At 35.8% G+C, this 144179-nt stretch overlaps 1 pseudogene; it reads right to left on the bottom strand.

The window, feature by feature from the left end:
* Nucleotides 1-128833: 128833 nt before the first annotated feature.
* LOC149265628 (polcalcin Cup a 4 pseudogene) lies at nucleotides 128834-129364 on the bottom strand (annotated as a pseudogene).
* Nucleotides 129365-144179: the final 14815 nt, after the last annotated feature.

Genomic DNA, 144179 nt, shown 5'->3' with positions numbered 1-144179 from the left:
CTTATTGATTGTTCAGTGGTAAGGCCATAAGGAACCTTACAGGATATTACAATTTCTATTTATTCGTGGGAATATCCGGTAGATTTTCTTGTTATAAACCTAAAGAGTCGATTGGATGGGCAACCTATGATTCTGGGCCGACCTTGGCTGGCAGCAGCTAATGCTTATATTGGCTGCCAAGAAGGCAGCATGACTATTGGAAAGAGGGATGTTGTAAAAAATCTTGTGTTATATCCTCCTGCCAAGCCAAGTCTGGCCATTGTAAAAATATGTAAACAACCACCAGTGTACCTGGAGGAAAGCATCCGTTCACCACTCATAGTAGCAAAGGCAATGGAATTTAAAGATCAGATTAAAGATGATGTTATCAATAATTTTATAAATCAGCCAGCTAATGTGTGCAATGTAAAGTGCCAAATGTTGAAAGCAATCATTGATAATGAAGCCATGGATGATCCTCTGAAGGATACCGACGACCAACATATTCAAATGATTGTTGTTCATAAAAAAAAACCTATTGAGATCGAACTAGGCAAAATTATAAATATTAATGATAGTCTGGATAACGATTAGCAGCAAAAGCTCATACAGGTCTTGCAAAAATACAAAGGGGCTTTTGTCTGGGATTACCCTGATATGAAAGGAATAGACCCACAACTATGTAGACACCACATTTATACGAAGAAGGATGCTTGACCCATCTGGCAACCTCAATGGAGATTGAATCCACATCTCAAGGACATTGTGAAAGAATAATTACAGAAGCTGTTGGATGTAAACTTCATTTATCCTATCTCGGACAGTAAATGGGTCTCTCCATTGGTGGTCGTCCCTAAGAAAAACGGGAAGTGGCGTATCTGTGTAGACTACCGGGATTTGAACAAGGCAACACATAAAGATCACTTCCCCCTTCCATTCATCGATCAGGTCCTTGATACTTTGGCAGGGAAGTAGTTCTTTTCCTTCTTAGGCAGTTTCAGTGGCTATAATCAGATTTAGATCGCCCCTGAAGACCAGGACAAAACAACCTTCACCTGTCCCTTGGGTACATTTGCGTACAAAGTATTTCCATTTGGCTTGTGTAATGCCCTAGCTACATTCCAAAGAGCTATACTCAACATTTTTGTTGATTTAATAAATGAAGGACTTGAGGTGTATATGGATGACTTTACTCCATATGGGGATGACTTCGACCAAGCATTGCAAACACTAGAAAAGGTCTTAGAATGATGCATTGCTACCAAGTTATGTTTAAGCAATGTCAAGTGTCACATGATGATGATCGAGGGCATAATCTTGGGACATTAGATCTCTGCAACAGGAATATAGGTAGATCCAGGAAAAATACAGGTAATTCTTTTATTGCCTACCCCCTGCACTCAGACAGAGGTACATAGTTTCCTGGGATATGTAGGCTATTATCATAGGTTTATTAAAGAATTTCACAAATTGTTGTGCCTTTATATGCTTTAACTAGAAATTTTGATTTCAATTGGTCTGACAAATGTGACACAACTTTTACAGGTTTAAAGAAACTAGTCTCAACAACACCAATATTACGTGGACCAAATTGGGAGCTTCCTTTCCACATATCCACGAACGCATCAAATGTAGTTATAGGCATTGTCCTTGGTCAGGAGGAGGACAAGAAACCTTATGCTATATATTATATTAGAAAAAATCTCACTTCTACAGAACTTAATTATACAGTGACAGAAAAAGAATTCTTAGCTGTTATTTATGCAATAAACAAATTTAGACACTATATAACTGGCTACCAAGTCTTTCTATACACTGATCACTATGCCATTTAGTATCTAGCTAATTAACCTATCACAAATGGTTGAGTAGCACAGTGGCTATTTCTTTTGTAGGATTTTGACATTACTATTAAAGATCATCTGGGAAGGAAAACCCAGTTGCTGATTTTCTATCTTGAATCCCAGAGGTGAATGAGCCACTGGTGGTAGATGACCAATTTCTAGATGAACATCTGTTTGCCGTGGCAGTTAAGACGCCATGGTACACAGATGTCACAAATTATCTGGCAGTAGGGAATCTACCTAGGCATTTGACGACAAGAGAGAGAAAACTGATCATTTAGCACACCATCCGATTCTCTTGGATAGGCGAATATCTTTTTCACATAGGGGCCGACATGTGTATACGTAGATGCATCCTCGAGGATGAGATTTATGACATCCTAAAGGCTTCCCATGACAAGCCCTGCGGGGGACATTTCACAGATCGAATGACAGGGCATAAGGTATTACAAATGGGCTATTATTGGCCCACTATTTTAAGGATGCTAAGAAATATGCCCAAGCTTGTGATAGCTCCCAAAGGATGGGCCAACTTGGCCAATCTGATGGAATGCCTCTGCAGCCCCAACTAGTCATAGAACCCTTCGAGCAGTGGGCATTGGAATTTGTGGGCCCATTCCATTCGCCATCCAATCAAAAGGCCTACATATTGGTTGCCATGAATTATGTGATGAAATGGGTGGAAACAATAGATTTACCAAGAGCCACAAAGGAAGTTGTGATTAACTTCCTTTGGACTATTTGTGCGGTATGGTTTATTGTGAGAAGTGATCATAGATGGGGGAGGGCAATTTATAGGACAAAATATTATTGCCTTTCAGAAACCATCATATTACGCACAAGATCACTTCCCCGTATCACCCACAAGCAAACAGGCAAGTCGAAAGAACCAATAAGGTCATTGAAGCGATTTTGACTAAGACAATCCCAACACACTGGTGAGACTTGGCTGCTAGACTGCCAGAGGCCTTGTGGGCCTATCACATGACTTGGAGGAATACTACTGGATACTCTCCATACCAACTCATGTTCGGCAAAGAACCTATTTTTCCAATCGAATTCGAAATAAAGACTCTAAGAATGGCTCAGGAAGTGGGGTTGGATCTAACAGAAGCCCAAACCAAGTGACTCCAGCAGATCAACGAACTAGACGAGGTTCGACTGCTTGCTTTGCAACAGATTGCAATTATTTAGCAACAAAGGGAAAAATGGCATGACAGCCTTATCAAGAAGAAAATGATTCAAAAAGGGGATTGGGCACAACTATATGACTCTAGATTCTAGGATTTCCCAGGAAAGTTGCAAACAAGATGGCTCAGCCCTTATGAGATTCAAGAAGTGCATAGCAATGGTACTCTTACCTTGACTACCATTGATGGACTCGAGTGCGCCTCTATCACAAACCGCTAACCAAGGAGTCTTTCTGTGAGCAGGTACACGAGGACCCCTCCTTGCAAATCTTAGTTGTAGGGAGTGATGACCCAACAACTTTTCTTTCAAAAAATTGAGATTTCTTTAAATTGTAAATGGTTTATATATTCTTTTTTATTGATTGCAATTAAGAATAGGAATTACCATGTAAATATGAGAATTTTTATTTCTTTGTGTGCTTGATAAGTGTCATGCAATCTATTGAACAGTTGTTGTTCAATCGATTAAAGAACACTTTCGTGTTTTTTGTTTTTTCTGTTCAAACAATTGAACGATTGTTGTTCAATCTATTGAACAACACTTTCGCATTTTTGATTTCTGTTGTTCAATGATTGAACGATTACTGTTCAATAAACTGAACAACACTTTCGCATTTTTTATTTTTGTTGTTCAACAATTGAATGATTACTGTTCAATCAATTAAACAACACTTTTACATTTTGTTTCTTTTGTTTTTCAAAGGATTGAATGATTATTGTTCAATCGATTGAACAACACTTTTACATTTTTTGATTTTTGTTGTTCAAACGATTGGATGATTGTTGTTCAATCGATTGCACATCCCATTTGCAATTTGTGACTTTTTCTGTTCAAATGATTGAATGATTGTTGTTCAATCGATTGAACAACACTTTTGTGTCTCTTGATTTTGTTGTTCAAACGATTGAATGATTGTTGTTCAATCTATTGAACAAGATTGTTGTGTCTCTTGATTTCTTTTCAAACGATTGAACGATTGATGTTCAATCGATTGAACAACACATTTTTTTTTATTGATTTTCCTGTTCAAACAATTAAACAATTGTTGTTCAATCGATTGAACAAAACTTTTTCGTTTTGGTTTTCGCTGTTCAAACGATTGAATGATTGTTGTTCAATCGATTGAACAACACTTTTTCGTTTTGGTTTCCGCTATTCAAACAATTGAATGATTGTTGTTCAATCGATTGAACAACACTTTTGCATTTTTTTATTTCTTTCAATGTTCAAACGATTGAACGATTGTTGTTCAATCGATTGAACAACACTTTTGCTTTTTTTGTTTCTTTGGTTGTTCCAATGATTGAACGATTGTTGTTCAATTGATTGATTGACACTCTTGTATTTTTTGTTTTATTGTTCAAATGATTAAACAATTGTTGTTTAATTGGCTGAACAACACTTTTAAATTTTTGCGATTTTTTGTTGTTCAAATGATTGAACGATTGTTGTTCAATTGATTAAACAACACTTTTATGTTTGCACTTTTGTTGTTCAAATGATTGAACGATTGTTGTTCAAATTATTGAACAACACCTTTACGATTGCGATTTTTGTTGTTCAAATGATTGAACGATTATTGTTCAATAGATTGAACAACACTTTTTGTTTGCGATTTTTTTTGTTCAAATGATTGAACAACACTTGTGCATGTTTTTTTTTCTTCTTTTCTTTTAATTTCTGCTATTCAATTCATTGAGCAACACCTTTTGTATTTTTAAATAGGATAAAATGTGAATTCTTTGATTTATGGTAATTATGCCATCTTCTCTTTTGTTTTGTATTATGAATAAACACCATTTGAATGGATTTGCGCCTAATATAAGGAAAAACTGTTATATACCTGGGCGGGATAATATGGGGTACAAAGGGAGGTACCTAAGGGAATAATGTAATAATGGGATGGGCCATAGTAATAAATAAGGTGGTTAACCCGTATGATGTAAGGGACCACAAGTAGTTAGTAATAATGTAATGGGCCCATGGTATTAGTTTGATGGTATGAGGGAACCATGGTAATGACCCATGGTATTGTATGTATGAGGCCTATATAGACGCTAGAGACTCCACATGGAGAGATGTCAAGGAATATTGTATGAACAGGCATATGGCTTGTGGAGTGTTCTCCTTCCTTAAGGAGTGAATGTATGGTGTTTCCCTACCTTAAGGGTTTTGATATTAATAAAGTGAATCACTTCTATCTACTTCAATCTTGTTATTTCTGGGTTTATTTGTATTATCATATATTTTCATATTATATCTATAACAAAAACAATAATGACACTACCATTATGACCTATGAAGCCTTTTGATGATTATCTTTATTCAAAAGTTGATACAGTGTATCTTTACAATGACTGGCTGAACATCTCTTCTTTGGACACATCATAAAATGATTCATTATTTTCAAACCTTGTTGGCTTACGTTTACACTTTCAAATAGATAAATCTCATTGAAATGATGATATGGGGATAAAAGTATAAAATTTCATTGGCATGTTTTTACTTCTTACACCATCCCCGACTCTTAAGGAGCAAATGAACCTCCCTCCTTTTACAAAAAAAACAAAAAAAGCAAAATTTGGAAATAATGAGATATGAAAATGCATCAAACATTATCTTAAAGAGGATATGGGGTCTCATCTCGAGCTATCCTACCATGATCATAAGGATATAATGAGTGATATTCCAATTTGGCCACCAAACCAAGGTAATCACCTTCTTGATGATTAAAACTATCAGAAGGACAGGGGGTCTCATCACGCGCCAGCCTGATCACTTTGTTATATCTTGCTGAATGGCACTATGGTCATCTGGTCACCATGTTAGCATAGTGGTCTCTTTATGACAATAAAAGGAGAACCATGTACATAGTAAAAGGAGGACTCTGACTCATTTGTGGGGTTCAAGAGCAACCCTGTCGAGGCTATGAATACCTGCCGGCAGCAACGGCTCTGCTTGTGGTATTGGAGTATCATCTTACACTGGCAAATGTTCTCTAGCTCTTTCCACCTATGGATTTGTTTCTAAATGGAATTTTCGATTTGAACAACACTCTTACAAGCTGACCTACAGGGTAACTTATGTTATATATTCATTATATTGTAATTTTCCAATCATTTTACGACAATCACTAATACATACTGCCGATTATGCCTTTGTTATTAATACCGCTTATGGTGAAAATATTTTGACATAATGAATTAAAATCTCTATTTTATTTTTTATCAGCCATTTGGCATCCGATGACATGTATAATTTTCTTTAATTGCCTTACCGATTAGCACGTTGTTTTTGGGATTGGTTGCCAACATTTATGTATTGTCAATTCTTTCGCTTGCTTTTCACATGCTTGAAGGATGTGGACGCCCTTTTCTCGTGAGAGGGGAGATGTCCTGCATATGCACGACATGTGTGACAGTTATGGATAATTGTGTGATAATCATTTGAATTAACATCTGGGTAAGGATTGCATGATGATTATGAATGCGTAATAATTAGCAAGTATTTCTGATTGGGGAAAGGATGAAAACCATTATGGTTGGCATGCAGACTCATGATCCTGCATTAAGTGTGGTTGACGAGACAAATGACTTAACTAAATATGATATTAATTCTCAAAACATTGTCATTTCTCTGTTAATTGATGTAACATTCTCTGCTGTTGTTTTGAATTGTAAAAGTGTAAAAAATTGCATACAAGTGAACCAGTCACTGGTACAGTAGCCATGGGAGGAAGAGACATCTAGAATGAACCTCTAGTGCTTATAGTAGCAGATCAAGCCCCTACAATTTTCGAGTGCGTAGGATGGCTGTAATATCTGAATAGATTACAGGGATTTCATGAGGAGCTAACATTGGAATTTCTACATAATTTGCAGAACGACAACACAATGGTAAGAGGAAAAAGTATAACGGTCTCTGAAGCGGTCATAGCCGAAGTCACTGGAATTGCAGCAGAGGGGACAAAATGGACAGAAAACACATCCTTATTCACAATGAGGTTGAAGTATTCCAGGATCTAGGCAAGCAACTGGTGCAAACAGGAAAAGGAATTCATCCTTTGATGTTAAGGTAGTCGTGGAAAGAATTGGCTGTCATCATGCAAAGGTACATTACCTGCGATGGTCGACACGATGTGGTAAAGCCCCACCAACTGAAATTTCTAGCCATTTTAAAACAGAAAATTTCAGTTAATTTTCCATTTTATTTGAATTCCCTATTACATGATGTCGACCATCGAGTTAGGAAAACTAAGGACCCACACAAAGTAATCAGTCAACATGGATTGATTAAATTTATTATCATGAATGGACTGGCCTAGAAACAGTTAACTTGGGACAATGTTGTAAATCCTACTTTGGCTCCACCTCCAGAAAACACAGTAACAGAGAAACAAAGGCCAAGAACCCCAGGTCCGAGAAAGACACTGAAAAGAGATAATTCCTCTGAGCCCCTGAACCCAGCAAAATTTAGGTGCTTTGTGTGAGTGAGAACCCAAAAATGTATCCTAATTCAAATAGATGAGGCTGGACTATCCCGCACACCACCTCCAAGTGCACAAAATTCCCATTTGCAAGGCTATGAGGAGGAAGTGGCCATGGTATTGGAAAACATGGGAATATTTGGTGAGGGTAGAGAACAATCTGGGAATGTTGAAGAACAAAATTTTACCCCCAACTAGTCTTCCCTTGCTGATAGCACTGGTCGTAAGAAGACCCTGCCATTCACTGATTTCGTGGAGGAACAAAGGGAACCAATCCCTTTTGTGGAAAAAACCCTTGAAGCGGAGGTACATGAAGAGGAAGTCAATAGAGAAGAAAATCAGACAAAAGACACCAGTGCAGTGGACCCCCCAACTGAAGAAAATCCTGCCGATGAAACCTTAGGGGATGTAAATAAACCAGGCAATATTATTTTTTCTAAGTCCCCTGAGGACGAGGCCTACCCACAAGAAAACTAGGAGAATGACAATTTTTCAAGAGACACCATTGTATTGGGATCTCTTGAAAAAGAAATCCATGACAAAGAGGAGCTAGAAGGTGAAGCTCCATTGGGAGATATAGTTCTAGTTGGAACCCTCCCTGATGCTAACACAATACCACCTATACAGGAACTAGAGGACAATGTAGTCAACCCACCTTCTATTGGAAGTCATGTAATAAAGAATTCCTACAAGGATAGGCTCAGAAAAATGCTTAAGAAGTATAGAAAACAGATGTGAATAATTGGCCAGCTAAGGTAGTGGTTAAAAGAAGCCATTAGAGCCAGGAATTTGAAAGTATAAAAAGAGACCATAGGCACACAGACAGAACATTGTTCTGGAAAGGATGCTGAAACCCAAACTGAGGATCTTTTAGCCTGTCCAAAGAAAACTCAAATAGATCCATGTCTTGTAAAAGACACTGAAATGCAGACTTAAGACCCCTGTCTTTTCTCACATGAGACCTAAATGGACCACCCTACCATGGATACTGTTGTTCAAATAGATGTTGAAGAGGACATTCAAATCGGTCATTACATGATTCAAGAGGAAGCTGAAGCTACTGTTCAGATCGATCCCATGGAGACCCAAGATGGAGAAACCAAAACAGAAGAGACACATGTTTATATTTCCCTAGTCAAGTTTAGCAGACTGTAGAATGAACTACTGAAGGTTCAGCAGGAATTAGCCCAGCACAAGGAGGAGGTAGTGCCCCTGCAGATACATAAAGAGTTAAAGAAAAAGTTTGAGGCATTTATAATAACTGAGGATGAGACCTTTGCTCAGTACAAGGCTGAATAGAAAAAGGTTGAGAAAGCACAGGATAAATAACAGAAGGCTAAATAGCAGTTGGAAACTGTCTACTCTCTTTATTTAGACACCTTGTCATGTAGAGCCCCTGCTACAAATTATGCCTTATTCCTCCTGGAGAGATACCTCCTACTGAAAGTCAAAGCTATTAAGGCTGGGAAGTCTGTGGAAATCAAAACTACCCCAGACTTTGTCAAATTCTTTAGAGAATAGGAAGATTAGGTACAATGCCTCCTCTGTGAACTTTATATGCACAATTCCTTTCTGGAAGACGATAGAGACAACAACCTTGGCCCCTTTATAGGGGATGTACAACTCCAGGAATTTCTCTCTTTTTCTACCAATTAACTCAAGTGGGCCAAGGCTCACAATACATTTTGGAAGCGTGAAAAAGGAATTGACCTATGGGTGAGAGGGGAACCAACCAAACCTCTACATCTCTCGGTCAGACACAAGCAGTTCATGAAGCAAGACCGTGTTGTGGGCCAACTGGGGTCATTTCACATGGATATTATACAAGCTGGAAAGGAGTACTTCTAAGAGATTAATGAGGAAGCCTTGTCTGCAGCCAGAAAAAGGTGGGAAGTCTCCAGCATTGCTATTAGAAATCGAGAACCGTTTGGATACCAGAACTTTAAAGTTGCCTCCTCTCGTTTCCACAAGTACAGTAACATGGTCTTAACCATGGGGCCTGCATAGATAGAATGTCTGTATAGGACTCCAATCATATGGCATCCTCCAGATAAGTATCGTTGTGACTACACCTTGAAGGATCAAGACGTTACCCAGGCTTTTTCTATACTAAATAAGATAAATGGCTTCAGAAATTATAACGAGGAGGTATATCCTACCTACTGCCTAACTCAGCAACATATCAACTATTTAACCGCATGAGGACATGCAACAAGTAAGATGGGGAGTATATTGGGTCAAGAAAAAGGTATGTTTTCTCCTTGGTAATCGCTTTATTTCACACTCATCCTTACATGATTATCTCTGTTTATAGATCAAAGTAAAGGAAATAATAACTAAAGTTGGGTAAAAGCACTAGGTAACAAATTAGATAAATCTAGCATAATAAACTGACTTTTTGCTATCTTTATATGCAGAAAGCATGGACGGGACAATAGTTGTTCAATCGACAGAGCAGCATCAGCCCGTAAAGGGAAAAAGACAGTGTCTGAGGCAGGCAAGGCAGCGAGAGACCAGGCAGACCGATGCTATTTCATGAAAGAATCAGATCATGTATTGCGAAATCCTCAAGATCCCCTAATCCTGAGGATTCACTTTTATCTAGTTTACTCTTTTAATGTTATATATAAGGCCGAATGGCAAACAAAAAGGAGTTCAAACTTTCATAATTGGTAATTATTCTTTTTGAGATATATAATATTGTTATCTCAATGATGTTGTAATATTGTTACTTATATTAATGCATAAAGACTACGTTTGATCCATACTTATATTCTGAGTATTCCTTAGTGGAGACTTCTCGTGACTCTGGGCCTGGTCAAGAGAAGTTCTACTTCTTTCTTTTGTTATAATCATTCTACTTAGTCTTTACTGATTGTAAATGTTTAGTTAATATCATTTCACTTATTGTGAAGATTGACGATTCCGATTCATACTATTGTTCATTTAGAGTCAGACTTAGCCATGCGACATATCTGAGTAATGCTTTGATTGGATTGGTTATATTAGTTTTAGTAGTAGATCACTGTTCATTCTGAGTTATGTTATCATAGATCTTAGAGATAACATTAATCGATTTCCATAATTTGCTTATATAGATTATTTTTTGTTTAGAGATCATTTATCGTTATATTCTCACTTGTTGTTCAATTGTCAATTGTCATTCAGTTGAGATTGCCTTTCACTTAGGATTGCTGTTCAATTAGGATTTTTTGTTCAATTCGGATTTGCTATAGAATATCATTTTTGTTCAGTTGTTATAGTTATCTTTCTTGATTGAGTGAGTTAGTCTTAATTGTATTTGAAGGTTGCCAAGTGTGATTCTTTGCATTCTCATTCAAATTCATTTAATTTCAGAATAAGTTAAACAAAATTGTAGAGTGTGTTAAGAGTTATTTTAGAGTTATTTATTCCATAGTTATTTCTTTCAGAATTGTGTGGATTGAGTTGAAGAGATAGTTATTAGTGATTGCAACGATTTATCATTAGATAATCTTTGAATTCACTGCATATATTGTGCTGACACTCTTGAGATAAAAATACTAACTTTGGGTTGACAATTAATATAGGAATTAAGATTTTCTGTAAAAAGACATCTTAGTGCACCAACAAATACCAAATCCTCTATTTTTATCAATGGAAGGCCCTTCCTGAATACTAATGAAGCTTGTTTTAAACACTTCATGAGTTCAAACCTACACAACCCAGGGAACATATCACAAAATCCCTTAGGATATAGTATCGTTGCTTCTTTTTCGTTGTATATGTTGGACCTAAACAGTCTCAGATAAATGATTTTACATCTCTCCTCACATCTTTCACCCATGACTTTCACCCATACCCTCCGGTGAAAACAAGTTTGCAGATTCGATATTGGACCACCGGTTTGCGCTGAGCCTCACCATTTAGTGCACATACAAATTATCAACAATCCTAGTTCAAGAGCAGGAATCCTCCTCATTTTCATTCCAATTCCATGTGTCAAATTCCTCCCACCACTACTCCTGGATGATTGTATAAGAGAAATCAATCATTCCCTCCAATATTTCCAATGAATTACTTTTTTTAAAAAAATTAAAATTATTTTAAAACTTATTTTTTATATTATCTTTTAAATTTTTTTTTTTTATATTATCTTAAGAGTTTTTCTTGGGAAAAATAGTCATTTTTAACTATTATATTCAGGTTTACAAGGTAATTTATTGCCACCAATATGTGTATGTTGAATCAGTTTGGATTCATTTTAATCTTGAATATAAAGTGAATAGGAAGGAATTAAGGTTTTTTTTTTACATTTAGAAAATGTAGCGTTAAGAGGTATCAATACGTAAAGTGAATTTTCACTTGTACATTATTATCAAGTTAAAGAAAGTATGGAAGGATTTTACACTGGAAAATAAAATGGATATAATTCTATCAAGTTTAATAAAATATTGAAAGCTTGGGACTTTTTGGTTGGATCTCATACTGAAGATCTATTTCGAAAGTTCTAATACAACAAAAAGTGAATTCACGATTGGTTATTTTAATTCTACATTTCTGTCAATTGAATCCATCTACCTAAATTTTAACATTGCAGACATATTTAGAGACACTCCAAATTTTAACACTGTAGATGGATTCAGAGACCCCTTGTAAGTAAATTCTAACACTTCATATGGATTTAGAGACCACTTTGTCTCTAAATTTTAACATTGCATATGGATTCAAAGGGTGTCTTTGAATCCATTTGCAATGTTAAAACTTAATGAAATGTAACACTTCAATATCAAAATTTCAATTTTCCATTCTTGGAGTAACACAGTTAAAATTGACTATCATAAATTACTAGTTCATATACTTGTTGTACTTGTTAGTTGGTCATATTTGTATTCTTGGGCTATAAGAGTCATTTATGTTAATCATTTCTAATTTTGTCACTTATTATCTAGTCATATATTTTAGACTTGGACTAAATTAGTCATTTAAGTTGGTCTCCTTTAGTTGGGTCAGTTATTATCAATTCGTATATTTTATCCCTAGACTAAATTAGTCATTTATGTTAGTCATTTTTAGTTGGGTCTCTTAATATTGCTATTTTTTGTAGTATTTCACTTCGAAAAGTTGTGGTGACTAACGTTTTTAGTCACCTAGTCACTAGTTTCACCATTTTCTACTAGTGGTGGTCCCAAGACCAACAGACAAATCAATGGTCGGTTTGAGATGGCTTTACAAGGTAAAGCATGCAGCAGGCAAGAGCATAGGGAAACATAAGGCCATATTTTTGGCCAAGGGTTTCTCTCAGATTGAGGGAATTAACTATAAGGATACCTTTTCTCTAGTAGCAAGATACTCATCCATCAGGTCAATTTTAGTACTATTAGCAGAGATGGGATGGAAGATCCACTAGATTGATGTAAAGACAACATTCCTCAATGGAGTTATTGAGGAGGAGGTGTATATTGAGCAGCTAAAGGGGTTTGAGACTTTTGACATAGAGTCACATGTGTGCAAACTCAAGTGATCGTTGTATGGACTCAAGCAAGCACCCCGTACTTGGTATATTAGAATCGATAGCTATCTCACGAGCTTGGGCTTCACCAAAAGTGAAGCAGATGCAAACCTTTATCACATTGTGGTAGAAGGTAAATTATTGATTATTGTTTTATATGTTGATGACTTGATCCTTACTTGTGATGAGTAGCTCATCAGATCTTGCAAGAGAGTTTGAGATGAAGGACATGGGCATTATGCACTACTTCCTTGGTTTGGAAGTATGTCAAGGATATGGGGAACTGTTTGTCTCTCAGGGAAAGTGTGCCAATAAGATACGTCAAAGGTTTTGGATGGACAGGTGAAGACCCATGAAGACTCCTCTAGCAGGAAATTGGAGGAAAGAGGATGTTACTTTAGGTGAAGTAGTGGAGGCTACCATTTACAGGCAGCTTGTGGGTTCATTTATTTATTTTGTGAACACACAACCAAATGTGTGTTATGTAGTTAACCATCTTAGTCAAGCAATGGTTAAGCCAACCAAACTGTATTGGAAGGCAACAAAGAATGTGTTGAGATACCTCACAAGCACTACTCAATTTGGTCTTTAGTAGAGATGGACAAAGGGAGCGAATATGCAAGGTTTCATAGATGTAGATTGGGCGAGGATTCCATGTGACATGAAAAGCACATTAGGAGGAATTTTCAGTGTTGGGTCAGCAACGGTTTCTTTGTACAATAGGAAGCAAAGATCTGTGGCATTCATCTCAGCAGAAGCAAGGTACATGGCTGCAAGTCAAACAACATGAGAGGCTATCTGGATGAGAAAGATTATTGTTGGATTATCTGGTCAAAAGATGGATCTTATAGTGATTTACTATGACAATCAAAGTTGTTTCAAACTCTTTGAGAATCTAGTATTTCACAATAGATCCAAGCATATCAACATTTGGTATCACCATTTATGAGATTGTGTGCAGAGGTAGATTATGTTGTTGTAGTACATTCGAACAGAGGAAAGAGATGCAAATATTTTGACAAAGGCTTTGTCAAGAGGCAAATTCAAGTTCCATAGAAGCAGGATTGGGGTATCTGATAATCCCTTTTTTCCTAAGAGGGAGTGTTGAAAATGCAACAAGAAAATCTAGTTTTGACTTTTCTTTAGTCAAACTAGATTAAAATTCCAATTTCTATTTCGGCAGAATACTTGGAGGTAAGTTAACTAAGTTGACATGGCTCTTGTCACTCAGTTAACTCATTAAATTCGAGTTGGAAACACTTGAGTTCAATCCTACATGATTGATTGCTAATTTGTAGTAATCTATTTCAGTTAATTTGAGTTATTTTCAATTTAAGTAGTTCTAAATGTTAGAAGAACTAGTGGAGATCAAGTTGTGAATGTGTTACTTCAACCGCACTCAGTGATCAACCAGTGAACTGATTAATCAACCCAAAACAATTGTTGCATGCAGAGAATTTGAGTTACCTAGTTGAGATGGAGATTCTGAGGAAGTATACTATCAGTTGTAGCATATTCCCATGTTTACATGTGGTGCATGCAATCAAAGATTGAACTAAGGCTATTGCGCAATTCCTTGATGTGAAATTCCTAAAAAATAGGGGTAATTTCCCAAGGGAATAGCGCAAGGAAATAGAAGCTTGGGAAGGCTTGAAATTGGCTGGAAAGGCTTGAAATTGGCTAAGTGTTGGGTCAGGTTCAGTCAGTCAGGAAGAGGGATAGACTATACACTTGCAGGGTGTTCTCAAGCTTGGGAAAACATTGTATTTCTTCTCTATTCTCTCATTAATGCAATACAGATAGTAAGGGGTTTTGAGCAATTTATTTCCCCTAGATAAATCTCTGTGCATGTGTGATGTTTCTTTTTGCATGTTTATGATTTGTGTTCTAGATGGTGAATTAACTTCCACCACTAGATTAGCTTCAAGTCTTGTGATTTAATAAATTTCATGAGCAATTTTGAATCTACACATTAATTTCTACATATAAACTGAGCAATCCTTCTATAAGAGATTAAAGTTAAGTTGTACATCAACATTATAGAGAAAACATGAGTAATGATCCAACCTATATTATGGCCATATGTATCATCCATCTAGAGAATTGCTTATGAGCGAGTTTTTTTTTCAGTGTATTTTGAGGCAAATTACACATCCCCACTTTATCATGGAAAGTAACAACTTGTAAATAGTTTTTGGTACAATACCATGGGCCAATACCATTGCTTATCAATGCCACATACCCAAGATGACACATGTCGATATGACAATTTTTTTAATTAATTAATTAAAGATAAACTAATTAAAAAAGCATAACTAACTTGAGATAAATCTTAACCCTTTATATATGAACACTATTATGAATATTCGAACATATTCCATAGAGGTTAAATCTCTATCATCCACTTAATAATTCTTAGTAATTAAATTAATTATTTGAAAGCCTATTACAAAATAAACATATTTATAAATCTGATTAAAAAATATTAATAATAAAAACAAAATATTTTTATATAAATTTGAAGCTAAATTTTTTTTTTATTTGCATTTCAAATAAAATATATTAATATTTTATATAAAAATAAAAAAATAAAAAATAAAAAATTCTTATTTCCTATCAGTGTTTAATAAGTATTTTGCAAATCACGTGGAGCCTATAAATTTCTTTAATATTAAAACTATAATTTATCCGCAACATTTAAAATAAAGAGTATAAATTACTTTAATATTTAATTTATCCACAACATTTAAAAGAATATTAATTAGAAAAATATTATCACAACATTTAAAAGAATATTAATTAAAAAAAAATTATGTTAAATATAAAAAATATTAATTAGAAAAAATTTATGTTCAATATTCATATAAAATAAAGTATTTGAAAATCAACATTGCATATATACAATTAAATTGAAAAAAAAATAAAAAAAAATTTCTTAGAAAATTATTTAAGTAAAATTATTTTTATAATGTGTTGTTAATGGGAAAGAAATGTTATTGCCTAGATGCTCTAAGATGGAGTGGGCAAGTGGGAAAATAATGTGTATATATGGAAGGGATTTATATTACCTCTATATCCATCATGTTTTAGCAAGGATCAAATCCACCGGTATAAAATTTTTTTTTCATATTAAGATATTTTTTTTGGTTAATAAAAATGAATTTACATTAATTTTATAAAAAGAGAAAATGTAATTTTATTATAGGAGTTGTTTTTAGTGTGATTTTTTGGACTTTCTTGTGTCGTAGGAAAAATTTGAGGTGAAAACTTGGTTTTTGTTATTTAAACTGGTTTTTTAACTACATATTTGACACTTTGATTATGCAGAGATTCTCATCAAACTTGTGATTTCAATAAATTACTGCCAGATTTTAGAGAAATTTGACCAGAAAAAACCCACAAAAAATCACCATAAAAACAACTCCTTTTTATATATAAAACATAAATTTAATTTATAAATAAATATACCAAAGCTAAAATAGCTTTTTCAAAAATAATATTATAAGCTTATTTTTATATATAATTAAAATAAATTTACACTAATGAGACAAAAAAAAATGTTATTTTTTATATATAATTTTATTTTATTTTATTTATTTATTTATTTTAATTTTAATACCAACTTAAAATATAAACAAATTTTTAATAACTTTTCCAAAAATAATATTACAAACTTAGTTTTATATATTTACAAACTTAATTTTATATATAATCTATTCTTACGATTTAAAAACTAAATTATGTATTCGACTCTCATCTGAGAGACCTATTTACCTATTTAAGTATAAGAAATTGACTCTGAAATTTATAAAGATAAATATATTTATTCTTTTTAATAAATAATTACATATTCAAAATAATTAATTATTTATAAAAATATAGTTAAAATTATATATATATATATATATATATATATATATATTTATATATTTATAATATTTATTTTTATAATTTAATTAATATTAAAATTATTTAATAATTTAAATCTATTTAAATTATCAAAGATATATAATTTTTAAAAACTTAGTTCCATGCAATATCATCAATCAATGGAGTGAACAATCTATTCAAAATCAAAATCAAAATTATATGAACCATCAATATATTTAACCAGTGTTCCACGGGCCCGACGCTCCAAAGTTTCCCTCATTTTTCTTTTTAGGGGAAATTCGAAGATGTTTTTTTGGCGATGAAAGGTGACTCTTTTACAGGGGGGACGACAGAACGTGGGGGACTCAAGGGTGATGTATATGCTCCTTTATTTTTTGTTTAATAATTTTTATAAAACACGAAAAATTTAAAAATATATATAAATTTAAATATATGAAAAAAATAAAAATTAAAAAATAAGAAATTAAAAAGTAAACTATTTTAAAACTTAAAACTTAATAATAAAGAAATAAATTAAATTATCTTAAAACTTAGAAAATAATAAAAATATAGAATTTAAAGGAATCAATATTTATTAATATTATTTAGTATTTTTTAGAAATTTATTAGTATTTCACTGCTAAGTGTTTTCTATGTTTATTTTTAGCTTAGTATTAGTTTAGTATTTTATGACTATTTTAGATTTCAACATAATGTTAATGTTATTATGATGTGAGGAATTTATTTTTTATAGTTCTTGAAAATTTGATGTCCATTGCATAATTTCAATTGTCAAATGATAAATTTATTGATTTAATTTAAATGTCCCTTGCATCATGTCAAATGATGAATTTATAAAGAACATTGCATAATGTTAAATGATGGATTCAATTTAGTAATTTACTTTTAGATTTACAATGCAGAAATGTTAGATAATAGATTTAATTTAGTAATTTACTTTTAGATTTACAATGCAAAAAAGTCAAATGATAATTCATAAATAATAATAATCTAATAAATAATAATGATCACATATATAGTCTTTTGATGTAAATTTCATAATTATTAAAATTTTCTATTTATTTATTGACAAATTTTTTATTTATTTATTTATTTTGATATATTAAATTTTTAATAATTTGTATGACTTTAATATCCAGTTTCCAAAAATACGTAAATTTAGGAGTTGACGTGTTCTTGTACCCATAAAACATTGTATTTAACATGACCATAATCAAAATTATATAAACTATAAATATATTTTAATATAAAAATAATCTAAATTATATAAACCATCCATATATTTTAACACGTAATAATCAAAATTAACACATGAATTTCAATTTTTTTTATTATTAAGTAGAATAATATTACAATCCATTTAAATAATCAAAATATTTACAACTAAAAAAGTTTAATATTTTAAAGAATGCACTTTTCAATATGGATGGATCACTTTTAAATCCCAATTGAGCATGAGAGAAAAGAATTTATGCATTTCCATTACAGCAAGCTTTTTGCAGCACTGGATCAAATCTACATGGTGGTATAAGGCCTTTTGCTTGCTCCAGATAACCTAGACCTTGGCTGGTCTCATAGAACTCATTATCTCCAATGTAACTATCTCATGCATCATGAGGACATGATCAGATTGTTCATCATGAGGGAAAGGAATGTCTGAGCATTTAGGGTTTGGGCATGGATTTACAGAGGTTATGGAGGAGTTATGCCAGATCTGGGATTATGGTTTTCATGGATTACAATTTCAGTAAGCGTAAGTAGATTGACATGATTATGACATTCTAAGCATTTGACTTCTAAAGAAGCAAAGTTAACAATTTGAGCAAACTCAAAAAGGGAAATATGTTTACAGGAAGAAGCACTGGAACATGCAGTATCTACAATAGAAGGATCCTTGTAATATTTAGAATTTTTACACGCTTGTTCGATACCTCATCGATAGTGGATCTTTTGGGAAAATATAAGACTGTAGAAGATTGGTTTTCTTTAATGTCAACCGAGGTAATTCTTTTGGGGATCAGAGGCTTGGGATTTTGTACTACCCAGTGTTTAGGGAAAGTCAAGTCTTCCCATTTGATTGTTTGATGCTCAATTATTTGATTTTTAGCATCAGTCATAACAACAACACTTGACTTGGAGTCTCGATTGGGTCATAACAACAACACTTGACTTGGAGTCTCGATTGGGTGTATGGCGGATGGCGGGCCATAAAGTATTAGTATGGCGAAAACAACCTTTGGTGTGAATGGCAATATTATTTCTCTTTTGATGCATATTGAAATTAGTGGTTTGAATATGAAGCTGGACGATCTGGTCAATGGTTTCGTCAAAAACATAGATAGAGAAATTTAGATAACAGTCAAAATAGACTGAGCCATTGGAAAGTGGAGCAACAATTCCGCCAATCAAAGAATTAGTATACTTGTTATGTGTTAGATCACGAACAACAGCTAACACAAAAGTATTTAGTCCTTGATGGACTAGAGTACTGATTCCTACTCTTGTGCATCATAAATGCAGATATTTTGTATTCAGTCTTTTGGCCTATGCCTGTAAAGCCTTAGGATTTAACAGGAAAATAGTCTAAATTACATCTGAATTTTCTTGGATTTGGCTCAAAGACTCTTTTAGGCTGATCCTAGTAACAACGTTTAAATGAAACATGGATATATCATTATATACTTCTGAGAAAGCTATAACAGGTAATTCCCAACAGGCAGATGATTTAGTTTCTTCATATTCAAACTAGGCTTGGTTTAAGACACGACTTGAACTAGATACAAACATATCTCTCAAAAGATTTTCCTCAGCCATAGATTCTCTCTTCTAATTTGCGGAATTTTCCTCAGCCATGGATTCTCTCTTCTAATTTGCGGAATGAAACAGATTTCTGGAATTTCGAGAGTGAAAAATTTATAAAACAAACTCTCAAAACAATTTTAGAACATAATACAAACTAACTATAAATAAATTAATTAATATTCGGATCCAAAATCTAGCTATATTACAGACTTTACATGTGCGTTGGATTGTGGAATTTGTTTTACCGATTTATGACAATGATGAATGCTATATAAGCTGTCAACTAGGGCGAGCAATATTTCCTATGCTATTAGGTATTCAATGCGGTTTAAGAGGACTATGATGGGACCTCAAGTCGGCCAGCGATCGCATAGCAACTTCACCATACATGCATGGGCATGTAACGGGACAGCTCTCCAGCCGGGAAAGGACTCCAGCCTCTACCGGAAAATACTGACACGACCTACAGGGCCTCCAATGTCAGACAAATTGGATGGCGAGACGAATTGGGTGAGCGCTGAACAGTGGATCGATTTGAAATTTGAATTTATCTGCATTCATTGTGAAAATTTGCAATGTATCTGCATTTCTGATCCCAAATTCATTAGCTCCAAATAGAAATGCTCGCCGCAGCCTGATGGCGGAGGATGGGTAGTTCCCGGAAGATCATCTCTTTAATTCGCCCTTCCTGTCGGCTCCCGTGGACAGAATAAGGGACATCACAACCAGAATAAGCAACAGTCTCCACATTTCAAATTTCCCTAGTGGCTGTCGTGCTTGCCTGGGCGCTCAAGAACAAAGGAATCATAACAGCTTTTGCATTTTTCGCCATTTCTTTTTTTCTTGAGCACACAACTTTTAAAGGCCTCATCACTGATTATGTGCCAACCGAAGGTCACCGATTATGAATTGCAATCGGGATTAAAGGGCCCAGGACTGTGGACGGTAGAAGAAGACAAGAAGTTATCAATTTCATTTTGAACAATTGTTACAATTTTTCGCGCACTTTTACAAAGATTGCCAGTGTGCCCGTGATTCCATTACGATTTCCTTCTTGTATCTCCATTTCAAGTGGAAATATCATATGAATGATTTTGAATGTGAGTTCGACGTGAAAGCTACAGGCTGGGATGGAAAAAATTTATCCGCCGTGATTTGAATCTGATAGGAAAGGGAATCTTGTGATTTGAATGTGACAAGGGAATCTTATTATCGAGCTCCATTCTCAGCTTGGCAAATAGGTTCAATTCATTGTATTTGGTTGTTTAAAATTTAAATTGGAGACTTGAAATGAAAATGCATCTGTTGATCGGGTTCGATTCCTGCTTTGGCGAAATAGGTAAGTGCCATTCATAACAGTTTTAATGCGCTGGGTTTCGTGGGGTGTCCGAGTATCAACCGGACATGAATCGAACTCTTCCCATTAAAATGCATTGAAAGAAATCATTTCAAATGGATCAATGCTTTGATATCTACCTTTAAAATTTAAAAAATTCCTAAAAACATATTGGAATTTGGTTTGATATGCGCGAGTCTAAGATTAAAATAATAACAATTTCAAAAGTTTTTTTTAGCAAACTAAACTCTAAAATCATTTCCAAAATTCAATGTTCAAAAAACATGTTAGGGATGGCATCTTTGTTCGAATTTAAAAGACAGCTTGCGTTAAACTATAATATTAACGACTAATACTATCACAATGAGAAGTTTAAAATCAACCTACAGAAAAAGCTAGAGCAATTGTAATTTTTTCATTTCATAAACTTCAAAATCCTCGTATATCTTAAACCATCACCTCTAAACTTCAAACTTAATAATGCTGCAAACAAAACCAACCAACCCACGTTGCTCCTTTTTCACTACCTTTCAAAAACCAGAGAAAAAAAAAAAATTATACCAAATTAACTTTTTTTTACAAAATGCTTAATATAAACTCAATATCCCTTTTCCCAAAACACTTCTAAAATAAATAAATTAAAAAACAAATTGTAATATTGTGTTTAATAGCATACCATATAAAGTTTTGAAAATTTAAAAATAATTGAGTTTCATTGTGATGCAATCAGTAGATTCATTTACCCATAAATGATTAAATAATCAAATATTTTGAGATGCAAATGATTTTTAAATGAAAAATTTGAGGAAAGGTTTGCACTTATAGAGATTTGATTTCTCTTGACTATTGGTAAATCTATAGATTTATATTGATAAACTATTTTAACTATAAATTTTTGACATTAAATTATTTATGTTTCATATTCTCTATTTTAAAATGTGAATAAATGCCACATATTTGGAAATAGAAAACATATATCCATAAGGTTATATATATAGGCTAATAAAAAATAAAAATATAAGAAATTTTTTAATTTAAATTATATTTTTTCTCTCTATATAAAATTATGTTTTTAATATGAACATGAAAATATTTTACTTATAATTATCATAAATAAAAAAAAGTAAAATAATCAATATGTGAAAATGTTTTGGTGAAGCATTTTTATAGGATAAATGAAGAAATGTAAATAACCAAAATAAAATATCTAAATAAACTTAGTATATATTAAAGAAATAAAGTGATACTACAATTATTTTAAGGTATATAAAAATAGATGAACGAAATTATAAATTTCATATTTAAATTAGGATAGAACCATTTTGAATCAAGATTTACCAAGCACATAGAGAATCAAATCTGTCAAATTGCAAATCTCATTCTAAGTGTAAAACTTGAGTAAAGGTTTACATATGGAGCTTTGATTCCTCTAAGCTCTTGGTAGATCTAGAATTATGATGAATCTATGCTAATATTGAGCAACACAATAGTAAATTTTAAACTTAAAAAAATTATTTTTATTCACTTGTCTTATATAATATATACCAGTGTTAAGATGAATCTATGCTAGTTTTGACCAACACTCTAATCAAATATTTTAACTATAAGTTTTTTTTTCCACTTGTTTTATATAATATATAAGTAGTTCACATTAAAATATTTTATTTATGACTCTCAATCTCCACATTAAAATGTCATTACATATAAAAGTCTAGTCGATATGATCTAATCTCTCTCCCCATATATATATATATATATATATATATATATATATATATATATATATATATATAAACCAAGGATTGAGAGGGATCAAATATCTCAAAATGCAAACATTTTTTAATATAAAATTCAAGGAAAATTTTGCACCTTTAGAGATTTTATTCCTTTGGACTAGTATTGGTAGATCCATAGTTAAATGGATTGAGGTTGGTTTTGGGAAACACACTAAAAAAAATGTTTAATTATAATATTTTTTATTTTCACTTGTTTTATATAATTTATAAGTAGTTGACATTGAAATATTTTATTTATGATTCATATTCTCCACATTAAAATATTAATACAAAGAGAAAACATCTATATTTATAAAATGCTATACATTTTTCTAAAACCCCAAGTTATTATAAATCCAAGGCAATAATATTAAACCCAAGGGATTAATATTATAAACCCAAAGCATATAAACTGAAATATAAATATTATAAACCCTAAAATAAATATGGTTGACCATGGTTCATTTTCATATTCAGAAAATATTTGTCACAATGTGGCATTCGACCATGGTTGACCATTCTTGAGCATGATTGATTTTCAAATCAAGCCAATCTTTGTGACAATGTGACGTTGGGCCATGGTTAATTTTCATATTGAGAAAATCTTAGTCACAATGTGACATTGTGTTGAAAAAGGTGTAACTAGGTTTAGTCTTCATAATTAAATGATCTTTGTAAATGATGAAATAAAAGAAATAAAATTAGTTTTGTATGCCTTGTTGCGTGGGTTTCATGAGCAACAGGTTTTTTTGTTAGTGGCTCACATTGAGAGCCTTAGGATTTATTATTAAGTCAAAGAGACAATGTCATGTATGAAGAAGCTCTTCTTGAGCATATGTTTAATGTATACAAGTCTATAGAAATGTCAAGAAGCCCTCCAAATGATAAGCACAATCTTCTTCGTCATGTCGGCTCAAATAAAGAGACACAACGGTTCCCTCTCTCATGTCTGCATATATACAAGGCAAACCACTATATAGGCGTGAAAAGGATCTACATTATAAGAAGGATAGGAACTCAGATCCTTTGAAATCTTGGACAAGTACAGTGGTTCAGAAATATCCGATGAGTACAGTAGTTCAATGTTGTGGATGAATAAGGATCTCTGTGTTTTTCGGTGATGTCTCGGCCTCCTCATAGTCTTAATGAAGTAATGTCTTGACATACTAAGATGTAGTCCCATTGTCCACATATGTGTAATGAAGATCTCTCAGTAATATACTCTTGGCATACCTTTGTCTCAACATACAGTCTTGACATTCTTGTGAAGAGGAGGATCTTAAACTATCACTCTCTGTCTCGGCATACATTTAAGATGCAGCTATAATTTGAGCATAGAAGTAATCATAGTTAATACATAGTCATAAGTATGAAGAAGATCTTGGTATATATATAAATATCTTAGTATAAAGATCTCGTTGTTATGGTGAAAGTCTTAATGGAGGAGTAGCAATGATCTTAGTGGAAGAGTAGCAATGATCTCAATAAAGGTGTTGCAATGGTGCAACTATAATGATATATGCGGTGCAACTATAATTAAGGAGAAAGTCTACAACAACAAGACAATTTAGCCCTACAGCAAGGCTGATTTGGATCCTTATCTAAAGTTCTAGGATCAAGTAATCTCAGTCAAAAGATGAAGCGTTCAGAACTCGAGTACATATCAACAATTTTGGTGTCTCCCACAGTTTCGGTCTATGTCATACAGTGATCTCAATAATAACATGATGGCATCATAATAGTGACAATCACTACCTCGGATTGAATCATTTGCTATAAAGAATACAGTATTGACAACTCATATTCATGATACTCGATGGCATATTGAAGCAGATCATCTACAACATAGCGCTCAGAAATAGGTCCAGGTACTATAAGGTGATCATAGAAAGTAACCTTGATATTCTATGATTCTACATGATGATGAATACTACAAGGTTCACATGTGTGACAACAAGAATTCCTGGATGTCTTTCCGAAAAAAATTATCGGGCTTCCCACAAAAAGAGAAATTGATTTCAATATAGAGCTAGTTCCAGGAGCTACCCCAGTGTCAAAATCCCCTTACTGGATGAGTATGCTTGAATTAACAAAGCTTAAGATGCAGTTACAAGAGTTGCTAGATAAAGGGTACATTCGCCCAAGTGTATCACCTTGGGGATCCCCAATGTTGTTTGTGAGAAAGAAAGATGGGACCTTGCACCTATGTATCAATTATAGGCAACTAAATAAATTAACTATTAAAAAGAAGTATCTGTTTCCAAGAATCGATGATTTATTTGATTAAGTCAAGGGAGCGACTCAGTTTTCTAAAATTGATCTATTGTCAAGGTATCATCAAATCAAAATAAAAGTGCGAATAATCTGCAAGACAACATTCTGAACCCATTATGGTCATTATGAATTTGTCATCTTACCGTTTGGGCTTACTAATTCCCTCGCAACTTTCATGAGTTAAATGAATAGTATTTTCACCTTTACCTAGATAAATTTGTTTTGATTTTTATTGACGACATTATTATATACTCAAGGAACTTAGAAGAGCATAAGGAGCACCTTCAGATAATGTTGAAAACCTTAAGAGAAAATTAGCATTATGCTAAGTACAACAAATACGACTTTTGTGAGGATCCAATTCAATATTTGGGACGGAACAAGTGAGTGAACACAAGCTATTAAGTGACAGATAAAAACAAATAAACATAATTACCTTATCATTGTAGGATAGCTACTATGATTTCGAGGAGGGAGGCTCTAAAATGAAGCGAAGGAGAAATTTTGGAAGGTGATTGTAGCTGCTACAATAGAACTTTATAATAGGCTTGCCCAAACCCAGAAAGAAAAATTATTCTATCATGGTAGTGGTGGATAAGTTGAGAGAAAAAACTCATTTTATCCCTATCACATATACTTACAAAATTGTTGAAATTGTAGATATATTTATGAGGGAGATATTTTGGTTGTATGGCATGTCGAACGTAGTTATTTCCGACCAGGATGTAAAATTTACTTCTGTATTTTGGAAAGCCCTTTTTACTGGGTTAGGCACTCATATTCAATTCAGTACAACATACCATCCACAAATAGATGGGCAGACCGAACGAGTTAATCAAGTCCTAGAAGATATGCTACGAATGTGTGTGATGTAATAACCAACCAAATGGGAGGAATACCTTCACTTTGTTGAATTTTCATACAACAACAATTATCATGAATCTTTGAAAATGAGTCGTTATGAAGTGTTGTAGGGAAAAAGGTGCAGAACACTTACAAATTGGAACAATCTTGAAGATAAGTTAATCCTAGGGCTTGATATGCTTGTGGAAATGGAACAAACAGTGAAGAAAGTTTGATAGAATCTGAAGGTTGCCCAAGATAGGCAAAAAACATATGTTGATAAAAAAAAAACACTTATAAAGAGTTTCAGGTAGGAGAGCATGTATACGTGCGAATTAAAGCCAAGAAAAGTAGCTTAAGGTCGGGTGGAAGTGCAAAGTTAGCGGATCAATATTTGTGTATATGAAGTGTGGGTGTAAATTTATGAATAATGAGTGTAATGGTGTGCATTTGTGTACCTTCATCCAGACTCAATTGTATATAAAGGGAGAACTATGATATTTCAAAAATTGTAGGTAAAACAAGTGACTTCAAGTTTTTATCCAATGAATTTCTAGGAGGGATAAAGAATCACACTTGCAATGGGCCCTATCATGGTAGTAATGGTACTAGGTATATTAAGTTACAATCATGACTTCAAGGCATGCAACACAAATTATCATTTTGAATGGGCTATATCATGGTACTAGGTGTATCAAGTTACTATTATAAGACAACACAATTATTATGTTTATTAACTCTCTTTTTTCAAGTCTTTTTGTTAATTATTAGCCATTGTCATAATTTAGATTTGTTGGAAGTAAAATTATTTAAGCTTGCTATTAGTTCATTTTCTTTACATTAATTTTTTATATAGTTTTGAAAATTAATTTTATATATATATATATATATATATATATATATATATATATAGTCTCGAGGGTTAATTGGTTGAGTCCTGTTATTAAAGTACCATAGTTATTGAGATGTCACTTGTTATCTATATATATATATATATATATATATATATATATATATATATATATATATATATATATATATATATATATATAGTCTCGAGGGTTAATTGGTTGAGTCCTGTTATTAAAGTACCATAGTTATTGAGATGTCACTTGTTCAATTCTTTTAGCATTCTCGAGGTCAGACTCCGTGGTTGAGTCGACAAGAAGTGATCCCTTTGGGTGGATTTTCCTGTTACAAATATTCCATGGACGTAGCAGTTTTGTTTGTTACAAATATTCCATGGACGTAGCATTCACCGATCTCCACGGTTCATCAATTCTTTCTTGCCATTGTTTGAAGAGTATATTGATGGGATGTAAATCCTTAAATGACCAAGATAACTTGTAAGAGTAAAAAAGCATAAGATAGAAATCATTGAACATGTTTCTTTATGCAAGAATGACATTTTGATATAACTTGAAATTGCATTAGGGTTATTTTTGTTTCCAGCACTATCAACCATGTATTGACATATTTGAAAATGGATATAAGCTCTCATTTTTCCTTGCAAATTGTTTGTTCATTCTTTAAAATGTAGTTGCAACCCTTAATGTTCTTACAAGTTACTTTGTGGCCTTGATAACTTCCACAGATTTGTGGACTATTTTTTATTGAGGGTAAAGTAAACAACCAAAGTTGAGAGCTAGGGTATCCCATTAGGCATAGAGTAAATAGTGACATGGTGCTATGTTAAGGCACTCCATGGTGTAAGGTCACTGGTTCGAAACTCTGTGGACAAAAGTCCATACATGCTAAGAGTTGGTGTGCCCCAAGCCACGTGTGATCCCTTAGTAATTTTGATGACTTAGATGCCCCTAGGTTGTGGCTACTCAAACCATAGATTAGTCATGCAAGTCACAAAAACTAGCAAACAAAAAGTTGAGAGCTAGAGCGTACCAAGATTGTCATTGGCAATGTCAAAGCCAATATGGGAATCAATTTAGGCATCATTGATATGGGCATAGCTCATAATGTTGGTGGAAAAGTAAATTTCATTTATAAGGAGTTGTTGATGATTTTCAATTATGGGTGAACACTTTCCTAGTTTGAGTTTTCCTTTTTTTCTTGCTCATGTATTTTGGTATCTACCTTTGTTATTTTACATAATCTATTTTTTTTATATTGTGGGGTTTAAACATCTTCCATATATGTTTGTAGTAAATTATGAATCAATATTGTCCTTGTTTTATGATATGAGCATTGTTGGATTGTTTATTTCAAAATAAGAGAGAATAGACATTTAAAATGTTCAATCAATTAAAAAATTCCTTACCAAAGAACTAGCTTAAAGCTATTTATTTTTTTTCATTTGAGTAACTAGAATGCATGATCGAATTAACTAGAATTCAAACCTTCTAGATCCATCTTTGGTTCCAAGCCCTTATCGCATCATAATATCCTTTGCCCTTATATATTATTATAGGGTCATATTGTTATTGCACAATCAACTTTGTTCAATAAAATTAGGGCATTGTAATTTCTAGCACTCCAAAAATTTATATAGCTTACATTGCATCAAGATCTGTATAAATCTAAACATGAAGTGTGATGTGTAACTCTCAACCTAGCCACTTACCTTTTCATTATGATGCACCCATTGAGGCAATAAGTTGAAATATCCAAAATAAAATAAAATTAGTGAAGTGCTTATTCAAAAAGCCAAAAGTCTTGCTTCTGATACAATTGGAAAATCAAAAGTCTTGTTTTGGATATAATTGGACAATGGAATTTTACTTTAGTATCTACAACATGTTGGAGGAGGATTTGTTGAGGGTTAAGGAAAGATAATGGAATTTTATTTGGGTATCTATAACATGTATTTTAGTAGCATAGATCTATCGTAAGTATGAATCTAACATGAGCTAAGAGGGGTTAAATTTCTTCAGGTGCAAACTTATTTTAGAATGCAAAAACAATGTGTAGCATTTCATTGTCTAATTGTATTTTTGAATGCTATAGAGATTACATAACTTAAACTCGTATGTCCAAAAAATCTTTGTTGGATTTGAACATATATATATATATATATACACTAAAATGTAAAATACTAACACCATACCACTTCAAACTTTTTATTTTTAAGTATAGTTCAATATTAATTCATATTAAAATATTATTTTCATAATTCAGATTGGATATTTTATTATATACAATAGTAAAGTTTTTCTTTTAACATTTTTTTTTTTTTTTTTTCGTATACAAATATATATGAAGTTTCAAATACCATTGGTTGTCAAAACTTGGGAACCCAATAACAAAGGTTAAAATTTCATATATATATATATATATATAGATATAATGTTAAAAAAATATTTTAATGTTGTGTATAATAAATATCTAATGTGAGTTACTAATAAAATATTTTAATATGAATTAATATTCAAGTATACTTAAAAATATATTAATTTCTGTATTCAAGCTTCTGTGATCCATAATAAATTAAGCAAAGTCTTTCGGTAGAAATCTCTATATACGACTTTAAATGATCATCATTTCTCTCTCTTTTTTATTATCGATTACCATCTGTTTTAATTTGCTTAAGCCTTCATAAGCTAAACCGTTTCTCTTACTACTTATCCATAATAATCTATTTTAAATATGTTCAACTGTTATCTCTGATCAAAGTACAATTTCTTTTAAATTGGTCAGAGATTCCATAAGCCAAACGCTGCAATTTTTGGTAAACTCCAAATTTACAGTGCCGTTTGAAGGATGTTCAACTATCAACTCAGAACTTTTCTTAAATCAAACTTACCTATACTTTCTACTTTACAAAGTATCATAAAAAGCAGACTGGCTCTATCAATTCAAAACGCCCAACACTTTTCTAGCATGATTGTCAACCTGTGTCTAACTACAAAAATATAAATAAAAGCGAAAGAGAGCGAAATAAGATCCCTCCAAGAATAAAACAGGCCAGTAATTCCATGTGATTATGTCTTGTTCCTTTCTTTTGATGATCAGAGATGGCAGATGGTCAGTGGAAAGAGAGCAACTGCGGTGAACGTGAAAGGAGGGCGTGAGGTAGGTTAATGAGTTAGGGCCAAAAGTGGGCGTAGAAGCCATGCCATCTGAGATCTGCAAGAAGCTTTTTTCGCATTTTGCCTGGTGACATACCAAGTAGTTCCATGTGGATGGGTGATTGTAGTGAACCTCCACAAAGAGCTCGTCCACAATGAGAGGCATCTCTGGATTGCTGAGCCATCGCCTCAGAATCGGCCACTCGCTTCCCTCGATGTCCATCTTTACAACCTCTGTATCAATCGCTTTCAATTGCAGCTCCCCTTTCATAAACCTCGTTATTTTTATGACATTGCTGGCTTTATCATCTCAGTCTGACACAAAGCTGTAGTGCAGCTGGTGCAGAGGTTGGGGAGTGGCCTTTAGAGTGAGGGAGGAGGGATTCGTCTGTGCCACGTTACTTTTTGTCAAAACCAAGCGGGCTCGGCTTTTGCAGGAGCTTGGAATCGACTTCGAATGCATGAATGTCGATGAAATCAAAGTGGTACATGTGAAGAAACCAGGCTAGGCTGGTGCTGAATGCATTAGCACCCAGATCCAGCAGAACCCGTCGCTGTCTGCGATGGAGATCGATCGCCTTGGAAGGCAGAAGCCACGACAAGATGTGTGTTTTGTCCTGCACATCGTCGGAAAATCGGAGGGCGAAACCTCTGCGGAAATTGTTGCGATCGTCGAGCTTCTCAATGAGATGACCTTTTAGAGGGCAGGCAGCTGCCTGCTATCCACTTCATCTGCCGCCATGGATTCTCAACCTGATCTTAATTTTTGTCCAAGAATCCTTCTCTCGTCCCGCACAACTCACTGCTGTTTCTGGCCATGGCTTCCTATTCATTATGCTTAAACACTTGGCTTCCCATTCATTACGCTTAAACACTTGCGCAATGAAGCCTGGTGTTTGCAAGTCGCAGAAACGCCAAACTCAGTGCCAAGAAAGCCAAATCTGTGCATGTGGTTCACATAAATATCAAGAAAAATATATGTGAACAGTATGAGGACCAAGGCATAGAGCAGCTACAGATGAATCGTTTTGCTTTTTCTGGTGCCCTCTGTGTCTGAGAATGAGAACGAGGATGAGAAAAGCAGATACATTGCAAATTTTCACAATGAATGCAGATAAATTCAAATTTCAAATTGATCCACTGTTCGGCGCCCGCCCAATTCGTCCGGCCCACCCAATTCGTCTGACATTGTAGGCCCCGCAGGTCACGTCAGTGTTTTCCGGTGACGCTGGAGTCCTTTCCCAGCGCGAGAGTTGTCCCGTTACATGCCCATGCATGCATGGTGAAGTTGCTAAGCGATTGCTGACCGACTTGAGGTCCCATCATAGTACTCTTAAACTGCATTGAATACCCAATAGCATAGGAAATATTGCTCGCCGTCAACTAGTGGTAAATATCAATAACAAATAGGAAAAAATAAATCATACTTAACTGTAATATTGCCAACTAAGTGACACGGTGCTATGTCAGTTATTAGATTAGATGGCGGTGCTGTGTCAGTGATTAGATTAGATGGATGCTGTGGTCATCCTCAATTTAATAACCAATGATTTCTACAGACATAAATGAGCTACCAAGAATTTATTGCTCGGAAGGAAGCCTAGCGCCACGTCATCGTACGACCGACCGCGTGACTTGAGTTCTACTGAAGGGAAGCCTCCCCTTCCTTGTTCAATACAATGGCCATGCCTTTCTTCATAGCATAGCTTGAAAAGAGGAAAATAGGCAGCTGGATCTGCGGCAGGGCAGAGAATCTTTTGTCCCAGATGAGTAACTAATAGAGTAATTGCTTTGCCTTTGCTTGAACTGGTTCGGCCTTTCTAGGTATTTATTAGGCAACCTTGATCTTGAATTCAAGATTTGCAGGGGTTTTATGGCATCCAGGGTGCTTTCATTCGTGAGTGGAAGAACCTGCAGAGTTTGGTCTTTAGCAAGGTGTTATGAATGTTGGAAAGGCAGGTAAGAAAGACAAAATAATATAAATAATTTATTTTACTCAAAATAAGACTCAATTAGACTTTACTCAACTTGATTAAGTTTATTTACTTTCTAATTGACTCTAAAGGGTCATTTTACAACTAGTGTGAGAGGGATGGGTAAGTTTGTCTGCCTTCTACAGCCCAGTATGAGAGAGATATGTAACTTTGTCAGTCCCGTTCCCTTTAAAATAAAAATAAAAGTTAAAAATTATGTTTTAAATAGAAAATAATGTCAACTATAATAAAAAAATGAATATGTTGTAAAATAATTAGAAGTAAAAAAAAATGTGTGAATAAGATGTATAAATCTTATAATTTGGTTATTGATAAAATATTTGAATACCAATTAATATTGTTTTAATAATAAAAACCATTTTTTTGCCTCATAAATGTGTGGATGTACATGTTATGTAAAATATTTAATGTCAACTGCCTATATATATATATATCATGAAAAAAATTAAGTTTTTATGATTAGAATGTTCATTTGACCCTATATATATTCTATTTAGCATTCAAAAATATAATTCCAACTATGAAAAATGACATATTATATTTTAGATTCTAAAGAAGTTTGCACATGAAAAATTTGATCCCTCGAAACTCATGTTAAATCTTTATTTAAAATAAATCTACGCTTGTTTTAGCCAACTTCTTTATGACGAAATAATTATATTTTTTTAACAATAGATTCCCTTACAATACTTCCCTTAACCTAAATTTGTCTTTTAAAAGCCTGCAATATTCTTTGGTGGTTGTAGCCAGGTTTCTCAAGTTCGCGGCGATTCAGTCAATGGAGCTATTAATGCTCCTTCTGCTCTTCACAAGATGAAGAAGCCCTGCTTATTGGAGTCCAAAAAATTGATATAAAAACTTTTATAAAAATAAAAAAATTTAGATACTGACATAATAATACATAAAAATAGATTATATATGTCAGAATAAAATTTATAAATTTACACTAATACATAACAAAAAAATTTACACTACATTCTATTCTTAAAATAAGATTCCTGACAAACTCATGCATACACTATGCAGGAGAAAAACATCCATTTACATTCCAGACAAACTCGTGCTTACACTATGGAGGAGAAATTATGCATTAAAGAAACGATCAAGTGTAATAAAGGAGGAAACTAATATGTACAAACAGTACAGCCCAGACGTGACAACATGGCTGACATAAACTTACAACAGGATGATAAGCGTAAATCCCTGCAACTTTGAGAGGGCCTCCATTTACATGTTCACCATTCAAATACCTATTCATGTTGAGTTAATTCAGGTACTTGTTTATTTCTTAAATAACTAATACAACCACATAGTTACTATGGTGGTTGATATATGTAGATAAATTTATATTATAGGTATTTTTTTAAAAGCCAACTATTTATGATTATTAATAATTATATAAAAAATAACAATTATATATTTATTATTATTATTTAATATCATAATAATAACTGATAACAATATTATAATAATAAATTATTATTATATTATTATAATAATAATATTAACTCTAATAATAATAGTAATATTAATTAACAATAACAATTTAATAACAATAATTATTTTAGTAAATGTGGTTGATATATTCATAAAGCTTCATTTCTATCTATGACAAAAACCATTAATAAATATATAATAAAAAATATGATAATAATAATAATTTATTACTCATTTTTCATAACTGTTAAATAAATAATTACTTATTTTATTAAAAATAAATAAATTTTACTATTGTTTTTGGAAAAAATATAAATATTTTTATTTTATTTTATTTTATAAGTTATAATAATAATAATAATAACAATAATAATAATAATTTACTAAAAAAAATGAATAAATAATGGTAGAATAGTTAATTATTGTCAAACAATAATAATATTTATTTACTTAAATATTGGTAAATAATAATAATATGAATATTAATTAATTAAATAATAATAATAATAATAATTAATTCATTTTTACATAATAATAATTAATAATGTAAATAATTAATAATAATAATTAATTATTTGTCACAATGTGATGTTGGATCATGGTTGACCATGGTTGAATTTCATATGGAGACAATCTTTGTCACAAAGCAACATTTGAGCATGCTTGACCATGGTTGACTATGATTCACCATGTTTGACCCAAAGGAATAAGAAACCATTGGGATTAATACTAAAAACCCAAGATTGACCATGGTTGTCCACAATTGACCATGGTTGACCATGTTTGATTCTATAAAACATGGTTGACCATGATCAATAAACCCAAGGGATTTATATTATAAACCCAAGGGAATAATAAACCTAAGGGATAACAATTATAAACCCAAGGGATATAAAACCCTAACATCAATATTATAAACCCTAAAATAAACATGGTTGACCATGGTTGATTTCCATATAGAGACAATCCTTGTCACAATCCAACGTTGGACCATGGTTAACCATGGTTGACCATGATTGATTTTCATATTGAGACAATCTTTGTTAGAACACAATGTTAGACCATGGTTGATTTCCATATCCAGCCTTGTTTGGGCATGGTTGAACATCGTTGGTTATGATTGACCATGGTTGAAAATGATTAATATTATAAACTCAATGCATTGATATTATAAACCGAAGGGATTAATACTAAAACCCCAAGGGACTAATATTATAAACCCAACATATATAAATGCTAAGATAAAGGTTATAAACACTAAAATAAACATGATTGACCATCACTGATTTTCATATTGAGATAATCCTTATCATAATTCAATGTTGGACCATGGTTGACCATGGTTGGCATCATAATAAACCACGGTTGAGTGCGGAATAATAAACCCAAGCGATTCATATTATACACACAAAGGAACAATAAACCCAAGGGATTAATACTAAAACCCCAAGGGTTGATTTCCATATAAAGAAAATCCTTGTTACAATGCAATGTTGGACCATCGTTAACCATGGCTGACCATGGTTGATTTTCATATCAAGACAATCTTTGTCAGAACACAACGTTGGACGATGGTTGATTTCCATATCCATGCGGTTTGACCATGGTTGAACATTGCTCGCTATGATGGACCACGTTTTACCATGATTAATATTTATAAACATAATCGATTGATATTATAAACCCAAGGGAATAACAAACCCAATGGATTATACTAAAATCCCAAGGGATTATGAACCCAAGGGAATAAGATTAAACCTAAGGGACTAATATTATAAACACAACGTATATTAACCCTAAGATAAATATTATAAACACTAGAATAAACATGATTGACCATGGCTGATTTTCATATTGAGACAATCCTTATCACTATGCCATGTTGGACCATGGTTGACCCTGGTTAATTTTCATATCCAGACAGTCTTTGTCACAATGCGACCTTGGACCATGGTTGATCTGTTTGATTTTCATATTGAGACAATCCTTATCACAATTGCATGTTGGAACATGGCTAATTTTCATATCCACACAATCTTTGTCACAATGCAACATTAGACCATGGTTGATTTTCATATTGAGACAATTTTTGTCAGAACACAACGTTCAAACATGTTTGACCACGATTGACATGGTTGACCATGTTTTATGATATAAAACATGTTTGACCATCATCAACCTTGGCTGACCATGGTTGACCATGATTTTCCATGGTTGTCCTTGACTTTTATATGGAGACAATTTTTGTTATAATGCGAGATCCGAGCATGATTGACCATGGTTGACCATGGTTGGTTATGGTTGACCATGGTTGACCATGATTGATGTTATAAACCCAAGGGAAACATAAACCACGGGGGTTAATACTAAAACCCCAAGGGATTATGAACCAGAGGGAATAATATTGAACCCGAGGGACTAATATTATAAACACAATATTGGTAAACCCTAATATAAATATTGCAAACACTAAAATAAACATGGTTTATTTTCATGGTGAGACAATCCTTGTCACAATGCGGCATTCAACTATGGTTGATCATGGTTGGCTATGATTGGCAATGGTTGGCCATGATTGATATTATAAACCTAAGAGAATAATAAACCAACGAGATTCATATTATAAAACCAAAGGAATAATAAACTCAAGGGATTAATACTAAAACCCCAAGGGATTTTGAACCCAAGGGAATAATATTAAACCCAAGGGAGTAATATTATAAACCCAAGCTATAAAAACCCTTAGATAAATGTTAACAATACTAGAATAAATAGGGTTGAGCACGGTTGATTTTCATATTGAGACAGTCCTTGTCATAATACGATGTTGGACCATGGTTGAATAATATTAAATCCTAAGAATATGAACCCTTAGATCAATAAACCAAAAGGATTGATATTATAAACATAAGGGAGTAATAAACCTAAGGGATGAAAATTATAAACCCAACACATATAAACCCTAACATGACTATTCTATACCCTAAGAAAACATGGTTGACCATTGTTGATTTCCATATTAGATTTATCTATTGTGATATTGACATAATCATAAATAGTTGGACAAATATTTAACCCTTAATATCGGTGTTTTATAAAACCAAGGGATTACAAACCCAAGGCATTAATATTATAAAACCAAATGATTAATAAATGCAAGGGATCAATATACCCAAGGAATCCATAAACCCAACGAACTAATATTAAAAACCCAAACGATTAATAAACCTTAGGAATTAATATTTTAAGCTGAGGGGATTAATAAAACCAAGGGATTAAATGATAAAGCAAAGGAATTATTAATATTATAAACTTGAAGAATGAAAAAACCCAAGCATTTGATATTATAAACCCAAGGAATGGATAAACCCAAGGGAAAAATATTAGAAACCCAAGGGATAAAAAATTGCAAGGGATCAATATTAAAAACATAAGGGTTTAGTAAAGCTTAGGAATTAGTATTTTAAACCCAAAGGATTGATAAACTCACATGACTATGAATATTATAAACCCAAGGGATGAATAAACCCTAGGGAGCATTAATATTATAAACCCAACAAGTTAATAAACTAAAGGGCTAAACATTGTAAAACTAAGGGATTAATATTAAACCTTAGGAGTATTATTTAAACCTTAATATTGGGGATTAATAAACCCAAGGGATTAAATGATAAACCCAAGGAATTATTAATATTATAAACATAAAGAACACACAAACCTAAGCATTTAATATTATCAACACAAAGGATTATTTAATCCAAGCGATTAATAAACCTGAGGAATCAATAAACCCAACAAACCAATATAAAAAACAAAGAGAGTAATAAACCCTAAGAATTAATATTTTAAACTCAAGGGATTAATAAACCAAATGGATTATTAATATTATAAACCCAAGGAACTAATAAACCCAACAGAAAAAATTATAAACCTAAAGGATAAAAAATGCAAGGGATCAATATTAAAAACATAAAGGATTGATATTTTAAACCCAATGGATTAATATTATAAATCCAAGTTGTTTAAACCCCACGATAAATACAAATCGAAAAATAAATATCAATAACCATCTTTAACCATCATTGATTTTCATATTGAGACAAAATAAACATGGTTTATTTTCATGGTGAGACAATCCTTGTCACAATATGACATTCAACCATGGTTGATAATGGTTGGCTATGATTGACAATGGTTGAGCATGATTAATATTATAAACCTAAGAGAATAATAAACCCAAGGGATTGATATTATAAAACCAAAGGAATAATAAACCCAAGGGATTAATACTAAAATCCCAAGGGATTTTGAAACCAAGGGAATAATATTAAACCCAAGGGAGTTATATTATAAACCCAAGGTATAAAAACCCTCAGATAATTATTAAAAATATTAAAATAAACATGGTTGACCACAATTGATTTTCAAATTTTGACAATCCTTGTCACAATACGATGTTGGACCATGGTTGATCATGGTCGAACATGGTTGTTTATTATTGACCATTGTTGAATAATATTAAACCCTAGGAATATGAACCCTTAGATCAATAAATCGAAAGGATTGGTATTATAAACCCAAGGGAATAATCAACCTAAGGGATAAAAATTATAAACCCAACGCATATAAACCCTAACATGACTATTATAAACCCTAAAATATACATGGTTGACCATTGTTGATTTCCATATTAGATTAATCTATTGTGATATTGACATAATCCTAAATAGTTGGACAAATATTTAACCCTTAATTTTTGGGTTTTATAAAACCAAGGGATTATTAATATTACAAATACATGAGATCAATAAACCCAAGGCATTATTAGTATTACAAACCCAAGGCATTAATATTATATAAAAAAATGATTAATAAATGCAAGGGGTCAATATACCCAAGGAATCAATAAACCCAACGAGCTAATATTAAAAACCCAAACAATTAATAAACTTTAGGAATTAATATTTTAAGCTCGGGTGATTAATAAAACCAAGGGATTAAACCCAAGCATTAATAAACCCAAAAACCCAAGGAATCCCCAAAACCCAAGCATTTGATATTATAAACCCAAGGGATCAAAAATTGCAAGGGATTAATATGAAGAACAGAAGGGATTAATAAAGCTTAGGAATTAATATTTTAAACCTAAAGGATTGATCAAGCCACATGACTATGAATATTATAAACCCAAGGGATCAATAAACCTTAGGGATTGTAAATATTATAAAACTGACAGGTTAATAAATTGAAGGGATACACATTGTAAACGTAAGGGATTAATATTAAATCTTAGGACTATTATTTAAACCTTAATATTGGGGATTAATAAACCCAAAGGATTAAATGATAAACCCAAGGAATTATTAATATTATAAACTTAAAGAACAAATAAACCTAATCATTTAATATTATAATCTAAGGAAATAGTAAACTGAAGGGAAATAGTAAACCCAACAAAATAATATTATAAACACAAAGGATTAATAAATCCAAGCAATTAATAAACTTGGGGAATTAATAAACCCAACAAACCAATATAAAAATAGAAGAGATTAATAAACCCTAAGAATTAATATTTCAAACTTAAAGGATTAAAGGTCGGCGGAGGTGGCTGGTTGGTAAAGTTGGACTCGTAAAGACGGTGAGGTCTTGTGCTCAAACCTCAGCGAGGGCATTGACTAGTCGTGAGCAGTGACTTTCCTGGGCCAAGCCCACTCACCTTTTGAATGCAGGGGTTTGGTCTCGTGTCCAGCAAACGGTCTGCTAAGTCGTTCATGCTGCGATGCAGGTCACGGGTTCAAGTCTCGTCTTAACCTGAGGGTCATTCTTGTAGGTTGGGCGGTTCCTCCTAGCGGTTATAGTGGCAACCAGGGGGATTCGACCCCATGTAATGCGAGAATGATACCATCGCCGTTGCTGATTCCACTAGATATCTAAAAAAAAAATACAAAGGGATTATTAGTATTATAAACCCAAGGAACTGATAAACCCAACTGTTTAATATTATAAACCCAATGAATTAGTGAACTTAAGGGATAAATATTAAAAACCTAAGGGATCAAGAAGCAAAAGGGATCGATATTAATAAACGCAAGGGATAAAATGATAAACCAAAGGAATTATTAGTATTATAAACTCAAAGAAAAAATAAACCCAAGGGTTTAATATTATAAACCCAAGAGAAAAATATTATAAACCTAAGGGATAAAAAACGCAAGAGATCAATATTAAAAACATAAAGGATTGATATTTTAACCCCAATGGATTAATATTATAAATCGAAGTTGTTTAAACCCCATGATAAATATTATAAATTGAAAAATAAATATCAATGACCATCCTTAACCATCATTGATTTTCATATTGAGACAATCTTTGTTACAATGCGACGTTGGACCATGGTTGACCATGATTCACTGTGGTTGATTGTGGTTTTCTTCTCAAGGAAATCTTCATTATAACACAATGTTCGACAATGCTCACAATGATTGGTTTTGAAAATGAGAGAATATATGTCATATTAAATATTTTAAAACCCCTAAGCCCTAAATCCATGGCATCAATATTATAAACGTAAATAATGTTATAACAAAAAACAATAATAATAAACATAAACAACAACCAATATAAGAACCACAGTGCAAACCATTAAGACATCAATACATAAAATTAATATGAATACATTAATAATAATACACTATAAAGAATTAAAACATGATAAATCATCATCACATTAATAATAACACATTTATATCACTACATTATAAACAATAAATAAATTTTAAGCCATAAATACATTAATATCAATACATGAATGAAAGGTCGTGGAGGCGGCATAGTGGTAAAGTCGGCCTTGTCATGACGGACCGGTCTTGTGTTCAATCCCGAGCAAGGTCGTAGCTCGTCGTGCGAGTAGTTAGTCTAAACCGGGCCAAGCCCACTACCTTTTAGAGACCTTAAGCTTTTGGTGAAAAGGTTTTCGAATCGGACAACAGACGCTGCGCCCATGGCTGCCTCTGCAACCCTAGGTTTCAATCCTCAAGATGACGGGAAGGGCAGTCCAAGCCGGGAGGTTTCAATGCATGGTGCTCAAGTCTGCTCTTTGCCCCTTCACGTGCCCATACCTACAAAGCATCTCGACTTTGGAGGTCGGGAGTTTTTGAACCAGGGAATATTCAAAGATATTGAAGCATTCATGCCCATTGCAGAACAAGCCAGGGACAGCCACCTCTAGAAACGCGCAGAATGTTCGGCTTCACTGAGCAGTATCAAATGGGAGAAAAGGGCAGCTAAAGAAAAAGCGTGCGATGCCTGGGAACCGCTTCGCCCCCTTTCTCCTGCGACACACAGAGTTGATTTCATTTTCCGAAGCATCGAATCAAAGATTTAGCCAAGGATAACTGGCTCCATCTCATCCCTATTCTGTGGCTGGAATGCTCCAGATCTCATATCTGCCGTAAGCAAGCAGCACACCTGCTTCTTGTTTTTGCAGGATATGTGTGCAGACGTATCAAGGTTAGCAGCACACATCCACGATGCTCCTCGTCCAGCTTTAGTCAATGATCCAAGATTGGCGAATCTGATTTGTTGGAAGTAGGCTCCTCCATTGAACCAGCCAGATCTCTCTGAAGAGACACATGAATTTCAGATCCAAATCAAACTATTGAGCAAGACGATGATGCAGTGGGTTCGCACAACAGATCTTGTGCAGGATCTTTTGCAAAAACTCGAACGCTGGCTGAGGATCCCCTCCTCTTATCTCAGATTGCTATATCAGGGTAAGCAACTTATGAATCCCCTTCCTCTCTCCTTCTACAGCATTCATAAGGATGCTTCTATTGGGGTTTCTTTTCGGTTAAGAGGGGGTTCCTTTGGGCAGACTTCCTCTGCCCCTTATTTCTCTTATAAAGATGCAGCTTGCAAAGACGGTACCCAACCTCAGACCTCTTCGAAAGCAGCTCAGCCAAATGGGGCTCCAAAACCGTTTCTGGTAGACAAATCAGAGGAAATTCCTTCCATCAATTGCTCTCATCCTGAGATTGAAAATCGCTACCAAATATTTGCAGAATCTGCACTCATTTGTAGATTTAATGGGCTTTGGCCTCGCACAGCAGATCTATACCAATGGATCCATACCTCTTGGACTAAAAAAAGCAAGATCTAATTATGTTCAAAAGGATTCTTCATTGTGGTTTTTGACTCAAATGAAGATTACCAGAAAGCATTAACGGGAGGCCCTTGGTTCTAGGGTTTAGCTGGGCTTTTCCTCACCCTTTGGTTTCCAGACTTTGACCCTTCTACAGCTGTCATCACCAAGATTCCCATTTGGGTCAGGCTCCCGAATCTTCCGGCACATCTATGGCATTTCTCTGTCTTCCTAGCCATTGGAAACACTTTGGGATGCTACCTGGCTATAGATACTTCAAGAAAGGAAAATGGTCTCTACACATATGGCAGACTGTGTGCAGAAATAGATATCAGCAAAGGATTGCCGGATCAGATCAATCTCAAGATTGGAGATTTACACTGGACTCAAACATTGGATTACGAGAATATAGCCTTTCGTTGCCGTCATTGTCATCAAGCAGGACACCTCCAAAATACTTGCACCCAGTTCCTCGACAAAAAGAAGAATCTGAAACGCAAACCCAAATCCAAGCGCTGGAATCCTTGTGAGCCTCCCCGTCGTATGGATGATTTAGATTTCTCTAGCTCGGATGAGGAGGAAACTGTAGCAAATGAGCAAAATGAAGAGACTCTGATGGATGCTCTCTTGGTCGATCCGGCAGTCCCCTCTAACCATCAGACTTCTCAGAAACGTACTCACCTTTCTTCGTCCTCAGACTCTGATAAGGATATTTCGCCGCCAGTAAAGAATAGTCTGCAACTTGTTATGGCTCAACCGAACTCCACTGGGTGGGTCAAAGTAAGCAAGAAAAAAGGAAAAAAATGTCGTGTGACAGGAACTGACCCCTCGGGGTAGTTTTCTCTGCTTAGTTCTTTCTTTTTGCATTGTCGTGTTTTCTATGGTCGTCCCTTGACTGTCTCTAAGGAGCGAGGTAGAGAGCCTATCTCCTTTGGCTCCCTCGCTTTTTTGCTTCGCTTGCTTGCAAGCTTGTTTGTACTATACTTTTCCTCTCTTAATAGAATTAGTCTTTATACAGGAAAAAAAATATCAATACATGAATGTATTAATAGTACAAATCTCAAGAATATTGATATAAAAAACAAGAACATGAAAGCCCAACAATAATACTATAAACATCAACAATTTTTTCATTTATGAAAGACATGAAAAAAGTGAAGAGACCCATGTAAAAGACCAAAACAATTACAAATGCAAGAGAAATAAAATAAAATAATAACACTGCCATTGGAACAAAGGAACATAAATGCAATAAACACATCTACATTACACATATCAGATTTAAAGAAAAACAACATAATAGGACATTTTAAGACCAGAGATATATGATTTTCTATAGAACAACAACAATGAGAAAGAAAATCCAATTTCACCAACATTGCAACCACAGAAAGAACATTGAGTCTTAACATAGATTTTTTTGTTTTCTTTACATCAAACAATTCCACTACAAAATTCAAATTGAAACACTCCATCAAAAGTCATCTATGGAATAGCCTCTTCCAAAACACAACCAGAGCAATGATAGAAGCAGCACCAATTCAAATCAATAGGAAAATGATCATGATACTTAACACTTTCCAACCAATTCCTTCTTGTTCTCCTCCCAGACTCCCTCTGGTGCACATGTAACAAGTATTTTACATGTGTTTTCATTTCATCTAGCACACGAAGATGCTCATCAATAAAAGAAGGATGGAACCCATGTTTTCTATCAAACTTGTTCTGAAGATATGAAAGAAAACTTATCGCTCCAGCAATATTGTGCATTGTTTTGGAATAATAGATGACATCATTATTGTCCATATCTGCATTTGAAAGACAAAAAAACAAAAGAAAAATCAATAAAGACACACAAAAATAAATAAGCATACACATATATAGATATATATACATAAAACATAACACCCCATTTTTATTTATGTTAAAAAACTTAATCTTATAATGTTACATGAAATAAAACAATCTAGTGTTACATGAACCAAATGATATAAAAATTTCTACAAATATAAGCCTCATTTCATAATACAATAGAAAAAACCGTGGAAATAGAATAAAACCATGGACAATATTCAAAAAATGAATATTGGCCATGGTGGTGGCCAATATTCAAAACCTCCATTTTTTATTTCATGATGTAATATGAATCCACAATATTAATATCAATATGAACTAGTTATAAAATTGATCTTGAATGATTGGTTCATATAACACATTGTTTATGTCTGAATGGCCTGTTGTAAAGAAAAGAACAATAGCCACTTAAAAAAAATTAAGTAAATTGAACAACATGAAAGATGATGTAAACAACTTTCTCAAATATTACTATGAATATGATGAATGTATTAATATCATTAATGTATGAAAAAGATTATTATATTAAAATTAAATCAAGAGGACAATAAAAGAAATTCAAAAAACATACTATAAAAAAGGTCACAATGTTATTAGTTGTATGTCATAGCGATATGGACTTCAATTGCTCCTCTTCTTTCTTCCTAATTGTAACATATGCACTATCTTTCATCTTGGCATAACGTTGAAAAGAGAAAGGTGGTGCAATGCGTAAACCATCTATTGATTTCACTCTTGATATGGCTGTGAAGGTAAGGCCTTTCTCCTCTTTATTCCCGATATCAACTAACACTCGTTCTAAAGCCAATCCCCGTGACTTGTGGATTGTAAGAGCCCATGCCATCTTTAAAGGAATTTGTTTTCGATATCACTGGTGTGATAGGCACAATGTTTAGATTGCTTGCATCAAATGGAACACCAACATACTTATAAAAAAAAACAGTTGTAAACATTGGAAGTTGAGGTGGCTTAGAGGTAGGCATATAAAATATATCCTTAACATAACCAAGTGCACCATTCACCAAGCCAGCTTCAACCCACAAATTGCATGTCAACATAACACGCTGACCATGTGATGAGCCCCAATTTTGGTACAATTTGGGCTCATTTTGGCCTATTCTACTTGCTCAAACCATTCATCTTTTATTGCTTATGCATGCATTTCTTAGTTTATTCATGTTGTTTGTAGGAAGAAGGGTAGGCACTCTATCCACGTGACTAATGCATTATGATTTCAGGTTTTTGCATTAAAAGGGAGAAAAGACCACGTGAAAAGGAGACAAGGAGACAATGAGGTGGCACTGCTGGTTTTTAGGAGAGGATGTCCACAGTCTTGGGACCCTCCTCGTGATTCCCACCATAGCTCCGAGCTCCAATCCATCTCCCCACCGAGCTTAGAAGCAGCCAGCTGTTCTACAGGAACAACAGTTATAACTGTTCTACAGGAACAACAATTATGACTGTCCTACAGGATCAGCAGTTTAAACTTCAGTTGGACAACCGAGCTCCTAAAATCAAGGACACCTGTTGGATGATCGTTTTTGCATAAGTATAGAGGCCGTAGCCTTTGATAGGTTGTTGAAACTTTCGCATTACTATTGTAATTCTTGAGCACAGCTCTGTTTTTTTGTTCCTTTTGTAAGCCAGTTTGGCATGACATCAGATTATGAATAAAGAAGGCAGATTTTGATCTAGTTCTGAGTTTTCTCAAGGAGCTATAGCTCTCAGGTTAGGGCCCAACCTGAGAGCAATAGATCTCCTCGGTGTTGTAATGTGTTTGCATTTAGTTCTAGCACTTTGAGTTTGTTTACTTTCACATGCAATTCGAATTTACAGTTTGTTAACTTAGTCTTTTTCATGAGCTTAGATAGGATTAGTTTATGGTGCATTTGTTTCAGTTGCTTAAGTTCAATAGGAGGATAGTTATACATCATTGGAGCTCCAACAAAAAGGTTGTAAAGGCCCACTGCCATCTCTGTTAGGGATTGGGGTGCAGTCCATAACCAACCACCAAAAATACGCATTTCTTTACTTCATGATTGCTGCAACACAGTCACGGTTATGTTAGATGCTTCCATGTAATTCACACCTGCACCACACACCTTCATCACAACTTCATGCACATTCCTCTTCGCGTTTTGGATTGCTGTTCATTGAATTCATAGCACAGGTAGTCTAGGTGAATGCATTTTCGTCTTGGTAACAGTCATAAGCATTTGTTTCATTTACACTGCTCTCCCTCGCTCCATTACCTCCTCCTTCGTCTTGATCACGCATGCAACCACATCCTTGACCACTGCTCCGCTCTGTTATCTTCCAAATTCCTCCACTCCTCACGTAACTTCATTCTTTAGCCCTTTCATTGACATAGCCCTCTATCTTCCAACCTACTCCCTACACTCATTCCCCATCCTATCCCTCCACTTCTGAGCCATCACCAGCCTTATTCCTACCTTACATATCTCCCCCTACCATTCCATCACTCCTCCATCACTTCAAGCACCCACGGTAGGTCATCCTGTAGCAATTTGTAGACTTCCTGTAGAAACCTCTGAGTTTCCTGTAGGATCCCCTGCAGACATCCTGTAGGAGGCCACTCACTCGGTTGCTGAGCTTCTGAACGTGAGGAACCTCTATGGACAGATGCTAAGGATCCCTGGGGACCTCTCCTAGCCTCCCCAACCTTTCCCACGCTTTCCTTCCTTCTCCATCCCATCTGCACAACCAAACCCTAATAAGCACAAAATCACAATCATTCCATCCACTTAAAGAAAAAATACAAAAATATGTCTTTTAAGATGCAAGCAGCTTAGATTCATGCATTTTCACTTATTAGAGGTAATGACAGCATTGGTAGAAGTTTCATTCACATTCTTTGCATTATAGAGGTTAGACTAGTCAAATTAGGGTTTCCTAGGTTTACATGCTTTGATTTGCTTTCAGTCCATTTTTGTCAAGTAAAGTAGCTTTCCTTTGAGAATAGCTTTCGTCCATCAATTAGCAAGCTTCTTCTGAGAGCCTATAGAAGTTGGCTTGAGCCCTAGCGGACTTGTGCCAGCTGACCAAGTGACAGCTGCGACAAGAGCTAGTACTTGTGCATATAGCACCGTCGCTTCCAAGTTTGTACGAACTACCGGGTTGATAAAATTAAGAGACAGGAAGCCCCAGGAGTTGTAGCATTATTGCTACAATACTGGAGCTCACCATCTTTTTGGCGCCGTTGCCGGGGAAGCGTCAGAGTATTAGTAATTGTTGCTTTTCTTCTACTTTCGTACTCTTACTTCTGCTCAGTAGTTTATTTCATTTCCATTCTGCAAAAATAGATTAGCATTTCCTGCTTTCATAGATTAGTATTTCCTGCTTTCATAGATTAGCATTTCCTGCTTTCATAGATTAGCATTTCCTGCTTTCATAGATTAGTATTTCTTGCTTTCCTAGATTAGCTTTCCAATTCCGCAATTTCATTTGAGCAATATAGTTAGTTGTAGATCACTCTGTTTCAGTTTTGCAGGTACCAAAGAAAAAAAAGCAAAAGCAATCAAAAAAGAAAAGTCCTTTCCATTTCATGCCTCGTAGGAACCGAGATAAATCAGGCAAATTCCTACCCAACACCCCCACCACATCTCTAAGTCACCCTTCTCTCTTCTTTGGTGACAGTGACCCAGAGGAACCTATAGGTGAACAACCTGAGATATACCAAGACCCTATAGAAGAAGAAGAGTTAGAAACCACTCCATCTGAAGCCATGGCTGATAATAGAAGAGAGGATGAGAGAATAGAAGGAGCTTTCCCCATCCGAGAGACCAATGGAGAGATGAAAATGAAGAACATTAGCCCCTCCGCCTTGCCTCACTTCCATGGACTGACCACTGAGGATCCTGATACCTTCTTGTTTGAGTTTGCTGTCCTTTGTAGAACTTATGACTATACCGAAGATGAGCAAAAGCTGAAGCTTTTCCCTTCAACTCTTAAGGATGCAGCATTACGCTGGTTCATGGGATTACCTGGGAATAGTATCACTACTTGGGCTCAGATGCAGCAAGCCTTCAATACCAAGTATAGGGATTACTGTAGGTCTAAGGAAACCAAGGGAGAAATCTTTCGGATGACCATGGGAAATGATGAGTCCTTAGAGGATTATGAGGAGAGGTTCCAACTTAGCTATAAGCGGGCCAGGTGCACACTTGACCCTGAATCCCTCAAGTTGGTTCTACTCCGAGGAGTCCCTGAAGATCTCTTAGACACCCTTCACATGTTAGCTAGGGGGGACATTTACCAACTGCCTTATGAGGACATCAAGACTGTGTTTAGAAATCATTCCAGGGCAGCTAGGAAATGAGGTAGAGTAAATCTCCTCTCCACTGGTGTCCCTTTCTCCAAACATGAGTTTACAAACCAACTAGAAGATCTTAAGAGTGAGGTGAGACAGACCATTGCCATGCAGCTGGACACATTCAGGATCCAGCAGAAGAAGGAAGAAGCTGAGAGAGCCTTGGCTGTCTTCTGCCCTAGGTGCACCAGAAGACACCCTAAGAACGAATGCCCATTGCACTCGGTTGAAGTGTGTTTTGTTTGTGAGGAGGACCATCCAACAAATCAGTGTCCAACCTTACCTGGGTTTAAAGCCATGTACCAAGGGACCGAAGCCCCCACTGAACCTCTCTACTTCATCAACCAAAGGAGGCCACAAGGATCTAGACCTTATCAGCAGGGAATGCAAGGGGCACCACAAGCTTATTATAACCCCAACCAATCGACTCCCATGCCTTCTTGGGGTCCCCCTGCTCATCCTTCTTGGTCCATGCCTCCTCCATGGTCTTATCCACCTCAGTACCCTACTCAACCTACTTCTCATTCATATCATTCACACGCCCAGTCACAGCCTCAGTGGAGTGCACCTCAGTCGGGGTGGAGGCCCCAATACAACACTCCTCCTGCCATTTTGCGTCCACCACCAGTTCAACCTCAGCCTTTACCTCCTGCTCCTCCAAGGCAACCTCAAATGCCTGCTCAACCGAACCCGAACCCCAACAATAGACAGGCTCAGTAGGTATACACTGGGGAGACCTCATGCCCTACCTAGGCTGTGGAGATCCAGGAGATCAATCTTAGATCTGGAAAGACTCTTCCAGATCGCCAACCTCCTCCCCTAGAGGATGAGGAAGACCGTCAGGAGAGTGAACCAAAGCCTATTCCACCCTTTCCTGAGAGACTAACAGCCACCACACAACCCAACCGAGAGGAGGATGAGCTTCTGGGAGAGCTCAAGCAGTTGTGTGTGAAGATACCCCTTCTCCAAGCCATCAAGGATGTGCCCATATACAACAAACTGGTTAAGGAAAAGTGCTTCAAACACCCAGGCAGGAGAAAGAAAGATGCCTCAACCATCAATGTCATAGGACAACTGTCTGACCTTATGTTAGGACAAGTCATCTGCCCCAAGTATCTAGATCCTGGAAGTCCTGTAGTAGATGTTCACATCAATGGCACCATCATACCTCACACCTTGATTGATCTGGGGGCTGCCATTAATGTGATGACCAGGGATACCATGCTCAAACTCAATCTTCAGGATTCCTTGAGGAAGACCTCGACAGTACTGCAACTAGCAGATCGCTCCACCGTGACTCCCGAAGGGATTGTGGAGGATGTCTTGGTCTCTGTTGACTCTTGGGAATACCCTGCAGATTTCCTGGTTCTGCAACCAAAGGCAAAGCTTATTGGATATCCTCTCATTTTGGGAAGGCCTTGGTTAGCTACTGCAGATGCTTACATAAGTTGTCGTGCAGGAAACATGACCATCAAAAATGGTCCCATGTCCAAGCAGCTAGTCCTATACCCTCCTGCCCAACCCTCCTTAGAGCATGATTTACCACTTTGGCTAGAAGAAGGAGAAGAAGACGAGGTGTACTCAGCACCTCTGTGTACCCTAGATACCACTAGAAGAGACCCTCCAACCGAGGATGACTTGATCGAGAACTTGATCCAAAACCCACCTACCAGTGCACTACCCTTAGAAAAATTGGTGGAGGATGCCCAAGCTGGCACCTTAGTGGATCTTTGTACAACAAACCCTGTCACTCCCAGAGTTAAGAATGTGGAGTTCGGCCCTGAGAGAGCATTGAAAATCAGCTCCTCCCTATCTCCTTCTCAGGAAAAGGAGCTGTGTAGCCTGTTGGCCAGCCACCTAGATGCTTTGGCTTGGAGCTATAAGGAGATGAAAGGAGTCCATCCCTCGGTCTGTACCCATCATATATACATCAAAGAGGACTGTAAACCGGTTAGGCAACCCCAGAGGAGAATGAATCCAGCCCTTAAGGACATTGTCAAGGAAGAATTGAAAAAACTGTTGGATGCCGGATTCATCTACCCCATCTCAGATAGTGAATGGGTGTCCCCTCTAGTGTTGGTTCCCAAGAAGAATGGGAAGTGGAGAATCTGTGTGGATTACCGAGAGCTGAACAAAGCTACCAAGAAAGACCATTTCCCCCTACCTTTCATAGATCAAGTGTTGGATGGACTGGCAGGAAAGAAGTTCTTCTCTTTCCTGGATGGGTTTAGCGGGTACAATCAGATTCAAATCAGCCCGGAAGACCAAGATAAGACCACCTTCACCTGTCCTTGGGGTACCTTTGCCTACCGTGTCCTTCCCTTTGGGCTATGCAATGCTCCTGCTACCTTCCAGAGAGCTGTCTTGAGCATCTTCTCGGAGCTGGTCCATGATGCAGTAGAAATCTATATGGATGACTTTACTCCTTATGGGGCCAACTTCCAGGAAGCATTGTCCAATTTGGGAAAAGTCCTAACCAAGTGCATCGAGATGAACTTGTCCCTTAGCCCTGAAAAATGTGAATTCCTAATGACTGAAGGGACCGTGCTAGGCCATACCATCTCTCGCCAAGGGTTACAGGTGGATCCTAACAAAATTGCTCTAATCAAGAAGGTTCCACCTCCACAGAAGGTAAGGGATGTTAGGAGTTTCTTGGGATTAGCAGGATATTACCGAAGATTCATTAAGGACTTCAGCAAGTTAGCCTCACCATTGTTTGGCCTTTTGGCAAAAGATGTGGAGTTTAATTGGACTGATGATTGTCAGAAGAGTTTGAATGAATTAAAAGACAAGTTAGTGTCAACACCAATCCTGAGAGGTCCAAACTGGGCCCTACCTTTCCACATCCACACTGATGCCTCGAACAAAGCCATAGGTGCAGCCTTAGGACAAGTTGAGCAAAAATTTCCATATGCCATTTACTTCGTTAGCAAAAACTTGTCCAAAGCTGAGCTGAATTACACTGTAACCGAGAAAGAATTCTTAGCTGTGGTCCATGCACTGAACAAGTTCCGACATTACATCACTGGCTATCAAACATTTGTACATACTGACCATGCTGCAATCCGATATTTAATGAATAAACCAGATGTGAATGCTCATATTATTAGATGGTTACTTTTATTGCAGCAGTTTGACTTAACCATTGTTGATAAACCAGGTAGAAAAAATGTTGTTGCTAATTTTTTATCTAGATTGGATTTGTCTGCAGATGAAGATGGGACGGTGGATGACCAGATGCCTGATGAGCATCTGTTTGCTATCTCAGTACTCTCTCCATGGTTTGCTGATATATCAAACTACCTTGTTTCAGCTCAGTTCCCTCCACACCTCTCTTCAAAAGAGAAGAGCAGAATCATCAGAAAGAGTGCCTCATTTACCTGGATCGGGGGCAATCTGTTCAAGCTTGGCCCCGATCAGATCTTAAGGCGTTGTGTAAGGGAGGAGGAAGTCTTTGACCTCCTCCTCACCTGTCATGATGGGCCTTGTGGAGGACATTTTGCAGCAAAGAGAACTGCCTTCAAGATCCTGCAGGCAGGCTACTATTGGCCCACACTTCATCAAGATGTCAGAAGATATGTCAGTCAGTGTGACCAATGCCAAAGAATGGGGAAACCGACCCAAAGGGATGAGATGCCTCTCCAACCTCAAGTGACTCTTGAGCCATTTGAGAAGTGGGGTATGGACTTTGTGGGCCCAATCAACCCTCCTTCAAGGCAAAGGTCTTACATCATTGTGTGCACTGACTATTTGACAAAGTGGGCAGAGACCAAAGCAATCAAAGCAGCAACAGAAGAAAGGGTGGTCGAGTTCTTAAGAGAGAACATCTTCTACAAGTTTGGCTACCCAAGAGAGCTGGTGAACGATCAAGGGAGCCAGTTCACATCCAACTTGGTTGAAGATCTACTAGCTCATCACAAGATCAAGCATAGGACTTCCACCCCCTATCATCCTCAAGCAAATGGGCAGGTGGAAGTCACCAATAGAACATTAGAAGGGATCTTGACCAAGGTGGTGAGCAGCAGCAGAAAGGACTGGGCAGATCGCCTGGTTGAAGCCACATGGGCTTACAACACCACTTGGAAGACCACCACCGGCTTCACACCTTATGAGCTGGTCTATGGGAAGAAGGCTTTGCTGTCCATTGAGTTCGAATACAACACTTTGAGGATGGCAGCTCAGCTGGATCTAGATCTCAGCCATGCACAACAAGAAAGGCTATTGCAGCTGAATGGACTGGATGAGCACCGCATGCAGGCCCTCCTTCACTCAGAAGTGGTCCAACTTCAGAGAAAGGTGTGGCATGACCAACATCTCCATGACAAGCAATTTCAGCCGGGAGATTGGGCTTTGTTGTATGATTCCAGATACAAAGACTTCAAGGGGAAGCTGAGAACCAGATGGCTCGGGCCATATTCAGTGGAAAAATGTCATGACAATGGATCTGTTCTTATTCGGACCATTGATGAGGAAGCCATCCCCATGCTTGTCAACGGGCATCGATTGAAGATCTACAGGAAGCCTCCCTCCAGACAAGAGTTCATCAAAACTATGGAGAAGGCAGTATTGGTCATAGAGAAGGGTTCTGCCCCTGCTTTGGGCACACCCTGAAGAATCTAAAAAAAAATAAAAAAAAATAATAATAAATAAATAATAAAGATCCTTGGGTGAAAACCTTTCTGAGGCGCCCAAGGCAGGTGGTAGGGGTGAAAACCTCATTGAGGCGCCCCTGCTATCTTTCAAAAAGAAAAAAAAAAGAAAAAAGAGATAAAGATCCTTGAGTGAAAACCTCTCTGAGGCGCTTAAGGCAGGTGGTAAGGGTGAAAACCTCATTGAGGCGCCCCTGCTATCTTTTAAAAAAAAAAAAAAACAAAAAAACAAAAAGAAAAAATACAAGATCAACAAGTTTCTTATGTGAAAGTTGCATGCAGATTGCAGGTGTTCTATGGAGGAGAGGAAGCCTCTCAACTCAAGGCCAAAAGTCCTTATCATGCAGCCAGGACACCTCACCAGCACCTCCTCCAAGAATGCTTATGTTCTTCAAGGTATGTGCACTTTCATTATAGATTGAGTCTCCTACAGGAAGACGCAGATTTTCTACAGGAAGGTGCGATTTTCTACAGGAAGGTGCAAATTTCTACAGGAAGGTGAAAATTTCTACAGGAAGAGTTGTCTGTCTACAGGAAGCTCTGTATTTCTACAGGAAATTTCCTGTAGAAGCTCAGAACAGCCCAGAATGCATTTCATGAACAGATCTGATGACTACGGGTTGGTTTGGACGCATGCAAGCCTCTTTTGGGCCCATGCACGACGCTGTTTCCTTGCTCCACCATCCTCGTCGACATGCACCCAAGATCCCTGCACCAGCAAACCAGATCAATGAGTTCTCGTGGTAAAGCCATTTGTCAAAGAAAAACAAGCACCGAGAGCTCATACCACATCCATGTCGAGCATCAGAAGCTCCGGGAGCGTGATCAGAAGATTCTATCCATCGTCGTGCAGCATGCACCCAAGGAGGCGAGACTGTTACAAGGAACCCCGCGGGAATCCTGTAACAGTCAAACCTGCATGAGTGGATACCATTCACAGCACCGCCATCTGCAAAACACACGGGCGCAGGCAACCAGAGCATCCACTCCATCGCCAGCATCCTGTAACCATGAGCCTCCGGGACTGTGTAAGCCGCATGCAGCAGGTAGATCCGCTCCCCATCGTCCAAAAACCGAAAAATCGTGTGCAGCCGCGCGCAGGTAAGTGTCTCAACCCTTCCTTCCACCAAATCGCATGAGTATTACTTTGATTTGTTTGCATGGCGTAGAAATGAATGGTTGAGCGACCGTATGGCCAGTTGACTGGCCACGTCGGCTAGTTATGGTATAGTCGGATGATTGGGTGGCAGCCACGACAAAGAAAATACGCAGCACGCACGTGAGGATAGTCCCGTTAACCGAGAAACGAGTTTAACCGAAAAGGGCGGCGGCAGATCTGTGGGAATGAATGCGGCAGCGAGTGAATATGCAGGCGAATGATGGGTGACGTCGCCCAACGGTCCGGCGGGGACAGCTCACCCCCCGCGCCACGAGCTGCGCCGATTCAAAATCTAACCGGCTAGATTATGCGCATGTATTCATCAACCTCCACTTCAAAACTCGAGTGGCTCTTCTGATTTCCTCTGCACGTTGATACGCCGAGCTTTCGGCTACCAGAACGCCGGTGAAGCACATCTCGACCGCTGGCCAACTACAGTCCTCCCCGAAGTTTGCACACTGCTCCTACAGGAACAGCTTCTACAGGAACGCAGTTCTACAGGAACGCAGTCTTCTACAGGAACGCGGGTGCTCACGTAAAAAAGGTGGCCGAGTAACGAGGTAACCCTGGACTTCTCATGCAAATGGTCATTAAAGGTGGTAGGATTGTCAGTCACTGTCTGGGTATAGAGAAAGTGGTGAAATTGCTGTCTGTGTGCCTATACTGTCATTCTACAGGATTAATTAGACTGTGTTGAAAATTTTGTGGGTTATGCGCATTGTTCTACACTCTGTCCCCGAAACTAAACTCTCTGCCACCATCACCACCTCCGGTTAAAAAATTGTGCCATCATGCCGGGTGGATTTATCAGGCGAGAACCCACGGATTCAGATAAATTGAGGAGAAACCCGGCAGTGGTAGAGCTCTTCACCAGAGCACAATGGATGACTTTTTGTGATAAGCTGCAGGGCTACGATGATGAAGTAGCCGAAGAATTCTTGCAGGCTCTGAAGCCTAAATCCCAGACACTGGCCACAATGAATTTCAGAGGTCTGAGCCTCAAGCTCACCCCAGAACATATCAGTCGGATCACAGAACTCCCTATGGGTCTGCCATGGGACAAGGACGAAAGAAAGCTAAGCCAGCAAGCCAAGAAAGAGTTCTTCCCACCTGAAGAAGCATTCACGGAGGACAAAAATGGGGTGAGAAGGACAAGCCTGTTGCCACCATGGAACGAAGTCAGTTTGCAAATCATGAAATATATCACCTGTGAGGGTTGTTACAGCATCGTGTATGCATATCACTTCAGGCTGCTCACCGAATTAAGACACCGGATCAATCTTCCTGTAGAGCAGAAATTAAGCATTCCTTATTTCCTGTTGCAATCCTTGATTGAGTGCGCTACAAAGCTCAAAGATGGCATACCGGATCAAGTCGCACACCATGGGCTGATCAAGCTTCTTGTGGAAGACGCGCTCCACTCACAAAAGGTTCCCCTCTCATGGGAATCCTTCCGGAATTTAACACGAGAGGGAGACATAAAAATGTTGATGGAAGAAACAGGGTCGTCTAGCAGTGAAGAACAAGAAGCAGTGGCCGAAGAAAAGAAGGAAACTAGCCCAAGTACCCCGACTACCATGCAGGAGAAGCAGCACGAAGAAAAAGATGCTGAAGAAAAAGCTGACTCCCCCATCCTGTCAGCGAGGGAAATAAGGTCAAAGAGCAGAAGGGACAAAGTTGGGGCGGGCCATGTCAGCCCAATTACCTCTCCAACACTCACAAGCAAACAAAAAGATAAAACCCCTGCAGCAAAGCGAGCGAAAGTGAAGACACCTGTCACTACAGGAAAGGAGAAGCAGGCTTCTACAGGAAGCCCGAAAACAGCTTCTACAAGAAGCACAAAAGCGCAGAAACAGGCTTCTACAGGAAGCCCGAAAACGGAGAAACAGGCTTCTACAGGAAGCCATGCAAAATCAAAATCAAAGGAGTAGAAAGTGGATGTTCTAGCCAGGGAGGTAGCGGCTGTATTAGCTGGCCTCAGTACGCCGCCTAAGCCAAGAGGAAAGAGGAAGAGGGACCCTCCTCTCTACTTCAAAACCCGGAGAAGTGTTAGGATAAAAACAGGGAAACCACAGACGCAGTCCAACAACCCAATTGTCATCGAAGACACCCCTGCTTCTCCCAAAGAAACATCCCCCTCAAAGATTACAGTTACCTACGAAAAGGGAAGTCCAAAGAAGAACACATGGCAAGAAAGGTTAGATCTGTTGGATGAAAAAACCCGGCTACAGGAAGCCGAAAATGTCCTACAGGATACTTTGGCTCAACTACAGGAAACCGAACAAAGAGAAGGGGAAGGACCCTCGTCACCAAAGGAGGGTGAGCTAGCACCTCCTGGAGAGGAAGAAAGAGAACATATCCCTGAACCTAGCCCTTCACCTAATCTGAACTCCTACTACACCTTCTTGGAGGCGGGAAAGATCATACCGCAAAAATTTACTGTACCTCTATTTTTTGCATTGGAAGAGGAGAGGGTCCGTTCCCACACATGGATGCAAATCGCCAAGTCCAAGGGTGTGGCGGACATAGGTCCCCTGCAAGAACAACTTAAGGAGGTCAGGAGTGAATTTGCATTGGCTAAGCATGTGGCTAATTGTCAACGTGTGCTTCTACAGGAAGAAAACCAGAAGTTGAAATTGCAGCTACAGGAGCTAAGGGCAGGGGTAGGAACATCCTCCAAAGACACCACAAATGAGCAGCAAGGAAAACAAGAGCTGACCACCCATCTTGAGGAGCCAATAACACTTCTACAGGAAACAAGACAGCAGGGCCAAATTGAAATACAAGCTCTGAAAGAGCAGCTGAAACAAAAGGAAACACAATTGGCCTGCATGGCCAGTTGGGCCATGGAAGCCCTGCAGTGCAGACATCCTGCAAAATATTATGGGTTGTACTTAAAGGATCAGTGGCTGCAGTTCCAGATAAACACATTAGCACAAAGAGGCATTGCGCAAATCCATAACCCACAGCAATTTGCTGAATTATGCAATACTAGCTCGGCAGAAGACAAAGCCAAACTAGCAGAATTCTACCTCCACAATCTGGTTTTGCCTAATGAAGTCTCTTGGGATCCCAATATCGCCTTGGGTGATATGCAGTTGATGGCCTTCGCTTCATGGCTAAATCATGAGGATCAGAGAGCTACTGAAGAAAAATCGGTCATGAACCGAGAAGTGAGTGAGCCACTGTACATTCGAGCAGAACCAGAGGATCCGGTTGCCCTCATCTCAGCCCGCCAACAGTTGTCTAATGATCCCACAACTTCCTTGAGATTTATGGACCGGCAAGCCCAAGCAATAGCCCACTTTGAAGACATGGAAGGATTATTGGGAGAAACTGCTGCCCAGGCATGTGCACACAGGTGGCATACCTTGGCACATAGTTTGAAGATCCGGGAATACCATACCCCAACCCGGATGAGGGAAGCATTGGCAAGAGTGAACCTTTACAATAAATCCATGCAAAGACTTCAGGCCAGCTGGATTGGCCTTAAACTCAGCCCCCCATTGCTGCTAGGATTGGCTGAAGGGAGTACAGAGAAAGATGACAATGCACAATGGGAAAAGGTGGACAAAACAGCCGGGTTTCATATCAACAAAGAGGACATCACCACAGAAGCTTGGGATGTAAGGGGAGCAGTGAAAGCCATGAAGGATGAGGATCTTGACTGAGTTGCTCAAGGATGAGCAAATGGTTCAGCTGGGGGGTGATGATGAGCCCCAATTTTGGTACAATTTGGGCTCATTTTGGCCTATTCTACTTGCTCAAACCATTCATCTTTTATTGCTTATGCATGCATTTCTTAGTTTATTCATGTTGTTTGTAGGAAGAAGGGTAGGCACTCTATCCACGTGACTAATGCATTATGATTTCAGGTTTTTGCATTAAAAGGGAGAAAAGACCACGTGAAAAGGAGACAAGGAGACAATGAGGTGGCACTACTGGTTTTTAGGAGAGGATGTCCACAGTCTTGGGACCCTCCTCGTGATTCCCACCATAGCTCCGAGCTCCAATCCATCTCCCCACCGAGCTTAGAAGCAGCCAGCTGTTCTACAGGAACAACAGTTATAACTGTTCTACAGGAACAGCAATTATGACTGTCCTACAGGATCAACAGTTTAAACTTCAGTTGGACAGCCGAGCTCCTAAAATCAAGGACACCTGTTGGATGATCGTTTTTGCATAAGTATAGAGGCCGTAGCCTTTGATAGGTTGTTGAAACTTTCGCATTACTATTGTAATTATTGAGCACAGCTCTGTGTTTTTGTTCCTTTTGTAAGCCAGTTTGGCATGACATCAGATTATGAATAAAGAAGGCAAATTTTGATCTAGTTCTGAGTTTTCTCAAGGAGCTATAGCTCTCAGGTTAGGGCCCAACCTGAGAGCAATAGATCTCCTCGGTGTTGTAATGTGTTTGCATTTAGTTCTAGCACTTTGAGTTTGTTTACTTTCACATGCAATTCGAATTTACAGTTTGTTAACTTAGTCTTTTTCATGAGCTTAGATAGGATTAGTTTATGGTGCATTTGTTTCAGTTGCTTAAGTTCAATAGGAGGATAGTTATACATCATTAGAGCTCCAGCAAAAAGGTTGTAAAGGCCCACTGCCATCTCTGTTAGGGATTGGGGTGCAGTCCATAACCAACCACCAAAAATACGCATTTCTTTACTTCATGATTGCTGCAACACAGTCACGGTTATGTTAGATGCTTCCATGTAATTCACACCTGCACCACACACCTTCATCACAGCTTCATGCACATTCCTCTTCGCGTTTTGGATTGTTGTTCATTGAATTCATAGCACAGGTAGTCTAGGTGAATGCATTTTCGTCTTGGTAACAGTCATAAGCATTTGTTTCATTTACACTGCTCTCCCTCGCTCCATTACCTCCTCCTTCGTCTTGATCACGCATGCAACCACATCCTTGACCACTGCTCCGCTCTGTTATCTTCCAAATTCCTCCACTCCTCACGTAACTTCATTCTTTAGCCTGTTCATTGACATAGCCCTCTATCTTCCAACCTACTCCCTACACTCATTCCCCATCCTATCCCTCCACTTCTGAGCCATCACCAGCCTTATTCCTACCTTACATATCTCCCCCTACCATTCCATCACTCCTCCATCACTTCAAGCACCCACGGTAGGTCATCCTGTAGCAATTTGTAGACTTCCTGTAGAAACCTCTGAGTTTCCTGTAGGATCCCCTGCAGACATCCTGTAGGAGGCCACTCACTCGGTTGCTGAGCTTCTGAACGTGAGGAACCTCTATGGACGGATGCTAAGGATCCCTGGGGACCTCTCCTAGCCTCCCCAACCTTTCCCACGCTTTCCTTCCTTCTCCATCCCATCTGCACAACCAAACCCTAATAAGCACAAAATCACAATCATTCCATCCACTTAAAGAAAAAATACAAAAATATGTCTTTTAAGATGCAAGCAGCTTAGATTCATGCATTTTCACTTTTTAGAGGTAATGACAGCATTGGTAGAAGTTTCATTCACATTCTTTGCATTATAGAGGTTAGATTAGTCAAATTAGGGTTTCCTAGGTTTACATGCTTTGATTTGCTTTCAGTCCATTTTTGCAAGTAAAGTAGCTTTCCTTTGAGAATAGCTTTCATCCATCAATTAGCAAGCTTCTTCTGAGAGCCTATAGAAGTTGGCTTGAGCCCTAGCGGACTTGTGCCAGCTGACCAAGTGACAGCTGCGACAAGAGCTAGTACTTGTGCATATAGCACCGTCGCTTCCAAGTTTGTACAAACTACCGGGTTGATAAAATTAAGAGACAGGAAGCCCCAGGAGTTGTAGCATTATTGCTACAATACTGGAGCTCACCACCATGACACAAGAAAACTTCACAGTCCAATTGATCGTCATCAACACCAATGATTTCTGAATGCTTTGAATGCTTAGTAATACATCCTACCATTGGAGAATTTAATGATTTTAACATATGCCTATTATGGAAGGAGACCAAATTATTTGTTGGAAACATGTGAACTACTGCATTAAATAAATCTCTTTCTCTAGGATACAACCTCATATTAGCCCATGACATAAGAAACTCCCAATCTTCAAGAATAGGTTCTACATTTCTTATTATTGAGGACTCTACGAAAACAAGATTGTTTCTCATTATTGCCTTGTTGGCAAAATATTGTGTCAAAAGTGACAACAATGTTGAATTTGTTCCATAAGACTTTCCTTGCTGTATTACCTGCATACAAAGGCTTATCTCTCACAGGAGGCAGCTGGCAAAGGTCACCCACAAGGATGATGGATCTACCACCAAAAGGACAATTCTTTTTCTTTGGAAATTCTTCTCGTAATTGAGCATCTATTTGCAAAAGAATCCTGGATCCTAGAAAGCTCATTTCATCAATCAATATATATCTAACATGTCTCATTTCTTCTTGGAATATTGCAAATGACTGCCCCTATAGTGGCTACATATTTTTAATTGGAAGTTTTAGAGATAAGTGTATTGTTTTTGTATGTATATTAAAAGAAATTATTCCTGTTGAGAAAAGAAGAAGCAAATGACTTCTTCCATTACTTGAAAAATTAGAAAGAGCTTCAAAAATACAATGGATAAGGAAATACTTCCCAGTGCCCGCAGTTCCCTAAACAATCATAAGAAGAGCTTCACGAATCTCATATTCAACAAAGTGCCTTAGAACAATTTCAGAATCAAGTCGTTGTTTTTCCGTCAATGAATCTGGAGATGCAAATGTTCTGTTTGAAAGGTCAACAATATCACCCCTTGATTTTGCATTCCTTATAAAATTAATAACTTCTTCTACAACATCATTAGAAATAGTTGTACTTTCCCAGTCAAAGGATATATCAAAGTCCCTTCGACCAAGGGTGTGAAGATAAAAAACATTCACATCATTTAGTTGAACCAAGGGAGAGAAAATTTGCCATTCTTGAAAATCATCTTCAAGATTCATTTCCTGGTTAGAAAAATCACCATCTTCTTCATTTTCAATATTGTCAATGATTGGTGGATTTCAATCAACATGCCATGCTCGATATTGGAAATCCCTCCAATTTTCAATAATGATTTCAGCTAAAAAGCCAATTTTTGTAGGAATGTCACGAAATGGCTTGTATAAGAGCAATTCTTTCCAACAAAAGGTTTCTAATTCATCTAAAGCCTCACCGAGAATAGAACAAAACCATGACCAAACCTGAACAATGGCATGAACATCTCTAGGCTTCCATGGATCTTGTTTATGCTTGCTATCAAATTTCCAAGATCTTGTTGTTTCTATCAAAGATAGATGTTCAAGGAAAAAAGGTCTCTTCTGACAATGTTGAACAAAAGTATTCTCAGATGAACATTGCAATCCATCCCTTGAGATTTTCTTGAAAACCTTTCTTCCAACATTTAAGGAAACAATTTTTTGACTACAAATAATGAGAGGTAGCTTAAGCAACATATGGCATGTTTATTGTGCTCCAATGTCATGGTCAACAATTGTCTATGAAAGAAACCTTCTATATGCACATAAAGCATGATCCTCAGAGCCAATAGAATTTGAAATTCTAGTTAACATATAATGATAACTTTCAGACCTTTTTTCTACTTTTGATGCATGCTTAGCAATATATTTCAAGACAACATAGCGATAAAGCACTGGATGGAAATCAACATTTGCATGCCACATTGTTAGAAGGTCAATGCTATGTACATTAAGCCTGCCATCATTTCTTGCTGGCTCATATTTTTTCTTCCCTGATCATCTATGAACAATATTGATTCATCATAAAGATCCCATGGAACATTGTACCAACATGTCAGAATAGTGAATTTTTTGTGCAAACAAGAATCTACACTACATTTTGTGTGCCTTTGGACTATTGGCATTATGGCACAGGTTTGGCACTATGGCACTGGTGTTGTCCTTGATGGAAACTCACTCAAAGGGTAGATCACAATTTAGGCTCTCAAAATGAAAGAAAATGAGGTATACGCAGGTTCATCTTAACAAAATTGCGTATACTCGCGGTTGTACCGATCAAAAGGCGCATATACGTATGCACGCACTTTCATCCAAAGAAAAGTGCGTACATGTGGGAAAATCATGGTTGGTCCATGGTATTTAGTCCGTCTTATTTGAACCTATGGTTTTGGTCCTTGGTATTGCATCCAAAGTGTTGAACCCAGGTATTGAGTCCCTAGTATTGGATCTCTATGGTTTTGGACCATGGTGTGAGTAAGGCCTAAGTCTATAAAAGGGAAGGAGATCATGTGGCAAGTGAGGAACTGAAGCATTGAATATCTTATGAAGAGCAAGATCAAGAATACTGTCATTGTGTTATGGTGCATAACTAGATCTGAATCAAGGAGGAACTTGAGCGCAAGGAGAAGGATAAGTTCTATTGATGGGTCAAGCTCTTAAGGCGGTTTGAAGAGAAGTATCTTTGTGAAATCTTTGATCTGTTCTATAAATAAGATAATCTGGATATAACTAATAAGTAAAAAGATAAATTATCTTTTATAGATTTGTATGCAGGTTTAGCGCAGAAGAGGTGCGTATACACGCTGGTTCAATAACTTAAAACAACGTATATGCAGGATGGCCTTGATACAGAAGCGTATGCATGCAGGTTCCACATATTGAAGTAGCGTATATCTCATGAAATATGTTTTAGCTGCTTCTGTTTATTACTGCAGTGTTCTGGGTTCAGAATTGGTGTTTGGTTACTGGTACTGTTTTCTAGTTACAACATTCTGAGAAGTTATTGGCTGATTTAGTATTTGTTTCTACAAAGGAGTTTGGTTAATGCAGATATACTTGATGTTTGATTGATATTCATGGATCCAGTCTGAAAATTTATGAAACAAGGTCCCTGGAAGAAAGGAGAAGGTTGTAGCCTTCTATAGGTCAGCACCTACGTACTAGTACCTCAGCTAGTACAAGAGCTAAGGGGGTTGTAGCTCCCTTCTAGGAGAAGCTGGAGAACGAGAGAAGGTTGTAGCCTTCTGTAGGTAGCAGCCTGCGTACTGGTATAATACTGCACCAGTACAGAAACATTGTAAAAAGAAGTTTCTAATTGAAAGAAGATAGAGACGAATTGCAGCAGGTAGTTTTCACCCAAATTGGGTTTCCACCTTATATCTTGTGTTCTTATGTGTGATTGCTTGTTTTGTTTTACTATTCTTGGTTACTATTCATATGGTTTGATGCACAGATTGATGATCAACATCTGAAGAATAATTTCAATTACAAGTCTGCTCATATACGCTTGTTTCCTTAACTGAAGTTGCGTACATACGCGGTATTTACTAACTGAAGTAGCGTATACAAATCTGTTTGTGAAATGAAAAATAATTGACCTGATAATACTGATTCACCCCCCCTCTCAGTATTATTTCCAACAATTGGTATCAGAGCAGGTCCTTTAGAAGAAGCTTGATCGCTTGAAAGAAGATCTATCATCATGAGCAACTACAAAAAACAAGCATCAATCAGGCCACCAATTTTTGATGGAAGCAACTTCGTCTATTGGAAGGTAAGAATCACTGCCTATCTTCAATCTCTTGGTACAAAAGTTTGGGATATTGTGGAAACAGGATACACTTTTCCATCAGCAACTCCTATAGATACGGCTGGTAAGAAGCAGTATGAAACAAATGCAAAGGTTGTCAATAATCTATTAGGGAGTCTATCTCAATCAGAATTCGTCAAGGCTATGTAGCTCAAAACCGCAAAAGAAATATGGGACAAGATCATTCTGAGCTATGAAGGAGATGAACAGGTAAAATGAGCAAAACTACAAACTCTCAGAATTCAATATGAAAATCCCAGAATGTACAATGATGAAAGTGTGGCTAACTATTTCCTACATATAGATGAGATTGTTAATTGAATGAAAAATTTGGGTGAAGAAATAAAAGAAGTTGTTTTGGTTGAAAAGGTTCTAAGATCTTTGTCTTCTAAGTTTGAATCAAAAGTTTCCGCCATAGAAGAAAAACAGAATCTATAGAGCCTTACCATGTCACAGCTACACGGAATCCTAACCACTTACAAAATGAGAAAAGGGGGACCTTCAGACAAGAGAGAAGCCGCATTCAAAGCCTCAGGAAAAGGAGACTACAATGACTGAGGACATATGTCGGAAGAAGAGGAAGAATCAAATTTTGTCAAGAACCTTCAACGGGGTTCTGGAAGATTTAGACATAAGCTACCTTTCAAATGTTTTGCTTGTGGAAGAGTCGGTCACTATGCTGCCAAGTGTCCTCATAAAGATTAGCTTGACAAAGGTAAGGAACCAGTTAGATGGAATAGAAAACAGAATGTAAGTAAGAAGAGCTATTACACACATGAAGACAATGATGGACTTTCAAATAGCGATGGAGATGAACAAGGTAATGATTATAGACTTTTGATGGCTTTTGAAGATGATGATTTCTTGGATGCTATAAATGAAGAAAGTCTTTATGAAGAAATTTCCAAACTCAAAATTTTCTTAGAAGAGAAAAATATGATTATAGATACTCTAACATTCCAACTTGCTGAAATGGAGAAACACAATGAAAAGTTAGAATGTGAAATTGTGGGACTTAGAAAGGACATTGAGAAAATGAAAGCTCTTAATCTTAGATTTGCTAAAGTATCTGAAACTTTAGATGAGATTATCAAAGTGCAACGTTCTCCTCTAATCAAGACAGGTCTTGGGTATACTAAAGAAAAATCTCAAGCACAGAAGCCATATACCTCCAAAATTTATCTTGAAGCTGCTGGGAAAAGTGAACAGGTTGACAATCGACAACAAAGGCCCAATGGAGATCACCAGGTAAATCAGGGACAATTTACTTCAAGAATGAACAGAAATCACCAAGTAAATCGAGGGAAATCTACTTCAAGGATGAACAAAAGCTACAACCAACCACAGGTAAATCATTCTCAGTTTACCTCAAGGATGAATGACTATTACAATGGAAGGTTTGATGATTGTAGGAATTTCTTCAATGGCCAATGTTTCTCTTGTCATAACTTTGGACATAAAGTAGCTCAATGCGTTGCCTACAAGACTATCATGACTAGAGAAGCACGAAATCAAAGGAGTCTGACTGGAATCATGAAAAGAACCTACAACAACTTTTCTGCTCTTGAAAATGAAATAGAATGTTCTATCTGTAACAATTTTGGTCACGAAGATTCTGAATGCAGGAGTAGGTTTTGGCAAACAACTCAAAAGGAGCAAGCTTCATTGAGCCCCAAAACATGGAGGAAGAAAGAACCGCAACCAAAAAGATGTGGTATAGCCTTATATGCGGAAGGACAAGAAAATTAGTGGTACATCGACAGTGGATGCTCGAAACATATGACAGGTGATAAAGAAAAACTTCAATCATATAGCGCCTTAGAAAAGGAAAAGAAGGTCTCATTTGGAAATGACACTCCTGCATTCATAAAAGGTAAAGGTTCAGTTCTTTTGAAAGAAAAGGTCAAAGATGGGAATGTTATGTATGTTGATGGCTTAAAACATAATCTATTAAGTGTCAGTCAAATGTGTGACCAAGGAAATGAGGTAATATTTCGATCAAATGGATGTATTGTTCATGAGCTTGATACAGGAGAAATAGTGATCAAAGGCATAAGAACTCCAAATAATTTATACATACTCAAGGGAGGACAACAACAATGCTAGCTTAGCAAGAATGATGAACACTGGCTATGGCATAGAAGATTGGGGCATCTAAGCTTCCCTTAGATAAGGAAAGCATGTAAATATCAGGCGGTTCATGATCTCCCTGACATCAGAATTCCAGACAATACAATATGCAAATCATGTCAGTTTGGTAAGCAAACCAGAACTAATTTCCCAGAGAAGGAAGAATCAGCTAGCAGGCTACTTGAACTTGTCCATACTGATGTATGTGGACCATCTAGGAAAAGGTCACCTCGAGGAGAAGAATACTTTATATTGTTCATTGACAACTTTTCTAGGATGTGTTCGTTAGGACTTATGAAGCATAAAGACGAAGCTTTTGAAAAGTTCAAAGCATTCAAAGCCTTAGTTTAAAATGAATTAGATCACAGAATCAAATGCCTCAGGTCTGATAGAGGTGGGGAATTTACCTCGAATGAGTTTTTCGATTTTTGTGAAGAACATGGAATAAGAAGGGAAATCTCTACTGCAAGGACTCCTCAGCAAAATGGAGTAGTGGAAAGGATGAACAGAATGGTTCAACAAATGGGTCATGCTATGCTTGATGAGTCTGGAACTCCCGCAACCTTCTCGGGTGAAGTCGCATTTGCTGCAGTTACTATTCTCGACAAGACAAACGTCCGGGTGAATAGCACTCAGACTCCTCACGAACTTTGGTATGGTAAGACTTCCACGGTAAAATACTTCAAAATTTTTGGGAGCAAATTCTACATCAAAAGGATTGATGAAAACCTTGGCAAGTTTGGACCTAGAGCAGATGAATGCATTCTCCTTGGTTACTCTCCCCACAACAAAGCATATAAGTGTTACAATAAAAGACTTGGAAAAATTGTTGAAAGTATTGATATAGTGGTTGACGAAGAAGGAAACATTCCAAGGCAAGTAAAATCTAAAGAGTTCGAAGATGATGAGGACTATCCTTCTACAACAAATCAGACTCATGATGAAGAAGAAACCCATGAGGCACCAGAAGAACAGATAAGGATAGAAGAAAAGACTCCATCCAGGTACATTTAGAAGAATCATCCAGAAACTCAATTTTTGGGGCAAAAGGAGGTAGGTGTACAAACAAAAAGAACCATTTCAGAAGCTTCAAGTTATCTAGCATTACTCTCCTCCACTGAACCACAAAATGTAAGAGAGGCATGCAAAGATGAATGCTGGGTAAAGGCCATGGAGGAAGAGCTTGAGGAGATTGAAAAGAATAACACTTGGGAGTTGGTTCCTAGACCAAAAGATAAGAATGTCGTAGGAACTAAATGGATATTCAAAAATAAGCTAAATGAAAATGGAGATGTGATTAGGAACAAGGCCAGACTTGTTTGTAAAGGGTATACTCAACAGGAAGGCATAGACTTTGAAGAAAATTTTGCACCAGTTGCCAGACTTGAGGCCATAAGGATGTTCCTTGCTCTTTCTAGCTTTCAGAAGTTCAAAGTATTTCAAATGGACGTGAAGTCTGCTTTTCTAAATGGAGACTTGGATGAAGAAGTGTATGTTGAGCAACCGGATGGGTTTATCCTTGGAAATGATCCAAAGCTTGTATGCGGACTCAAAAAGGCTCTCTATGGCCTTAAACAGGCTCCAAGGGCTTGGTATTATCACTTGGATAAGTACCTCCATCAACAAGGTTTTACAAAAGGTTCCACAGATAGCAATCTATATATAAAAGTTGACAATGATAAGTTGCTAATACTTGTTGTGTATGTTGATGATATCATCTTTGGTAGCAATGAAGAAGACATGAGTCAAAATTTTGCCTTGATAATGCAAAAAGAGTTTGAAATGTCCATGCTTGGTGAGCTCACATATTTTCTTAGTTTACAAGTCCAACAAAACAAAGACGACATTTTTCTATCACAAACCAAGTATCTCAAGCAGATCTTGAAAAAATATGGGATGGAGGATTCAAAACCTGTATGTACCCCTACGGTAACAGGATGCAGCCTCAGCGCAAATGATGAATCAGCAGCAGTGCATCAACCAACCTATAGATCCATGATTGGTAGTGTGCTCTATCTAACAGGTACCCAACCAGATATTATGCATGCAATGGGAATAGTTGGAAGGTTTCAGGCAAACCCAAAGGAAACTCATCTTCAGGAAATTAAGAGAATTTTTAAGTATCTTTAAGGAACTAAAAATTATGGCTTATGGTATCCTAGCAGTACAGATCTCACACTTCATGCATATACAGATGCAGATTGGGCAGGAAGTGTGGATGACAGAAAAAGCACTAGTGGTGGTGCATTCTTCATGGGTCCTAGGTTAGTATCTTGGTTCAACAAGAAACATAGTTCAATTGCATTATCTACAGCTGAAGAAAAATATGTAGCTACTGCATCTTGCTGCACACAACTCCTCTGGATGATGCAAACATTAAAAGACATGCAAATCACTTGTACTCCACCTATCCCCATTCTATGTGATAATACAAGTGCAATCAGCATTTCAAAAAACCCAGTCATGCATTCAAAGACCAAGCACATACCTATCAAATTTCATTTTCTCCGAGAACAAGTGCTTGAACAAAAGGTCAAGTTGGAGTATGTTCCATCTAAGGAAAAGGTTGCTGATATACTCACCAAACCACTGCCCAGGGAGACATTTGAATACCTCAGACAGAAGTTGGGAGTAGTTGATGCATCATCTTGTTGTTGAAACTTGTCTGTTCCAGAGAAAAGTGGTTGTACGCAAGTTTAATGAGGAGGATTTTCGTACATACGTCAGTTTCTATGGATACATTCGCGTATATGATTGTTTGAAGGAAAGCAGTGTGGTTAGACTTAGGTTGGAAAGAATCTGATATAGGTCTAGTAGCGACTATCTAACACAGGTTCAGGGGGAGCATATATTCTTATAATAATGCATTGTTGGCATTATCTTACAAGATCTTGGTTTACATTCACAACTATTTTGGTTTCAGGTGGAGAGGGAGATTATGGTTCCTGATTAGAATGATGATTGACAGATGCTGATGATGACTTTCATAGAATTGTCATAGATATTTTGTCTCTATGTCATGTATATCTTTTATTATCAAGGTCATGTAACGGCCTATTTTGGGATGAATGATGAAATGTACTTATTTGTCATGTGTAAACTTCTGGTATATCCCCACTTGGTTGGGATATGGATGTATGTATGAGTCTTTGGTCATAGGAAGGTCTCTTATAATGTATAAAGTCATGTTTCTTGTGTAGATCATCTTCCTGCAAACCTTGCCTACAGTCAGGGGGAGCTTAGACAGCACAACAGAGCAGAGGATTCAACATGTATTTAGGGGGAGCATAACCCTTTGCCCGTGATGTCAAAGGGGGAGAATGTTTTTGAGTGACTTGGGGTTGCCATCAAGTCCAAAGGGGGAGATTGTTGGCATTATGGCACAGGTTTGGCACTATGGCACTGGTGTTGTCCTTGATGGCAACTCACTCAAAGGGCAGATCACAGTTCAGGCTCTCAGAATGAAAGAAAATAAGGTATGCATAAGTTCATCTTAACAAAATCGCGTATACCCATGGTTGTACCGATCAAAAGGCACTTATATGTATGCACGCACTTTCATGCAAAGAAAAACATGTACATGTGGGAAAACTTATGGTTGGCCCATGGTATTTAGTCCGTCTTATTTGAACTTATGGTTTTGGTCCTTGGTATTGCATCCAAAGTGTTGAACCCAGGTATTGAGTCCCTAGTATTGGATCTCTATGGTTTTGGACCATGGTGTGAGTAAGGCCTAAGTCTATAAAAGGGAAGGAGATCATGTGGCAAGTGAGGAACTGAAGCATTGAATATCTTATGAAGAGCAAGATTGAGATACTGTCATTGTGTTATGGTGCATAACTAGATCTGAATCAAGGAGGAACCTGAGCGCAAGGAGAAGGATAAGTTCTATTGATGGGTCAAGTTCTTAAGACGGTTTGAAGAGAAGTATCTTTGTGAAATCTTTGATCTGTTTTATAAATAAGATAATCTGGATATAATTAATAAGTAAAAAGATAAATTATCTTTTATAGATCTATACGCAGGTTCACTGCAGCAGAGGCGTGTATACACGCTGGTTCAATAACTTAAAATAGCGTATACGCAGGATGTCCTTGATACAAAAGCGTATGCACGCAGGTTCCACATATTGAAGTAGCGTATATCTCATGAAATATGTTTTAGCTATTTCTGTTTATTGCTGCAGTGTTTTGGGTTCAGAATTGGTGTTTGGTTACTGGTACTGTTTTTTGGTTACAACATTCTGAGAAGTTATTGGCTGATTTAGTATTTGTTTGTACAAAGGAGTTTGGTTAATGCAGATATACTTGATGTTTGATTGATATTCATGGATCCAGTCTGAAAATTTATGAAACGAGGTCCTTGGAAGAAAAGAGAAGGTTGTAGCCTTCTGTAGGTCATCACCTACGTACTAGTACCTCAGTTAGTACAAGAGCTAAGCGGGTTGTAGCTCCCTTCTAGGAGAAGCTGGAGAATGAGAGAAGGTTGTAGCCTTCTACAGGTAGCAGCCTGCGTACTGGTATAATACTGCACCAATACAGAAACATTGTAAAAAGAAGTTTCTAATTGAAAGAAGACAGAGACGAATTGCAGCAGGCGGTTTTCACCCAAATTGGGTTTCCACCTTATATCTTGTGTTCTTATGTGTGATTTCCTGTTCTATTTTACTGTTCTTGGTCACTGTTCATATGGTTTGATGCACAAATTAATGATCAACATCTGAAGAATAATTTAAATTACAAGTCTGCTCATATACGCTTGTTTCCTTAACTAAAGTTGTGTACATAAGCGGTATTTACTAACTGAAGTAGCGTATACAAATTTGTTTGTGAAATGAAAAATAATTGACCTAATAATACTGATTCACCCCCCCTCTAAGTATTATTTCCAACATGGACATGGTTTAACGATTCTTCATAATCATTATGAGGATTACAAGAGAGAATCTGACTAGTATTCAATAGGCAAGGGTCATCATTGAGGCTTCGTGGAACCGTTATGTTGTGATGATGTATGTCACGTGGATTCCATGCAGTTACATATTTGTCGAAGAATCTCCTTGTGAGTTGTACATCAGAACCATTTGACCAATTAGGGCTTTCCATGTTAGGAGCGCCTTCCAACCACAGGAAACCATGGATATGTGATGAACCTCTATGTTTCCACTCATATTTGAAGAAAATGAAGATATAGTTACAAAAAACAATATAAATAGAATCATAATAAAAGTTGACAAAGTATAGAAAATAAATTCAACAACACAAACTTGTACCAGAAGTCCTTAGCTTTAAGATATTTTTGGATAACTTCCTCTTGAAAAATATTGAATCTATGGTGCATAAATGTGGCAACAATATGAGGGTATTGGATAACATTATCAATTTTCATACAATGCTCATTTAAAGAACGAGAATGTGAATGTATGGGCATGAGGTTATGCAACTCTAGCCACTTTGTGCCAACTGCACTCAAAGTAAAAAATAAAGATGGACATCCCAACTGAGTAATCATGTTAGTAAATTCAGCTCGACACTTAGTCAAGTATGCCCTTGTACTGCTTAGAGAATAATCAAACTAGATAAGATTCTCAACCAACTTATTATCTGGTAAATCAGACAGTTGGTGACGCAACTCTTCAATTGTTGTAGCGAATTATCATGTAAATGTTTCTTTACAAAAACTGCAGCAGTTGCTTGGCTTTGATGCCACATTATCATGTTCAATAGGTAATACCAAAAGTGAGGATGGATTCCAAATATCTGATCATAGTACCTAAGAAGATGAAATGCATACTCATGAAGTTCAACAATATAAATATGTGGTTGAAACTAATCAACATCACCAATGTTGAACAATGTTGGGAATGCCATATCTAATAACCCCTCTATATTATATTCATTCACTGGAGAGGTTCCAATACTGGGCTAATCCATGTCTTGAACATGTGAAGAATCAACATTATCAAGAAATTCTCTAACTTCTTCCACTTCTCTTTGTTCATTTGGTAGGCGAGCAACAAAAGAAGAAGGATGAGAGGGTAAACACTCAGCAAGAAGCCCTTCATTATTAGTTGCATAGATCTCAAATTCTTCAATATCACAATCAACAAATTTAAGCCTGGAGGAGACATTTGTTGATCTTTCAGGAAGAGCATTCACTAAATCATAGTCAATTACAACATCTCGATAATATTGATCATGTTTGATTTTGAAAATAAATGCAACCATCACTTGAGATCTTTTGACATAACATTCATAATATTTAGACTGAGTGGCATGTCTCCTCACAATTAGAAAGTCAATATCTTCAACATGTTGGGGAAGACTTTGTACAATTGTAGAAATATCTTGAGGAAATCTAATTGTATGACCACTATACTTGTATTTCCCACCTTGAGCATGTGTCACTTGCAAAATAGGATTCACACGTGCTATTAGCATTTCTTTAACTTAAGTAAGAAGTCTTAAAATATGAGGTTTCTCACGAGGATCCATGTTATTATATCGACAAAGATGATGAGCTCCTCTTTCACTCTTACATCATCTGCAAACAGGTCCTTTAGAATGTCTCAAAACCTGGATTCCGGGTTATGATTCTTGGCAAATGTGGCACATTTGGAAAACTGTCAAGCTATCCATCTTTGCTCGAAATATTTTATGCACTGCAATCGTGTTTTCATCAAAATGAATATGATCTCTATTGGCTGGACCATGTTGAGAACCATTTGGAAGGTTAAAATTTCTTCTAAAATGTACTTCATCTTTAGGAACATGAGATTGCCTTCCCAAATTTGAAGCATGTGGAATGGATCTATGACAGGGTCTTTCCAAATTTATGGTTTTTATTTCGTGAACCTAAGAGGATGTAAAGGTCTCTTTGTCATAAAAGATTTTAAAATTTAATTTCCAACTAATTATAAATGGAAAAAATGAAAAAAGAATCAAATGCATTCAAAATTTACATTCATTTCTTGATGTGGATGAGGGTTATGAGATGGTTTCTCTTCGCTTATAACATCAGTGGATGGAACATTTTGGGAGTTAGTTTCTATGCCTCTATTCAAATGAGTTGTTTCCTATTTCAAAAAAATAAAATATGTTATAAAACTAAATGTCCAACAAATAAAGATTCAAAAATGGAAAACAAATCAAATACATTGAACATCTACATTAGTTTTACAATTTGATGTTTTTGATTCCAATTCTCCAACCTAATGAGATGAAATCATGTTTTCTCCATAAAAGGTTATAAAATACAATGTCCAACCAACTGTAAATGAAAAAATGACAAAAATATCAAATGCACTCAACATTTACATTTATTTGGCGATGTGGATGAACGCTATGAGATGGTTCCTCTTCACTTCTAACATCAATAGATGGAACATCCACAAATTTAATTTGTATGCCTCTATTGAAATGAGTTGTGTCATGTTCGAAGAAAATAAAACATGCCATAAAATTCAATTTCCAACCAACTAGAAATTTAAAAAATGAAAAGAAAATCAAAAACATTGAAAATATACATTAATTTGGCAATTTGATCATCGATGAGAATGCATAAGAAGGTTATGACATGCCTCATCTTCACTTCTCAGATTAGTATATGGAACACTTTAGGAATTAATTAATAGAACTCTATTAAAACGAGTTGTATCATATTCCAAGAGAAGAAAAAAACTTATAAGTTTAGTAAACAAAACTTTGTAAATAGAGGAATGTAATAAAACAACCACTATTGCAGCAAAAATCAAAATATCATTGTGTTACCTCCATTGTTCCATGCGAAATACTATTAGGGATGACTGATTCTCTTGGTGGCACCAAATTACTTTGAGAAGCGGGATTGGAAGATTCGATGTTTCGAGCAACTAGCTCCAAATTATAAAACGAATGGCCAATTAAACTATCATCCAAATCATCACACACAATGGCATCATTACCTTCTCCATGGATGTTTTTCAAGCTTTGGCCTTGGTCAAAACATGCAATTGGACACACAGAAGGGTTAGGGTGGACATTTTCATCCACGTTATCGATATGTTGTTCTTCCCGATTGCAAGATGTTTCCCGAATGTTATGAACATTTTCAGGAGAGCATCAAACAAAAAAATTATGCTCATGAGGAGCATATTCTAATAATGAACTAACAAACATGAAATTTTCTTCCCATTACATCATCCATAGTACAATACTTACAAGGAATTATAAAATCATTTTCAAGAGTGGCTTCACTCGTTCTTCTATGATATGTAGCTCTCCTATGCTCATTTATGGCATCCTTATTTTTTTGATACCGTAAGCAGCAACTTTCATTAGACCTATCACGTGATGTTGGTTACAAATTTCGTTTTCTTGTACGCTTGCTTGTGCCTTCAGATGACATGTCTACAATGAATAATAAAATATTCAGTATGGAATCATAAACATGGAACACAACAAATATCTAATATAAACTAACATAAAAGAATGAAAAAGGCATGAGTTTCTTTTTGGAAATCGTAAAAAAACATAAAAGGTGTATATGTTATTTTTTCCAACTATACAAAATTATCAAAATGTATAAGGCTTTTTCCAAATGGCTAAAAATAAAAATGAATTTTTCGAAATGGATAAAAATAGAAATGAATTCTCCCAAATGGCTTAAACAAAAAAGTCTAAATTTTCATGTATCATATTAGAAACAAACTAAAACCCATACTATTAGGACATAATACTCTAAAAATTATATGAACGGGAAGTGTATCTAAAAAATTGGAACTCTATACTCTCAAAATATAAATGAAAATATTAAAATATACATAAAGATATAACATTGTTTGAGAATCAATGAAAAAAACCAATACAAATAACATGTATAACATAACTCATAGCGATTGTAATTATACAAACAAAGAAAAATGCATAACATCCAAACACATTTACATGTAATTAAGAAAACTTTAGGGGAAACAATATGAAATATTTTACATCATAAAGATCGATACAAGCATAATTTTAAAGTATTACCATAAGGACCCAAAGTATGTATAGAGCCAAAAATGGAAATATTTTCCACAACCATACAGAGTATAAAATGAAAATATTTATAGGAACTCCTAAGAATACTAATATCCTAAGAATCCATATCCATATCTAATGGTGGAATCTCATCACCAGATTCCATACGGGGAGAAATTGAGAAAACATTTCCATACTCAATCAAGTCATTGCAATCCTCCAACGTTGGGTACCAAAACCCAGACATATGTTCATTAGTTGAATTATCAGTATCTTTTGGAAAACATATGCCAATAATCATGTCATATAATTGGAATGAAACTTCACTGTAGTTGCACATAAGAACCACACCATGGCCTATTCGAAATGGAAGGTAACCATGACATTTGCTATTTATATATGTATAAATTACTTCCAACAACTTCCATATGAAACCCCAATCATCCTCAAAGTAGTCAATTCTTCATTCAACGCACAGTTGACCAAATTGGAAATGATCTAATTCTTTAATTGACCATAAAGAAGTGGAGCCATCATTGACAAGGCATATCAATTGATCCATGTATAATGCAAACAACATACAATGTATGTTAGTGATTGGAACAAAGGAAAAACCCCATTCATTTTTTATTACATCAAACCAATAGATTGTATACCCATACCGAGTATAATCTTCATACTCCTTGTCCGGATAGAGCCAAAACAATTTACTTTTATAAAACACTCCATTCTTAGCGACTGAAGTTCCACCAAATGGAACATCAGCCCCTTTCCATACGCTATCAAGACTACTGCAAATGTAAAATTTAGACTGCATTCTGTCATACATATGTTTTAGAACAACCCAGTCATATTTTATGTTGCTTACATTTTCCAATAATGAAAAGAATCCCCAGTCTCCAATTTGTATTGGCCCTATGTTTTTAAAGGCCTTTGTAAATGGATTTGTTACAAAATAGTTGTGTGTATGGGAGCATTTTGTTGGTAAGGATAAAACCACCATTGGTCCAATAGTAGACTCTACTCTATATCTTGAATCTATAAATCGCAAATGAAAATGAGATATGTGGCCATTCTAATTAAGGTATTCAACAACAAAATAATTGTCTTCACTATTGAGGAAAGGAACCATAAATCCAAATTCATTCATAGAGACATGCTTGCAACGTAATAAGAAATAAGGGTTTTGCAAAACATTCTTCCATTTCTTACAAATAATGCTAAACTTTATCACAACTAATAAAGGGATCCAGAGGAAGACAATTTCAAGAATTTCGAATGGAAGACAACTCCAAATAGCTGGATCCGTGATCAAACAATGAAATCACCTAACAGAAAAAAGAAAAACACATTTGATATCAACAAAACAATTTAATGTTGAATAAAATTAAAATTAACATACATACATAATTTACCATCTACACATACAGAAAAACTTCACATATACACATTGTATAAAATCAAATGAGCGATCATAACATTATTACAACACCGAACAAAATTCCACAATTTTTTAAACCTAATCTCTATAATCCAAGATTATTAATGTTAGTAAACCTATAAGGTCTATGTTTATTATTGATGTTATAATGTTTCTACAAATATATTTATAATATCAATATCAATTTTTCATTTTGAATATAAATATTAACATTAAACCAATTTTTCTAATGTTAAAAAACCCAAACTTCAAAACCTAATGTTATAAATTAACACAATGCTACATGAACCAAATGATATAAAATTACCAAATATTTTAATCCTAACATCAATGAACCCAAATAAAGCTAAAGTTATTAAGTGCAATGTTTAATAAAAATATTTACATAAAAAAATATTCACATCAATGTATAGATGCAAAATATATTTTTACATAGATTTCTATGTTTAACATTAATATCTATAATAATAATAATAATAATAATAATAATTAACATTAAATATTGGTGTTTAATATTAATATAAAATAGATATTAATATATTGTAGAGATTTTATATTGAATACAATAAATTGAATTAATAAGAAATTAACATAATTTATTATTAATACAGATTTTACATGGATTCTCAATTTATTTATTTAAATCTAAATGAACAAAATTTTAATATATAAATATTTTATATCAAATCAAAATGAACCAAATGTATTATTTAAATCTATTACATAAAATAGATTTTATATTGAAAACACAAAATTAAATTAATAAGAAATTTTAGATGGTTTACTATCAACACAATTTTGACATCCATTCTTAATATTTGTATTTAAATCTAAATGAACTAAATTCTAAATGCTTTTCTATGCCTTTTTTTTGTTCTAATTTTTGGATTACATAAAATAAATCTATAGCATACATTTAACATAAATCTATAAAATAGATTTTATTATGTAAAATATATAAATATTTTTTAACATAAATCTATAAAATAGATTTTATTATTTAAAATGTTTTACATAAATCTAGTACATATAATAGATGACACTTCTATTAAAGTTTGGTGTATTGAACGCTTTAGTTAACAATAGGGTTTCATTATATGCATATTTACTCCCATCTAACCCCAAATTTGGTACCATAAATAAAATAATTCAATTTTTCACTTTAATTTGGAATCTACTTTGTATAAAGATAAAATAATTGATTATATATATATATATATATATATATATATATATATATATATATATATATATATATATAGATATAGATATAATTGGTCACCACTTTATATGAGATGACATATGACATGTAAAAATAATATACTTTAATTTGGCATAGACTTTGTATAAAGATAAAGTACTTATAAAATAATTGAGAATAAAGAAATATATATGTATATCTATCTAATTAGTCACCACTTCATGTGATAAAATAATTGAAAATAAAGATATATGTGTGTGTGTGTGATGTCCCCAGGAAAACTGTAATTATTTTATTTATAGCAACAAAAACAAAGACTGGATTTTTATTATTATAAACATTTGAATTATGTATTAGAATTTGGTTAATTATGAATGGAAACAAATGTTGAATGATAACAAATCTTGTAATTATTTTCATATCAAGAAGTTAGGGAAAGGTAGTTACCTAACCCTAACCACTTCCCTATTATGAATCCCTGAGAAGTGATCAAGAGGGTAAGGAGTTCCTAAGAGAATGGAGGGGGGAAGATAGAAGAAGTGGACCGTGCTGAAAGGTCAGATAGAGGAAGAGCTAATTCCAGTGAAGACCAGATAGCTGTAGGTGCTGTGACAAATTAAGTTGTAGGAAAGCATCTGTGCTAAGAGCAGATGCCCGGGGGGGGGGACTTGGACCTGAAGGCAAGTCTCATGGTTGGAAGGATAAATCAAGAAAACATATTTGTTATTGCAACAAACTGATAGTCTTAAGGACTGGTTACAGGTAAGTAGTCTAAATACCCATTTTATTTATGGTCCAAAATTAGTAAAGATTGGTAATAGAAGTGGAAATTATTAATATAACGATTCAAATAACTATGTATCTGACAAGTAATAAATAGATTTGAAATATATCCAAGAAACTTTAAACTATTATAGATGAAAGTCTAACAACAATTCCCTGTAGATTGTAATCATAAATATATATATATATATATATATATTCTTAGTAAAGCAAGAAAAGAAAAACAATAAGATGCAACATAGATAACTACAGAAAGTAGTATAAGACTGTAAGTAAAGGAATTGGAAGATCTTTACCAAATTAAAATAAATATTTCGATTTAGATTCTACATGTGAAGAAATAACTGAAATACAATTAACATTCACGGAAAAACAGAGAAATACAGTAGAAAGGAAAATCATGTAGCTTAAACATTTCATTCTGGAAACAAGAAAATAATAAATCTATAGAACGATCATTTGTGGCTAGTACCAAAAGCTAACCCTAGGAAAGCATGAAGGAAATACTTTTAAACCACCATAACTTATATGAATATCTCATCGAAACGATATGAATTAAAAATAACAGACCTTCATAACCACTGTTTAAGGGTTTGAGACCCTCGGAATGGTAACTAGACCCATCTCAATTAACACATTAATTATGCATAAATAGAATTTGTTCCTACACAAGCAGTGACTGTCGAATTCAGTAAGGTTAGGAACAGATACCTTCCCAAAACGATTGTGCTTGCATTAAAGTTAATAATTATGACTAATAAATTGCCAGAAATCCCAGTAAGGGTAAACAAAACAAAGACAGAAATCTCCCCAAAATGTAACATTTTAATCCTCAGAATAAAAGAGTCAAGCTACTACTCTTAACAATTTTGGCTAGTGCAAAGTAAACACCATGCCTCCACGGGCCAACCAAAAATAGATTCAATGCCATAACAACATGAATATAGCTAGCAATCAAAATATTTATGATTCCATAGTAACCGTCTTATAAATACATTAATGGGATTAAATAACCAGAATTGAGAGGATTTTAGCAACAAAATCGGAAACCCAAGAAGGTTTACAAAGAAATAATAACCTCTATGAGAAAGAGAAAGAAAAACCCACAAATAGTTTCCATTATTCTCTGAAGTTCAGGAATCGCAGTAGAGAAGAGGATAATTCATTCACATGCCTGGAACCACTACACAAAAAGGACATAGCACCGTGACAGTGCATCGGAGGTGGTGTCACGCTTCATAGTTGGAGCACCAGAGAACCTCCGAAGACACCTGCAGCTAAAACCATAAAACATAATCATTATAAAACTGTGAATAAGGTTGTAAACCCAGCAGTAATACATTACAGTCAAATAACCTATGGTACCTGTCAGGAATGCGCAGCGGACCAGGTTCTCCATCGAAGACAAGCCAGGGAAATCACCTTCCAGTGGTAAGGAACCACTCAAAAATCCTGTAAGGGTTCACAGGATAAGCCTGACTGCTTCAGGCCATCACCAAGCATTAACTCACTAGAAATTCATCCAATGAAATCATAAACTCACCTCCTAGCTTAAACCAAGTTGCAAAAAGGATTTTCCATAGTCGGATGCATTCAGGACAACCAAACCGTTGATCAAGCGAGGATGCCGCGGAGGGATGACCAACTGGCAAGTGGATAGAGGAGATACCAAGGTCTGCTCCCATAGAGGCTTGGGAGTACCAAAGTAATAATAGTTAGAATTAATATGAACTCTGTCAAACACATAAATATTCATATACGAAGTACAGAGATAATCCAGTGCCGAATAATGTGAAAGATAGGGTGACTCAAACCTTAAATTATCAAATATCATAATGTTGGAATGATGTCTCATAAGTTACATAAAGTTCATTTAGATTTATATATAATGTTTGGAATAATTGTGAATACGTTTATATATAAAGTGCAATGAAAATACAAAATTACATTAACTCCATTTATCTATAAGATTTACCATAGACCAGTGTAGAAAAAGTAAATTTTTTTTTAAGTGGATACTTGACAAGTGGTATCAGAGCTAAATCAGGTTACAAAGCTGAGGCCTCTGGAGACTACTAATTGTAAAGTGTTGTGACTGGTTACAACAAAACATGTAGGAGTGACTAGTATGAGGAGAACAGGAAACACACCACACATACCCATGACAGGACTAGGACTTGCATCATTCCTAGAAACTAACCCTGAAGTATGGGTGCAACTAGGTGAGGAACCACGCAACACAAGTGCCACCATTCTGGAAACTGTGCAGGAGTTGAAAAGTTGGATGGCTCGATTAAGGGCAGACAATGAAAGGCTTATGCAGGAATAAGAGAAAATTATGAAGAGTTTATTAGACATACAAAACCAACGTTAGCCAATTCCTAGCCTAGAATATGGGCATATGACCAGAGAACAAGACTATTAGATGAAATATCTAGAAATAGAAGGAAGAGAAGAAAATCAGGAAGAAAAACCTGATAATGCTTAAGAACAAAAAACACTGAAAAAACAAAGAATAGAACTACAATGAGAATTTTGGAAAATAAAACCGCCCCTCTTCGATGGTGAGCAGAAAGAGGCAGCTGAAGCCTGTCTTATTAATATGAATAAGTACTTTGAGCTATATGAGTACGATCATAACTTAAAAGCTCACTTGGCTATTTTTCAACTGCAAGGGAAAGACACTTTATGGTAGGAAGAGGTAAAGACTGTGCGGGGATTAAATGAATAAAACATAACATGGGAAAAATTCCGAGGATATTTTAAGGAAAGATATTTGAATGAACGGTTATATGTGAAAAGGCAAAAGAGTTTCATGATCTGAGATTGGGACAGAAGACAATGGATGAGTTCATTACAAAATTTACATCTTTACTTTGGTATGTTCCCTATATACAAGAAGAAAATGCAAATGTGCAGTGATTTATCAGTAGTCTATCATTTTTCATGAAGGAGCACCTTGAATTCGATAACCCGAAAACCATGGATGAGGTTATACGAAAAGCTCAGATTTGTTACCAACAAAGTAGACAAAAGGGAGATATGGGGAAAAATGGATTGACAAAAAGGGAATTAAGTTTCCTGCTGGCAGTAAGGGGAACAAATCTATCATCAATAAAGGACCCCACAAGGGACAAGTAAATAGAATCCTGAATAGGAATCCAACCAGATTTAAACTCCCTAATTAATCTAAAACCAATGATCAATTAGGTAGAGCTAAGGTTGAATTAGAAGCAATAACACCAGTACAATGTTGGGGATTTGGAGGACCAAACTATGTCAAAAATTGTCCCAATCGTAGAGGTAATGAACAAATCTCATAGATCCAAGAGGTATCCACTGTAGGGGAAGTGGTCAGGAGCATTCCAAAAATCAATGTTGCCCTTGAAGACCATAAAGCAGAATACCAACCGACCATGGTGGAATTCGAGGGTAATTTTTTTAACCAAACTATCCCTTTTTTAATTGACCCAGGAGCTACATTAAGTTATGTTAGTCCTAAGATAGTTGATCAGTGCTGTTTACAAGATGTCAAATTTAAAAATCTCGGGTTAGTACAGCTAGGCATAGAGACAAAAAGGCGAGTGTTGGCCAAGGTCAACAACTTCCAATTAGTAATAGCAGGTCAAACCCTGATAATAGACCTGAATATATTTCCCCTAGGATCTTATGATGTCCTAATAGGCATGGAATGGCTAGAGAAACATTGTTCCCTTATAAATTGTAAAACAAAAGTTATCCACTATATAGATGGGGAGGGAAAGAGGCAGGAAATACAAGGCATTCTAAGACCAATAAAGCTAAGACCCATAATTGCCTCAAAGTTAGCAAAGTGTGCTAGGAAAGGATGCCAAATATATGTAATTCAGGTGGGTTATGCCAACTCAAAGGAGAAGTCTAGTTCTCTAGAAAATATACCAATAATACAAAATTTTCCAGATGTATTTCCAAAACAGATTCCAGGATTCCATCATAAAATAGATATAGATTTCACCATTGAGCTGATACCAGGAGCAGCTCCAGTGTCCCAAGCTCCTGACCGCATGAGTATACTAGAGCTTACAGAATTAAAATTACAGTTACAAGAACTACTGGATAAAAATTACATCCAACCTAGCGTGTCATCTTGGGGAGCCCCGGTACTATTTTTTAAAAAGAAAGATGGAACTCTATGCATGTGTATGGACTACCACCAGCTAAATAAGCTGACTATTAAAAATAAATACCCTTTACCATAGATAGATGAGCTTTTTGATCAGGTAGAGGGTGCGACAGTATTTTCGAAGATCGATCTACGTTCAGGGTACCATCAGATAAGAATTAAGGAAGAAGACATAGAAAAGACAACTTTTAGAACTCGCTATGGACACTGCGAGTTCACGGTGTTACACTTTAGGCTGACCAATGCCCCCACCACTTTCATGTGTCTCATGAATAGTATATTCCATCAGTACTTAGATAAATTTGTGTTAATTTTTATTGATGATATACCGATTTATTCCCATAGCATAGAAGAGCATAAAGAGCATCGTAGAATAGTTCTGCAAACTCTTAGAGAACATCAACTATATGCTAAACACAACAAGTGTGATTTATTTAAGGAGCAGATCCAGTATTGAGGCCACATCGTTACCAAGTGTGGAATTGCAGTGGACCCGAAAAAGATAAAGGCTTTAATGGAATGGCTCATGCACAAGGATGTGGAAGATATAAGATCCTTCTTGGGTCTAGCTGGGTATTACAAGAGATTCGTCGAGGGATTTTCCTGGGTAGCATACCACATTACCTCCTTATAGAAGAAAGAAAAGCCTTCAAGTGGACAGAAGAATGCCAGAAAAGCTTCAACTAGCTTAAGAATTTATTGACCACCGCACCTATCTTAAGCATTACAAACCCAAATAAATATTATGTAGTCTGCACAGATTCTAGCAAGGAAGGGATGGGTGGCGTTTTAATGCAAGAAGGAAGGTTGATTGCTTATGAATCGAGGAAGCTCAAGGAGTATGAGAGGAAGTATTCTGCCTATGACTTAGAGTTTATTGTTGTCATTCACACACTAAAAATGTGGCGACATTATCTAATGGGTAATAAATTTCTCCTAATGATGGATCACCACAATTTCACCAACTATTTTAAGCAACCTACCTTGAATGCGAGGCAAGCTAGATGGATTGACTTTTTAAGTGGTTTTGATTTCAAGATCAATAATTTGAAGGGAAAAAAGAATTGATTCGTGGATGCTTTAAGTCAAAAAGTACATTGTATTTATGAAATTTCTTACAATGAAGTACAAACCACCTTCCATGAGTTGATCAAGGAGGCAGCCGAATAGGATCCAAAATATCAGCCCTTGTGGCAGCAAGCTAAAGTGATGAACAACCATAAATAGTAGTTGGGATATGAGGTAAACTCAGAAGGTATGTTGATTTATAAAAAGAGAATATATGTGCCTAACCATAAAGACATTAAGGACTTACTTTTGGATGAATATCATAAGATCCCATATGCAGGCCAACCTGGGTATTAAAAGCTGATTATCGTGCTTAGAAAATAATATTTCTGGCTAGGCATGAAGAAGGATGTAGCTGATATCTAACTCATTGTTTGGAATGTTAGCAAGTAAAAACAGAGCATCAACACCCAGTCGAGTTACTACAAACCCTACCTATTCCATAATGGAAGTGGGAGACCATTTCCTTCGACTTCATTGCAGGACTACCCAGGTCCAAAAAGAAGAACGATTCGATAATGGTAGTAATGGAAAAGTTGAGAAAATCTGCTCATTTCATTCTTGTGCAATCAACCTACAAGGCTATTCAAATTGCTAATATATTCCTACATAATATTTTTCGATTTGGATTGCCAAAGTGTATAATTTCTGATTGCGATGTGAAACTTTGGCCTTTTGGAAAGCCTTATTTGAAGGATTAGGCACACAGTTGAATTTCAACGCCACTTACCACCCTCAAACGGATGGAAAAACCAAACAGGCGAATCAAGTGGTGGAGGACATGCTGCAAACTTATGTGATGCAACAACCCTCCAAATGGGAGGACTACCTAAACTTGGTAGAATTTTCTTATAACAATGGTTATCATACGTCATTGCAAATGAGCCCATTTGAATTGTTGTATGGACGCAAGTGCCGAACCCCTTCACGCTGGGGAGCACTTGAATATAAGCTGACGCTAGGCCCGAAAATGCAAAAAGATATGGAGGAAATGGTCAAAAGAGTTCAATCTAATTTAAAGGTCACTCAAGATATATAAAAGAACTTTGCTGATCAAAAAAGGAATTTCCAGGAATTTCAAATAGGGGAGATGTTTATGTAAGAGTAATACCAAAGAAAATTACTTTACAATTGAGTGGATGTGCCAAGTTGGAACCTCAATTTTGTGGCCCTTTTCAGGTGTTAGCGAGATTCAGACCAGTGGCTTATCAGCTCGCCTTGACCAGCCACATTCGTGTGCAAAACGTTTTTCATGTTTTAGTATTGAAAAAATATGTTTATGATCCTAAGCATATAATTAATTGGCAGGATATACAAATGATTTTTTTTTTTTTAATCTGCCAAATTAAGTATTAAGAGTTAAAAGGAACTGACTAGATTTTTTTTTTTGTTGTTGTTTGTAGGTCGAACTGAAAGGCAATTTCTTGGTCGAACTGTTGGTTATACTTGATCAGAGAGAAGTAATGCTGTGGAAACAAGCTATCACCCAGGTTAAAGTGCAATGGCATCACTTTGGGCCAGAAGAGACCACCTAGGAAGATGAACAAGTTATGTGGAAAGCCTTTATAGGTCTATTTGCAGCAGAAAAACATCAAGACGATGTTTGATTTTGGGGGGGGGAGATGTGATGTCCCAAGGAAAACTGTAATTGTTTTATTTACCGTAGTAAAACAAAGACTAGATTTTTATTATTATAAACATTTGAATTATGTATTAGAATTTGGTTAATTATGGATGGAAACAAATGTTGAATGATAACAAATCTTGTAATTTTTTTCATATCAAGAAGTTAGGGAAAGGTAGTTACCTAACCCTAACCACTTCCTTGTTATGAATCCCCAAGAAGTGATCAAGAGGGTAAGGAGTACCTGAGAGAACGAAGGGAGGAAGATAGAGGAAGTGGACTGTACTGAAAGGTCAGACAGATGAAGAGCTAAGTCTGGTGAAAACCGGATAGCTGTAAGTGCTGTGACAAATTAAGTTGCAGGAAAGCATCTGTGTTGAGAGCAAAAGCTCGGGGGAAGACTTGGACTTGAAGGAAAGTCTCATGGTTGGGAGGCTAAATCAAGAAAAGATAATTGTGACTGCAACAAACTGATAGTGTTAAGGACTGGTTAGAGGTAAGTAGTCTAAATACCCATTTTATTTATGGTTAAGAATTAGTAAAGATTGGTAATAGAAGTGGAAATGAATAATCTAACGGCTCAAGTAACTATGTATCTGACAAGTAATAAATAGACTTGAAATCTTTCCAAGAAGCTTTAAACTATTATAGATGAAAGTCTAACAATAGTTCCCTGTAGACTATAATGATAAATCAATATATATATATATATATATATATATATATATATATATAGATATATATATATATATATATTCTTAGTAAAGCTTGAAAAGAAAAACAGTAAGCTACAACATAGATAACTACAGAAAGTAGTATAAGATTTTAAGTAAAGGAATTGGAAGATGTTTACCAAATTAAAAGAAATATTTTGATTTGGATTCTACATTTGAAGAAATAAATGAAATATAGTTAACATTCATGGAAAAAAAGAGCAATATGGTAGAAAGGAAAATCCTATAGCTTAAACCATTCATTATGGAAACAAGAAAACAATAAATCTATAGAACGGTCATTTATGGATGGTACCAAAATCTAACCCTAGGAAAGCATGAAGGAAATATTTTTAAACCACTAGAAGTTAGATGACAGTCTCATCGGAATGATATGAATTAAAAATAACAGATCTTCATAACGACTAGTTAAGGGTTTAATACCCTCGGAATGGTGACCAGACACATCCCAATTAACGCATTAATTATACATAAATAGCATTCGTTCCTACATAGGCAGTGATAGACGAATTCATTAAGGTCAGGAACAGAGACCTTCCCAAAATGACTATGCTTGCATTAAAGTTAATAATTATGACTAGTAAATTGCCAGAAATCTTAGTAAGGGTATACGAAACAAAGACAAAAATATCCCCAAAATGCAACATTTTAATCCTCGGAATAAAATATTCAAGTTTTACTACTTTTAACAAGTTCTGGTAGTGCTAAGTTAACACCATGCCTCCACGGGCTAGCCAAAAATACATTCAATGCCATAACAACACGAATATAGCTAGCACGCAAAATATTTATGATTCCATAGTAAGCGTCTTAGAAATATATTTATGGGATAAAATAACCAGAACCGAGAGGATTTTAGCAACCAAGGCAGAAACCCAAGAAATTTTGCAAAGAAATAATAATCGCTATGAGAAACAAAAAGAAAAACCCTCGAATAGTTTCTATTATTCTCCAAAGTTCAAGTATCGCAGTAGAGAAGAGGATAATTCATTCACATACCCGGAACCACTACGCAGAACAAGACATAACACCATGATATTGCATCAGAGGCAGTGTCACGCTTCATAGCCAGAGCACTAGAGAACCTTTGAAGACACTTGCAACCAAAACCATAAAACATAATCATTAGAAAACTGTGAATAAGGTTGCAAACCTAGGAGTAATACATTACAGTTAAATAACCTATGGTACCTATTAGGAATGCACGGCGCACTAGGTTCTCCATCGAAGACAAACTAGTGGAATCGCCTTCCAGTTGTAAGGAATCACTCGAAAAGCCTATAAGGGTTCACAGGATAAGCCTGACTGCTTCAGGCCATCACCAAGCGTTAGCACACCAGAAATTCAACAAATGAAATTGTAAACTCACCTCCTAGCTTAAACCAAGTTACAAAGGGGAGTTTCTAGCATCAGATGCATTCAAGATAGTCGAACCGTTGATCAAGCGAGGATGCTGAGGAGGGACGGCCAACTAGCAAGTAGATAGCGGAGTTACTGAGGTCTGCTCCTGTAGAAGCTTGGGGGTACCAAAGTAACAATAGTTAGAGTTAATATGAACTTTGTCAAACACCTAAATATCCATATACGAAGTACAAAGATAATCCAACACCGAATAATGTGAAAGATATGGTGGCTCGAACCTTAAATTATCAAAAATCATAATGTTGGAATGATGTCTTCTAAGTTATATAAAGTGCATTTAGATTTATATATAATGTTTGGAATAATTGTGAATACGTTTATATATAAAGTGCAATGAAAATACCAAATTACATTGACTCCATTTATCTATAGGATTTACTACAGACCAGTGTAGAAAAAGTAAAAAAAATTCAAGTGGATACATAACAATAGATCTATCTATCTATCTATCTATCTATCTATGTATCTATGTATCTATCTATCTATCTATATATATATATATATATATATATATATATATATATATATATATATATATATATCTAATTTATGGCATATGACAATTTATAATGAAAAAGTATTGGCCTGAGCCATAAAAAAAATATTTTAATTACCATATTAAATAATATAGTTTTATGTAAGTTTATATTAAAAAAAGAAAACAATTTATTTATTTAACTTTTATATATTCATTTTTTATTGTAAGAAATACATGTCATTTATTCCATTCTTAGTATCAAGTTGATATATAACATTTAGGATATTTTAATAATAAAAAAATGTTTAGTATTGAATTTATCTATAGAGAATTTTTTTATTCCATTAATAGCTTAGATTTGTTATGTTCTTTTCTTAATGATGATGATGATGATGGTGGTGGTTAATGTCCACTGAGACCAAAATTTGGTCTATCGGACCTAAAGAAACAAATTATTTAGTTTGATTTAAGATTTTATTCCTATGCTCAAAAAGCTTGGAGAGAAGCTTCCCGAGCTCACTATAATTTTGACATCATAAAAGGCTAGGAAGGTCAGTATTGCAACAAATATTATGAAACTGAGATCTAATGTGGTTGTACATGAGGCACTCTAATAGGAAGCGGTTTTCATCCTCGATGTTCCTATTCTCACAGAGATGGCAGATCCTTTCCATCCATGGTGTTTTAGGAACTACCCAACGACCTGTTTCACTATGGAGCTCATGAGAGTTTGTTCTAATCTTCACTATATTAATTTTCTTCTTTGAACTAGTTAAAATAGAGAGATACTTTTGATCTTCTAGGGTGGGGTTGATGACCTTCTTATCGTAACTTAATTTTCTTTTAGCTGCTAAATCTTTCTCACACCACATTTTTTCTTTGAACTTAGAAGTAACAATATTTTTAATGTTATTAATGTTTTGCAAATCATCATTCTTGTTGATCTCCCAAAGGTTTAACCAAGCCTTCGTGTCTTTATACCACCCCCGCTTGAGCCTTAGGTGGTTTTTGGTTGGAATTTAAAGCTAGCAGGAAGTCTATGATCTCCTATGTTATTGAGTTTGTGCTTGTACAACAAAAGCCTAGTCATAGCTAGGCTCTCGATAGGGGAAAGACCTACTTCTATAAGGAGAATAGGATAGGGTGTATTGCTTTTAATGTTTAGGTTATACGTTATAAAATGCTTCTGGATTTTCTCAATCTTTCTCCAGGATCCTCTAGAGATGCTGCAACCCTAGACCTCACATCCATATAAGATAACAGGAGTGACTAAAGTCTCAAAGAGGAACTTTTTTTTATCCCAAATTACGAGGTTTGTCATTTTACAATTATTTTCAAGACCAAAATAAGCTTTCCATCCCCCATTAATCCCTTTATCAATTCTATAGTTCTAGTTGAGCTTGTGATGAATATCAATTCCTAGGTATTTGTAAGAATACACTTCCTCCAAGTTATTATTGTCATACATAAAATTAGTGTAAGTGTCCTTCTTGGATTTGATAATCATAACTTTTGTTTTGTCAGTGTTAACAGTCATACCCATGGTAGAGCAGAAATCCTTAAGAATCCTAAGTTGCTTATCAAGATCAGATGGGCACCTTGCGAGAAGAACAATATCATCAACATAGAGAAGAAGGATGATGACTATCCCAACTAAGATCATGCCAATACAACCTGCTTCCTCTAAATAACCTTCAAGCTTATCAATGAAAATGTTAAATAGGGTAGGGGAGAGGGGGCAACCTTGTTTAACTCCAATATTACATTTAATATCTTTCAACCACCCCTCATTTCTTTTTAGCTTGGCAATTACATTCTCATATAATCTTATAGTGGCAGCTCTCAACTCCAAAGGAACCTTTAGCTCTTCTAATCTATTCCAAAGGTTGTTTCTAAGAACCATATCAAAATCCTTTCTAAAGTACACAAAGCAACAAAAGAGATTGGATTTATCATTATGACATTCCTCCATAATGATCCTAAGCATAACGAGGTGGTCTGTCATTGAGTGGTGCCTTCTAAAACCCGCTTGGCCTTCAACCCAATTACCTTCACTTTCAAGCCATATGCTCAACTTCTTTTCCAAAATAATACCATATAGCTTAGCTAAGAGAGGGCTGATCATAATGGTCCGATAATTAGAGGGGTTATTTGTATCCCCACTTTTAAAAATAGGGATAATGAGGCTCTTAGTCCATGGATTAGGGAACCCTTGCTTGACTGCTTGATTGAAAAGCTTGTGGATGTGGGGGATGAGGACAGGACCTCCAATTTTTAAGATTTTTGCCTGGTAACCTTTGATGTCCTTAGCTTTCCCATTTGCCAGGCGTTTAACCCCAAAATCAATGTCTTCTAATGAGAGAACTTCTTTTGTTGTGGGTAGGGTTTCAAATTTATGCATGACATTTGGAGATTCATAAAGCTTTTTAAGATAGGAATTCCAATCGTGTAAAGAAATTTTATTATTATCTTTTGTTTTCCTAGTCAGAATCTGCCTCAAAAATTTCTTAGGATCTACCTTAGAGAGGTGTAAGAGATTCTCTTGTCTTTTACAAATGTACTGCCTCTTTTTCCTTTTATTTAGGGCTTTGTATATTTTCATCTTGCCCATTTTAAGAGATTCATCAACAACTTCCTTAATTGCTATCCTTGCACTTTTACAATCTTTGTCATACCATGGGTTGGTTTTGCTATTTCTTTTATTATTTGAAACTTAAATTGAGAACTTGTTAATATAATATGAGAGGGTTGTAGTAAAATTATGATAGAGATCTTCTATGTTGTCTATACTAGATAAAGGAAGCAAATTAGTTTTTAATTCATTTAGAAAGAGATCATTTTTATTTCTATCAAATATTAGGTTCTTTTGGCTATAAGGATTATTTTCTATGGGATCTCTATGCATGACAAAATTGAGAGTTATAAGTAAAGGCCTATGATTAGAGTCAGGCTCGTGGTCGTTTAAGATGTCAAAATTTATTATTTCGTTGTATAAAGGGAGATCAGAAATAACATAGTCTACCACGCTGCTACCAAGCCCATGGATGCAGGTCATCTGGCTAGAATTGGGCCACTTCTTTAGACTGTTGCAAATTATGAGATCCTGAGCACTACAGAGCTTGACTAGCTCTGACCCAAACAAATTCTCCCCGAGGTCTTCAGAGCTCCTTTTGTACCTACTAGCCAGAGTAGGGTCTTCGTCTAACCAAAGAGGATTAGGGTTGGAATGATTGCTTAGAATAATAGCTTGGTTGCTTGAAGTTCGAGCATTAAAGTCACCTATTAAAAGGAGTTGATATGTAACATTTTAAATATTAATAACATTTTTTTTATAAAAATGAAATATTGTATAAGGGGATATTCTTATTATATGAGATATATATGAGATAATTATTATTATATAAATATTTTTTAGGAACATTTGTAGTTGAGAGGTGCACTACAAGACCATAGATTTAAAAATAATAAAATAATGTTGATATTAAAAACAAAAAAATAAATAAATATTCTTAGCCATAAATAAAATATTCATTCTAGGTTTAGTGAACATGTAATATTTAAAATAAAAATATGTTATTAAGATAAAAATATGGTATCAATCAAATAAACTATTCCAATATCCATTTTAAATAAGAAACACTCTATATCATAATGTTATATTTAAAAATAATAAAACAATACTTTCAATAATGAATTAACAAAAAATTGTAATAACAAAAAAATCAATGTAGATCATAAATAAAATACTTAGATTTCTAGGTTAATTTACAACCACTTTATATAGAGATAAGGTAATTGAAAGTAAAAGGAAAAAATATTTTTTTCACTACTTTTCAAGGAGTTGAAAAATGCCATATGATGATGATGATGATGATGGTTAACATCCACTGAGACTAAACTTTGGTCGATTGGACCTAAAGAAACGAATTATTTAGTTTGATTTAAGATTTTATTCCTATGCTCAAAAAGCTTGGAGAGAAGCCTTCCGAGCTCACTATAATTTTGACATCGTAAAAGGCTAGGAAGATCAGTATTGCAACAGAGATTTTGAAATTGAGATCTAATGTGGTTGTACGTGGGGCACTCTAAGAGGAAGTGATTTTCATCCTCAATGTTCGTATTCTCACTGAGATGGCAGAACCTTTCCGTCCATGGTGTTTTAGGAACTGCCCAATGACTCGTTTCACTATGGAGCTCATGAGATTTCATTCTAATCTTGGCTATATTAATTTTTTTCTTTGAGCTAGTTAAAATAGAGAGATATTTTTGATCTTCTAGGGTGGGGTTGATGACCTACTTATAATATCTTAATTTTCTTTTAGCTACTAAATCTTTCTCACACCACATTTTTTCTTTGAACTTAGAAGTAACAATATTTTTAATGTTATTAATGTTTTGCAATGCAACATTCTCGTCGATCTCCCAATGGTTTAACCAGGCCCTGGTGTCTTTATACAAGCCTCGCTTGAGCCTTAGGTGGTTTTGGTTGGAATTCAAAGCTAGTTTAGGAAGTCTATGGTCTCCTATGTTTTTGAGTTTGTGCTTGTACAATAGATGCCTAGTCATAGCTAGGCTCTCGATAGGGGAAAGACCCACTTCCATAAGGAGAATAGGATAGGGTTTGTTGCTTTTAATTTTGAGGTTATACGTTATAAAATGCTTCTGGATTTGCTCAATATTTCTCCAGGATTCTCTTGAGATGCTACAACCCCAAACCTCACATCCATATAAGATAACCGGAGTGACTAAAGTTTCAAAGAGGAACTTCTTTCTATCCCACATTACGAGGTTTGTTGTTTTACAATTATTTTCAAGACCAAAATAAGCTTTCCACCCCCCCATTAATCATTTTCTCAATGCTATAGTTCCAGTTGAGCTTGTGATGAATATAAATTCCTAGGTACTTGTAGGAAGACACTTCCTCCAAGTTACTATTGTCATACATAAAATTAGCATAAGTGTCCTTCTTGGATTTGATAATCATAACTTTTGTTTTTTCAATATTAACAATCATACCCATGGTAGAGCAGAAATCCTTATGAAGTCTAAGTTGCTTATAAAGATCAAATGGGCACCTTGCGAGAAGAACAATATCGTCAACGTAGACAATAAGGATGATGATTATCCTAGCTAAGATAGTTCCAACACATCCTGCTTCCTCTAAACAACCTTCTAGCTTGTCGATGTAAATGCCAAATAGGGTAGGGGAGAGGGGGCAACCTTGTTTAACTCTGATATTACATTTAATATCTTTCGACCACCCCTCATTTCTCTTTAACTTGGCAATTACATTTTTATATAACCTTATAGTAGCAACTCTCAACTCAAAAGGAACCTTTAGCTCTTCTAATCTATTCCATAGGTTGTTTCTAGGAACCGTTTCGAAAGCCTTTCTAAAGTCCACAAAGAAACATAAGAGATTGGATTTATCATTGTGGCATTCCTCCACAATGATCCAAAGCGTAACAAGGTGGTCCGTTGTTGAGTGTTGCCTTCTAAAATAATATAATTGATATTACATGATAGACATTAAAAATGCCCAATGTTTTATAAACCCAAGGGAATAATATTAAACCCAAGAAATTGATATTATTATTAATAATGTTATAAACATTAATTTTTAAAACATGATTAATATTGTATTAATGATATTATTAATAGTTTTTTAATTAAAATTATTATTAATAATATTGTTTTCAATATGAATTTGAATATTATTGTTATTATTAATGATAATTTGTATTTATGTTTTTTTAAGAGATATTATTTTTTTATAATAATTTAACTATTATAAACTTATAAAAAAATATTATAAACTAATTTAAGAATATACAATAAAAATTTATAAATATAAGATGATATTTATTATAAATTTTTTTAATTATAATTTTTTTAATGATAATATTTATTAAACAAAAGTTAAAAAACTAAAATCAAATTATAAAAACTTAATAACATAACAAAATTCAAATTATATAAAATATTAAGAAAACCCAATATTATTAATAGTTTTTAATTAAAAATATTATTATTAATATTGTTTTCAATATGAATTTGAATATTATTGTTATTATTAATGATAATTTGTATTTATATTTTTTTAAGAGATATTATTTATTTATAATAATTTAACTATTATAAACTTATAAAAAAATATTATAAACTAATTTAAGAATATGCAATAAAAATTTATAAATATAATATGGTATTTATTATAAATTTATTTATAATAAATATTATTATAAATTTTTTAATGATAATATTTATTAAAAACTAAAGTTAACAAAACTAAAATCAAATTATAAAAACTTAATAATATAAAAAAATTCAAATTATATAAAATATTAAGAAAACCCAATATTATATAACTTAAACCACCTAAAATCTAAAACCTAAATTATAAAGTCTTAAGTAATTAGACTTATCAAAGTGATATTTAAAGAATTCAAAATTAGAAACCTAAAATTATAAAGTCATTAAATTCAAAATAAAAAACCTAAAATTATAAAGTCTTAAGCAATGGGATTTATCAAAGTGATATTTAATATTTGAAATGTTATTTTTTTTTTAAATTTAATAATCTAAAATTATAAATTGTTGAGATCACATATGAGGTTTTTACATTCAATTTATTGAGAAAGACATAAATATGACTTTTGTATATTTTTACTTTTTTTTTCATTGGAATATCCATTTACTGATTATATGTTTGTTGTTTGGAGTGCATTTATATTCTTAGTTGATTCAAATTACTTCACATAATATGTGCATCTTTGATGCCAATAAAAACTACTTGTTATTTGGTTTTTATTCACCTATTTTACATTGTACCTTATATGCATTTACTTTGAATTTATCTTTGTTGCTGGGAGCGCATTTTGTACTCTTCTTTATTCAAATTACTTTGCATAATATGTGCATATTTGCTGCCAAAAAATCTACTTATTATTTTCTTCTTATTCATGCATTTTACATTGTGTTGTATATACATTTCAACATCTACTATAAAAATTAAAGGTCTTCATCCTTATATCTTGATGAGATTTTAATTCAAGATTTATATAATCTTTTTCTCCTTTTACCATACAAATCTGAGTATTTATATCTTAAAGTTATATTAATATAACTTTTAATTGTTTATATTTTACTTTTGAATATATGAATAAATTTAATTTCTACAAAAATTAATTTGATATTTAAACTATAAATTACATACCTAAAACCTACAATTTTAACAAATCCATATATAATTTCTAAAAAAATAATCCAAAAATATATAAGAAAACCAAAATTTAAGAACTATTAAACCAAACTGAAGAATATTAATCTTCCCATTAACCTTATACCTTTAGCTAACAACATCATAGTTATAATAGGTTTAGGGAATATTTTGTAAATAAGTATTTCTTTGTGCACATTTATTGAAGACATTTCATTCTATAAATGCTAGGAACAAAAATGACTTTAAAACAATATATTGCAAGAAAATAAAATGTGCTTATATGAATCTTTCAACCAAATATATGCTAATAGGAGTAGCTACATTGTTCTATTGTTTGGATAATGATAAAATTGTAATTTTATTTATAATTCAATTTAACAATATGGAAGTGGTCAATGAGTTTTTGTAAAATAAAAGGATTAATAAACAAAAGTGCTGCAATCTAGCCTCACCTCACAGCTGCTTAGCCCTTTCAATATTTCATCTCCCAGCTAGCTAAATGAAACCACTCTTGTATCTTTGAACTCTATGAAATGTGATAATTAGAATGAATTTAAAGAGATTTCAATTCCGCTTAATATAATTTTTAAATTCCTCTCTACCCTCTTTCTTCCACACTAGTAATAGCACCATTATTCTACTAGCTGTCATGCCGCCCTATTGAATTTTGAATTTTCAATTGGCCATATCCATATAGTTTTTAAATTATGTCATCTATCATACTAAACAGTTTTTTTGTTAAATGGATTTTCATATTATATGTACTCTTTTAAAGTGATTTAAATTTCGGATCAGGAGGGGATCAAATACACATTTTTTTACCACAGATATTAATAAATTTGATTTCTTTACAATATTTATAAATATGGATATTTAGGTTTCTTGATAAATATGGATCTCTAGATTATTGATGGCACATAGGGATCAAATCTTTCAAAATACAAGTGTAACACCCCAATTGCTATGAATATTTGTTTTATTACTAGTTAGTTTTACTTTAGAATAATTAATAACTCATGTTCTAGTGAAAGAGGCCTATTATTTGAAGGAAATGGTGACATGTTTATGAAGGTTGGGCAAGTGAACTAAAAATAAAAATAAAGGAAAAAATAAAAATATATTTTTAATTCTCGAGAATGAAAACCCCATGTCATTTGGAAATTATCCACGAGTGGCAGATGATGGCTGGAGGATAGAGAGAAAATAAGATTTGGGCTTATACCTTGGATAAGAAGTTGTGAATGTTGGCAAAAATTTGAGAGGCTAAGTCTAAGGGGTTTTTGAGATGGACATAGAGCCAGTGGAACCTTTGGAAAATGATCCTTGAATATAAAGTTCTAGACTAGAGTGGTATGGTCTTGAGTATCATGAACAAGCTAAATCAAAATTGTATTTCTAAACTATCTAAAAGAGAAAATTCTCGGGGGATAAATCTTGGGAGAAAATTGGATCTGATTTCTAGTCTCATGGTACTATCCTTCCCCATTAATCTTCCTAGGAGACTTGATAGGATAGATAAGTACTTGTGTGATGTTTAACTCCTTTTTATGGTTTCTTCAGAGAAGAATTCTACATTATGATGAAAAAGGATTGTTATTATGTTAAAGTGAATCTTTGTGTCATAAGAAGAAAGCTTATTTAATTCTTTACATAAATATTTTGTGTAGTAACAAGGAATGGAAATTGTCGAGATAGTAACGTTGGTACAAAAAAAGAATAAAATTCATTTAAGTTATAGCAATCAGATAATCGAGTTTTTTTTTACAAGAAAGCAAAAGAGTTAAACAATTTTTATTGTGATAGGAAATATCTTGGATATTTTCTTTAAAAGTAAAAAAATGTTTTCCCTATTATGGGTGTGAGAGGAAAGATAGAGAACCTCAGAAATAGTTGATCTGGGTTTAATGTTGAAAGCTTAAAGTATGCACAAAAGTATTAAAGGGTATGGTTTGTGTGCGCATTGGTTAAGCCTCATTGGTCAAGCCTTAGACTATCAACTGATGTTGGTCCAAGAATAGTCCAGAAACGAGGCAAATGATGCCTAGCTAAACACCCTAGGGCAGAGGGCAAGTCCCGGACAACCCTAGTCCAACCTGCTACTAGACGTTGTCAAGGGGGAAAGAATAAGAGATATTAACAAGTCATTTTTTAAAAATTGAAATACTCTAATGGCTATACCAACAAAGACAATCAATACATATATTCAAGAAATCTCATGAGAAAGGAATTTTACTTCTTGCTACTACCATTACCATTTTAACCCAGAAGAATAGTAGGAAAAATAATTCTTTTCTCTATAAGTAGTATTAATCATAAAATGAAATAGTAAATATATATGTGTATCATCTAAGCCTCAAGGTTATAATAGGTATGAAGGTATTTGACATTTTCCAAAAAATGCTAACTTAATTCAATAAGAACCAACCCTATATGGGTTGTACTGTAGAACCAAACTTACATTTACAGTAATAAATAAATAATAAACAACACATGTCGAACTACAAGACTAAAAACTATTGTATACAACTCTAGTCGGCAACCTAGGTCAAGAAAAGGAAGACTCTGAAAGATTGTGCACCTTTCTTAGCAGATAGAAGCCAAGAGAAGCCCCTTCAAATCGTTCCAGTAATCCTTCCAGTAAATTGTAATTGGATATTGCTTCGCTTCAACAATTCCAACAACCCAAGCACTAAGAAATGCATGCATCCAGGGAGCACTGCTTTGCTTATAATAGATGGAGTGGTGATGAATAACATGTACAATAAATATTTAATGACAATTTGAAATGCTCAACCAATAAACCTTGCTCTTATTCCTCCACGTTACAATCCTACATGGAGTGGTAGAGTAATAAAACATAAAACATAATATTTAACGACATGGTGATGAATAACAATAAATATTTAATGACAATTTGAAACGCTCAACCAATAAACCTTGCTCTTATTCCTCCATGTTTCCATATATTCCTCCACATTTTAGCATGCAAAACGTTGCAAATGAACCATAACAGGCACAATAAATATTAGTATTGAAAACAGGTACAATAAAAGAACCATTACTCATACTAAAAAGCAATATATGGAATGCAAAATATGTATATTAATATTAAAGTAATCTTAGTATTGAAAACATGAATATTATATTCCAAATTTAAATATAGAATTCAAAGTCATAAAATAAATTTAAATATTAAAAGCTAAAAATAACACCTTAATTAATCTCAACAAATAATTATAAATATAAAAATTAAAATAAAAACTATATATTATCAATATAATTTATATTGAAATACATTATCAATTTTCATGAATTGATTTGTGAAATGGAAATGTTGTATAACTGATAACAATCAAATTAAGAAGCATAACTACATTATATAAATTTCAAAATGCTAAATTATAATTAGTCCAATAAAAATTAGAATATTACATTTTTTCACATTTATTACAATAATATTTTGTCTTGGAGTCATATCATATAACATATCTACATCTCCATGATCAAAATTTTTTTTTTTGTCATAAAATATAAAAAATGCCTAATAAACCAAACCAAAATGCTGGATTGTTCGGCATTGTCACCTAACACAGGCATGCGTTGTCACCTAACACACCTAACAATCAAACTAAGAAGCATAAATACATTATATAAATTTCAAAATGTTAAACTATAACTAGTCCAATAAAAATTAGAATATTACATTTTTTTCCCATGTATTACAATGTTTTATAGTACGTAAATGAATTTTGCACAATACAACACTTTTAATTTTAAAGTTATAAAGATTGAATGAAAAAATGAATTTATTTGGATAAAAAATTTCTTTGTTTAGGTTATCTCTTTACAAATTATTATTAAGAACATGAAAGGGTGAAATTGATGGACAAGTTAATGAAACTAACAGACACGTGTTACTTGGAATTGGACACACTTTACCAATGTTTTGAAATGGATAATCATCTTATTCCGAAATACACCTTTCCACTACTATGACAAGTGTATGTGTAAGGTTTTGTAATCCTCCTATTGTTGTTATGGTACGTGTGTGTAATGTTTTGTAGTCTTCCCATTCTCATTAATCCTGATAGGTGTCAATTAACAAATGGCATGGTAAATTTTTAATCAAGCTTTGTAAAAAATTAATTTAAACAAGGTTTAATCATGTGATTTAGATATGCAGGGAAGTTAGTGGTGTGAATTCCATCCATTGATATTGTGGCAATGATGAGAATATACTGTCATCTTTAAATTTAAACCGTCAGATCAATTTTTTTAATTAGTAAAATGATTAAAGTGCCCAATTCCAATAGGAGGGATGCCTATCGACGTAAAAAATTAATTTCAAGATTATAGTTTAGATTTACATTATCTTCGAAATTTATTTTGTTTTTGAAAAAAATATTTTATGCAATTAACTAATTCCATTTTTTAAAAATTAACTACTTCCATTTAAAAAATTAACTACCATTTTTTAGAATCTGTTAAAATAAGCTAATTACTTTATCATGAGGAGTTGACTAAAATTAGAGAGTTAGTTAAATGAGTGTTGAGTCGAGTCGAGTCGATTTAAGTGATAGATAAATTGAGTGTGTGGTTGGATGTCAAGATATTTTAGGCTAGTCGCTAGTTGGAAAAGGTTAAATACCCTTCACCGGGTTCATTGTAATCATTAAGTTTTGTGTGATTAATAGAAGAGCCGTGTGTTTTGTCTGTGAAATTTGTGTTTAAGCTCCACTTCCTTTCCAAAAAATTGGTATGAAAGCCGAGGAAGGATGACAAGGTCTGTGGTGCTTTCAAAGCCAGTGAGAAGAGGGCCAAGAGAACAAGGCCAACAATTTTTTTAATAAATTTGCTTTAAAAATTTGTCGAACTGTTAAAGAGTGTGCAGATTTTGCAGATTTCGCACTTCGTTAGTGCAAAAACCATGCAAAAATCATTTAACTACCTTTCCTAAAAAATTGTGTCAATTTCACAATTGGGCTTTGTCGGGAGTGCGCACACCACTTGTAGTAATACACGAAAAAGCGGAATCGTGTGGGTTTGATTCACGAGTTTCAAGCTTGAACTAGTTTCAAGTTTCATAAAAGTCATGTGAGTGGTGACATTAAAGAGGTTAAACATCAAATTTTTTTATTTTAAGAAGAGTATTTTCAGTAGAAATCACATAGAAGAAAATATCAAAAAGACTCTTCTTAATGTAATATGGATCACAAATTTAGAAATTAAAGTTTTTTGATAATGCATGTCACGTGGGTGTCTTAGTTTGTAAAAGTTTTTTATTTTTTATTTTATTTTTTATAAAAACTTAAACTAGGGCTTACTAAAAAGGAGTTGGACTTATTAAAAAAAAGGAGTTATAAAGTTTTTTAAAGGAGTTTATTATAAAAGTGTTTCTATATATAAAAAAAAATTAACAAGGGTTTCATTACAAAGAGTTTATTTATAAGGAATTTTTTGAAAAGGAGTTTTGCAAAGCTTATAAAAGGAAAATTTGAGGGTTTTATTATTTGAAGAGAATTTTCTTAAAGAAATATGGCTTTCTCAAATTTTCAGCGCCAGTTCCCACCGTTTATAGGGAAAGATTATGATGTGTGGGCATTAAGATGGTGACCACTTTGCAGGCACATGATGTTTTGGGATTATGTCTAGTTCAGGTTTTCAGAACCTAAAAATGAAGATGAAGAATGATCTCTCACTAATGTAGAGAGGGATCTATGGAAGAAAGACAAAAAGAAGAATGCACAAGCATTGCAGCTTATCCAGTGAGTATACGAGCAGTGTTCTTGAAGATTATGATCACGTCTTCAATAAAGGAAGTAGGATACTTTAGTGAAAAACTATAAAGGTATGGCCAAAGTAAATATTGTTAAGTTCAAAAATACTAGGAGAGATTTTGAAAGTCTACAGATGAAGGAGATAGAGGAAATCAATTCTTTCATGAATTGGGTCATGACTGTCGTAAATCATTTAAAAATTTATGGTGAGTAAATTAAAGGTCAAACAATGTTTGGGAAGGTCCTTAGATCTTTGTCTACCAAATTTGATGTTGTGGTAGAAACCATAGAAGAAGCCAATGATTTGACATCACTAACAATTGATGAGTTGATGGGATCACTTCTATCGCATGAGGCAAGGATAGTCAGAAATAAGGATTCCACTTTAGAAACCGCTTTCAAAAGTCAGGCTCCTATTTCAAGAGGAAAAGGTCAAGGCATAAGTAGATTGAGAGGCAGAGGATGAGGAAAATGACATGGTGGTCAGAGAGATGGCTGAGAAGAGCATGGACATGAAAGTGGAAGCAACTGTAGAAGCTTCAGTACTAATAATCAAAGAGTTGACAAATAAAAGGTGAGATGTTATTATTACAATAAATTTGGTCATTATGCTTGTGATCATAGGAAGAGGATAGCTGATCAAGGGAACCAGAGAGCTAATGTCACTATAGAGAGTACTAACTCCATGTTCCTATCTTGTAATGCCATGCATGAACCTTCTGATAATTTGTGGCTATTGGACAGTGATTGTAGTAACCACATGACATGCAACAAGAATTTGGTTGCAAATTTGGATAAATCTGTGAAAACAAAGGTAAATTTGGGGACTGAAAAGACTGTGGATGTAGATGAAAAAGGAGTGGTCAACATTCTGACCAAGCAGGGGGAGCTGAAGAAAATCTCAGAGGTATATTATGTTCCTGGTCTCAAACATACTTTTATAAGTGTTGGTTAATTGACACACGAGGGATACAAATTTATCTTTCAAGCAAAAGAATGTGTTATATATGGCAAGCCCCCAAGCAAGCAGCTGATAGAAATGGTGCAAATGACAAGGAATGGACTCTTTCCTCTAATTATGATTTACAGTGATCAGGTTAGTTTTTTATAGTTGCATGTTCTAATGATTATTGGTTATGGCACTTTCGGTTTGGACATTTGCACTTTTCTAGTTTAATATTGTTGCAGCAAAAATAAATGACTAGAGGATTACCTCCCATCAAAGAACCTACTAGTAAATGTGAGTGTTGCATCTTGGGAAAGAAACACTGTGAAAGTTTTCCAAAGGGAGTTGCATACAAAGAAAAACAACCTCTTGAGCTAGTGCATACAGACTTGTTTGGACCTATGAGGACATAGTCAATTGGTGGAAGTTGTTACTTCCTCACTTTTATTGATGACTATAGTAGAAAGACTTGGGTTTACTTCTTGAAGCAGAACTATAAAACTTTTGCAAAGTTCAAAGAATTCAAAGCCTTAGAAAAGAACCAAAGTGATCCACAAATCAAGGTATTGAGGTTAGATCATGGTTGAGAATATGATTCAAAGGAATTCCATGATTACCTCAAACAACATAGAATCGGAAGACAATTTACAACTAGATACACATCGCATCAGAATGGTGTAGCAGAGAGAAAGAACAGGACAATTATGAACATGGCAAGAAGCATGTTGAAAGGCAGAAACTTGTCTAATGAGTATTGGGCAAAAGTAGTTGCATGTGCTATTTATGTGATCAATAGATCTCCTACAAAGAGTGTGATGAACAGAGTACCAAAACAAGCATGGTCAGGTATGTCTTGCAACATATCTCATATCAGAGTATTTGGATGTGTAGCTTATGCACATGTGCCTAAACAACTAAGAGGCAAATTGGATGATAAAAGTGAAAAATGCATATTTACTGGTTATAGTGAGCAATCAAAATCATGTAAATTGTATAAACTTGTCACCAAGAAGACCATAATTAGCAAAGATGTTGTGTTGAAAGAACAAGAGTTGTGGAATGGTAGTATAGGCAAAATAGTTGATGCACAAGAACCACTGATGGAAGAAGATGATGTAGCGGAAAAGGAGCAGCAAGAATCACAAGTGAAGACACCAAACAGAGACACACCAACAAGGACTCCAAGATTTTTTGAGTAGCATGGATCTTCAAGCAAATCAATAGATCGAGATTCTCCCAACAATCAATCAGGTGATGAATCAAGCAATGGTAAGAGAAAGATGAGAAGTATGAAATATATTTATGATGATTTGGATGTTAGTTCAAATTTTGCATTGTTGTCATTCCAACCTTCTTCATTTGAAGAAGTAGTGAGAGATGAAAATTGGGTGCAAGCCATGGATGAACAAATTGAATCTATTGAAAAGAATGATACATGGGATTTGGTTTATTTGCCAAAGGACAAAATCCTAATTGGTGTAAAATGGGTGTACAAGACAAATCTGAATGAGAAAGGTGAACTTGATAGATTTAAATTAAGACTTGTAGCAGGAGGATTCTCATAGAAACTGAGAATATATTTTGGAGAAACGTTTGCTCCGATAGCCAGATTTGATACTGTAAGAGTAGTTCTAGCCACAATAACTCAAAACAAGTGGAAATTATATCAGGTGGATTTGAAATCAGCCTTCTTGAATTATAGAAGAAGAAATTTATGTGCAACAACCTCGAGGATATGAAGTTGAAGGTAAAGAAGATAGATTTACAAGTTGAAGAAAGTGTTCTATGGACTCAAGAAAGTACCTAGATCTTGGTATATTAGAATTGGCAGCTACATGATAAAGAATTGATTTTGCAGAGGCAACATTGAGCCTATATTTTACACAAAGGTAAATGAGCATGAACATATTTTAATTGTTTTCTTATATGTTAGCCTCACTCTCACATTAAAAAAAATTATAAGTCCAAATAATTAAATTAATTAAAATCATGAAAGTTAGGATTTAATCCTACCTTTCTAGATTGAGTTTGTTCCTCATGGTTAGGATTCATTTTAGGCTTAGTTGGTTGAGAGATTCTCTCCAACTAGTTAGGCTTCTAGATTAGTATGTTGTTGAGATATTTTCTCAACCAAGTTTGTTCAAGATAGATGCACTATCTTGAGACAACTTGATCATGTATTTATATGTAGCATAAACATTATTTTAATAATGAAATTCATGAGAATGAGGAACTACAGGAAAGTCTCTCATGCCTTTTCCGCCATGTCTGGTTTTTCTATATGTTTGATATTTATTTTATGAGTGTGAGTGTGTATTATTAGTTTTTTAGTTTTCTACATGTGGTATCAGAGCTTAGGATTTGTTGTGGCATTATATTGGAATTATCGAGTCAGATGAAAGTATGGATGTAGTATGGTGTGAATAGAAATTGATTTGGCCAAAAAAGGAATGCGATGATCACATCCACATTGGAGATGAGTGTATATCTATTGCTACAAAAATTCTGGAAAAAGAGCCAACGAGAGCGTTTACCTATCTTGGTAAATGAAAATGGCCACGATTTATGATCCCCTAGTGAAATGGGCCTACGTGATTTGAACTCGTGATCGGTAAATGAAAAATCTGCGTGATATCATGGTTTTCAAGATCTTGGTTCCTGTCTGCTCCCATTACGCTGAAATGTTTTTCTACTAAGAGCAATGAACACAAGACAACTCTATGGATTCAATGTGCAAGCCTTATTTCCCTTTCAACCATAAGATCGTATGGTAGCTCAACACCTGTTTATGAAGGCAAGAGATCTTCAAACATGGCTTCACGTGCTTCACGCTCAGGAAGAGGCACAAGAATACGCTTTTCAAGACGTCGAAGCATGGTAGCATATAGCTCCCACGAAAAATTAGTCGCCGCTAGGACAAAAACGAGGTCATTTGTTTGCATTAAACCATCCATTTGGATAAGCAGCTGAATGTGTGTGTTTGTTTAGATTTTTGTCGCCGGATCTATTGTTTGGGGTTTTCTGCAGGTTCAACAAGAAAATCGACTGGCTGCAAGTACCCCGTGTCAGTTGATGAACCTGAGGCATTGTTGGCAGCCTCTATAGTATCTTCAAAATCAGTGTTCACGTTTTTCTTCCTTCTCCATTTCCTTTGACCTTTACCCTCCACACATCCATCAGTCTCTTTCATTTGTGATTTGTGTTTCCCTTGCCAGAAGCCAGTTCGAATTTTTCATCATCTATTGATCTATACAATTCATCTGTCAATATATAGTTATTGAAGAGTTATTGAGAAGGACTACGATATTGTTTAGGTTGGAAGACTGGTAAAGATATGTTGTTGTGTGTCTCTTTCCATTGTTACAGTTGAGTTCAAGAGTTTCGATTGAGTGAAAGCCATCAGTTTCCTGATCCTGGATCCAGTGCCTGAGTTTTTACAGCCAACAGCCATCTGTTCCCATGCAAGTTTTTCAAGGTCTTTCTGATCTTTCCTAGTGATTTCCATCTTCATCCTCTGATTTTTGTGCCAAGGCTTTCTTAGAATTTATACTCCCCCGCCTGGCTGCTGTGTACTATAGATGTAAGATTTCCTTTGATGGGCGAAATTCCTTTGGGGCATGGAATAGAATTGCTGAATTGAAATTCCGACTGTGCATTCTTTCCAAAATTTCTGAACCCATGAAACTGAGCCCAAGACCAACTTAAATAGATTACAGGGTCGTCAATGATCAATACTCTCTCAGATTCTTCTCTCAATTGGAATACAACCAATTAAAAATATGTAAAGCGTTATTGGAATAAATGACAGTATCTTGAACATTTTGGCATGGATTCGATGCATATTTTCTATGCAAGGCTAATTAGATGGCTCTCCTTTTAGAGAAATTGGTAATTTTTTGTCCCATACTCATTACGCGCTAATTTTTTTATGAATAGCTAGTGTTGTTTTGCAAGAGAGAGCCCACCTTGGTCTTATAGACCAATGAGTAAGCCATCGTGGAGGAATGAAAAAGCAATGAAATAGAATGTGGTTTCAAATCGTAAGTGATATGGGCATGTTTTGAATTACAAGTATTTTTTATTTTGTAAGGGTGGCATAAATTTTTGGAGTGATAAGGTTGTAATTCTAGGAGTATATTTTGTAATTTTTGGAGTGACTTAATTAAGTCCGTTTCAAAGTCAACCCAATGTTGTAATTGAGAAGTTGCTTCAAGGGAGTGTGAGCTTAAAATTATCATTGCTTGGGAGGTTGAAGGTTGATGTAATTCACTACTTAATAAAGACATATTTTTTTGTGGTGTTGAAGTGTCCTAGATCTTCCCGAAATTGAATAGCGGGATCTTAGGTACACCTTATGTAATGATTGCTTGTGCATGTTTTGTGTCTAATTTTGACACTAACCTTCCTGTGATATCCTTCTAATATGGTACACACAACAAATTAGAGAATTGCATGCACATAATCAATTCCATTCAAGCTTATGTAATCAAGCAAACTACAAGCAATTAAGAAGCACCAATACATAATCAAGTTGTCAAAGACATTTATACATCAACATCCAATCAAGCTATCATCCACATCAACAATTTTTGCAGCAATTCAACAACAAATTTTTGGAAATTGCACTTGCACCACTTTTTAATAAGCTCAATACAAAACTGTAACTTGCAAACCATAATTTGTAAGTTGGATTGTAATCAAAGAAAAATTGAGTTGAATTGTAAGGGTGCATTCTTGGTTGAAACTGACACTCACGCTTTGAATTGATAGGGAATCAATTAAACCTAGTGAATCCATTGTTTTTAACTGATTCATTCAAATCATTGTAAAAATTTCTCTTGGGTGAATTTTCGATAGTATTCGACACCCTTCTTTTGATCAATCAATAGTGTGAGTTCAAGAAAGTGAAAATCTCCCAACATCAAGCGAGCCTAAACCTGATTGAACCAAACATCAAGCGAGCGAGTTCTGAAAAGCCAAAAAGTATTAAAAGCAAGCATGCGTGAGTTCCAACAAGTTCACATGAAGCAAGCATTCAGTTGTTAAAGATTCTTAACAATTTGATCCTCTCAACTAATGAAGGTATGGTACAAATCAGCTAAGAAACTCTTGATGATATTCAAGTGCATCTTCAACATGCACATGAAATGATTGAGTTTCTTCAACTGGAGTCACAACTTCAAAGAGAAGAGTTGCAACATGTTAGGTCCCAATAATACTAGTGATTACCCCATTACTATTGTAGTTGTATCCCTTATTAATATTGTTGTGCCCCTATGGTGCCCATATTGTTATTACTGTGCCCCATAGAATCCCTCTATTGTTATTTTTGTGACTTTATATTATTATTGTTAGGTCGGCTGGGTTATATTGTGACTCCTTAGACTCCTATAAATAGAAAGGAGGTTTTGTCATTTGAATCATCCAAGAATTGTTCATTTATGTAATGTAAAGGAGGTTTCCCCCTTGAAGAGGCTGAATTCTAAGGTGTTGATCTATCTTTTCTATCTTTTTGTGAGCTAGTTTCATAACATTTGGTATCAGAGCTTTGGATTCAAGGGTTTCGCTACTCCAAATAGGTCATCGTAGCATTTTCTCTATAACATTTTTTATGAGACATTTCAAAAGCTAAAAAAAAAACCCATTTGAGACGAAATCACACTGAACCGTGGGTCCGCATTTCAGAGCTTTTTGCACTATATTTATGGAGATATGATATGAGGAAGTTGGTCTTTTTGCAGACTCCTGAATTACATTCCAAACAAGTGACCTGGGGAAAATCGTCATAATTTTCTCTCTGAGCATCGGATTGAAATTTCGTAAAAAGATATCGAAAGATGACGGACTGTAGTTTCTTGGATATATTTTTTAGAGCCATAGGTTGAAATAATGACTCGTGGCACATCGTACAAGTTCGCTCTACTGAAATAGTCTATAATCAGGTCACTGTGGGATATTTGGCATAAATCTTCCCTGGAGACTCTAATTTGGATCAGACCAATGGCATTGGAAAGAAGACACAGAGGGCTACTGCAAGTCACAATTTTAGAACTGGATGATTCAAAATTATAGATATACATCAGATTCAATGTCAAGCTCCTACAAAGTGAAAGAAGGTGTGTAGTTCTTTTTTTAATTTTTGCATAAGCTTGGTTTGAAAAATTAGTTTGAAGGAATTCAAAGGGCATAGTAAAGCATTATTATTGGTAATTGATTCCCCGAGGAAATAAAATTCAAACACCTAGTAAGCAACATGAAAGCTCTAGCATGACTCATGAAGAAGAGGAGGAAATGCAACATGATATATCAAAATTACGAGACCAAGTGCAATAAGTGTCACTTGCACAAAAAGTAACAAAATCTAAGATGGATGGTTTAAAGAAAGATGTAGAAGCTAAGATGGATGATTTAAAGAAAGGTGTAGAAGCTAAGATGGATTGTTTAAATAAAGGCGTAGAAGCTAGGATGAATGACGTGGAAGCTAATTTGAAGACAGGCAAGGAAGATTTGAAGACAGATTTGACAAAGTTTCTACAAGAAATTCTTACTTAATGGTGAAAAGGTAGTAAAGGAAACTCATGATGAGAACAAAAGGAATGTTAATCATGATTTCATAAACTCTAATGTTGGACCAAAGACCCACCATATTCCAAAAATCGATATGAGGAAGTTTGATGGCAAGGATCCCGCAACATGGATATTACAAATGGAGCAATTTTTCGATCTCAATAATGTGCAAAACACACAAAAGGTACGTATTGCAAATTTATATTTGGAACCAAATCAGTTTGTGTGGTATCAATGGCTTTGCTCTCGTAAACAAATTATCACATGGGCAATTTTTACGGAAGAATTGACAGCACATTATGAGGATACAAAAAGCAACACTTTTTTTAGCCAATTGATAAGTCTCAAACAAAAGGGTTCAATAATGGAGCACATTGTGGAGTTCCAAAAATTGAACATAAGGGTAAAAAATATTCCAGAGGAGCATAGGGTTGATGTGTTCATAGGGAATTTAAAGGATAATATCCAACATGATGTTCACCTTTGGGAACCTGATTCATTAGAGAAGGCATTCAGGTTAGCAAGAAAAATGGAAAGCAAAATTATGGCAACCAGGAAGCATACCACTCACAACTATAAATATGGAAGTGTTGTTGCCCATAGTCTTCCAAAACCTATAAGGTTGACACCACAACAATTGGAAGAAAAAAGAGCAAAAGGGCTTTGTTACAGTTGTGATAGAAAATACACTAAAGGTCATAAGTGTGTTGAAAAGAAATTATTCTACATAGATTGTGAAGAGGAAGAAGAAAATGACCAAGAAAGGCCAAAAGAAGAGGACATACTACAGGAACAAAGCCTAGATAAATAAGAAATGAATCCGACCATATCTTTTAATGCATTGGCTGGAATTACCACTCCTCAAACCATCAAGATAGAAGGACAAATCAAGAAGAAAAAGGTAATAGTGTTGATTGATTCAGGAAGTACCCACAATTTTATTCATTGTAAGATAGCAAAATAAATGAATTGCTTCCTATATCTAGCACCAGAGTGTCAAGTGATGGTTGCAAATGGAGGAATGATAAGTTGCTCTAGAAAGTGCCATAACATCAAGCTATCCATGGGAGAATATGTATTGACTAGCCCAATGCTTTCCATTCCAATGGGAGGTGTTGATGTTGTACTAGGAGTCCAATGGCTACAATCCTTGGGTACAATAGCTTTTAATTTTCAAGAAATTTTCATGAAATTTTCTACAGAAGGAAAGGAAGTTGAATTAAGGGGTATTGTTGGGAAACCGAGAAAGATAATCAACTCTAACAGTATGACAAAGCTTCTAAAAAAGGAACAAAGAGGTGTAACTGCATAATTATGTTCGCTACATGTTTTCCACATCGGAATCATCTATTTCTCCAGATCTCCAAAAAGTCTTGGACAATAATTCTAAGGTATTTGAGACTCCCAAAGGTCTCCCACCTATTCGTGATCATGATTATGCTATTCATCTGATTCCAGGAAGTGTTCCTCCAAACATCAGGCCGTATAGATATCCCTATGCCCAAAAGAGTGAAATTGAACGTATGGTTGCAAAAATGCTAGAGGCCGGTATAATTCAACCTAGTCAAAGTTCTTTCTCTGCTCCAGTAGTATTGGTGCACAAGAAGGATGGATCATGGCGAATGTGTCCAGATTATAGAGAGCTCAACAAGCTCACTATTAAAGATAAGTTTCCCTTTCTAGTCATTGATGAATTATTGGATGAATTGCATGGATCAATTTACTTCACCAAGTTGGATCTTCATTCAGGATATCATCAAATCATAACGAAGATTGAAGACATTCCGAAAACAACATTTAGAACTCATGAGGGTCATTATGAATTTTTGGTCATGCCTTTTAGCCTTACCAATGCACCTTCTACATTTCAAGGTTTGATGAATTCCATTTGCAAACCCTTCCTTAGAAGATTTTTGTTAGTATTTTTTGATGATATACTAATCTACAGCAAGCCTTGGAAGGATCATGTTGAACATGTTGAAAGGGTGCTACAACTATTGGAGGAGAAACAATTATATGCAAAAAGATCCAAATGTTTCTTCGGAGTACAAGAGGTGGAATATCTGGGTCATTTTGTATCTCATGAAGGAGTTAAGGTAGACCCTAGCAAAATTAAATCCAATAAGGAATGGAAAATCCCCACATCCATAAAGCATCAGTGAGGATTTCTCGAGTTGACAAGGTATTATCACAAGTTTGTTAAGAATTAAGGGATAATAGCAGCACCACTAACAACATTATTGAAGAAAGATGCATTTTCATAGACTCTAGAAGCAACAAAGGCCTTCGAACATCTTAAAGAGGCAATGTGCCAAGCACCGGTCTTAGCTATACCGTACTTCACAAAAACCTTTATTGTGGGAAGTGATGCTTCAAGAAATGGAATTGGTGCTGTTTTAATGCAAGATGAAAGACCCATTGCTTTTGAAAGTCGTCCAATCAAGGGAAAGTTTTTACACAAAGATATTTATGAGAAGGAAATGTTGGCAATACTACATGCACTTAAGAAATGGCAACCCTACCTAATGGGAAGACACTTCAAGGTAAAAACGGATCATGATAGCCTTAAATAATTTTTAGAACAAAGATTATCCTCTGAAGAGCAACAAAAGTGGGTCACAAAGATGTTGGATTATGACTTTGAAATCATCTACAAAAAGGGGAAGCAAAATGTGGTGGCAGATGCACTCTCAAGAAAGGATGAGGATGTGGAAGCATTGTTGTGTGCCATTTCTATTATCCAACCAAATTGGATAAATGAAGCAAGGGAGGAATGGAAGAATGATGAAGAAGTGTGGGCACTTATTCGAAAGTTACAACAAAATTCCAGTACATCTGATACATTTAGCTGGCAAAATGATTCGTTATGGTACAAAGATCACTTATACCTCTGTAAGAATTCCCAACTCAAATAAAAGATTCTTATGGAATTGCACACTTCTCCCTTAGGAAGGCACTCAGGATTTTTAAAAACTTACCACAATGTTAAGAAGGATTTTTTTTGGGATGCCCTTAAATCAGATATTCAAAAGTTTGTGGCAAAATGTTTGGTTTGCCAACAAATAAAGTTGAAACAATTAGGACCCTGGGTCTATTACAACCTTTATCCATTCCAAGCCAACGTTGGGAGGAGGTTTCAATGGATTTTATCACAGGTTTACCTAAGTCTAAGGGAAAGAGTGTCATCATGGTGGTAGTTGACAGACTTACCAAGTATGCACACTTTTGTGCATTATCACATCCATTTAAAGCCAGTAGATTTTCTATTGCATTTATGGAAACAATTCAAAAGCTACATGGAACCCAAAGATTATTGTAAGTGATAGAGATCCCATTTTCAATGGAAATTTTTGGATAGAATTATTTTCTTGTCTTGGTACTCAGTTAGCTCATAGCTCATCTTATCATCCTCAATCTGATAGGCAAACTGAGATAGTAAAACAATGTTTAGGAGGATATCTTCGTTGCTTTGTATCTGATAAACAGACACAATGGGTCAAATGGTTGCCTCTAGCTGAATGGTGGTATAACACTTCCTTCCATACAGAAACAAAAATGACCCCATTTATGGCACTTTATCGATATTAGCGACCATCCATCACATCATATTTAAGAGAAAATTCTAAGGTTCAAGCAGTGGAACATCACATCGAACATCAACAACAAGTCCTCCAACTCTTAAAGGATAACCTTGTGTTGGCACAAAATAGAATGAAACAACAGGGAGATCAACATCACAGTGAAAGAAGTTTTGATGTAGGTGATTGGGTATTCCTATGGCTACAACCATATAAACAAATGTCCCTCAAGCAAGCTAAGAAGGATAATAAATTATCACCAAAATATTATGGTCCGTACAAGGTGTTGCAAAAGATTGGTACTATGGCATACAAATTGGAGCTTCCTACAGCTTCTCAAGTGCACCCAGTTTTCCATGTTTCATGTTTAAAGAAGGTTATAAGCGACAAGCTCCCAGTTCAAACAATATTGCCAGAACTTGATGAGGAAGGAAAAATTATATTGGAACCGGAAGCAGTCACAGAAACAAGAACTTGACAACTACGAAATCGATCAATTTCGAAGTATCTCATCAAGTGAAAGAACTTATGCACTGAAGATTCCACATGGGAGGATGAGAATTTTATACAAAAGCATCCAAAACTACTCAAGCGTTGAGGACAACACTTTTTTGAAGGAGAGGGGCATGCTAGGTCCCAATAATACTAGTGATTACCCCATTACTATTGTAGTTGTATCCCTTATTAATATTGTTGTGCCCCTATGGTGCCCATATTGTTATTATTGTGCCCCATAGAATCCCTCTATTGTTATTTTTGTGGCTTTATATTATTATTGTTAGGTAGGCTGGGTTATGTTTTGACTCCTTAGACTCCTATATATAGAAAGGAGGTTTTGTCATTTGAATCATCCAAGAATTTATCATTTATGTAATGTAAAGGAGGTTCCCCCCTCAAAGAGGTTGAGTTCTAAGGTGTTGATCTATCTTTTCTATCTTTTTGTGAGCTGGTTTCATGACACAACATAAGAGTGATGTTTCCAAGTCTTTCATCCATACAGATGAAGATAAAGATGTTGATTCCAAATCTTTGATCCAACCAACTTCATGTGTCGAAGTGGTCCCTGATCCAATTCAACTTTCTTCCAAACCAATCATCAAGCCATGGGAAGAACTTCAAAGTAGCAAAAATTGACGAGGATTAGGATATGACAAAGATGAAAACAACTTGCACATCCCCGATTATTCTAAGCCGATCAAGTTGATCAGTGCAGGATTTCTTGATCCAATAACATCAACAAGCCATGAGACAGTTGCAGACAAACAAAAATACACACAAACTGAAGTTGCAGACAAATAGAAATACACACAAACTGAAGTTGCAGTCCAACCAAACTGCCTTCATTGTCAAGGAGCCTGTCATCTAGAGGATCATTTTTTTGATCTCCATTCTTGTCACCATTGTGGCAAGTCGAATCATTCAAAAAAACAATGCAGCACACAATAACAATCAAGCATATTGAAGATTGATTATTGACGGATTGATCCCTAGGAATGGTCATCCACGGTCAGAAGATTGTATAAGTTTTACAATTGAATTCACTTACACATATTGCAGCCAACAGTAAAAATGAAGATGGTACTCGTGTAGTTGAACGAGGGAGTACACCAGTGAAACACTCGTACACCTGAAGGGGGGAGTTCAGAATTCAGAAATCAAGTGAAAGATTGTCTCTCCTTCCAGCTGACAAAGGGGGGAAAATGTCAATGAAATTGACAGTGGTTGTTAGATTGAAAGTCTCGACAACATCAGTGAAGTAGCCAGTGGGCATTTTTAGTGGTTGTTAGACTAAAAGTCTCGAAAAAATCAACAAAGAAGCCAGTGGGCATTTTCATCAGCAAGTGAGAATCCACAAATTCGCTAGTGGACGATCGATAGAAAATTTAGCCGTGATCAGTTTTCAAACACAACAAAAGAAACAATGAGTTGTTTTTCGATGTCATCTGCCAGTGGGCGTTCTCAATATTTTGTCAGTGGACACAAGATGCTGATTTCAAGCAAAGGATAGTTGGATCCTTTTGCATCTTGGCACGTGATGGAGTTGTCAAGCGACATTCAGAGATGAATCAGACATGCAGCTAACTCATGGTCTCTTCATATTGCAGTTTCTTCAGCATCTAGCTTTGGTGATTTTTCAGGCAAATGTTTTTTGAGGATCAACAATTTCAGCATGAGAACTTGGAAGATGGTTCCTGGTTCTTAATTTGGACTTATCATTGAGGGGGGGAATGTTATCCTCACTCTCACATTAAAAAAAATTCTAAGTCCAAATAATTAAATTAATTAAAATCATGAAAGTTAGGATTTAATCCTACCTTTCTAGATTGATTTTGATCCTCATGGTTAGGAGTCAGTTTAGGTTTATTTGGTTGAGAGATTCTCTCCAACTAGTTAGGCTCCTAGATTAGTGTGTTGTTGAGATATTTTCTCAACCAAGTTTGTTCAAGATAGATTCACTATCTTGAGACAACTTGCTCATGTATTTATATGTGTCATAAACATTATTTTAATAATGAAATTCATGAGAATGAGAGACTACAGGAAAGTCTCTCATGCCTTTTCCACCATGTCTGTTTTTCTATATGTCTGATATTTATTTTATGAGTGTGAGTGTGTATTATTATATTTTTAGTTTTCTACATTATATGTTGATGACATGATTTATACAGGTGATTTTGAGTTAGATGAATTTAAAGAAGCCATGATGAAAGTATTTTAGATGACAGATCTTGGTCTCATGAAATATTTTCTTGGAATAGAAGTTGAGATATATGAAAAAGGAATTTTTATTTGTCAAAATAAATATGCTAGAGATTTGCTGAAAAGATTCAAGATGGAGAATTGAAAGCTTGTCCCTACACTAGTTGCAACATGTACAAAGTTAAGAAAGGATGATGAAGGCTCAGATGTCAATCCAACTCTATTCAAAAGATTGGTTGGCAACCTCATGTATCTCATAGCTACAAGACTGGCTATTATGCAAAGAGTGAGTTTGATTTCCAGGTTTATGGAGACTCCAAAAGACACAAATTGGAGTGTAGGAAAAATAATTCTGAGATACATAGCAAGAAACAGAGATTGTGGCATAATGTATACAAGCACAAAGAAGAAGGATTTGATTGGGTACACAGACAATGATTTTATAGATAGTTTGGATGGTAGGAAGAGAACTTATGGTTATGTGTTCCATCTTGGTTCATATGTGATAGCATGGGAATCTAAGAAGCAACTCATTATGACACTTTCGTCAGCAGAATCGGAATATGTAGCAGTAACATCAGTTGCATGTCAAGAAGTATGGTTAAGAAGAGTATTTGATGGACTTAGGTAGAAACAACAAGGATCAATAACAATATACGGTGGCAACACCTAAGCATTTTCACTGTGCAAGAATAGTGTGTTTCATTAAAAGAGCAAGCATATTGATACTAGATATCACTTTATTAGAGAACTTGTGAGAAATGGAGAAGATCACTTGAAGCCTTGTAAATATAGTGATCAATTGGCTGATATATTTACTAAGTCATTAGAAAAATATGTTTTTGAGTTTCATAGAAGAAAATTGGGTGTTGTAAGCCTAGCTGAGACATAGAACAACATGCATGTTGGAATTGTCATGGGTCATGTTTTAGTATAACGGTCGTAATTAAGGGGGAGTTTTAAAATAAGCTAATTACTCAAGCATGAGGAGTTGGATAAAATTAGAGAGTCAATTAACTGAGTGTTGAGTCAAGTCGAGTTAAGTGATAGAAAAATTTAGTGTGTGGTTGCATGTCAAGATATTTTAGGCGAGACGCTAGTTGGAAAAGGTTAAATACCCTTCATCAGGTTCATTATAATCATTAACTTTTGTGTGATCAGTAGAAGAGCTCCAACTCGTGTGTTTTTTGTTTTAAATTTTTGTTTAAGCTCCTCTGCCTTTCCAAGAAAATCTTCTTCTCATAATTTATAAAGTGGAAGTAGATTACTTCTCTGAATATAACTTCTAACTTCATCATCTTTCCACTTTTCTCTGGATCGCTAGAGGCTTTCACATCAATTTATTAGTTTTGTATGGATTCCCATCTTTCACCTTTGTTGATTTTTTATATGGAAGAATCTCTTCATAGTGCTAACGAATCATTGCAGGGCTTTCAAAGCACTAAAGTTTCCATGTTTCTTTAGTACATCTAGGATTAAATTTCTCTCATTAATATTCTCTATTTTCAATGGAAATATTGATGCAATTTTTTTGTTGCAATAATTTTCTTTACTATTAATAGAAAGAGTTTTTTTTATTAGAAAAAAAAACTTCTAATTTCTTAAGAAAAACATTGAATCTCTAAATTTACAAAGTGTACATAGCCGAATCTTTCGAATTTGACCTCTTAACAAGAAACAATATACATGCTCTATGCTCTATCAGGAAACAAGTGGAAAAGACTTGCAACAATGTTGTCTCTTGCACGAAATTACTGCTCTCGTTGCTCATGAGTTTTTCATGGCGGTAAGAGACCATAATTCTCTTCTTGTTTATTGTGTATTTGTAGTCCCTTTTGGGTCAATTTGATCTGTTTGTTTAATGTATCGCTTTGTGATGTGATTAAGTTGGAGGGTTAGAGTATCAGGTGACTCTTGGGGACAAGGACAACCTAAAATTCACCACACTAAATGTGACCATTGCCAACATCCTGTCTCCCTCTTCTAATGCTACCACCCTCATCAAGGTTTTTGCCAAAAATCTTGATGCCGTAGACCTGATTTATATTTTAGGTTTTGCATCCATTCTTTGAGTTTTTAAGAATTATTTTAATATCAAAATCCTATAACTAGCACAACCACATTAAAAATATTAATGTATAACCACTTCATTTGTATCTACCATAGATAAATATACCATTTGTATCTACCAAAAAAAATACTATTGCAATAAAATATATAATTAACATTATAATTAATAATAATTATTTCTTTATAATAGTAATTATTTAATATTAAATGTTATTTATTATTTAATTTGAAATTATTTACCTTAGGAATATGAACCCTTATATTAATAAATTCTAGGGATTGATATTATAAACCTAAGAGAATAATAAACCCAAGAGGTTAATACTAAAACCCCAAGGGATTATAAACCCAAGGGAATAATATTAACTCGAGGGATAATAAACCCAAGGGATTATTACTAAAACCTCTAGGGTTTATATTCCCTTGGGTTGATAGTATTAATCTCTTTGGTTTATTATTCACTTCGGTTTATAATATCAATCTCTTGGGTATACTGATCTAAGTGTTCATATTCCTATCATATAATATTATTCATAGGTTTGTAACATTAATTCCTTAGGTTCAATATAAATCATGGTCAACCAAGGGTTTATATATCTTCGATTTATGATATTAGTCCCTTGTGTTTATAACACCTTGGGATTTTAGTATTAACCCTTGAGTTTAATATTCCCTTGGGTTTATAATATCAATCCATTGAGTTTACTAATGTAAGGGCTCATATTTCTAGGGTTTAATACTGAATCCCCAAGCGATTATGAACCAAAGGAAATAATATTAACCCAAGGGATAATAAACTCAATATATTAATACTAAAAACCCAAGGAAATATTAACCCAAGGGAATAATATTAAGCCCTAGGGATTAATATCATAAGCCCGAGGTATATAAACTATAAGAAAAATATTATAACCCCTCAAATAAACATGGACAATGGTTGATATTCATTTTGAGACAATCTTTGTCACAAATGCGACATTAGACCATGGTTGACCATGGTCAACCATCTTTATTCTAGGGTTTATAATATTTATCTTATGGTTTATATACCTTGGTTTCATAATATTAATTCCTTTGGTTTTATAATCCCTTAGGTTTAATACTAAAAATCTAAGGAATTATAAACACTATGGAATAATATTAAACCCTATGGATTAATATTAATTACAAACCCTATAAATAATATTATACCCTGAGAATATTATACCATTGGGTTTTTAGTATTAAACCCAAGGGATTATAAACCCAAAGGAATAAAATTAAACCCACAGAATTAATATTATAAACCCAAGGTATATAAACCCTAAGATATTAAATACCCTCGAATAAAGATGGTTGGCCATGGTCAACCATGGTCCAACATCGCATTGTGACAATGAATCTCTCAAAATGAAAACCAAACATTTTAAAACATGGACAACCATGTTTATTTAGGGTTTATAATATTTATCTAAGGGTTTATATACCTTGGTTTTATAATATTAATCCCCAAGGTTTAATATTACTCTCTTGTGTTTACAATTCCTTGGGCTTTTAGTATTAATCCCATGGGTTTATTATCCCTTCAGTTAATATTATTCCCTTGGGGTTTTAGTATTATACCCTAGGAATATGAACCCTTAGATTAATAGACCCAATGGATTGATATTATAAACCCAAGGGAATAATAAACCCAATGGGTTAATACTAAAACCCCAAGGTATTATAAACCAAAGGGACTAATATTATTAAACCCAAGGGGCTAATATTATAAATCGAATGTATATAAACCCTTGGTTGACCATAAGTTATATTGAACCTAAGGGATTAATATTATAAACCTATGAATAATATTATACCCTGGGAATATGAACCCTTAGATTAATATACCTAAGGGAATTCAGTGATTTAAGTTTGTTTTGCTATTTAAATGGATGGAATTGGTTGGAAATTTTGTTGGTGTTGGTGCAGTTGGTGTTGGTGCAGATGGTGTTCAAGGTGTTTTTGAGTGAAGTTATATCACTTTACATGTTGTTTGAGGGTTGTCTGCAAGGATTTTCATTCTATACAATTGTAGCTACATTTTGTGCTACAGGGTTTGTTGGGTCATGGTGGAGAGATTGTTTTGTGAGCTCTTTTCTACTCATGAAGTGTTGGTTGCATTGATCATTTGACTAGTGGCCTTGAGGGTGGTGGAAAGCCTGAAGGACGTTATTTATATTATTTGTTTTACCTCTGGGAGCTTGGTTTTCAGGTGGTTAAGAAGTTGTGTGATCTCATTTGGGAAACTCTCAGTTATCTATTGGAAAGATTTGATTTTTTATCTTCAGAGGGAGATTCAATTCAAATTGTGAAGTTGTTGTAGTGGTTGGTGGTTCCTTTTATGAATATCATCCTTAGCTAGCTTCGATCTCTCATAATAATTGTCTGGCCTTTTTTGTCTAATTAATGACAAAGAATGAAAATTGTGGTGCAGAGGTTACTCTTCTCAATATTACGAATCAATTAAATAAGATCACATTAGTGAAATCAATAATAAATAAGGCTGAAGTAAAATGGACTAACTGAAATTGAACTAGGACACTTGGATGGACAGATGTGACACATTGCACGTGGTTGTAATTAGATTCTCCAACACTCCCCCTTAATTACAACCACATAAAAATTCAATTAAGATGTATGTTGGTCTATGTGTTAGCTAGGCTTACAATTTAACAAATTGAGTTCAACTACATTTACTTTTCTTCTTATCTTCTTCCAAATCTTGTAGCCTCTAAATTGTTTTAGCTTTCTCTTCGTTGTATCCTTTAAACCTCAATTTCTTCATTTTCTAGTGCACATCTTGCATTTTTCTAGGTTTTCTAAGCATGTGCTTGACTTCTTCAAAAATCAGTTTATATGTGAACTGTTGCCACATTTCATCTTTTGTTGTGTTCTTTTCATCATCAATCTGCTACAATTTCACAACTTCAACATTCATTTTACTTCTATTTAAATTTTATCAAAATATGGTGTTGCAAGTTATGCTTCAAGTAAATTTAACTCTTCTTCATAATCGTCCCGTTTTGCATGCACATTGGAAATCAATGGTAAGTGTAAAAACATCTGCAGAACCACATTAGTTAATAATCCCAAGGGATTAATACTAAAAGCCCAAGGGAATATAAACCCTAGGGTTAATAGTATTAATGCATTGGGTTTATTTTCCCTTGGGTTAATATTATTCCCCTGGGGTTTTATTATTAACCCCTTGCATTTATTATTAACCCCTTGGGTTTATAATATTAATCTGTTGGGTTTATAATAAAAATATTATAAAACCTTGGACCATGGTTGACCATGATTGATTTCAAATCGATAGAATCTTTATCACAATGTGACAGTTGACCATGGTTCATTCTCATATTAAGACAACATTTGTCACAGTGCGAAGTTGGACCATGGTTGACCATGATTGAATTTATAAAACATGGTAGACAATGGTTGACCATAGTTGGCAAAGATTTATATTATAAACCCAAGGGAATAATAAACCTAGGGATCAATACTAAAAACCCAAAGGACTATAAACTTAAGGGAATAAAATTAAACTGTAGGAATATGAACCCTTAGATCAATAAACCTAAGGGATTGATATTATAAACCCAAGGGATAAAAATTATAAACCCAAGGTATACAATCCCTAAGATAAATGTTATAAACACTAAAATAAACATGGTTGATCATGGTTGAGCATGGTTAATTTCCATATTGAGACAATCCTTGTCACAATGTGATGTTGGACCATGGTTGACCATGATTGGCAATAACTGATTTTCATATCGAGACAATCTTTGTCACAACGCGACCTTGGACCATGGTTGATTTCCATATTGAGACAATATTTGACACAATGTCACATTCGACCATGGTTGGCTATGGTTAACCATGGTTGACCATGATTAATATTATAAACTAAAGGGAATAATAAACCCAAGGGATTGATATTATAAACAAAAGGGAATAATAAACCGAAGGGATTAATACTAAAACCCTAAGGGATTATGAACCAAAGGGAATAATATTAAACCAAAGGGATAAATATTTTAAACCCAAGGTATATAAACCCTAAAATAAATATTATAAACACTAAAATAAACATGCTTGAACATGGTTGATTTTCATATTGAGACAATCCTTATCACAATGTGACATTGGACCATGGTTAACCATGGTTGATTTACATATCGAGACAATATTTGTCACAATGTGATGTTGGACCATTATTGACCATGGTTGATTTTCATATTGAGACAATCTTTGTCACAATGTGACGTTCAACCATGGTTGACCATGATTGTCCATGATTTTCATATGGAAACAATTTTTGTCACAATGCGACATTCGACCATGGTTGACCATGGCTAGCTATGATTGACCATGATTAACCATGATTGATATTATAAACCCAAGGGATTAATACTAAAACCCAAAGGGATTATGAAGCCAAGGGACAAATATTAAAAACCCCATGGTTTATATTCCCTTGGGTTTTTAGCATTAATCCCTTGGATTTATTATTCCCTTGGGTTTATAATATCTTCTTCTTCTTCTTTTTTCCTGAATTGGTCTACTCCTGTATTGATACAAAAATATGATTACAGAGAGGCAGATGCCTCGAGAATTCTAGCCCAATAGATGGCATGCTTACAAAAAATCGCTTGATGAACTGACCAGAGGACCTACATAATGACTTGCTTCAGGACTTGACATATCTGAAAGCCTTAAACTCAATACCAAGACATTGACCAAAATCTGACCAAGACATTGACCAAAATCTGACCTGTAAACAGAATGCACCTAAACAGTGACCAAACATACAAGAGAATTCCGCCCACGCAGGGGAAACCGACAAGTAAAAAGTGGAAAAAGCCCTGATTCTGGGAGCTTAGAAACATGAAATGACTAAGTATCCGGAGGGGAGAGAGCGACTTCCTTCAGCAACTGACCAAAACCAAAAGGTGCAGACCTGTTCAGTCTTCATGCGAAGTTGGAGGATGTTCTTCAACAATGTGGCACCCGAATTGGTCTAGGTCTTCAAACTCAGAGGGATGGCCCTCTGTACTTGAAGGAACGCCTCCTGCTGGAGTGCTCGGGCTGGCATGGGTGGTCAAATCTAGTATTGCAGAGCCACCTGTATCTCTTCGCTGAGAAATGTTCTGGTCTTCCATCCTCGGTTCCAGAGGAGCCCCTGGACTGACATCCCCAAACCCACAACATCCTCACACAAATCTACAGTGACTGACGCAATGAAGGATGAATTTCCTAGAGTATATGGGAAGTGGAAGCAAGCTGTATGTGAATGGGAGTGGTGAGAGTGAACTTTTGTTATGAATTGCCCTCTTCCCCTGCCACAACCACTTTTGGTCGTAGGATATCTATCACAGCAGAAATTCGAAGCCTCAAACGAGGGGTCTGAGGTTGTGGAGGAAGGCTGGTGGGAGACATGACCTCAGGAGTTGCCTCTTCTACAGCCCATCCTTGTGCGCTCTTTGGGCATTTTAAAGTGAGTAGGGCAAACAACCGAAGAGGGGATGGCGAAGTGGCTACAAAGGAAGATGCAAACCGGATGAATAGGAGCAAGAATGCATTGATAAGTATCAGCGCCTCGAACCAGAGCTCGACGGTGCCCTAATCAATCTCGAGAGCGAGGAGCTTCCACCTTGCTAGACCAGCATGAGCACATAGGGGGAACAAGAGTGAAGATCATGCCGAGCACCATTGCAAATAAATCATCATACTGGCAAGAGAGGGGGAGCTGCGTTAATGCCACATTTAAGATGTTTGTGTGAAACAGTAACTCATGCCTCCTACGAGTCCATCTGGCGGCTGTGATTGGCCACGCGCCCACCCTCCATGCCACCTTCGTACTACTTTCCGAACTACTCACCCGCATCTAGGAGAGAAAAATCCTATTGCACCAGAGAAGTGCACTCTTGTTTGAGTTGTACATCATCTGAATCACAGAATGGACTGGAGAAGAATAGGAGCTATTGATTGACTCCCTAATTAGCCAATCTGTCTACTACCCTGTTGGCAGAATGCCTTATATGCTTGACGGTAATGCTCCGGGAAGTCCTGAGCCATTCTTCAATTTGTTCCAGTATGGTGAGAAGCCTCCAGCTCGAGGCAATCTTTGCTGCTGAGGCACCTGATTGAATCCTTGTGGTTGCTTCTATTAAAATTTGAGAATCCCATTCTACCTCAAGAGGGAAAAGGTTTTCCTTTTCTGCTATGTAGATGCCTTTCCATAAACCTTCCAGTTTTGCAGCGTTGTTGGTGTCTTTGCCAATTGATCCATGATATATGTGCAATGCTGAACCAAATTCGTTTCTAAAGACACCACCATAACCAGCCAGCCCAGGATTACCCTTAGCTACCCCATCGAAGTTCAATTTGTAAGAGTTGGAAGCCAGAGGAGACCAGTTGAGGGGAGAAGCGGCACTGATTGGGGGCCTAATCTTGGCTTGAGTTAAAAAAGTGAGGTCCAAGTTCCAATCTTTCAGGATGAGGCATTCCTGAGGAGAGTCTGGCAGGTCCGAGTCTTGCCAATGTCTTAGAGCAAGAGTTTCTTGCAGATTTTGTTTAAGAAGAAGCCACATGGTGTTAATTGGCCTGCTAATATTGTTGAAGATTCTATTATTTCTCTCCTTCCATAAGATCCAATAGACAAAGCCCGGGAGGAGGCTCCAAAGGGAATTGAGAAGAAGGCTTTAGAAAGGATGCCTGGACCAGTTTCTAATGGTGTCTGTGATATCTCCCACACGTCTACCTGATCTTTTGTTGCATTGAGCAGTTCTCTCCCATAATTGTTGTTGGGCAATTTATTGGGCTTAAATTGCTGCATTAAATTATCAACCAGGGAAACTCGTAAGCTTGTGATGGTGCCAACAATATATATGCAAGAGTAGGCAACTAACTCTATGTCTAACTAAATTATTTATGATTCAATATAATATGCAAGGGAAGAGGCTCCTAACTAAGGAGGTCCTGGTTGTCCTTCCCTACAGTATCATAGAGAAATCATTCATAAAACCGGAAACTTGAAATAAAGACAAGAGAATGAACTTTAATTGTTGTTCAGATTCAAAGAGAGAGAAAGACTAACTTAGTCTCTTGATTGTCCTCTCATGTACTAATCCAAACTAAACTAAGATTCATCCATAAGCATAAGAAATGAAATGACTTGAAACATAAAAGCACAAAAGAATGAATTTCAATTACCATATAAATCAATGGAGAGAGAGCCTAACTTAGACTCTTGGTATCTCCTCATATGATACTTGAAACATAAAAGCAAAAGAATGAATTTCAATTATCATACAAATCAAATAGAGAGAGAGAGCCTAACTTAGACCCTTAGTTGTCCTCTCATATGCTGATTAGATTCTAATTTAAAACTCATTCATCAATCACAAACAAATCCTCAAACATATAAACAAGTAAATGAAACAAGATCTAAGATGAAATAAAATGTTTTTCTCATCCTTTTAGAGTGAGCTCAATTCTCTTAAGAACAAGACAAATTATTCCATATACTACATTAAGGAAAATTAAATCTAAAACTACATAATGGAAATATATGTAAAATGAAGCTTTATTCTATTCCATCATAAGTTGGATACAATGCTCTAAGAGTCCTCCCTCTAGAATGGAGGAGGTACTCCTATTTATACAATGAGATGAGATAACAAACTCATAATGATGATCCACTAATCTCTCTTTTAGTTCCATACATTTCTCAACCATCTAAACACATAACCCTATCCTCCATGATTTCCTCCATGAGGCCCATGATCTTCTCCATGAGATCATGATCTTTTCCCATGAGGCTTATCTTATCAAATTCGAATTTGATCATCCAAGGCCACATAAAGATGCCCTGGAAGCTTCCTTTGTACCTACACATGTCAACAAACTCATTCTAATTGTTAGGTATAAGTATAAGCATATTATTTTCTAAAGTTTAGCCGTAAATTCACTTAAAAATGTTAAGAATTAATAAACTTTGGAAAAGCATAGTTATAACCCAATAATGAGGTAAATGGAATGATATGGAGGTGGAATGGAGGTGACATGAAGGTAAAATGTGAAGATATTGGTGAATAATGGAGTGAAAATAGGGACCATTTTGAGGCCCAACATCTGCCCCAAACTGAAGGTATTGCATGTCCTTATGCAATCTATTACATTACTTTTTGGTACTTGAGCTTTGGCTTAAACTCTGCATGATATCATTTACATAACTTTTGCAAAGTGTTATTTTGATGAATTACAACTTGGTTGGTTCTTGTGTTTCAACCATATTTTGTTTGTTGCATTCAATGTATGATATTTGCATATTGATAATGTGATTTTTGTTGCAGAGTATTTTTGTAGGAATGCATCATGGTTGGTTCTTGTGTAACAACCATGATTGTATTGGCATCCAATTATCTTTTAAATACTTTTGTCAAAGCCATTTGTATGCTCATGTAATAGTGAATATATTTTGAAGGTAAGTGGGGTTTAGAATGTGATATATGACTGTGGATATGAATGTGACAAAGCATGTATGTAAATGTATCCTTCCCCTTAAACGGATGGTTTGGGCAGTTATGTGAAATGGGGAAAAGAAGGGGAAAGGAAGTGAAGTTTTTCCAAAAATTATTATCCTAACTTTTCAAGGAATTTAATGGTTAAAAGTTAGAAAATATCATACCTTTACTTACCCTTCCAAAAATGGATGAGAGTTGTGCACATGTGGCTGCAAAAACTATTGTTCGTAGTCTTCTTTACTTGGTTGGGAAAATGGTGGATGAATCATGCATGTTCAGCTGCCACAATTCTGCTCTGAAGCTTCTTCTTCAAGTTGTGGATGAAAGATGGATCTGTATTGTCGTATCGACTGCTGGATCCTCTGCTACTAGATGATGAATCTGAGGAGTCCGCTGAACATGGCTGAAAGTCGTATCTGCTGCTGGATGATGAATCTGATGAGTCTGCTAAATATGGCTGAAAATCTATAAGGCTTGGAAGGTATACAAAATATATATAAGTTACATTTCCCTCCCAGCCTTATTGATTGACTTGTCCTCAAGTGATGACAAACTGAAAAATAATGAAAAGAAATTGGCTTCATCTGCTACTGAATATGGGTCTTCAAGTCTTCAACGCTCGATGGCACAAATCTTACTATGTGATTAAATGTGTCGATGTCGAACATAGCAAGAAGTTGTTGACTTAGTGGCCGTTAATGAATGCCCCTAGCCAACACAAGAGCTCCCACCATTGATTCCAATGGGAGTCAGGATGCCTAACACATCTTTGTAGGTACGAATAAATTTGTCGTAGTCGAGTCACCTACAAGATCCAACGAACAAGGGATATTAATGTACTCCCATTGGTCATTGGCAAGAGTACTTGCCATTAAGGCATGCAAGCCTCTAGGTGTTTTTTCAATGATACTTAGACTCTAGGACTTTGACTCAAGTAGGGTTTTATTGGCGGAAATGAAGGGGAATGATAATGAAAAGGAAAATGGATGGATGTAAGGAAATGCATGGTGTATGAATAAGAACTCTTGCTGTGAAAAATGGATATGGAAGTGTCACGTCTTATGGATGTACGATTGGTGGAATTCAAAATCTTTTTCAGAAAGGAAGGTTGAAGGTAGTGGTTGTGGAGATGGATTTGTCTTCAGAATTTTTCATGAATTTAGTCTTTGGAAGACTAATTGTCGTCACAATGTAATCTCCTGAATGATCACTTTGTTATCCTGTAACCTGTAAAAACCTTGGCAGAAAGAAAACATAAGTTTGTTCAAGAAGAATTGCGCATTTTCTTCATGATTCTTACGCAAAAATTTCATACCAAATAAAACAGATTTAGGAAAAATCAAAGTGTTGAAAGTAACTCAATTCATGATATCAATTTCAATCCAATCTTAAAAACAACCGTGAAAAATAATACTCCCTGTTTGTGTCAGATAACTCATGTGCTTGGCAATTCTGTCCTGCATATTAGTGCATCATAAAGCATACAACAGAAAGATGTGATGCCAACTAAAAGCTATCAGAAATAATTATCGTCTTGAGAATCCTCCAATCGATTTTCGAAATGTGTTTCCAAGTATCCTATTTTTTATTTGCAAAGCTGTGTGAATTTTGTGAACTTTTTTATTTTTTATCTTTTTTAATGAAAACATAATTTTGTTATATGTTGATTTTATTTATTTTTTAGATTTTTCTTTAAACAATAAATTAAAAACATAAATTTTTAATTTATTATTTAAGTTGAAATTAAAAAAAAAAAAAATCAACAAAATTTTATTTGTTAAAACCTAATAATGAAAAAACTATCACTAAAATAAAGTTAGTTTTTTTTTTTTTTTTTTTTTTTTTAAATAAAAATAAAATTATTTTGTGTTTTGATTTTTTTTATTATCCAAAATATTAAATGAATCAACACACAAAATAATTTTATTTTATTTAAATAAAATAAAAAATCCACACACAAAATGTTTTTTTATTTATTTTTATTTAAATAACAAATTAAAAACAACACACCAAATATTTTTTTTTATTTTTATTTAAATGACAAATTAAAAACATTTTTTTTTTTTAATTTATTATTTATGTTGATTGGTTTAGATGTTTGTTTTTTTTTTAGTTGTAAATAAATAAAAGAAAAATAAATAAACTAAAAAAACAAACCGTAAGCCAAAATCGCAACCGTGGGCAGTAATGATGGATCTGAACATGTTATTGTCTTTGAGCGTTGTCTTCATTTGTGCCCTTGATCCAGGAGGATCCCTATGCCACCGATACAATCAGAGAAAGCCAAGATCGACTACCAAAATAGTTTTGGAAGTTTCTTCTTTGTTTCGTTCATGTAACCTCCCAAAGTCCAGGAGAGCAGTTTGATTGCTTCCAAATTTAGTGAACAAAAGACCCCCAGGATGCGACTTTTCTTTTCTACTGTCAGCCTGTGTGTGTGACCCAATAACTGCAATGCTATCAGCCAGCGTCTCGAGTTTACTTTTTAAGGCGGAATGAAAATCTAAATTGCTTACAGTTGACTTTTCAACATCTTTCATGAAAAGAATCAGAGGCCCATTCTTACTTCCGCTCGTCACAACCTCAAAAAGTGCATTGATCACTAGCTTGTCCATATCCTCTGCAGCAGAACTTTCTAACTGAAGTTCAGAAACCATGATCTTCTTCACATAGACCACCAAGGTCAACACCCTCTGGAATTGGACTATCAAATCGTACACCAAGTTTAGATGATCCATTCTCTTCAAACGCCAACAGCACTTTCCCTCGAGAGCCATAAGATGGACCCCTGGAAGGAGGTTGGAGAGATGAAGGATAGCCTAAATTTTGAGGAAAGCTAACATATTTTACGCGATCACTTGTCTTAAAGGAGTGACGTTTTGAAGCAGTTCCAAAGGATGGTGCACCTGACGTCTCCTGCTTTGGCATCGCTTGTGACTTTAATGCAGTGCTTGGCTGAGAACAACATGCTATATCAACTTCAGTGCCTGGTGAAGCCCCACTTTTTGATTGCAAATTATCACCATGTACTGGGTGTTGCTTGAAGCATACACATTTACTTTCAGATCTTAAGCCTTCCTTCGAAACTTCTGCATCCTTCATTGATGAGCCCAATGGCATTGAACTGCTATAAAAAATAAGCAATTTTGCATCAAAATGATTCGCTAAAGCCTTTATTAGCATCTCCTGATATTTCTCAGAGCCGGCAGGGCCAAATAACAATATTCTGGGACTTACAGTAGGCAGCGCTATTGCAAATTTTGTGAATTCTTTACGCTTCAAATGGATAAAGGTTGATGCAATCATCACACTCTTTGTGTTCTCACTCAGGAAATACGGGAAGCTATCAAATGAGACATTAGTGTCTTTTCCATCAATAATCCCTCTTCCTAAATTTTTCTTCAAAGCTTGGCATTTAGCAGACATGACGGACGAGTCAACATCTCTTCCACTTTCTCTCCTCTCTTCACAAAATTGTTTAAAAATATGTCCACTTAAATCCATGTTGTCGCAGTGGTTTGATGCTGACAGAAATTTTAAAAGAGGTCTCAATGATTCATTTAACCCATACTTTCCAATATCTGATGCGGCGGCTCTGATGGCGTTGACGTGTGGATTTCCAGAGGCACTGGCTAAGTGACGAGGTCGATGATGTTCTAACACATCCAACAGGATTCCATCCTTGTCAAGGTCTGCCCCGTCCAGAATGGCATAACTCTCAAGGAGATGGAGAAAATAAGCAATGCCATGACTAAAATGCTGAGATTTTGCCTCCTCTGGTGGCATTTTTACCCTCGGCGACTTCTGCATTTAGATCAGCTTCATCCTTCTTCACAAGGAAAAGACGACTGTCTGCCAAGACTTCTAATTGTTGCTGCTTCATTTGCGGACGTTGCATTTCCATTAGATTGAAAAGTACCATTTTCAACTGCACTACTATCAGATGGTTCAGATAGTAAACTTGTCAAAGACTCAACAATGTCATTCTTGCTGCATTCTCGCCTATAATCACGAGTTATCGTTTCTAGCTCATGCGTATCTAAAACTTCTTGTGGCATGCTCTCCAGAACCCATCCGATGTATAGACCTTGATGTGCATGCGAGCGACGACCCAGATTGTAAGCATGTCATTTCCAAATCAATCTGTGGGCAGATTTGGAGGGATAAGCCCAATCAATTTGCAGATTTTCTGGAATTAGTTTACATTATCTAGATGTTTCATAAGCGGCTGGATGAGCCTGGTTTCTCTAGCAGGGAAGGTCCGACCAAGGCAGCCAATCGATTTTATGCAGGGAATCAAAAGTTGAGATTCATTCGAAATTAATGAGCCCGTCTCCGTTCCTGTCGACGCCGGTAATCATGTTCTTGCAATCCTCCCGGGTGCTGCCATCGCCCATGCAGAGCTCGTCTGCAGAAATGGAGCCGTTACGGTCGAGGTCGAAAACCTGGAAGGCGTTTTTCAGATCCTCCAAGCAGGTGGCCCTGTCGTTCCCTTTGGTATTCAGATCGATGAACTCCTCTAGGCTAATGAACCCGTCCGCGTCCGCCTCCTTCATCATGAGCCCCAGCTCCTGCGACCCGACACGGCTGCCCATTGAGCGCAGAATTTCTCCCAGCTCCGACGACGAGATCTTGCCGTCGCTGTTGGCGTCGAATTGCTTGAACACATCCTCCAAATCCTCCCCATTGTGCAGAGCTCCCGCTAGCGATTCTGATACAGAGGACTCCTCCGATCTGCTCCTCAGCGATGAAGTGTTGCTATTGCCGCCGCTGTCGGTGCTTCCTTCACTTAGGCCTTTGTTTTTCTTGCGAGACGATCGGCTGAGCAGATTTTTCCCCATGCTTCTTCACACTGTATTCAACGGCATTCACAGATCAAAGTACTTCTAGCCGAGGTTGCTCACCGGCCACACGTGGTTTAATGGATCGATGGGGCACCAGAAGCGCGTAGTGTACAAGTTTCCCGATGGCTTTTTCCGCGGCTTCCTGGCCTTCAACGGTGCCTTCCTTGATAAGCTTGAGCAAGGGGCCGATTCCGCCTTCTTCGACAATCAGTTTCTCCATGACTGCTGTCAACTGCAACCTTCTCACTAGAACAAGTACCCTCAATAAAAAGAGCTTTTGGCCTTTGCACACCTATGTTATGGCTATCAACACCTGAACCTTCCTTTGAAGAGAATTCCATTGGTTCATATTTGGTAGCACAATGAAATTTTGTTTTTTTTTTTTAAATATCTAAAAAAACAAAAGAAATGGTTAGTTGTTAAAATAATTTTTTTTTTTAATGTTGTTTTTATTTTTGAAATTTTTTAAATATCTAAAAAACAAAAAAAAAAATGATTAGTGTTTTTTTTTTTTTTTTTTTTTTTATTATTATGAATATTAAAAAAACAAAAACAAAAAAAATGGTTAGTTTTTTATTTATTTTTTAATAATAATATGTGTATACAGGATACATATATTATTATTATTTTGTGGATATTTTTTATTTTATTATTATTATTTTTTTTTTTTTAAATCTAAAATTAAAAACTAAATTTTTTTATTTTTTTTAAATCTAAAATTAAAACTAAATTTCATCTAAAAATTTAAAGATGTTTTTTTTTTCATTCACAAAATTCTTTATTGTCTTTTTGCAAATTAGCTCTCCAGCAAGAGTATTTTTATTTGAACAAAATCAATAGATTTTCTTATCTTCCTGATCGCACGAAGCGCAGGAAGAGAGCATACTAATCGATTGATTTGTTTTTATTTATGCAGGGGGGGTGTTTTTTTGAAAAGACGAAATTTAAAACTATCTAAACACTAAAACATAAGAAAACTCAAACTTAAACTCCTTTGTGAAGAGCCTGCTGTCACCAGGTTTCACAAATTATTTTGTCTAAAGAAAAATAATAGTACTAAATTAAATTCCTAATGCCTAATCCCTTAGCACCATCCCCGACAATGGCGCCAAAATGTTGGGCAATTTATTGGGCTTAAATTGCTGCATTAAATTATCAACCAGGGAAACTCGTAAGCTTGTGATGGTGCCAACAATATATATGCAAGAGTAGCCAACTAACTCTATGTCTAACTAAATTATTTATGATTCAATATAATATACAAGGGAAGAGGCTCCTAACTAAGGAGGTCCTGGTTGTCCTTCCCTACAGTATCATAGAGAAATCATTCATAAAACCGGAAACTTGAAATAAAAACAAGAGAATGAACTTTAATTGTTGTTCAGATTCAAAGAGAGAGAAAGACTAACTTAGTCTCTTGATTGTCCTCTCATGTACTAATCCAAACTAAACTAAGATTCATCCATAAGCATAAGAAATGAAATGACTTGAAACATAAAAGCACAAAAGAATGAATTTCAATTACCATATAAATCAATGGAGAGAAAGCCTAACTTAGACTCTTGGTATCTCCTCATATGATACTTGAAACATAAAAACAAAAGAATGAATTTCAATTATCATACAAATCGAATAGAGAGAGAGAGCCTAACTTAGACCCTTAGTTGTCCTCTCATATGCTGATTAGATTCTAATTTAAAACTCATTCATCAATCACAAACAAATCCTCAAACATCTAAACAAGTAAATGAAATAAAATCTAAGATGAAATAAAAGGTTTCTCTCATCCTTTTAGAGTGAGCTCAATTCTCTTAAGAACAAGACAAATTATTCCATATACTACATTAAAGAAAATTAAATCTAAAACTACATAATGGAAATATATGTAAAATGAAGCTTTATTCTATTCCATCATAAGTTGGATACAATGCTCTAAGAGTCCTCCCTCTAGAATGGAGGAGGTACTCCTATTTATACAATGAGATGAGATAACAAACTCATAATGATGATCCACTAATCTCTTTTTTAGTTCCATACATTTCTCAACCATCTAAACACATAACCCTATCCTCCATGATTTCCTCCATGAGGCCCATGATCTTCTCCATGAGATCATGATCTTTTCCCATGAGGCTTATCTTATCAAATTCGAATTTGATCATTCAAGGCCACATAAAGATGCCCTGGAAGCTTCCTTTGTACTTACACATGTCAACAAACTCATTCTAATTGTTAGGTATAAGTATAAGCATATTTATAAGCATATTTGGAAAAGCATAGTTATAACCCAATAATGAGGTAAATGGAATGATATGGAGGTGGAATGGAGGTGGCATGAAGGTAAAATGTGAAGATATTGGTGAATAATGGAGTGAAAATAGGGACCATTTTGAGGCCCAACAATTGTGATGCTAGAGGACAAGTATCCAGGAGATGCAGGATTGTTTCTGAGTTAAGATTATAGTTGGAGCATCTAGAGGGTCCATTAAATCCTCGCTTTTGCAGATTATCCCAAGTGAGGATTCACCACTTGCTCAGAAGCCATAGAAAAGTGGAAACCTTAGGCCAGATGCCTGGTTGCCATATCTGATCCCAAAGCTGATCCCAGGCTGTCTTCATGGGATGATAGATAAGTTGGTATGCTTCCTTGGTAGTGAACATGCCTTTTGGCGTGTGTCCCCATCGCAGCTTGTCCTTTTGATCTGATTATTTAATTTTCCTGAATTTTAGTTCCTGATTGATCTCTTCATAGGTTTCCCCTTGCCAGTTTGCCTACCAGGTGCTAGCTGATTTCTAGAGTTGAAAGTCTTGAGGGGGTTGCTGCTACCAAAACTGATGAACATGGATTTGGTCAGCTTGCTGCATAGAAGCTTGCCAGTTGGGTTTGTAGAAGAGAGAGGCTAGTTTTGGGAGTTTTTGCCATGAATCCTCCCAAAATCTAGTTGTGGTGCTCGAATGGATCTCCCAAAAACTGTGCACCTGAATGAAGGCACTATGATGCTTGGCGGCATTCCAAATCAATGAGACAGGAGTTGTTGTACTGATTCTGATGAGATCGTCCCATTGACTACCTGGCACATATTTGGCTTGCCATAGCCATGCCAAGGGTATATGTGGTTTGGAAATCCAATTCCACCAGATACGGGCTCCCATTGTGTTGTTGCTGTGAAGGGGATCCCTCAAACCTAGCCCATCAGCTGATCTTGGTTGACAGACGTCACTCCATTTGACAAGAGCCCATTTCCTGTTGAGTCCTGAGGATCCCCAAAGAAAGTTTCTTTGAAGATTGCAGATATTCTTAAGAACCCATTTGGGGGCAGCCAATATGGAAAAAAGATAGAGAGGCATAGCTTGGAGAACGAATTTGATTAGGATGACCCTACCAGCAATATTGAGTGAGCGGAAGGTCCAGGAAGAGAGCCTGGTTTCCAGTTTATCGATGAGGGTTCTCCAAGAGGCGTGTTTAATAGTTGAGTCCAACAAAGGATCTCCCAGATATTTTGAAGGAAGCACGACTATAGGGAAGCCCAGAATCCTAGAAATGTTCCTCTGAGTAATGGTTGGGGTGTGGAAGAAGAAGAGCTAAGATTTGGAGGCATTAATGGAGGTTCCTGAGGCTTTAGAGAAGAAATTGAGTAGGGTCTTGAAGGCGGAGGCTTCTTGTGCTGACGGGTGGCCGAAAAGCATAGTGTCATCGACAAACTGTTGGTGGGAAGTGGGGTGAAGACCATGAAGAGAAATTCCCTTTAGGGTGTGGGAGGAAATGGAAGAATGAAGAAGGCGACTGAGACCTTCGACCATGAGAACAAAGAGGAAAGGGGAAAGAGGATCACCTTGTAGGATACCGCAGGATGGACAAAAGGGCACAGAGGGTGAGCCATTAAGCAGGATAGAGAAACTGGGAGAGGAGATGAGATTCGTGATCCACCGCGTCCATGTAACACTGAAGCCAAATGCCAATAACATCTGATGGATATAGTTCCAGCTGAGTTTATCAAAAGCTTTGGAAAGATCTAGCTTAAGAATCATACTTGGCTTTTTTAGTAGCTTGAGAGAGTGGATCACTTCATTTGAGAGAATAATACCATCCATTATCTGGCGCCCTTCTATGTATCCGGTTTGCTCTGGTGAGATGAGAAAGGGGAGAAGAGGTTTGAGCCTATTTTCCAAGACTTTGGATATGGGCTTGTAAATGACGTTTCACAGTGCAATGGGCCTGTATTTGTTAGGCGAATTGGGCTCATCCACTTTGGGTATTAGCGCTATGAAGGTAGAATTTAGGAAAGGAAGGATCCAATGCATAGATCTTGATTCCTGCACTATCTCCCATACCTCTGTGTTGATAAGCTCCCAAAACTCATGAAAGAAATTGGTAGTAAAGCCATTAGGTCCAGGCGCTTTGCCATCCTTAAGTTGGGCCATGGCATCCTCCACTTCCTGCATTGAGATGGGCTGGAGCAGCATATTGTTGTGGTCCTCCGTTATGATTTTAGGAATATGCTACGTGATTGATCGAATGGCTTGATTCCTACATCCTGGTGGCTCCCGAAGAATTTCCTGAAAGTACTCTTTGAATTCCTGTTCCATTTCTTCATGCCCTTCTAATCTCTCCCCTTGACGATTATTAATGAAAGTGATGTTATTGTGCATTCTCCTTTGGATAGTAGATCTATGAATTTTTTTTTTATTTTTCTCCCCTTTCTTAAGCCATCTGATTCTGGATTTTTGTCGCCACAGGATTTCTTCTTGCTGCCTTTGTGCTTCGATTTTGGTCAAGAGGGTCTGCTCTTATTGCGCATGATCTGCCGTTCTTCCCTCCAAGATGATACTCTGTTGTAGTAAGTTCATCTGCTGCTCCAGCTTTTTTTGATGTTCAAAGATGTTACCAAACTGAGTTTGATTCCATGATTTGAGAACTTTTTTGAGGTGTTTTAATTTTTGTTGGAACTGGAACATCTTGGCTCCTGCATGGGGGGATAAAGGATTTCCAAGCCTCATTGACTACTATTTTGAAGTTGGGATGAGAGAACCAAAAGGCTTCAAAGTGAAAAGGTCTATTGCTTTTTGTGCGTGGATGCGACCATTGTAGCATTATGGGCTAGTGATCAGAGCCCACTTGAGGCATGATGGAAGCATGAAAATCTCCACCCAGGTGTATGGCATTATCTGATATAAGGAAATGGTCCAACCTGGAAGCAATATGATGAGGTCCCCTCCTTTTATTGGTCCAGGTATACATACCATTTGAAGTCTGAAGATCCATTAACTGATTGCTGTGGATGGAGTCTTTGAAGCCAATGCTGTCACTTTCTAGCTTTGATCTACCACCTGATTTTTCCTCCAATGCCGTTATTATATTGAAGTCACTGCCACCAATCCAAAGGGGAAACTACCTATTTGAATTAAGAGTTGTGAGTGTGTCGAGTAGATCCAGATTTTGTTGTAAATTTTGTGGAAAATATACATTAGAGAGATGGCCATGGATGTTGGTCCCGATGAGATGAAAGGTTGCTTGAATGAAGAAGTGAGAGGCATGAAAGTCTTGAAGGGAGAGTACCTGCGGGTTCCACAAGATTGCCAACCCTCCTGAAGCACCTGAAGCGTCCATTGAGACTGAGCGGCATATTAACCAGACCTTATTTAGAATCCTTTCTAGTACAGTGCTATTACTTTTTGTCTCTTGAAGAAAGACTATTGTAGGCTTTTCTTGCTGGATCAAATTTTTTAACATTCTGCGTTTTGTGGGGCTATTAAGCCCTCCCACGTTCCATGAGATGAGCTTCATGAGGAACAGTTGGGAAGAGCTTTGAAGAACTTTGTCAGCTTGGGGAATATACCAGATTCCACCAGCATTTCTTTGATGATTATGGTCCTTTGCAGATCCGTTTTGTGCCCTCGTTTCTTCGTTTCTTTCAAGATTTTATTTCCATCCCAAGGACTACCCGCTTGAATACCTAGACATTTGTTATGCTGAGCTCTAGTTAGAACTCCTTCCAGACTTTCGATTTCCAAGAGGGGTATTGTATTAAATTCTTTTTGTCTGCGTGCTGTTTCCAATTTAAGAATGTCCAGACCTTCCAGATCTACGCTTTCTAGTTCCTCATCCATGTGTATCTAAGTGTTTTGTTCTTCCTCGATTGTCTTTTGATGAATACTGAGAGTTAGAGCTAGATCTATCTCCATAGTGGAATACTGCAGGGCAATCTCTGGAACAATTTTCTCAGAAGAGGTAGAGGCGGGGAGGCTAGTGAGAGTGGAGTTTGAGATTAGAAATGAAGATTTTAGAGTCTGGGGGGTTGCGGAAGGAGAGGATCTGCAAGAGGGGTTTCATGGTGATCCTCTGTAGTATCTTGAGAGGTTAGAATATCAAATCTGTTCTGGGTGTCAGGTTTTTTGGAGCTATCTAGGGCTACGGGAGTTTTCTTGGCGTGTCGTCTACGATTAGGGACCTTAGTAAATCCTTCAGAATCTTTGCTAGTCTCATTAACTGGGGTTTTGGACTGAAGATTCAAAGGGAAGTCCTTGAAAAGATGGCCATGTTCATGGCATTTTTTGCAATGAAAAGGAATATTCTCTTAGTCTATTGTTTGGATCCATTCAAAATCATCATGAAATAGACTTACCGAGTCTGTGAGTGCTTTGGTCAGATGCATTTGAACACAAATCCTGGCGTATGAGGTGTATCTTCAAGTTTTGGTTTCCATAGCCACTTTGATGAATACCCCCAGGCTGTTGCCTATGTCCGTTAAGGTCTCCTCCTTCTAGTATTCCAATGGAAGAGAATACATGCATATCCATACTGGAGCCCAACTAAAGTCTTCTTTATCTGGGTTGAACCTTTCTCTCCATTCTCGGAGGTACAGGCCTGAAGAGTTGAAGAAATACGGGCCTCCCTCGAATATATGAGATTTTTCCTCCAAATAGTTGAAAGTTGCAGTAAGGAAGCCTTTGAGACCAAGCTGCAGAGTGACTTGTCCTTTAGGCTTCCATTTGGAGGCTATCCAACCATGCAAGGCCTTTTCAGTTGGCCAAAATTCGAGGAACTTGCCTATGAGTGCATGATCCCTCATATATTGGATTTGGTTGTTGATTCTTCGACTGGGGAGATCTACTTTGATTCTTTCTGTAGTTTTCAGGATGCATGTTGCAGAAGACGCCTTTGGTTGTGACGTTGAGGCCTTTTGGTTCATGCCTTTATCATTGGCGGCCGCAGAACCTGCAACTCAGTCTCCAGCGACATCGATGGCAGGTTCTGTGTCCTGATCTTTCCTTGGGAGAGCGCCTAGATTGAACAGAGGGTCTGCGTGTCCTGTTTTGTCAGAGGAGGTACCGGTGGGTGGAGGGGGGGTTGAGCCTGCCCCTCCCAAGGGTGAATCCATGGCGAAGAACTCAGCGGGAGTGTTGTAGCAGTATCACCAAAAGCAGAGAGGAGACTGGTAATAGGGTTAACGCTCGAGTTCTAGCGCGAGCAGCATCGCTTTGTTCCCCTCACAAACTCGTATCCCCCTTGGGTTTATAATATCAATCCCTTGGATTTATAATATTAGTCCCTTAGTGTTTAAGGACTAACATTATAATATTTTTAAATATTGAGACAATCTTTCTCACAATGTGACGTTGAACCATGTTTGATTTTCATATTGAAACAATCTTTGTCATATGTGACGTTGGGGCATGGTTGACCATAACCGCCCATGGTCAACCATGTTTGACCAATGTTAACCATCATTAACTATGGTTGACCATGGTTGTCCATGGTTGACTTCCATATTGAGAAAATTTTTGTCATAAAACCAAGGGATTAATATTATGAACCCAAGGGATATGAATCCTAAGATAAATATTATAAACCCTAAAATAAACATCAAACCCTAACATTAATATTATAAACCTTAGGATTAATATTATAAATCCAAATAATTAATATTAAAAATCCAAGGGATTATAGACATAAGGAATAACATTGAACCCTAAAAACTATTATTTTTTTAAATATTAACACATTTATTAATAATAAAATTACATAAATAAAATATAAACAAACTTATAAATTCAAATTAAAAAAAAAAAAAACTTTAAATTTAACTATATCTCCATAATATCAACTTTAAATAATGAATTTTAACTATATCTTCACAATATTAATTAGAAAACCCATAAAACAATTAAATTTAGCAAAATTACCATATTAACAAATTACAATTAATTTAACTTCAAGCTCTCTGTCTATAATTTTTATTATTATTAACAAGTTTAAAGGGTTTTTATGGAAAGGTAATAAATCAATCAAGTATTAAATATTATGCAGGGAGTTAATAATTAATTTAATGAATAAAATAGAAAAATAATAAATATGGTGTTTAATATTTACTACTTATTAAATACCCATTTTAAATTTTAAATTTTTTATCTGATATATTAGATGGTAATAAAGTAATATTTCACCTTTATTTTATCACTGGGATGAGAATTAAATAATACTTAATAATAGCTTAATATTTATTATATAAAAAGTATATTCAATGGACTCCCAGAAAGTTAATTCTTTTCTTTGAATACACTTCATCGTTGTTATCATGTGACTCATCTATTACTGTATCATTGACATGTCAATTCATTATGACATGGCACATTGATTTTTTGAGCGAACGAAGCTACTTTAACAATAGTATCATTCCTACACCATAGTCTACTATGCTGCCCTAGTCTAACTCTTAAATATGCTTCGCAATTGATGATTTCAACGCAAAGTATAGGTGCACAGTGACATTGATGTATGGCTATGATGTCATTTTGTTCAAATATGCTTTGCAATTGATGATTTCAACACAAAGTACAGGTGCACAGTGACATTCATTTGTGGTTATGATGTTATTTTTGAAGTAGTCTATAATGCGACTTTTTGAAGATGAATGGGACATTGACATGGATAATGATCATGCATAACATGGTGATTTTACGGTAGCTAGTTTTTCTCTGTCACACCCGATGCTGCATCTCTCGGAGGTCTGACAACGAACAGAGCTGCCTGAGGTCTGACAACGAACAGAGTCACCACCACTATCCTAGAGGATGAATCAATTAAAGAATTTCCTATACATACCATGCGCAACCCATTCCTATATTTGAAATTCAAAATTTGAAATTTGAGTGCGCCCAACAAATTATTAATGAATGCCCATGCCAGGGAGGTTGGCCCATTGGCCCATTCCTTTATTTGAAATTCAAAATTCAAAATTTGAGCGCGCCCAACAAAGCACTAATGAATGCCCATGCCAGGGAGGTTGGCTTCCTGGTGTGTTTTTTCTTTGTAAGGTTGGGTGCTATTGGATGACTACACCTTCAGTTTCTTCTTCTAGAGATGTGGTAGTAAACGTGACCACTGGAGTATGGGTGCTCATTTATATGCTTCAACAGTTGCCACAGGAGAACCAAAGACTGAGCGTGGTAGTTCATCTACACGGTGGAGTGTTTTATATGAAACACGTAGACTGGCAAATGTATTATCAATTTTACAGTCTAGAGAAGGCATCAAACATAATATGCGTTTTGGTGGATTTCAGACTCTCTGGAGCATCACCTCCGACAGCCTGCGACGACTCATTCGGGCCTCTTCTGTGGATCCGTTTGGTAGCCCGCGAATAGAGCAAGGAGTTGTGCCTCAGCTGGTACCCGGATTTCGGGCAATGTGTTCTAATGGGCGATGGCACTAGGGAAACCTCATTCACGAGATTATGAAGGAGATGCTAAACCTAAGTGTTGAGGGACTAAGTCCCCTAGGGCTTTGGGTCAACATCCTAGCAGAGCGAGGGGTTATCTATAGTAAAAAACAAGCATTCCATGCAGACATGATACTTAAATAAGAAAACTATGCAAAGAGAGGTGCACCTGGGTGTCCTTCGTTCGGGTGGATCCAGCCAGGGTTCAAAACCTCTTGGAGTTCCTCTCGATCCTTGAACCTGCAAAACAGCCAATTCAAAGAACCATAGCAATATATGCACAAAGTATCATATAGAAATCAACTTCATGACTTATTGAAATATGGTTAATTATACATTGAAGGAATTATTCATATGTAAACCATAACAATAACATCATATGCATAAAGAAGATTGACTTTAGGAACAAGACAAATGTTTCTTTATTGCAGATAACTAAAACAAAGCAAGGAATGATATCACCTGAATCTTCCTCTCGCTGGCTCCAAGAAGAACCGTCCTCCGAGTCCGTCCAATCCCAAGTCTTCAAAAGGCTTCTTCCATGACTCACACAAGGATATCTCAACTAGTGAAATGACATCAAAACTCAAGGAAACAAGGGTTTCCTGTGATGGGGGAAGTGCTGGAAGCACAAGGATCTTCAGACTTGATCAGAGATAATCTCAGCAGAGTAATTCTATCTCCTCTCTCCTCTCTCTCCTCCTTAAGGCCTTCCCATTGAAGCCTTTTATACTTCTCCCAAATTAGTTTTTTAATTGGGAATTCGTTGGGAACAGTTGGGGCCACAGGCACTAATAGGTAATCAATAGGTAAAACCCTAGGCCATAAATGCAACATCACAAATATAAAGGGTGAGATTTGGAGCCATAAAATATGCCCCTAATATATGAGGTTAGAATGGGTACATGATGGGTGAAATTTATTAAGTACATGGAAAGAAAAGCTGTCAAAAACTGAGAAGGACTTCACTAGATTTCAGCCTACCAAGCCACAACAGGAGATCAGAAAGAAACACTATCTGAGGTGGGCATACCCATTCTCAGAGAAAGTAAAGCATGTCTGCATATCAAGCACAAGTGGATCCACTAAGTATATAAGTATAGGAGACTAGAAATACATAATGGATCATCTGATCACGATCGAACAAGTACATTTTTTAATATCACACATAAGAAGATCAATGAAGCTGATCACTAATGTCAAAAATTGATCCCAATAGTATGAAATGAACATGATGGAATAAGATGATACTACACTACAAACTCAGGTGTCAGCATATAAAATGTTGCCATGAATGACTGCAACATATAAGGTGGAATGGTATCAACTAGCAGCAACAGGAGCAACTGTTAAGTGAACCAATGAATGCTAATGCAGCCCGAGGTCTTCACCGACCACCGTGGTACATTTCTACACAATGGGAATGAATGAGCTAAAGTCGACCATGTGAGAAATCATTTTATTACCGGGTATTGATGTATACCGTTAACAAACACGAGACTACTCACTGATATTGATAATGAGAATCAAGGTAACCTAGTACAATCTAACAAGTGAAAATAAATGATCTGAAGTTGAACACCTGGAAGAATCTATCGATCAGGATACATTGATGGTTTCCCACTGTCTATAGTGAAGGATCTACCACTGATGACTGCAAACCCCAAGGTACTTCCAAATGGACTCTAGACCTTTGCCCCAGAGCAATGAGTAGTAGTTGATGGGGAAAGATCCACTAGAAGGAAGGCATTAAGGAATCCTTCATCAGTCTAGCGTGTGTGTAACCTGCAGGCCAATAATGTGGAAGGAATAAGACGAAAAAGATGTAGTAACCCAACCGAAGCACATTTCTGGCGTACACAAGATGTAGCTAGCACATGACAAAAACCCTCTGAACCAACCAATAATGGAAGCTGACACAAAGGCAAGGTATCCACCAATAGGGTCAAATCGAAACCAAGGTACTGCATGAATCCCAATGTGTGATAATGTAGGCTAAAGTCGAACATAAGGGAAACCACTTAGTCAAAGACCCATGATACTAATCGATGCTGAGCACAAGGTAACCTATCAATAATGAAAATAGGGCCAGGGTGCGGCTCTAGGTCTGTCCTTAGAGCAAGATGTTGTCATCGATAAGGAGACCTTCTCAAACTGGCATGAGTAAAGGACCAATATAACTGATGTGATGATAGACAAGACATTGACAATCAGGGATGGCGGACTGAAGAATAAGTCAAGAGACACCGCAAAGAGGCCGACTCAGGCTTACTTCCCTTGAACAACAACATGACTCAAATGATGACTTTGTGGCAGCATATGATAACTTTGTATAAGCTCGTCATGCAGGAGGCATGAATGAACTCTCCATATGATTGGAAGAGATAACTAATCAGAGGAGGACTGACTCAATAACAAGGTTAAGGCATACCTAAGCCAAGCTAAATCCCGCCCAAATGGAGGAGACACTTTGTTTAAGTGCTTTGTTCAAGGGCGACACGACTCTAGCTGCCAACAATAAATGGAAATATTGTCCCGTTCTCGTTATTTTTGGAATATATATATATATATATATATATATATATATTTGTCTTTTTCATTAAGCTTGAAAAAGAATAAAATAATGTTATAATACAGTGGAAAGAATGAGTGTCGGTGAAGCATATGATCTAGTTCCTAGGATTGGAACAATCCTATGATCAATGTAGGGAGGCGAAAACTGGTCAAAGACACTCAAAGGTATGTTCCTTCCACGGGTCATATGTGTCAAGTTTAAGAAGTTAAGGGAGTGCAAGTTTGATTTTGTAGATGACCTGGTAAAAAATTGGCTTAAACACAAGTCCAAGTGAAGCTGGCTAAAGGCTAAAAGGTGCAAATAGTCAATATGCAATGCAATATTACAACTCAACACGAAGCAGCCTCTAGGGTATAAGGCTAGAACGAAGCGAAGAAGCAAAGAGAAATGAGTCTTCAATGCATAATTCATGGCAGTACTAAAGAGGACTCCCGAGCCTACTCAAATGAAGTAGCATGGGCAACAAATGTCAGTGAGGTGCTAACTACGATGCCCATGAAAAGGATTGCTCTACCACACAAATCATGATACTTCTAAGCAATGAGAAGGTTCTACACCATAACTTGGTGGGGTCGATCCTAAGGCCAAAAATGGGAAAGGAAATTGATAAGTCCACAATGCAGGTGGAAAAACCTAATCTATATGCCAGTTTCAAAAACCATTACCTATTAGAATGGATCAACCATAAAAATTTCCAAAGAAGAAATCTTCCAAGTTCTATAAACATAATAGGAACATTAAACAAGAAGTTAATACATCCCACATATAAACTTCATATAAAATCTTGTGTTATAAAATACAAAACTTGAAAATGCGTACCTTATATATACAATATGGTACAGGGAACCATGCAACCTTGTGGCTTACGCATAATAGTTCTTCTGGACAAACCCATTGTAGGGCTTGTTAGAGTCGGTCTGGTCAGCCCTCCGTCAGAGATCAAAGCTCTTTGTGCATTTCAATTTTAAGTGTCCCGCTCCATCCACTCAGCTACATTTCGCTAGGGACATGTCATGATCTGACGGAGAAAGTCATGCTACTCATTTTCCCTCATGTCTGGCCCCTGCTGGTGAATCAGGTCTTGATCCACAATCACTAAAATTCAGGATAGCCAAGGTCTGGTCATATTACAGGTCAAAGTCCTTTTTATTGCTGGGTCTAGGAAATCATCAATGTGGTCTTTGAAAAAACATGTCCAGAACAAAGTCATGCAGGCCAGAGGGAGATCTTATACAGCTATGGTTCAAGAAAGCATCATCATCACCTAAAGAGACATCGACTCTTCTTCAAAACTTTGTTTTGAAGAAAAGTCAAACAAGGTCAACTATGACAAAATTTTCCAAAAAATCGATAGTTGAGATTTTCAAACGCAGTCATGGATTTCCAAAGCCGGATGGCCCGGTCACACAGTCCCCGCAAAGAAATGCCGAAAATTTTATCATGAGAGCCAAAATTTGAAAGAAAAAGGAAAAAAGCAGAGTGTTTTAAAGTCAACAAAAAGTGCAAAACATAAACATTATAAAGTGGGTTTGCAAAGAAGAAAAAATTAAACTCACCTCTCCCTAGCCTATATATACATGTTATGGTCCAAAACAAAAATCATTGTGATAAGGAAAAGCTTGAGAGAGGCATTGGTGAAGAAAAGAGAGCTAAGGAGGAGGAATTCGAGTAAGGAGGGAAGATTGCTAGGTGGCGCGGCGGACACACCAAGGCGCATGATGCACAAGGAGGGCGCGACACATTGGCAGCCAGCCCACAGTGCAAAATCCACAAGGGCGCGACGCACTCAGGGCGTGCGACGCACTTAGGGCACGTGGCGCACTGGGCTTGGCGTGCGACGCACACAGCCAGGGGCATAAAAACAGTGCCAAACCGTTTCAAATCTTTGTGAAAGATATCAAATCATGAGGTAGGCCTTATGACACCTCTTCTCCATCAATTTGGTCAATGTTTAGCTGTTTGTAAGATGTTTGAAAGGTATCCAAAAGCACAATGGCCTTCCATGAAAAAAGCAACAAGAAAAACGGTTGATGGGGTTGCCAGATGGTAATGATTAGCACCAAAGTCACTTCCCTCCCCTTGTCCCCTCACTCCTCATCATTTTCACCTCCATTCCTCCTTGTCTCCCAAGCAAACCCCCTAAAACTCCCTCCCCTATTTTTCAAACAAAAATTGTGTCGTTTGACCGCGCGCGACGCTCACACAATGTGGCGTGGCGCACTCAGGGCGCGCGACGCACCAGGAGCCCGGCCATAGTGTTAACATTACACTGGCGCAGTGCATACCTGGCGCGCGGCGCATTGGGCAAAGCGCGCGGCGCACAGGCCTGTGAGCCTAAAAAAGCACCAAATCTCCCAAATTTTTGTAAATTGGCTCTCAACATTGCAAAAGTGCTCATAAATCTTTTAACCATTGATCCTTAACTCAAGGAAAAATATGTTTTGGTGACCATGAAATCAAAAGCAATTTTTTTTTAAGCAAACACAAAAATGACACAAAAGGGTAAAAAAGCTAGGGT

Source organism: Pinus tabuliformis, chromosome 6 (genome assembly GCF_031772625.1).
Source record: "Pinus tabuliformis cultivar Carrire ecotype Pingquan chromosome 6, CPIR1, whole genome shotgun sequence".
Taxonomy (NCBI): Eukaryota; Viridiplantae; Streptophyta; class Pinopsida; order Pinales; family Pinaceae; genus Pinus; species Pinus tabuliformis.
This window is presented reverse-complemented; position numbering and strand designations above follow the sequence as displayed.